Source organism: Homo sapiens, chromosome 7 (genome assembly GCF_000001405.40).
Source record: "Homo sapiens chromosome 7, GRCh38.p14 Primary Assembly".
In the NCBI taxonomy this organism is placed as follows: Eukaryota; Metazoa; Chordata; class Mammalia; order Primates; family Hominidae; genus Homo; species Homo sapiens.
Window position 1 is genome coordinate 95620436 of NC_000007.14, and position 144179 is coordinate 95764614.

At 36.7% G+C, this 144179-nt stretch overlaps 2 long non-coding RNA genes across 3 annotated transcripts, besides 1 other annotated feature; both read left to right on the forward strand.

The window, feature by feature from the left end:
• Positions 7104–11834: an enhancer, noted in NCBI's record as "VISTA enhancer hs2505". NCBI's record gives its function as "enhancer in: other[4/5]" and the evidence as "EXISTENCE:transgenic organism evidence [ECO:0001131][PMID:17130149]".
• Positions 25424–34182, forward strand: LOC107986746 (uncharacterized). Its single transcript, XR_001745028.1, has 3 exons — positions 25424–25528; positions 25847–25934; positions 34145–34182. It is a non-coding gene; the product is annotated as an uncharacterized LOC107986746 (long non-coding RNA).
• Positions 34183–39881: 5699 nt separating this feature from the next.
• Positions 39882–99466, forward strand: LOC105375409 (uncharacterized). Of its 2 annotated transcripts, XR_927773.4 has the most exons (5): positions 39882–39968; positions 51196–51284; positions 52119–52276; positions 58655–59505; positions 61585–61728. It is a non-coding gene; the product is annotated as an uncharacterized LOC105375409 (long non-coding RNA). The 2 variants fall into 2 exon arrangements; XR_927774.3 differs by lacking the exons at positions 52119–52276; positions 58655–59505; positions 61585–61728 and adding exons at positions 96672–96741; positions 98747–99466.
• Positions 99467–144179: the final 44713 nt, after the last annotated feature.

Below are 144179 nucleotides of genomic sequence, written 5' to 3' on the forward strand. Positions count from 1 at the left end.
ATGATTCAAATACATATATGCATATACACAGACATGAATATATACATATATGCACACACACCCATATATATACACACACCACACATATATATGCATATATAGTATTTTGGATATATATTAGATATTTTATCCCAGTCTGTGGTTTGACTTTTTACTTCTTAATGGTATCTTTTGATAAGCAGAAGCTTTTAATTCTGATGAAGTCTAATTTTTTCTTTAATGTTCTTGCTTGCCTTTTAAAAAGCCTTCCTAGTGCATCTTTGCCTGCTCCATGGTCAAAGTGAAGCAGTGAATTTTCTCCTTGTACTCTTGTGTTGGCTCATTTCAGCCATCATGTTCAGACTTCCTCCCATTCCCTTCCCCGCTTACTTTTCCACAGACTCAACATGAGTTGGCTGGAAAAGAGAGTAAGCTTCTGGTTGTTGGGAAATCTACACCAGCTAATATGACAGGGCAATGGTAGTCGCAATTTAAAAAGAACACAGAACACTTACAACATGTTAAACTTTATACCAGAAGAAGACTCTGAGAGACTTTTCTTGACCACCTAATTGATAAGGCTCCCATGTTACTCTTTACCGTGTAACTGTGGGAATTTTCTTCAAGGCGCAATTATCATTAATTATCTTGTTTGTTTGTTTATTACCTATTTCTCATATGACCCCCGCATAAGATTGTATGCTTTTCTGTCTTTTTCATCTGTAATTGATGAATGAATGAACCAGCAGAGGGACCAGATTGCCTTGTGGCTGATGGCATTGACATCAATTTGGGGTTTGTGGCTCCCACCACTTCAGCCTTCCATCTCTGTCACTTTCTGTCACTACATCTGTGATTTACTACATGAGGGTAAAACCTTTGCATGGAACTGCTAAGCTCATTCCTTTATGGAGGCAATCCCTCAATTTCTCCACATGTATGAAATTTGGGATTTCTGAAACTTCTATGTTCACTGTGGATAAGGGAAGATTCAGAATAAGGGTAATGGGGGAATGATTTAGAGATTGTTTCTTTCTGTAATTTCCTCTCTAGCCTTTTAGATGGGTAATTAACAATAGAATATTGGTTTTCTTAGATTGTTGCCTAGTAGCATAAGTTTGGTTAAAGCAGTCCTGCTAGCATTCTAGAAAAGGGTTTCTTTTACTGGTGTTTGTCATTCAGCTGCTGAAATTCACACTGGGTGAAACTTGGCATGACAACTCTCAGCTCAGTTGCAACTTAGAAGAAAACAGATTTTGCTTTGCTTAAATTGTTTTCGATTGACTGGTTAAGAATAAATTAAAGGTTATTGTAGGTAACAGCTTCTTCATTCAATTAAAAAATATCATCAGGCAGCTGCTTTCTTTTCTCCTTGAAAGTACAGAAATGATTTTGAGCTACTTAATTGATTTTCCTATGAAGTTTTTTGACTGACAGACTGTGCCTGATTCTTCCTCAACATTTTTCACTCCCACCAATATAGGAATAGAGAATGGGAATTGGATGAAAGGTATAATCATCCTGCTATATAAAATCTGAAAGGCCAGTCAATTCATCTCTTTATTTCTTTGTTCATTCAAACATTGATTCATTGATTGAACATTTGTCTCTCAATTTGGTCCAGGTTTGCTGCACAAGCATTTAATATTTATCACACTTGGGATTTTTTTGTTTACAAATGACTGTAGTTTGTTATTCTGTAAACTCCAAGTTGGCAGGTGCCATGTCTTTTTTATTTAGTGCTGGATAGTAAGAACCCAGAATAGTGGATGATGCATTATGAACTTTCAATAGCATTTGGTAGAAGAAGGGAAGGAGGGAGGGAAGGAGGGAGGGAGGGAGAGAGGGAGGGGAGAGGAGGAAAGAAGGGAAGAAGTTAGCAAGAGCTTAAAGACAGCTAATGAGGTCTCCTGTGCTCTGTAGAGCCATGGAACATCAGGCAGGCAGATGCTGGGAGCACACATACCAGAGGCCAAGGTTACTCAAACATTTCTTTTCTTTGTTCAATATGGTCAAAGAGAGATTCTTCAAGAGGTTTTTCCCCCTTAACAATGTAGGCAAGTCATGCTTTCTAAACCAAAAGGGGAATTCATTGTATGTCACATTATGCCATAGAGGCTCAGGCTGTATTCTTCATATTGAGAGGACAGTAGCTGTGCATTTTCTTCTGTAGCTGCTGGTAAGGGGCCCAGACTTGGAGATGGGGGCCTGGAGTTCTATTCTACCTCCATTCACAGCTGGCTGAGAGACTAGCGGTCACCTGCCTAGTCTTCTGTACTTTAGTTTCCTCAGCTCAAAAATGAAGGTAATGATGACAAAAATACCAGCTTCACTGGGTTTTGTGAAGCTAAGATGTGCATCTATGTGAATGTGCTTGACGAAAAGTAGTTATTTTAAAATAAATTTGTGTTGATATTATAAAGAGAAATTGAGACAGTTTTGCATCTTTCACCCCGCTACCCCTGGGGGCAAAAAAACTGTATTTAACTGGCTCTTTCCCTTTTCATTTGGGTCTCTGCTAAAATATCACCTCATTGAAAGCTTTCCCTGACAATTCTGTTCAAAGCAACATACGTCACTCCGTGGACACTATCAATCTGTTTTATTTTTCCTCTTGGCATTTACTACTACCTGGCATTATACTAGGCATTTAGATTTTAGAATGTTAGGCAGGGCTTGTTTGTTTTGTAAACCTGTGTTTGGCACACAGTAGATACTTAGCCAGTTTTTGTAGAAAGAAGGACCTGTCCTCCCAATGTGACACAACAAGTTAATTGCTCTCTTTGCTCATTCTCTACCTCTAGAAAAGCTTTTTTTGGGAAATATGGCCAAGACCAGGAGGTGCTGTATTGCCTTGATGATATCACCATGAAGAATGCACTTATCAGTAACACAGATTTTTATTATATTGATGAGATTTTGGTGACACCTTAGTCCACCAGTTACCAACTTGGGGTTCACAAGGCCAGAAAAGTTACTGGAGCTCCTTTTAATATTTCACAAAGCCCAGTAAAATCCATCCCACTATCCTTAATAAGGCTGTAGGGGAAAACTAGAATAAATAATTCAGAGGCTGCAAACGTTCTCAGGTCACAATAATTCAGTAATTTTTTCATGGTGTTCCCAGCCCCAAAAACATCCTAACAGTTCTGTTGATTAAATATTTACATCCAAATGACTTAATAGTAATAATTTATATGGTATCTGAGAGATGTTGTTATGTTTTCCTAGAAAATTTAGAATAGCTTGTACTGTCCTTATGAATTTGTTGAGGTAATATAGAGTGCCTTGGCACACATTTTGGGAACCGTGGAGATGATAAGAGATTCTAAACAGTGTGTCTTTCCCCTTTTACTAAGACCAGGTTGCTTGAATTTAATTTGGCCATTGATGATATCATAGGAATTCCTGAGACAAGAGCACTGAGCCATAAGTAACTCTTGGAGCACACATCAAGGAGTTATGGTGTTTGACTTTAACAGGTGGAATCCTGCCTCCATGGTGGCCAATATTGAGCAACCAAGAGTTCTATGTTCTACAGGATGAGATTATTACTTAATCTTGTTTATTAGTAATCTTACAATCTTGATAACCACTTATGTGATTTCATAATGCTACTATCATAAACTTTGCTGCTAATAAATCATTTGTGATCTGGATTAACAATGACCAAAAAAGAGAGATAATACAGGCAGAACAAATTGTTTATTGCTTAATACATACGCAGTTTGTTTGGTAGACAAAATCATTTGAAGATTCCACTGACATGAGAGGCACAGATAAACTAAAATTTTTTAAAAAGTTACATTTGTGGTGAAAAGATTTTGAGTAAGTTCTCCAGTCCTTTAGTTAGATGTGGATGCACCTTAGTCTGATTAGTGGAGTGGCTCACAAACTCACTTGAAGGAGAACAAGTGAAGGCTAGCTCTGCAGAAGACTACCTGATTTCATTATACGGTGATTTTCATGAGGAGCACTGTCAGAGGTTGACATTTTTTAATCTTCCTCTCAGTCTTTGGATTCTGGATTTGTATATACATAAACCAACTTATGCAGTAGGTGCCTGACCTTGAAGGTCTAGGATGGTTTGAATCAATAATCAACCTTCTAATAGTATGAGGTTGGGGTTTGGCTTATTTTTTATTCATTAGATTGAGTTGTGAAAAAATTCTTTTTTCACAAGCTATCTTCTAGGAAAAGTTATAATTTGAAGTTTGTTTAAGAAGTTTTGTGATTTGGTAGTCACGATTGTAGGTAGAAGATCAACAAGGCAATATAAGATTTGAACACTCTAAACCAACCAGACCTAACAGATATCTGTAGAACATTCTATGCAACAACAACAGAATATATACTTTTCTCAAGTTCATATGGAACATTATCAAAGATAGATAATATGCTAGTTATAAGACAGGTCTCATTAAATTAGAAAGAATTGTAATCATACCGAGTACATTCTCCAACCATAATGAGTTAGAGACCAACAAGAGAAAGAAATTGAGGAAATCTATGATTGTGTGGAAGTTAAACAACACACTCCTAAAAAATCAATGGGTTAAATAGGAAATAAAAGAGAAAATTAGAAAATACTTATATATAAATGAAAATGAAGATACCACCTATCAAAACTTATGGGATACAGCTAAAGGCTATATTAAAACAGAAGAAATATTACAAGTCAATCACCTCACCTTCCACTTTAAGACACTGCAAAACAAAGGCAAACTAACCCTAAAGCAAGAATAAGAAACGATATAGTAAAGATTCGGACAGAAATGAATGAAATAGAGAATTTAAAAATACAGAAAAATCAATGAAATTAAGAGTTGGTTCTGAAAAAATGAACAAAATTAGCAAAACTTAAGCTACCCTGAAGCCGAAAAAGATGTTGTTGAAAACAATGAAGACTGAAATAAGTGAAAAGACATCCTATGTACATGGATCAGAAGACTTAACATTGGTAAAATGGCAATAGTCCCCAAATTGGCTTATAGATTTAACACAGCCCCTTTCAATACCCCACCTGGTTTCTTCGCAAAAACTGACAAGCTGACTTTAAAATTCATTTAAAAAATTGAAGAAAGCCAGAATAGCTAACATAATCTTGAAAATGAGCAAATTTGGAGGTCTAATGCTTTCCAATTTCAAAACTTCATATAAAGCTACAATAATCAAGACAGTGTGGTACTGCAAGAAGGGTGGACATGTGGATCAATGGACTAGAATTTAGAGTCTAAAAATAAATTCTCACATTGACAGTCAATTGACTCTTGACAACTGCTAAAACAAATAGGGGAAGGGATAGTCTTTTCAATAAACAATACTGGTACAACTAGTTATCTGTCAGCAAAAATTGAAGTTGGACCCACACTTCACATTGTATATAAAAACTAAGTAAAAGTGGATTATAGACTTAAAAGTAAGAGCAAAACCTCTAACCCTCTTAGAAGAAAACATAGGCATAAATCTTCATTACCTTGGATTTGGCAATAATACCTTAAATATGTCACCAAAAGCACAAATAACAAAAGAAAAAATAAAATAACTGACTTAATCAAAACAAACTTTTGTGCTGCAGAGGGCACCATCAAGAAAGTGAAAAGATAACTTACTTAGTGAGAGAAAATATTCGCAAGTCATATCTAATAAGGGACTGTATTCAGAATATGTAAAGAACTCTCACAACTCAATAATAAAGATACAAACAGTACAATTTAAAAAATGGTAAAGGACCTGAAAAGACATTTTTCCAAAGAATATATACAAATGGCAAGTCAAAACCACAATGAGACACCACTTTACATTCATTAGCATGACTATAATAAAAAGAAATAATTATAAGTATTGGTGAGGATGTGAAGAAATTAGGACCATTATATACTGCTGGTAGAATGTAAAATAGTACAGCCACTTTGGAAAACATCCTGAATTTCCTCAAAAAGTTGAACATACAATTATCTTATGATCCAGCAATCCTATTCATAAGAAATGAGAACATATATCCAAACAAAAAGGTTGTACATGAATAATTGTAGCAGCATTATTTATGGCAGCCAAAAGTAAAAACAACCCAAATGTTCATCAGCTGATGAGTGGATAAAAAATATGTAGTATAGCCATACAATGGAATATTATTGGGCAATATAAAGGAATGAAGTACTGATACATCATACATACAATGTGGATAAATGTTGAAAACATTTTAGTAAATGAAAGAAGCTAGTCACAAACGACCATATATGGTATAATTCCAGTCATATGAAATGTCTGGAAAATCAAATCCAAAGAAACAGAAGTAGATTGGTAGTTACCTAGGGCTGGGAGGATTTGAGAGGATAGCTAAAAAGAATATGGATTTTTATGGCATGATGAAAATGCTCTAAAATTGTGGTGATGCTTGCACAACTCAGAATATGCTAAAAACCATTAACTTATAGGATTTAAATGAATGATATGTATGGTATATGAATTATATTTTAATAAAACTTCTATCAAAAAGATCAATAATGTGTCAGCAGTAGACTATATACATCAAAGGATAAATTAATGAACTGGAAGATTAACCTGAGAAAAATCACTCTGAATTCAGTACAAAAACACCAAGAAACAGAGAATATGAAAGAGAAATACAGTTTGAGAAGCTCTGGCTTGTGTCTAGTGGAGTTCCAAAAATAAGGAATATAACATATGGGAAAAAGAAGATATTTACAAAGATCGTGGCTAATTATTTTCCATAATTTAGGAGAGATCAAAAGCCCCAGACTGAAGGAGTTCATATTGATATTACATAATAGACAAAAAAAAAAAACAAACAAACAAAATCACCACAAATGCTGAGAGAAAAATTATGTTGCTTTTAAAGGAATATTTAGACTAAAAAAATTTTTGTTCAGTGACAATGGATGCCAAAAACAGTGAAACATCTTTAAAGTGCTGAAGGAAATAAACTTTTACCTAAAAACTCCATATCCATCTAACCTACCATTGAATAATTAAAATAAAGACAACTCAAGAAATCTAAAAAGTTGGCCGGGTGCGGTGGCTCATGTCTGTAATCCCGGCACTTTGGTAGGCCGAGGTGGGTGGATCACCTGAGGTTAGGAATTCCATACCAGCCTGGCCAACATGATGAAACCCCGTCTTTACTACAAATAAAAAATTAGCCAGGCATGGTGGCACACACCTGTGATCCCAGCTACTCAGGACGCTGAGGCAGGAGAATCGCTTGAACCTGGGAGGCAGAGGTTGTGGTGAGCCGAGCTTGCGCCACTGCACTCCAGCCTGGGTGACAAAGCAAGACTTCATCTCAAAAAAAAAAAAAAAAAATACAAAATAAAATAAAATAAGAAAGAAATCTAAAAAGTTTCACTATTAATGGATCGTTGCTTTACGAACTACTGATTGATGTAATTCAGCAGGAAGGAAATTAAATCCAGAAAAATCTATGGACTTAACAAAAAATGGTAAGCAAAGAAATTATAAGTATGTTGGGTATAGTGGAAATGCAACTGAGTCCTATCCAATCATCCTATATTTCACATCAAAGTATCGAGCAATATGATCAAATCTGATAATGAACAGATTTGGGGTCTTAGTCTACGAGAATCTTTTTCTGGTTTGAAAAGATTGAGTTTCCTATAGATAGAGCTGAGATACTTTTTTTTTTTTTTGAGACGGAGTTTCACTCTTGTTGCCCAGACGGGAGTGCAATGGCGCCATCTTGGCTCACTGCAACCTCCGCCTCCTGGGTTCAAGCAATTCTCCTGTCTCAGCCTCCTGAGTAGCTGGTATTGTAGGTGTTGGCCAGGCTCGTCCTGAATTCCTGACCACAGGTAATCCAACCACCTCGGCCTCCCAAAGTGCTGGGATTACAGGTGTGAGCCACTGCGCCTGGCCAAGCTGAGATACTTTTTAAATGTTCTTTGAGTGTGTATGTGGTGTGTGTGTGCGTGTGTGTGTGTGTGTTTGTTTGGTGTTTGTTTGGAGAGAGAGGTATGTCTAACTTGCTACAAGACTTCCCTCCTCCACTCAGGAAGTTTGTAGTCAGCAGACCAAATTACTGAAATGCAAGTACTGGTGCTCCTTGGTTCTTTACCTTCTCCCTCTATTCTCCAGCTCTTAACACTTCACTCCTCTCACTCCCTTTCCCTGTCCTCTGTCCCTGTTGGTAGTAATTCCTCCACTGATTGCTAGACACTGGGTGAAAAGCCAAAAAGCTATTTAGTGTATCGATATCATGGAATCCACTTGGCAGTTAGTTACATTTAACCTGAGTCCTGCAATGAGCAATGATAGTGCCACTGTACTCTAGCCTGGGCAACAGAGCAGACCCTGTATCAAAAAAAAAATCTATAGTCACTGACAACTATTAAAATGGGTTTTGTCTCTTTTATTTCTATCATAGTCTATTCAGTATATCAATATGAGATGAAATGGCCAACTGTTGGCCAGAGTTTGGAATAGCAAGTCTCCTGTAAATTACACAATGTACCGAGCTCAAAGGCTCAGAGAACATGTAAATCATTGCTGTTTGGATATGATGCAGTACTGCTAAGTGCCTTTTCATCTTATATGCCAAGTTCTCATATGATTGAGAAAACTCACTCTCTGGAGGTCCAAGGAGGCATCATTAAATGGTGACTGTTGGTGCAGTAAAGTCTTAGTTCTGCCTCAGTGACCTGATCTATTACCTCAGGGCCTCATTCTCTTTCCAAGTCACAATGTTACTTTTCCTTTTATCTTGTAAGGGCCTAGAACATTTATAGCATTGACGTCAATAATCTGATGACTTCCGTGCAGTTGGCAGAGATCAGCTCACATTTCTATCATTCATTTGCTTGAACAATCACAAACGGAAAGACAAGCAGACCCCTTTCCACTCTCGTGCTATGTTTACCCTAAGTACTTTGCTGAGACTTGGCAACAACCAATGGAACCAGGAGATAATTTGTTTGGATTAGGTCAATAGTCACCCTCTGATGTTTTTATCTATCTTGTTTGTGATGCTGCAGTGGTCTCTCTTCTGACATTTCATCCTACTCATTAATGATTTAGACAAATCCATCTTATAAATGACACAGAGAGCTGAATCACTAGTATTTACTTATTTTTGAAATTCACATTTAAGTCAATAATTATTTTTTAAATGTCATCAATATACGCCTACTAAGCTTAGTTTCTTAAGTAAGAAAATATAGATGGAAACTCAAAGAATTCCACTTTATGCTATACAGATATGTACAAACATGTAGCTGCTTAGAAAGACCATTCTCACTGCTCTCATAATTTCAATTATTTTGAAGAAGGTGTTTCTTTCTTTTCTTGATAGATTAAGTTTAGTAACTTTTTTTAAAAGAAAGAGAATAGTTAGGGAAATAAGAAGTACTCTGCAGTTTCTATGTTTCTATGTAAATCTCTAACCATGCTTTGTATTTTGATTTTCATATGTCTCTTCCCTTCCCTTCCCTAAAGAATCTGAATATCTGACATAGGCAACTTATGTCTTTCATGAGTTCTAGTGCCTTTGCAATATACTTCTTATTCTATCGTCACATCATCTACCTCATCTTAATACATAGCATTTCACAGTTTTCAATCTCTGGTATCTATTTTGGTTTTTACAACAATCCTATGATGTAAGGGAGTCAGATATTGCATGCCTTTCCATTTTATCCCTGGTGTGAAATGTTTTTCTTCTGATAATTAGTGTAACTACAATAAAATTAATTCAGCTTCAAGAATTTTACAATGCCCAGTGATATAACACTTCTTGAGAGTACCATGAAATAAACCTGGAACCAAGGTAGTGGGAAAGAGGGTAGCATTTAGAAAATATCAGAAAAGCCTGGAGCTACACTAAAACAATGCCCTGGTTGGCTTCTTAGCTTCTTCCATGTTTTGCATGCATGCCTCTCAGGCCACATGTTAAACTTTCTTTACGTTTTCTTTTCTTCACCCTACCCCCTGTTTTTTAGTGATTCCCCTAGGAATCAGGAAGTTTGTAGTCAGCAGACCAAATTATTGAAATGCAAGTACTGGTGCTCCTTGGTTCTTTACCTTCTAGTGATTCCTAGATTCCTAGATTCCTAGATCCCCTAGGAATCAATAAAAAACAAAGAACAAACATTTGTTTGTTAAATGTTTAAAAAACATTTGTTTTTTTTTAAAAAAAGACCTTCATAAAAAATTGAGGTATGGAATATGGAGGAGCTTGAATACTGTACAAGTCAGGAGAAGTAACTGCTGGCTGCTTTGACAAGTCAACTTCAAAATCTCACTTGCTTAACACAACAAAGAATTATTTCCTGCTCTTATTACAGTCGAATGAAGGCCAGACAGATTTACTCCAGTGGTTTCTCAGAGATGCAGGCTGCTTCTACATTGCAACAATAGTATCTCAAAATTCTTTGCTTCCAATATCACCAATGAGAGAGAGAGAGAGAGAAGAGTATTGTGGTGAATTCACACTGGCTCATAACTGCGTTGGACTCACAGTAGCAAGTCATACACACTCGCATTTCCATTGGCCAGAACTAGTTATGCAATTCCAACCTAATTACAATGCTGAAAAATGTAGAAGAGTATGTAGAGTATTTGGTGAGAACTGTTTCTGCTGTTAAAGAACAGAATGATTTTGATTCGTAGAAAATTAGAGCTGAAAAAGATTTTATAGGACATCTAGACTAATCTATTTCTTTCTTTTTACAGATTAGAGAAGAATCAGAGATTAGAGCAGTTAAGAGACTTGGTCAAAGTTGTATATTCCTAAGACGTGACAGAGGGAGGAGTTTCTATCATAATAACTAGTGTTTATTCAACTCTGGTTGTGGGCCAGGTACTGTGCTAACATATTTACATGTCTTCTCTCCCTGCTGCATCACACTAGCCCTGTGAGACAGACACTGTTCTTATCTTCATTTTAAAGATGAGAAAAATAACAAGTAAAATATCTCAGGTCACGCAGGTAATAAAAGGCAGAAAGGAGATTCAAACCCAGACTGTGTATCATGAAAAATGCCAACTTACAATCAATCTATTTTTTGATGCCCACTCTTTTTGCTCTGGTCCCCAAATTCCCCTTGGGATCATACCACAAGATGACACAGCTCTAAACTTAAATAATAGAAAAGTCTTCATCCAAGGACACTGCTGCAGGAACTTTAAAAACAGAAACTGCTGCAATATCCTTGATTGTCTAGAAGACATGTTGAAGTTACTTGTGAGAGTAGAGACAAAGCTATGCCATAAACATGGGCAAATCACTCCTGGATTAGCATGGAGAAATCTGCCCCTGGCTATATACAGGGTGTTTCCTGTAAGGCCTAGGGGGATTTTCTGTCATGTGGGAAGTAGCCATTTCACAATACTAGATCACAAACATTGACTTACACCCACAAGGTAAGTGAATGGAGAAAATAAATGTTGCAGTGTGTGTGTGTGTGTGTGTGTGTGCGCGCGTGTGCGCGCGCGCATATTTTATATATATATATATTTTTTTTTTTTTTTCTTTTTTTTTGAGACAGAGTTTCACTCTGTCCCAGGCTGGAGTGCAGTGGTGCAATCTCAGCTCACTGCACCCTCTGCCTCCTGGGTTCAAGCAATTCTCCTATCTCAGCCTCCTGACTAGCTGGGACTACAGGTGCATGCCACTACGCCCGGCTAATTTTTGTATTTTTAATAGAGATGGGGTTTCACTATGTTGGCCAGCCTGGTCTCGAAATCCTGATCTCAAGTGATCCACCCACCTCGGCCTCCCAAAGTGCTGGGATTACAGGCGTGAGCCACCGCGCCCTGCTGCAATGTGTATTTAAAAAGAAAATGCTAAATCAAATATCGTGGTCATTTCTTCCGGTTCTTGTTCTTCCATTTGACAGCACTACTGGGAGTTTCAGTCATAATTGTTTACATTCAAACAAGTAGTAGTGATCAAAGCCTAGAGTTTTAAAGTTAGCTACTTTATCATCATGGCAAAATTCTTCATTCATTAAAAAAGACAAAAATTGATTTATAAAATTGTTTCTAACAAAGATCAAATTTTATGTGCTTACCGCAGTGCCTGGAATATAGTGAACATTAGTAAATGGAAGCTTTTGCTATTGTTATTCTTCTATTATTACTAGACATCTTAGCCAGTGCATCACTATAAAGCCAGTTTGTTCCCACTTTAAACTTTTCAATTTTTTTTATCCCAGTGGAGATACAAAATTTCACTGGGGGGGATGAGTGGGAATGAGATAAAATTACTCATCCTATTTATTTAACTGAAATGACTCCTTGCTTTTGAATTCACCAAACTGCCAAGATGTTTTGGCCTGGTTCAGACCCAGTTTGCAATTGGAGGGCCACCAATATTCAGGCATAGAACCACATCCTTTCTAAAACATGTGGACGCAGGCCAGATGAAACATGAGATAACTAAGTGAGTACCAGTCCAAATAAGTGTTTTGGAGAGAAAATAAGTTTCTGTTATCCAGTCTTGATGAGGTCTTATGGTGAATGAAGCATGTTGTCCAGGAAAAATTAGTGTAGTTGCCATCAGAAAAACTGCTAGGAGTCCTGACTCTTATTACTCATTTGTTGAGTCTCTCACTTTGTTCAGAGTTATCTGTTTTTCTTTCTTTCTTTTTTTACTGTTAAGTTGGTAGTTATTTTGGGAATACAATAAGATGGCATAGTAAAGTGTCTCACAAATAATTCCATATTGACATACAACCCCACCATAACATAATAAATTAGGCCTAAAAATTCAGCTATGTAAGACATGGAGTCACTTTGTTACATGATGAATGCAGAAAGTTCCTGGGTCCAAGTGTGCCATCCACATCTGCCCAGGTTCTGCTGAGGTTGGACATGTCTTGTCTCTCCCAGTCAGTTGACCAGATGGAGCCAGGGGGAATATTCAGGATTCAAACATCCATTTCTATCTCCCTGCTTCCCAAGATGGTTTGAGATTGTTTGCCATTTCCTCTTCTGGCTTCGCCTTCTTTTCCTCCCACCCAAATAAACTTTAGTTTTCTTCGGCTGAGAATGGGGTTGATCAGAAGATGAAAGTCATTCGTAATTATGTTATATCCAAGTCCATCTTATCAGAGGATTTTAACTATATTCTTTAGACAAGTTATCTGTAGCTACGTGCGTAATGGAATAGAGAAAAGTTTATTCTCCTGATTGTTCTTAAGAAAAGCACTGCATTCACTTGAGGAAATAATTTGATATGCTGTAATTTATGTTATGCATGAGGTAAGAAGAGAAATTGACATTACCGCTGAGGAGATAAAGTGGCTTTGATAGGTGGGTAGGGTGGAGACAACACAGAAAGGAAGAAGCAAGAAAAGAACGTAGGAGAAAAGAGGCTTAGAGACTTGGCAGAATATCATGCTCTGGGCTCCTGGTAATTCCTGAAGCCTCAGTGTGTGTACAAACTCCAAATATATACTTGTAGTTGTTGGAATTCTCATGGAAATCTGGAAAAGAGTTGAATTCTGGATCTAGGTTCTCACTTGGCTGATATGGAAAGAGCATAGATGAACACAGGCATATAGGCACCCTTCAATATCTGAGTTATTTATAAAAGGTCCCAATACTACTAAATAAGAAAATTGCTTAAATCCAAGTCATTTAATATGCACACAAGAATCTCTGTGAAATGGTCTCAATTTAACATCAACATTTGAGCCTGGGTCCATATAACCCATAGAAAGCTTAATTTATGGCTTCTGTTTGACCTTATTCTAGAACATGGTGAAGTCTTGAGACTTAGAGCAGGGAAGACCACTTTCCTTAAATCCTTTTAGATTGCAAATAAGCCAGAATTCATGGCTGGTTTCTCCATATCAAATAAACAACATTTAGAACTCTGGGAATTATTCATATGAAATTGAAACTTCAGAGAATGCCATTTTACAAAAAGAAATTCATCCCATGGCCACTGCACTTACATTTTCTACATTTTGTCTCTTAAGCCATAAAAGGAATGTTGTTTTCAGCTGTTCATCCACATGTAGTTGATATATGGAGGAAAAAAAGCTCATTTGACTACTATGTGAAATATTTATTATCTAAGTTATTAAAACATTACCCAAGACCAGTGCTCCTGACTTTGTCCCAATACCCTCTGAGAGGTATCACAAATTCTAATCAGTATCAGTGGCTTCTCAAGACATGTCACTCCTTTAAGAAGTGGACAGAGAGGGGAAGAAAGATGGACACCAGTCCATTTGTGAGAAATGTGTGAAGCTTATATCAGAATTTCCAGGGCTTTGTGTTCAGTTAGAAAGAGCTTCTCTTGTTCATTCTGAGGATCTGTTATGGGCTGAATTGCATCCCCCAAAACCCATGTGCTGAAGTCCTAACTCCCCCAGCAACCCCATTCCCCAGTACTTCAGAAAATGATCTTATTCAGAGATACAGTCTTTACAGAGGTAACCAAGTGGAAATGAAGTCATTAGGGTTGGCCCTAATGTAATATGACATTAGGTATCTCTATTTAGAAAAAGAGAAATTAGAAGACAAAGTGGAGACTATGCAAAGATACAGGGAGAAGGCCATGGAAACATGAAGACAGCCATTTACAAGCCAAGGAGAGAAACAACCCAGCCAATACTTTCATTCTGGACTTCTAGACTCTAGGACTGTGGGGCAGTAAATTCCTGTTGTTTAAGCCAGCCAGTATGCGGTACTTTGTTACTGAAATCCTAGCAAACTAATATATTGACCTTCCAACACTGAGAAAGGCAAGTGGTACAAAGCTAACCACATTTCAATTATCATAACTCTATAAGTGAGAAACTGCTAGAAAGTAAATTGTGGAATTTGTTTTAGGTGAATGAAGGCCAATGGGCAGGCTTTTCTAGGACTAGAGGTAAGAAAACAATGTACTAATGTATACTTTTCCTTTAACCAAACCATTTATCTTTATTGCAAAAAATAATACAATTATAATGTCCTGACTCCAATTCTGATACTTTTTTCCTACAAATTTCCACTCACTGAGAATTTATAAAAAGAAAATAATTCAAAAGCCCATCACCTTAATAAATAAATGTTTGGATTTTTGCATTTATTCTTTATTTTAATCTAGATGAATGCTTAATTCCTCTTACATTTAATCATAATATAGGAGATTTGTAGTTCAATTTTCCCCTTTAACAGTGATTCTCAACCAGTGTCATTTTGATAATTTCCACCCATAGGCCAGGACTTTTGGCAACATCTGGAGACATTTTTGGTTGTCACAGCTGGGGTGATGGTGCTACTGATATCAAGTGGGTAGAAACCAGTGATTCAGCTCACATCTTATAATACACAAGACAATCCCCCAACACCAACTAGTAGAATCTGGCCCAAAATGTCAGTGGTGCTGGGGTTGAGAAACTTTGTCTTTCAGTAAGATATCATCAATGTTTTCCATGTTGAATAATAGCTGAGTGGTCTTTACAATATTTTCTGCACAAAATTCCTTTTCTGCACACTATTCTATTAAATTAATGTATTATAATTTATCTAACCAATAACCATGTAATGTGCTATTCAGGATGTTTCTAACGTCTCACTATTATAAATAAAGGTGCAAGTATTTTTTTATTTACATAGCTTTTTAGATGATCTTAAAGAAAAATTTCCAACACTGAGATTTAGATTAAAGGCTATGAGTACGCCAAACAGCAATTATTTCCTTTGTCAGTGAGAAATGGTTATAAGCCTTACTTACTGATATACATGCTTTTCTTTCTAGGGAAGCACTTTAATTTTTCTCATTTCTGAGTTGCCACAGGACTTTCACAGTGTGTTCAAGGATTGTCCTTTATTCTTTACCACAACTAAAGAATATAAGTAACCTCATCAAAATTTTCCTAAGACCATTAATGACTCATTACTTCATTTTAGAGGTCACTGTGGCCTACCACTGATTCAACCTTAAATCATCACTGCTACTTGACTCTGAACAGCTTTTATCAAAGCAGAACCAGGTAACATCCACTTGATCACAGTTAGAAGTATGCTCCTAACTCACTTACAGGAAGTAATCGGTTAACCGATCACAAGTTATCACAAGCTTACTTCTTAAAGGGGCCTCTTCCTTTTCCTTTGGAATCATGTAAAAGTTACTTTACATTACAAAAGCATTAGACAGCAAGTTATAAAGCACTAGGCTTGAACTTTTAAGACTGTACTAAAGGGTGAGTGGGTTATTAGAATAACAACAACAACAAAAAAAATACCATGAGGACCTATCCTTTCTTCATGTTACTAAGGAGTCCTCTTAGTAACCAAGACATTCTTTCAAAGAAAAAAACAAATGGTTGTAGGTGACAAAAGGTGACTTTTCCATGGCCCTGTGAAACAAACCATCCCTTTACACCCTTTGTCTCTCTGCCTAGACAGCCCCAGCTAAGTAAAAGATTGTGGTAGTCAGGTCTCTGGGCAGGTGGTATCCAGCACCACATTGAAAATATATCCTAGGTGCAGTAATGGGATGAGAATGGAGACAGCTGCTGAATGATGAAGGTGGGAGTGCACAAGGGTGAAGTGATGAAACAGGTACAGAAACACTTGCTTTCACAGGTCAGATGGGCCGGGGCAATATTCTAATACTAACCTGTGGGATAATATATATATATATAATATATATATTTGGGATAACAAATATATATATATATATATATATTTGGGATAACAAATATATATATATATATATATTTGGGATAACAAATATATATATATATATATATTTGTTACTTATTTGCCAGGCCCTCATCACAAATGGCCACTGAAGGAATAGCATAATTGCTAATCTATTTCCATGGACTCCAACTCCCATTTCCATGGACTCCCAGAAACCAGGCAGCAACCGCAGACAGGAAACCTGTCTTGATTTTACTGAGGCATCTCAGATGCCTCCTTTTTGTTTTAAAGCATAATGAGGACAGGATATGCATAAATGACCAGAATTTCCAAGAGGGCAGGGACAATTCTGGGAAGCTTGACATCAGGTTCTATCAAAATCATCTCATAGAATTCTTAAAAAACAAGTGCCAAGTGTAAAAATAAGCTAATATATTAAAGAGGAATAAATGTAAAGCCAGATCTAAAGTTAAATTAATTAAAAGATAAGTTGGAATGTTCTGTTTACTTTAAATTGTCAACAATAAAACCAAGTGGAAATATTTGAACATCTACAGATTATTTTTAAAAATGCAAACATGAAGCCAATTAATTCGAGATGAAATTTATCTACATGACAATATTTTCTTTCAGGCAGTGAAGAGGTGTAAAGGACAATTTATCATGCCATATGTTTGTTTTTTATGGATTTCTTGAGGGAGAGACTGTAAAATAAGCATAACAAAATAACAGTCAAATTATTTTTTTTTAACAAAAGTGACCCATGCTTCACCAGTTAGATTATGGTTTGCATAGTCTGGTATTCTCAAAAAGCAAAAACTTTTTTACAGACTTCATCTGAGGAAGAGATCCCAGGAATTGAAGTGGAGGACAGTGGCGAGTGAAGCAGAGACAGTGACAAAGCCAGCACAAGGATGCATTCTTGAGTTAGTCACTGCTGTGGGCAACTGAGACTCTGATAATCAGTGTAGTCTATGCCTCAGAGTGGACCATCCAGGGGATGGGTGGGGGCATTTATCCACCCGCTCCCATTCTCCATTGATGAAGACTTGCCCTCTGGCATTAACTCGCTTGCACTTCCAGGTTACACAAGTGTGGAAGTGTGGCAGGGTCTCAAGGGGTCCTTCAAGGTGGTAGCAGAAAAACTACCAAAGTCAGAAAGCGAGAGAAAAGTGGTGAAGCTCACATGAGGTGAGCAGAGGAGCTGGCTGTAGCAATGTCTGTAGTGACAGGTGAGCTCAGAGGAAGAGAAACAGAAACAAGAGGAGTCCACTGCATCTCACGACCCAGTTCTAATTACTCGCTGTGACTGTCAGGAGTCTAGTATTGAGAATAATTCAGCCCAGTGATGCTGAACTCAACAGCAAAGGGCCCAATGTTTATGAGGGTGTGAGTTATGGTATTCCTTAAATTCAATCTCATTTTATGTCATCTGGATAATAGAGGGTCATGCCTGTGTCCTCTTTGATGGAAGAGAGGTACAGGAGGACTGTGGCTAATGGGGTAGCCAGAAACCAACATGACTTACTCTACATGTACTCTTTCATAGGAATGTTTAGATACCACTCAGAGATGTAAAATAGAATAAGATTCTTTTGTCAGTGTCTAAACATTTCTGTATGATTTGGACTGGCAGAGAATAACCAATTCTTTGCTTTGGTTTTCTTTGAATTGAAGAGAATGACCTATCAAAAGTATGGCAATGATAATTTTCTACATAAATATTGTTAGAAGGTGAAATGGTACTTACTTTTTAAAGAAGAAAAAAACTGTATATTATACACAATCTATAGATCTCTGAGTCTCTAATATTCTAGTTACACATCTAATTTTAGCCACGTCCTTCATGCTATGTAGCTTTGGGCAGGTCCACATTTTCTACTTCTATTCCTGAAGGATTTGGCCAGCCCCTATGCAGGGGAATCCGTTAGGGGTTATCTTTCTTTTCAACCCCAAATGTCTCAGGTTTCTGGGGACTTAAACTTCCCATCTTCTCACTTCCTTCATATTTCCTGGGGTCTCTAATACTTCCTTTCCCCCTGGTTGCCAGGGGACAAATCAAGAATCCCTGTTACTTTATTATATAACACAATTTAACGCCTGCTTTTTCTCAATCTCTTTCTTCCAGACTAGCCCAGAGGCTGTTTCTTTAACAGAATAACAATAAGACACAGAAACAAACCTTCCCAAATAAAAGTGATAAATTTTGCCACTCATTCAGAATATAGCTCCAGTGTGTGTACTTTTTAAAAATTTTATTTTCTTTATATATAAACTAAAGTCCAATTCTCCAAAATAGGCTTTGAGCTAGCTTAAGTTTGAAGCCTAAGGAAGATTCCAGAGAAATGTTAGTAGGATTTCTTTTTTTTTAAATTTATTTTTATTTATTTATTTATTTTTTATTATACTTTAAGTTCTAGGGCACATGTGCACAACGTGCAGGTTTCAAGTGGCCACAGAAGCCAATGCTTGGGGAAAAATATTTAAATTCATCTCTCAGCTAGAACAGGAGAAGGACATAAGGAAGTTTTTTTCCCTAGAGTAATGGAGATAATCAAGCACCAGAGATTCTAATTTTGATGACTTTAATGATGAATCATATGACTTAGAGATGCCATATGCAGTGGAATAAATAGAATTGAATATTTAGCCAGGTAAAAGAAAGGATGAATAAAAGAATCACAGAACAGGATTATTCATTGAAAGCCTTGAGTTATGAACTAAGACATTAAAACTTTTATATTGGGATTAGAGAGTCCAGTTATTTCCCCTAAGAGTTTGCTCCTTACTCTAACTTAAAATGGAATGAAACCCTTGATGTATGAGATAGAATTTGAGGGGACTTATTTCTTCTTAAATTGGTGGAAGACATTTGGACAAAAACAGTCCTTTGTTGTTAATGCTCAAGAGCATCCAGGTGACATTTAGGCAGTGCTGATGATTGATAAGAGAGATTATGCATGATAGGGGAAGAAACTCCCCTCCTACCAAATGTAAAATCTAAGTGCTCTTTGTTTAAGCCAAGTGACAAACTGTATCCCAAAACATAATGCACATGCTGAAATTAATTAGGACAGTAGAGTAAACCCTAAATAGTGCAAGCAAATATTTATTGTATTTGAGCACTTCTTTTTTTTTTTTTTCAAGACAGAGTCTCGCTCTGTCGCCCCGGCTGGAGTTCAGTGGCACGATGTTGGCTCATGGCAACCTTCGCTTCGCCTCCTGGGTTCAAGCTATTCTCCTGCCTCAGCCTCCCGAGTAGCTGGGACTACAGGCGCCTGCCACCATGCCAGGCTAATTTTTGTATTTTTAGTAGGGACGGTGTTTCACCATATTGGCCAGGATGTATTTGAACACTTCTAAGGTCCTCAGTGTGAGGTGAGCTGGAATAAAAACTATCTTGAAAGAGTTATTCTAAAACCACGTTAGTTTTCCATTCATGAAACGCAATTGTATTTCCTTCAAAGTTATTTTCCAAGCTGACCATACTTATGAAACTATTCAGAGAAATGATGACACACTCTTTGTATTCATAGTTCTTTTAGGAAATTGATTTTTATTCTTCATGCACCAAACGTGTATTCACTATAGCCAGAAACTCAGAGGCAGACATCTTTGCAAATAGCATTTTGCTCTGCCATTCCTGAGAGCTAGAGAACTGGCACAGGCTAAGGGGTGTGGATTCAGGATTGGAGCATGTATGGGCATCAGCTCTACTATGGGCCCTTATTGCCACTCTGTGGTTCTGAAGATGAGATCTGCTTGGATTATTGCAGATAAAGCCTCTTCACTGTTGCAACTGAGATTTGTAGGCGCATGTGTAGTGATGCCAAGCAAATTCTGTGACTTTGTTCCCTTCCACATGTTATTTCTCAAGCCCCCACACACCCTGCAAAATGCCATTTGTAGATACCTTTGTTTGTATAGCTATTACCCCAGGTATAAAATCTGCTTTATATACTCATGCTTAGGACTCTGCCTGGCCTTGGTCTGCATGGTATGAGTAGCTAGTGTGTAGCTTCTCTCCAGCATGCCCTCTCATGTAACTTTTTTGTGTGCTTTGTGTACTATAGCCCAAGGTTAAGCAATGCTCCATCCCCTTACCAGCAGGTGTTCCTAAGACATTGTACCCCAGGTCGGCTAAGAGCTCCTGAACGTTTCTTTCTCACAGGAGAAAATGGTTACCTCAGCCTGGTAAGAATATTTAAGGAGCCAAACCCAGCTCTGTGTCTGATCAGATTAGCTGTAATCTTGTGGCCTTTTACTGAATACTTTGACTTATGCCAAGCTCCAGCATCTAAGTCTCCATGACATCTGCCTTTCAACTACATCTGGGTTAGTCCTTATCTTGATTACCCACCTGCCACCCAAGTTTCTTTAGGACTGAAGCTGGCAGTACAGCTTCTTCCTACTCTCCTTTTCAGTGAATAGAAATCTGTCCTTGGTCAGAATTCCCCGTGTCTGAGTTGCTGATGCCCATGACCAGACTAATCTGAGGCCAATTTCTTTCCTGCGTTGTGCCTCCTCCTTACTTTAACCACAGTCAGCCCTGCCTGGCTATTGACTGCTGTCTCTGTGGCTTATCACTGTGACTACACCTTCTCCTTGTCCCAGCATCTCTCTGTGGAGCCAGCATCCTTCTGGCTCCATGTACTTGTCATTTATGATCTTAATCTTTAAATAGCTAATCAACATCCAGTGATAGTAATATTATCTCACCTTTGTTGAGCATTTCCTAAGTGTTAATATCGGGCTAATTATCACTAAACCTCATGACATTTCCAAGGTAGATCGAATTACCCCATTTTATAGATGTTAAAAATGAGTCTAGGATACACTATATAACCAGAAGGTAGAGGAGCCAGAATTAGGCTGGGTCTGGTGTCAAAACCCAGGTTCCTCTACTTCACCAAACTGCCTTCCTTTGAGAATAGCTGCAGTGTTTCATCTTTAATCACCCCAGTGTTATTATCTTTATTTACAGGTAAATGTACTGAGACTCAGGGATCTCATGAGTGAGGAAGCCAATATTTTAGTCAAGATCAAAAACCTTGTTCTTTCCACTACATGACACTATCTTCCACTACAGCACTTCCTACGTTATAAGGTGAATTTTTGCTTTTGTAAACACTCACTTTTCAGCCTGCAACCGGTTGAAGTGCCCCTATAATATGGTCCCTTGTTACTGCATCTGAATGCTGTGGCTTTGGATGACACTTTCTTCCCTTCGGAGGTTCTGCCTCCTTTTCAGCTTCCTCCTCCACTTGTCCTTGGAATGATTCATCTTTCCATCTTCTCTTCGCCAGGCATAGATTGTCCCTGAGGATGCTTACAGAACTTGAAATATCAGCCAGAATGCCAGCTTTAAATTACAGTGAGGAATGGAGCTATCAAGCTCTCTGGTGACTCATGTGTGCTGATCGGTACCTTCTCTCCCTGTGGGAAAGTCTACGTGGGATGTTAAATTCATAATTGGGGATGGGCTGGCAAAAGAAGAATTGGAACAAGAGAAATTAGATGAGGTGACTGGGAGTGACAGGCTACATGGTCCATTGCGTCTATCTCTGTGTTTGGGATTTTGTAGCCACCGGTCTTAGCTGGTTAAATTGTTGGACCTGGCCATAGACTGCCTCATACGGTGCTACTGTCGAAGGTTGAAAAGTTGTTACTGTGCTTGATATGCTTAAACAATTTTAAAAATGTTAGAAAATGAAAGAGTAATTATAAAAATATGTATGGAATAGGTATAACATGTAAAGACTAAATACAGCGAACATCCCCTTACTTACTCCAGGCAAGAAAAAGAACATTACCAAGAACTTTGAAGTTTCTGTGTGTGACTGTCTCATCCTCTCTCACTTTCTTTCTCAGATAACTACCATCCAGCATTTTGTGTTTATAATTTTATTTCATTTCGTAGTAACATTACTTTTTCCTTGAATCTCTAAAGAACATACCGACTTTGTAGAAATGAAATCATACTGTGTGTATTTTTGCAAATTTTTTTGTTGTTTTGTGTATCTGAAATTCATTAAATTTTACTAAGCATACTAATCCATTGTAGTAAAACACAAATTATTTATCTATTCTATTATTGATGAGCATTTGGTTTGTTTAGAATTTGTGGAGATAAGAAGCAGTGCTACTATGTACATTCTTGGGTATTTCCCTTGGTGCATAAGTGCACATGTATCCAGGATGGAATACGGGTCATGGTAACACACATTTTCAATTTTATTAGAAAATGACAAGCTGTTCTAAAGTGGTTGCAGCAATTACTGATACTCCTTTAAGCAGTATAAAATCCATTCTTTTCCCACATCCTCATCAGCATGCAATGTTGCCAGACTTTAATTTTCATCAGTTTTGTGAGTGTGATATTATCTCACTGTAGTTGAATTTACATTTCATAATTTCTAACAAAGCTGAGCATCTTTTCATATGTTTCTTTCCACCTATGATTATTCATCTGTGAAGTTCTTTTTCAAGATTTTGCCCTTTTTATTGGATTGTTTTCTTTCTTTCTAATTGATTTGCAGGAGAGTGTTTTGTTTGTGTTTTTTTTGGTACATATTTTGGATATTCATAGTTTATCAGTTTTATATGTTAAAAATCTCTTTTCCTAGTTTGTGTATTTCTTTTAATTATCTTCATATATTTTGAATGAAATGGTAGAATTTCACTTTTTCTTTATGACTTTTGTGTGGATTCCAAGACATCCCTCCCTATATGGTGATCATAAAGATATTCTTCTACATTGTTAGCACTGCATTTCTCATCTAAGACTTTAATTTGATGGAACTGGTTTTTATATATGGTATATAATAGGGAGACATTTTTATTTTTTTCACCTGTGGATACTCAAGTGTGCCAGGATAATTTATTGCAAAGTCTATTCTTTCTTTAATGACTTGCTACACACCTTCTGTCATATATCAAAGGCCTGTAAGTAGATCTGTTTCTGGGCTTTCCAGTCTGTTTCAGTAGAAACTTGAAAACACCCCTCTTTCTTAATTATTATGGCTTTATCATGCTGCTAAGTATGTGATAAAGAAAGTACTCCTTTTTCTTCTTCATCTTGGCTATTTGCTTTTTCATATAAATGTCTTAAATCAGCTTATCAAGCACCACAAAACTCCAGTTGAGATTTTAATAGGAATATCTTTGAAATTACCTATCAATGGTAGAAGAATCGGTGCTTCTATGAGGTCAAGTCTTCTTGTCTATATATATGATGATTATATCTGTTTTCAAGGTTTTCTTTGCTCTATAAAGAAAAGCTTTATACTTTCCTTTATGAAGTACTTGAAAAATTTTGTTATATTTATTTATAGACATTTTAGAATTTTGATGTTTTTAAAATATCTTTTAAAAATTGCATTTTCTGTTTGTTGAAACTTATTTTTGTATATTGATTTTTATATCCTGGAATTGTGCTAAAATATCTTATTAATTTCAGAAATGTATTTGTAGGGTCTTTTGAATTCTAATACACACATTACCTCCAAAAAAAGTCAGTTTTTTCTCTTTCTTTCCAGTTCTCATTATTGGCTAAGACTTCCAGCACAATATTATACAAGTGGGGCTAGTAGATGCCTTGTTTTGTTGCTAATCTCAGAATACTTTCAATATTTCACCATTAAATACGATGTTAGCTGTAGGTTTTCTGTCGGTACTCTTTGTGAGTTTAGGGAAGTTTTGTTTTATTTCTAGCTTATTTTCTTTTCATTTAGTAAAAGATGGGGAATTTTATCAATTGCCTTTTCTATATCTATTGAGATGATTACATAATTTTCTCTTTTCTTGTATTAATAGGGTGATATACAATAATTTATTTCTTATGTAAAATCAAACTTGCTCTCCTGGGATCAGCAAATGAAGCATTATCTTAACACACACACACACACACACACACACACACACACACACTTCTGTATTATGTTATTTCTGCATGGTATTGTCATATCTATGTACATAAGCAAGATTGATCTGCAATTTATGATTCCATTCTCACATTTTTTTGGGTTTTGTATCAAAGTTAAAGTAGCCTAATAAGGTAAACTAGGGATATTCCCACTTTTCTACATTCCGAAATAATTTGTGTGAGATTTGAATTATTTTTTTCTTGAATATTTGCACTTATTTCTTCCTTATTTGCTGTAAATTGCTAGCAACGCTGACTAGATCTGGCTTTTCTGTGAGAAGATTTTTAACTTCAGATTCAATTTCTTTTATGATTATAAGACCGTACATTTTCTATATCCTCCTAAGTAAATTTTGGTAAGTAAAATTTTTTTAGAGATTTATTTATTTCATATGAGCCTTTATATGTATCACATAAAGTTGTTCATAATACCTTCTTATTATCATTTTAATCTTTGAAGCACCATTGATTTTTTAATTCCTAATATTGTTTACTAGTGAATTCACACCTTTTCAAAATTTATCTTCAGAGATGTATGTCAATTTTATTAGTTCTGTCAAAGAGTCTTGATATATTTTTTACTCTGACATTTTTTCAGGAAATTTTTCTACTTTCTTATAAAACCATTTCATCTGTCAAGCAATGGTATATTTGAGATTTGGTATCATACTGGACACTGAAAAATTAATTTTTCTCTTACAAGTACTTTCAACATTTCTTAAGTAAAAATTTGGGTTGAACCCCAGTAGGAAAAATGATTATGAAACCAGTTTAATTGAAGATTTAGGATATTAAATGTTCCCTTGTACAGTTTTAGGAGACTGGATGCTCATACAAACCTGTTTGTACGTTACCTCCATAAGCTTTTGCAGACAGGTCTTAACAGGTTGGCTTCCAAATCCTAAGCAACCAACCAGTACAAAACACAGCAACCATCAGAAAAGAACAAACAGAACGCCGGCTGCTTCAGACCAAGGGGCAAAAATGAAGGATGGGGATTAGGTCTGAAGGTCATAGAATCTATGTTTCTAACCTTATTTTATATTGCACTCCCCACTTCCCCTCTGCTAGCTAAATTGAATCATATATTGCTATTCAGGCAAGACCTGTGCTTGCTTGCTTTCTTTCCTCTGCCTGGAATTATTTTCTTATACCTCCCTTGATCAAAACATATCTGTTTTAAAAATGTATAATGGATACCTATTAGGATTTCTGCTTAGCCTATGCCCCTCCTTCTGTGGGAACCACCTTTCACTCTCTGCTCATAGTAAAGGCTTCTGCTGGTTTGCTTGTTATACACAACCCCTCTATCCTTACCAGGGAAAATCTAACCAAAATTGACACCTGACCGAAGTTGATGCTCTCAGAACCTCTCTTCTGGTAACTGGAACTGGGACTCAGAAATTTGGTGAGTCTCTGATGGTTCCCCTCTGACCTAGATGATGTTGGCTTTGAAGTTGAGGATGCCATTCTGCAGCAATTATGTTTGGCCCATGTGGACTCAGAAGCTGAGAAAGCCATTAAGTAAATAGAAGTCAAAGGAGATGCACATAAAAAAGCAAAGGCCATATATCTTGTGACTCTGAAGGGCTATATATAGTAACCTTTGTTCCATTTGGCACCGGATTCCTGATCCCAGTCCCTCATTAGGCTCAGGTGTACCTTCTACATTTAAGTTTCAAGAACTACCCTGATAGCCTTAAATTAAAAGCCCCCTTCCACACACACACTTTTTAAAGTTTTATTTTAGGTTCAGGGGTACATGTGTAGGTTTTTTATATAGGTAAATTGCATGTCACAAGGGTTTGATGTGCAGATTATTTCTTCACCCAGGTAGTAAGCATAGTACCCAAGAGGTCGTTTTTCGATCCTCTTCCTCCTCCCTTTCTCCACCCTCAAGGAGGGCCCAGTGTCTGTTGTTTCTTTCTTTGTGTCCATGTATACTCAGTGTTTACCCCCCATTTATAAGTGAGAACATGGGGTATTTGGTTTTCTGTTCCCGTTAGTTCACTTAGGATAATAGCCTCCAGCACCATCCATGTTGTTGCAAAGGACATGACCTTGTTCTTTTTCATGGCTGTGTAGTATCCATGGTGTATATGTACCACATTTTCTTTATCCATTTGATGGGCATTTAGGTTGGTCCCATGTCTTTGCTATTGTTAATAGTGCTGCAGTGAGCATACACATGCATGTGTCTTTATGATAAAATTATTTCTATTTCTTTGGATATATAACCAATGATGGGATTCCTGGGTTGGATGGTATTTCTGTTTTAAGTTCTTTGAGAAATCACTACATTGTTTTCCACAGAGGCTGAACTAATTTCCATTCCCACCAGCGGTGTTAAGTGTTCCCTTTTCTGTGCAACCTTGACAGCATGTTATTTTTTGATTTTTTAATAGTAGCCATTTTGACTGGTGTGAGATGGTAGCTCATTGTGGCTTTAATTTGGATTTCTCTAATGATTAGTGATGTGAAGCATTTTGTCATATGCTTGCTAGGCACGTGTATGTCTTCTTGAACAGTGCCTGTTCATGTCCTTTGCTCATTTTTTAATGGAGTTTGTTAATTTCTGGTCGATTTGTTTAAATTCCTTATAGATTCTGGCTATTAGACCTTTGTTGGATGCATAGCTTGCAAATATTTTCTCCCTTTCTGTAGGTTGTCTGTTTACTCTGTTAATAGTTTGTTTTTCTGTGCAGAAGCTCTTTAATTTAATTAGGTCTCATTTGACAATATTTGGTTTTGTTGCAATTGAAAAATCCCCTTTTTTCCTTATGAAAGTAAGGTAAAATTGTTTCTTGCAACAAGAAGAAATTTGACTAAGACACTTCCTCCATGAAGCCATTCTTTACTCTTCCTGTTGAAAGAAAACCTTTCCGTAGTTACCAACTTTATTCTGCCATTCACTTACAATTGATGGTATTTATTTAAAAATGCTTATATATGGTTGTCTTTTATTTTTTTCAAATTTAGACATTACACACTGCCTTCCTGCAAAGGAAGATGAGAATTTACCTGTGTTATTGTCCTTCCCTCTTCACTTTTTCCACCTCCTACTTCGGATGTGTATTAATTTTGGTTAGATCATTGCTCAATATTTACATTTTAATGTATATGTAAATATTGTAACAGCTGAATCATATTCTGGTATGTAATTACTTTTTCTTTATTTTTTTTCTGTGAGGTTCATAATTGTCTTTTTGGGGGCTTAGTTTTCTATGCACCTATTATTAATTCAATCACACATTTTCTCTGAGTGAACTTTAAAACTCTTCTAAATATGGCAAACATATCAACTGCTCTGTAGGTTCATCTTTTCTCTTGGTGATGTTTTTTATTCTTTCTTTTTTTTTGAGACAGAGTTTCGCTCTTGTTGCCCAGGCTGAAGTGCAATGGCCCAATTTCGGCTCACTGCAACCTCCGCCTCCTGGGTTCCTGGGAGATTCTCCTGCCTCAGCCTCCCAAGTAGCTGGGATTACAAGCATGTGACACCAGGCCCGGCTAATTTTTTGTATTTATTAGAGACAAGGTCTTACCATGTTAGTCAGGCTGGTCTCGAACTCCTGACCTCAGGTGATCCACCCGCCTCGGCCTCCCGAAGTGCTGGGATTACAGGCGTGAGCCACTGCGCCAGGCTTGGTGATGTTTCTTTAAAGCCTCCTTTTCTTCCTCTTCCAATGTGCATCTCTTGCCATCCACACAATTCTTCAGAAACTTTCTTTTACACCATCCTGAACTTCCATTCATCTTTCTCCTATGCAATTCCTGTGTTTCCTAGATCTTATCTCTTCTTCATTCTTGCTTTTCTCTCTCATGGTTTGGAGAATACTCTCTTTAACCACATGTTCTAACATTTCATGGTATATCCCTGAATATAGATCTATTTTTGATCCATTGTTCAGGATAAGTCTTTTCAGTTTGACTTTTGGAAATTTTCTTATTTCTTTGATAGTGTCTTTCCTCTCTCCTTTTTCTCTATTCTCTCATTATGACATTTGTAGTCATTGAAGTTTGGATTTTATGGATTGATCCCCTAATTCTCTTTTCTCTCTATTTACTACCTCTTCATCTTTTTAAATTTGTCTTTTTTAGAAGATAATCATCTTTGGCCAGGTGTGGTGGCTCACGCCTGTAATCCCAACACTTTGGGAGGCCGAGACGGGTGGATCAACTGAGGTCAGGAGTTCGAGACCAGCCTGCCTAACATGGTCAAACCCCATCCCTACTGAAAATACAAAAAGTTAGCCAGGTGTGGTGGCGGGCGCCTCTAATCCCAGCTACTCAGGAGGCTGAGGCAGGAGAATCGCTTGAACCTGGGAGGTGGAGGTTGCAGTGTGCCAAGATCATGCCACTGCACTCCAGCCTGGGTGACACAGTGAGACTCCGTCTCAATAATAATAATAATAATAATAATCTTTATACTGCAAGTCTCCTGTTGAGATTTTTAAAACTTCTCTTCATCTTTTTGGAATTTCTATGGCTTCTTTTTTATGTGTTGAGTGCTTCTTTTTATAGGATCTTTTTCTTATTTGATGGATTAATAGTTTCTCTTAAATCTTTAGTCATATTAATTATAGTTGGGTTCTTGTGTATAGATGTGAAGTACAGTGTAGAGTTTTTGTGTATAATTGTTCATAGTAGAGATTTCCGTCAAATATTAGATGATCCTATACATATTTAGGAAAAACGTGCTAAAAAGCTGATTGATAATTTGAAGTTCTGTATGAGGGTATGGGCTTACTCACTAGTAGAACTTCACTTAGGATGAGTAAGCAAAAGCATGACTGTTTGGGGAGGATACATTCTAATGTATGTGTAAATATTGTAACAGCTGAACCATATGCTATCTTGTGATTACTTTTCCTTTCTCAATTTTCTTTCTGTGAAGTTAATAATTGTCTTTGGGGGGCTTAGTTTTCTATGCACCTATTATTAATTCAGTCACACGTTTTCTCTGACTAAACTGTAAAACTCTTCTAAATACGGCAAACACATCAGCTGCTCCGTAGGTTCATCTTTTCTCTTGGTGATATTTCTTTAAAGCCTCCTTTATTTCCTCTTCCAGTGTGCACCTCTGTCTTATATAATCCTTGAACCAGTTCTTCTGTGTTCAGTCCACCACAACCAGGATGTATGAAGGTTGTGGTATCCCTGGTTACCAAGCTTTGGAGAGATTCTGTAATGCAAATTGGTTTGCTTCTTATTGATGCTTGGATTCGCTTGCTAGGGCTGCCATAACAAAATACCACAGACTGCGTGGCTTATCCAAGACATTTATTTCTCACAGCTCTGGAAGCTAGAAGTCCAAGATCGAGGTGTTGATAGGCTTGATTTCTCCCGAAGCCTCTCTCCTAAGTCTGCAGATGGCCTCCTTCTCACTGTGTTTCCACATGGTCTTTCCTTTGTGTGTGTGCATCTTGGTGTCTCTCTGTGTGTCTAGAATTCCTCTTCTTATAAGGACGCCCGCCAGATTGGATTATGGCCCACCCTAGTGGGATCTTTTTTACTTAATAACTTCCTTTAAGTCCCTGTCTCCAAATACTGTCACATTCTGAGGTATTGGGGGTTAGAGCTTCAATATATACATTTTGAGGGGACACTAATTAGGCCATAGCAATATTCTTCCTTTCTCTTGAAGGTTTATATTTTCTGCTTTCCTTGGCCTAATAATCCAGTCACCATTTGTCCGTTCACTTTTTAAAAAAAATTTTGTGAGTGCTTTATCTGCTAATATTTTGTCTCTTGCTTCTTTGTCCTAGTAGTTTATTATTGTTCATTATTGTGATTATTAGACAGCTTTGGGGAGGCAGAAGATATAACAGCATGTGTTCAAGCTGTTGCATTTAGTGGGAAATAGGCATAATATTTTAAAAAATAAAATAGTTCCAACACACAATGAAGCATAGATAAAAATATGGCCAACACTTAGGTGCCCACCACCCAACTGTATCAAAGTTTAGCATGATTTAGACTTTTTTAAAAAACTGAAACATTATAGATACAGTTGAAGCCCCTCGTTACTGCTATTTTCCTCCCCAGAAGGAACCACTAATCTGAACTTTCATATTTTTAAATTTTTATCTCATTTGTATGAATCTATTTATGTTTTGTATGTTTTAAAATTTATATGAATTATACCTTACAATACACAACTTCTACAATGGATTTTTTTCTTATTCAATATTATATTTTTGAGATTCATTCATTTATTGTAATGGCTACATGATATTCTATTTTTTAATAGTCTCCAGTGGGCTTTAGTTTTGTTCCCCTTGTATTATGTTTTAATTTAAAATATTTTTAGCTTAGTTAAGAACATAGAAATAGGAGAAAGAATAATTTCATCACACCATGGAAAATAGTGAGAAACCAACAGTGCTTTGGAGACCCTGGAACATCATTTAACCCAAGGGGTGAGACAGAATCTTCCTGTGTCTCATTTTGCCCCAAAGTACTCCATGGACAAGCCCCAGAGTAATGACATTACACAGCAGCAGTGAGCTTCCACGTGGTTATTAATGAAACACTCCCAGGGCAGGGCATGGGAGTGAGAGCACACACAAACACCTTGACTACTTTTTCTGCCTATTATCTTGTTTTCACATCCCTTTAAAAAATTGTATAAAGTTTTTATGTTGACATATTTATAGATTCACAAGGAGTTGCAAAGAAATGCTCAGGAAAATCCCTTGGATCCTTCCCTGAGTATTCTCCCCCTCTCCTCACCACAGTGTGAACATCTTATGCATCTAAAGTGTAATATCAAAGCCAAGAAATGAACATTGTTTCAATCCATGAAGTTTATTCAGATTTCATCAGTTATACATGCTTCATCTATGTGTGTTATCTACAGTTCTATGCAATTTCATCACATATAGACTTGAGTAACCCCCACCACAATCGAGACACATAGCTGTACTACAAGATTTCCCCATGTTATTCTTTTATAGCCACACCCACTTCTCCATCCTTCATCCCTAACCCCTGGCAACCACTAATGTGTTCTTCATCTCTTTATGTTATTTCACAGATGTTACATAAATTGAATTATGAACTATGGATCCCTTTAAGATTTTTTTTTTTCCACTCAGCAAAGTTTCTTTAAGGCTCATCCAAGTAGCTTCTGGGTAGTATTCCATGGTATAGTTATACCACAGTTTGTTTAACTGATTACCCTTTGAAGGGCATTTGTATAGTTTCTAGTTTTGGCTGATACAAGTAAAGCTGCTATGAACACTCACACACAAGCTCCTGTGTGAAAGTAAGGCTTTGTTTCTCTGGGATAAATGCCCAACGGTGCAATTTCTAGATTGTATGATAAGTCTTAGCATAGATCAGTACTTCATTCCTTTTTATGGATAAATAATTTTCCATTGTACGGATTTGTCACCTTTTGCTTATCCATTCTTCAGTTGATGGACATTTGAGTTATTTCCACCTCATGAATAATGCTACATGAATATTCACATACAAATTTTTCTAGTGAACATAAGTTTTTATTTTTAGGGGGCTATATACTTAGAAGTAGAATTGTGGGATCAAATGGTAACGCTGTATTTAACTTTCCGAGGGCCACCAAATTGTCCTGCACAACAGCTGCACTATTTTTATTTCCACCAACCAAATCGAGCGTTTCAACTCCCCATTCTTCCCAGCACTCGTTATTGTCTCATTTTTTATTATAGTCATTGCAGTGGATGCAAAGTCGTATCTCATTGTGGTTTTGACTTGCATTTCACTGATGGCTAATAATGTCAAGCATCTTTTCATGTGTTTGTTGGCCTTTTGTATATCTTTTTTTTTTTTTGAGAAATGCCTGTTTAGATCCTTTCCTCATTTTTCGTTTGGGTTACTCTTTTTATTATTGAGTTGTTAGGGTTTTTTAATATATTCAACAAACGAGCCCCTTATCAGATATATGAGTTGCAAATATTCTCTCCCATTCTGTGGGTTGTCTTTCCAGTTTCTGGATGAGGTCCTTTGGAGCTTGAAATGTTCTAATTTTGATTTTCAAAAATTAGTTATTTTTTCTTTGATTGTTTGTACCAAATCTAAGGTCATGAAGATTTATACCTATGTTCTCTTCTGAGAGTTTTGTAGTTTTGGCTTTTATGCATAAGTCTTTTTTCCATCGTAAGTGTTTTTTTTTTGTTTTTTTTTTTTTTTGAGACAAAGGCTCTTTCTGTTGCCCAGGCTTAATGTAGTAGCATAGTCATGGCTTTCTACAACTAAACCTCAGGTTCAAGCGATCTTCCCACCTCAGCCTCCCAAGTAGCTGGGACTACTGGTACCCTGCCTGGCTAATTTTTTAATTTTCATTTTTGTAGAGACAAGGTCTCACTATGTTGCCTAGGTTGGTCTCAAACTCCTGGGCTCAAGCAATCCTCCCGCTTTGGCCTCCCAAAGTGTTGGGATTACAGGCGTGAGCCATTGTGCCTAGCTGTCAGTTAATTTTTTATATGGTAAAAAATAATGGTCTATTTCATTTTTTTTGGCATGTAGCTATCCAGGTGTCTCAGCACTATTTATTAAAAAGACAATACTTTCTCTATTGAATCTTCCTGGCATCCTTGTTGAAAATCGATTGACCACAGATAAATGGATTTATTTCTGGACTCTCAATTATTTTGTTTGTCTATGTACCTGTCATTATGCTGGTGCTATACTGTCCTGATTAATATTGCTTTATAGTAAGTTTTGAAATATGGAATTGTAAGTGCTCCAATTTTGTTAATCTCTTTCAAGATTGTTTTGGCTATTTTGGGTCCTTTGGATTTCATATGAATTTTAGGATTGGATTGTCAATTTCTGCAAAGAAGCCAGGTAGAATTCTGATAGAGATTGTGTTGAATCTATACATCAATTTAGAAAGTTCCTTATCTTGCTCTTTCATTTCCTCTATGAAATGCCTCTTGTTTGGAGTGATATTTATGTATCCTTTCATAAGATATTTTGGAATAAAATAGGAAAAAATAAAGTTTTGTTACTTTAAATGCAAAACCTTCATACAAAGGGGAAAACTATGGAAATAGAAAAATACATATTTCTTAAAAATCTCATTTATTAAATTAAAAGGAATTTGTTGCATGATATTTTTCCAGAATCCTCTTTTTTCCTACGGATGAGGACATTTGAAGTAGAGAGCACAGAATCTGAAATAAAGAAATTGCCATATTTAATACATGCAAATCCTTTCAACGGGTGGGGTGGAGAAGAAAAGCCCTACATAGGGAAGAAGCATATATAGTTTATAATTAAGTTTGTATTTTGAATGAAGATGAAATAAGCATTTTAAGTTTTCTTTCCACTGGAGTGGAATGCAAGAAATTTTATGAAGCTTGGCAAAAAATAATTTTCAAGAGGTATTATTGTCATTTACACTTTAGTATCATTGATAATAGAGCAATAATGCCATTATTTACATAACCTTCTTACAGCTTACAAACTATGTTCATATACATTATATCTCTTTACCATCTATTTAAAATTAATTTTATTTCACTACAACAAATGGGCCCTTTTGTGGCTAAGTTACTACATTTCTGTAAGTGTGTGTTTTGGAGCAATGATCTTTTGTTTGACCTCTGGGTTTTTTGTTTTTCTTTATTTCAGACAGGGTCTAGCTCTGTCACTCAGGCTGGAGTGCAGTGGCATGATCACAGCTCACTGCAGCCTCTGCCTTCCAGGCTCAAGAGATCCTCCTGCCTCAGCCTCCGAAGAAGCTAGGACTATAGTCACATGCCACCAAGCCTGGCTAATTTTTGTAAATATATATATATTTGTATATATATTTTTTTGTAAATATATATATATCTATTTGTATATATATATTTTTGTAAATATATATATATACATATATTTAGAGACAGAATCTCACTGTGTTGCCCAGGCTGGTCCCAAACTCCTGGGTTCAAGCAACCTGCCCACCTCCGCCTCCCAAAGTACTAGGATTGCAGGTGTGAACCACTTCGTCTGGCCAATATATGTACTTTTTAATGAGCACATTAAATAAATAAAATCTAGAAATAGATTTCATAACATCTATGATTTGGGGGTAGAAAACATCTATGATTTGGGGGTAGAAAAATTCAAATAATATTTTAATATACCTACCAAAAATTGATATAATATGAAAATGTTTATTTTTTTGATTGGTAAAAATGACACAAATTTGTTGCCTACATTCATAATAGAAAGACATGTTAATGTTTCATTAACCTCTAAATTAGAGGTTAATGAAAATAATATATATTTTTCTATATATATATAATATATAGAGGTTAATGAAAATAATAATGTATTTTTTTCCTGTCCAAGTTAATAAGCTACTGAATTACATACATGGCCCTTTGAAGAGGAAAGAGGACTAGGAAGAGAAGTTTAATTTTTTATAAATAAAATTCAAGAAAACCTTAACTTGTCACTGCATTGCTTTGTGTGTGTGTGCGTGCGCACATGCTTAAGAATGAGCTTTGAGATTTAGTTCATACTCACAAGGATGATTTGCACAGACATAGGAGAAACTCAAATTGCTCTGCTTGATCTCAAGCCACGTGTGCAATCATGAAACTGAGATTCTGGGAGAGATATTGTAATATTAAGAGCCACTAGGATGATTGGTTTTCTCAACCAATTTGTGATGTCATTTTTGTCAACCACCTAGTTATGTCACCTGTTACAAAGACAAAAGAGATGAGTGCAAGACTAGAAAGTTATCTGTAAGCATGTCTCATATTATTGGTTAAAACACACTTTTCAAATATTTGCCAATTTCTTAGACCTCCTTTTTAGTGCAGATAACTTCTACACTAAATAAATATTATTTATTTACTAACACAACACCTAGTATTACCTGAGGATTTCACAATCCAAATTCAAGTTTGAAGTCAGAATAACTTTGAGTGTGGGTAAAGAAAAATGGAACGAAAGAGTAGTAGGCAAGAAACAAAAGAATACAAAAATAAGTTCAAACATTTTCCAAGTGCCCTTTATAGGCAACACTCTCAAAAGATATAGAAAATATTGAAATTTGAAATAGTTCACATTTTCCAGGCAAAACTTTAATTCAAATCAGAATATACTTACAAACAAGCAAAAAAAATATAGCTGAAGAAATGTAATTTTGTTGTATTAAGCCCCGCTGCAATTAAGTGTTATTGAAAACATTATAAGGAACATCTCTGCAGGGTCAGAATAAGCAGCTATAGGTGTCATTAACAAAGAAATAAAATCATGCTTTGTTTTTATCTCTTTTGCCTCCTGCATGAATACATTAATTAATTAACAAAGTACTTCTGAGAATGTAACTTAAGAGGAGCAGAGGGTAGGGTTTTGGCCAAACATGTCAACTCCTGCAGTTTGTCCTTTGACTTTTATAATTTCACTCCTTTGGATTCTAAAGTTACTTTTTTATTGCTTTATCATTTTTCTAGATTTTTAAGTACCTCTCAGAAGCATTAAATTTGAGTATCTATCATGACTTATTATGTAACCACTAGAGGATTAATTGCTAGAGATCTGAGAGTGAGATTCTAGGACCATGAGATTGCAGAGAACGTTTGATAGGAAAGATCCAGAATGTACATTCAGGTGGCTTGGATAAAAATCTTGGCTGCACTCCTTTCATTGAGCATTGGCTTTCTAGTCTTTGAAAGGAGGTTGATTATAATGTCTTTCTTGTCTATGTCATGAGGATTTGTATAAAATGACACTGCAATTAACACATGCTACTTTGTTACTTGGTGCTTTTCCAGAGGTCAGAGTCAGGAAGGTAAAGAAAGAATAAAGTAAAAAATAATGTTAGTTTCTGACTGTTTTGCCCAAGACTTGCTCGCAGGGCTTATTTTGAGCTCAAAAGTGCAAGATAAATTTAAAATGTGGTTTCTGTATGAAATTTTACTGGAAGGAGAGCTGTCTTTAATTTATCCATCAATCCATCCATCCATCTAACCAACAATTCCACAAATAATTACCCAGCACCTATTCCCTGCCAGTTGAGGAAAGAACAGAGACTGATTAAAAACCTACCATCCATCCAGCAACTCACAGTCTAATTTTGGGAGTCCCGCAGTTATAGATTATATTATCTTCATTCATTGAATTTTCTTCTATTTCACATTTTCAATCTACTGTTTACCATAATTTACAGGCTCCTAATTGAAGATGACTTTCTCTCTTGAAAAACCTAAGGTCTCCTCAGACCATAAGAGATATAATTTTTATGAAAGAACCTATAAAATTATCTGACAAATTCTAAATTCTGAACAGGCATTCAGCCATGCATGCATGTATTTATCATTTATTTCTTTGGTGTGAGTGGCATGAAAACAGCACAAGTATATGACATTTGAGGATGTATGGCCATGTGGTCAGAGCCATGAAGATCACTGGAAAACAGTTTCTAAAAATCAGTTGATACCTTTCATTTCAATGTATCTTAAAGTGCTTACACAAAAGTTATAGTAAGTTTATTTTCAAAAACTATTTTAGGCTGGGTGCAGTGGCTCACACCTGTAATCCCAGCACTCTGGGAGGCCAAGGTGGGTGGATCACGGAGTCAGGAGTTCGAGACCAGCTTGGCCAACATGGTGAAACCCCGTCTCTATTGAAAATACAAAAATTAGCTGGGCGTGGTGGTGCACACCTGGATTCCCAGCTACTCAGGAGGCTGAGGCAGGAGAATCGCTTGAACCCAGGAGGTGGAGGTCACAGTAAGCCAAGATTACGCCACTGCACTCCAGCCTGGGCAACAGGTCAAGACTCCGTCTCAAAAATAATTATTTTAATTACAAAAAATTTCAAATGAATGCTACACACTGATCTTAGATGGCTGTTTCAAAACACTATGTGTAAACCTAATACATCACAATTTTATGCAGTTTGAAGAACCTTATTTTGGTGTTTTCTTCTTTCACTTCACATTCTCTTCACCTAGTCTCAAGCTTCATTTGAGATAGTAAGACAAAAATTTTATAAAGCAACATAATTAGTGGAATGTTTTTTGTCTGCCTTTTTGCATAGTGAGAAATATTAGAAAAAGAACTATAGGAGGAATGAGAAAATTTCTGTGAACTTGCTCAAGTCATTTAACCCCTCCGAATATCTGTAGAAATGGCAGTAAGCGTAATTTGCCTGCTTACTCCTTGAGATTGTTGTGAAGATCAAATAAAATCATACATGAGAAGTTTATGGGTTTTGTTTGTGCTTTTTTTTTTTGGGGGGGGGGGTACCAAATAAGTGTTAATGAAGTGTAAGATATTGTTATTTTATGATTAGTTGGCTTGGTGTCATATATGCTTCTTAGTCTGCTATTTTGTTCGATGTGTATCTTCCTCACTGTGCCCCTTTTAGAAGCTGCTCCATGGAATAGAAATCGATTTTTTAGTAATCATTATATCTAACTGTCTAATGAAGGTGTAGTATCATGTATTCTGGAAACTCTCCCCATCATGCCAAAAACAGAGAATAACCTTGCTATAAAGAGTGTCACTATTCACAGATTACCCGAAGATCCAATCCTGCCTCCTGTGCACAAGATGACTTATAGTGCATGCTATAATGAGAGGTTATAATGCTGCAATCAGGGAACAGAGATCCCACTTGCATTACAGAACAGGCCATACATAACTCTGTTCACTCTATGCACCATCTTCCTTTAATGGTCTGAATAATGTAGTAGCAGAACAGCAACAGAAAGTAATTTGGGAAATAAAACCAACCTGTTATTAAGGGATGCATAACACTGATAGTTGCCAAAGTATTCTTTATTCTCATTATATCTTTCTGAGACAGCCAGGTGAAAGGGGGTCCCTGGAAAAACTCCAACAAGCCTGCCCACTGAGGTGGAGCCTCGGGAGGTTCGCACCCTTTGCAGCGGGGAAGAGCCTGGCCCCGCCTCTTCCTGTGTGGAACCTGGTATTCCAATGGCGGGGGGAAGGGCTCTAGCAGGGGACTCTGGCCTTAAGGCCGTGTTCACCCCCCCCTTCCCCGCCTTTTCACCCCATAAAACCCAGCCTTACTTACCCTTTAAACCTTCTGTGAGTCCACATTATTTATTTTTTAGTATACTTTAAGTTCTAGGGTACATGGGCACAAAGTGCAGGTTTGTTACATAGGTATACATGTGCCATGTTGCTTTGCTGCACCCATCAACTCATTATTTACATTAGCTATTTCTCCTAATGCTGTCTGTCCCCCATCCCCCTACCCCACGACAGGCCCCAGTGTGTGATGGTTCCCCACCCCGTGTCCCAGTGTTCTCATTGTTTAGTTCCCACCTATGAGTGAGAACATGCGGTGTTTGGTTTTCTGTCCTTGTGGTAGTTTGCTGAGAACGATGGTTTCGAGCCTAAATCTTTATGGCCACGGGACAGACAAGAACCCAGTCTTTAGCTAAACTAAGGAAAAGTCCTGCAACATTTCTGTAAAAGAAATTAACAGCAATACCTGATATATGAATGCTATGTTGCAATTTATAAAGGGTTTTAATGAAATATACTTTAATTCTCATGACATATTAATAAAATAGAAGGGCAGAGTCTCATTTTAATTTTATAGAAAGAAATTAGATTTTTAAAAATAGGCTAAAAAACTTGTTCAAGATTATATACCTTGTTAGTAATAGTTGTGAATCAAACTCAGGGCTTTGATTCAGTGATTTTATTTTCCCTCAGCAAACATGCTTTAAAAGCATACACGACATTGCAAATATCCTGGATATCCATTAACTATACATCTGAGAGTTCTTCTGGTTTGAAATAGAGGAGATTCTAGAGTCTCTCCACCAATGGTATAACAAACACACACAATCTTGAGCAAATGAAAAAGAAAGAAACCAGAATGCCACACAAAGTAAAAACATCCACATATTTATTAAAACACATTCAGTCAAAAGTCAAGACTCCTGTCATTGGATGTATATCAGTTCATTGGGTAAAGTATCGAAATTGTATACATCTTTTCAGTTATTGTTTATTCCTGTTATGCAGGTGGTACAAAATGTACTCATTTTATTTTTACAGGGAAAGTTGCAGAAGATTTGCTTTGACCTCAAAGTACATTCTTTGTTTCCCTGGTGATAAAGACCTCAGTCATAGGACAACTGGGTAAACTGAAGTAGCCAATTCTGCAAAGGAAGGTGGACTTTGCTTTCCAGTTCAGGATCTTTTATTACTGGTACTATTAAGGCAATCTTGGCAAAGTCTCATTCATATTTATTTATGAACTGTGTTCTTGGCTAGATAAGAGGGTACACTGTCACAAGGCAAGGCAGCAGCACTCCTTTTATGACATCAGAGAGGTCTTTGCCAATGGCTCTGTTGCATGCTTACGTAATGTAAAATAGTAGGCACATAGTTGAATGAAGGCTCAGGCGGAGAGGATCACTTTTCAAAGATTGTAAAAGAAGTTACGTGGATAGTGTGTGTTATGCAGCAAGGTACATTGTCCTTATTTTCATATTATGCTGTATCCAAATGGCATAAGTAAAATGGAGCTTTGGCAATTATATAGCTAATGTGATCGATGTTAATGGACAATCTGGTTAATTTGGCTTTTAAAAGTAGATTTTAGCAAGAAGTGAAATGTCAAGAGAGCACTTAAATGAATTTCCTTCGATTTTTAAGTTAAATTGCAGTCGCTGACTTTATTTTCCAATTATCATATGATGTTTCAATAGTATTGTTCCAATAATAACACTTTGTTCTTAAAGAGTCCCTTGCAGTCAATTAATTCAAAGTACATTCGGGTGTATATACAGGTTATCAGTTGACATCCAGCTTTATGAAACATATGTGAGCTGCAAGCAATTGGTAACTGCTACTTTCAAGCATTGGTAACTGCTACTTTCACTGTCCTTATTCTTCTCTGCACTGTACTCACAGTGCTTTCTAATATCCTTGGGCAATTATATATATTATATATATAAAATATATACACACATGCATACATATGATATATAATTCTTCATACATTTAGAGAGATACAGTTTTAATACTCCTTAATTTGAAAGTATTAAGCTAGGCCTTCTTTCATTGTTGGACTGCATTGCTTATTTTTCTCAAAATGTCAATTCACACATTTAAATGAATATTTATTAGCCACATGTTAATTTTATGCAGAGAACTAGGTTTTAGGTTCACTCATATGAAACTGCCAATGTATAAACACTTTTGACCTATAAATCTTCTATTTTGTGAAAAGGAAGATTAGATAGCAGCTACTTTGTATTGTGTGACTTAAATCTCCCTATCTTTTTTTTTTTAAGATTCCACATTTAAGTGAGATCATGTGATCTTTTTCTTTCTGTCTGTGGCTGATTTCACTTAGAATAATGCACTCCAACTTCATTCATATGGTGATTGGCAGGTGGTAGGTTCTCCTCCATTTTTAAAGCTGAATCATATTCCACTGTGTATATGTATATCATATTTTTCAAGGCTGAATAATATTCCATTGTGTTTATGTATATATCACATTTTCTTTGTCTATTTTTCCATCGATGGCCACTTAGGTTGTTTTCATACATTGACTACTGTGATTGAATGTACAACACGAGGACTATAGTTAATAAAATTGTATTGTATTAAGAACTTTTAAAAATAAGTAGATTTTAGCTGCTCTTGTCACAAAAAAGTAACTATGTGAGATGATAAAATATGTTAATTTGCTTCACTATAGTAACTATTTTACAATCTATATGTATCCCACAACATCATGTTGTGAAACTGAAATGCACACAATAATACTTGTTTTAAAAAATAAAGGAAGGCTAAGATGAAGAAGAAATACTTTTTTGGAGGAAGTGAAATTTAGAATTTGGCATGATTTAGCATTACATTTCAAGGAAGATTCAGTAGGGAGACTCTTTCAGAACATAAATGGAATGTACAAGAGTATAGAGGTAGGAAAAATACAAAGTGTTCAGAAATTTGCAAGTTGTTAAGTTGGCCTGATGCCTGTGTGGTGTGGGCTACAAACCTGAAAGAAAGCATCAGGGTAGATGATGTAGGGCAGAAGTGACAGCTGGTTAAGGAGTCTGAGTTTTTTCTACCGAGCCATGTGAATTCATGGAGGGTTTCTGAAAAAGGGAGCTCAATGATGGAGGCAATGCTCAGAATAGACCAAAGGTGGAAGATTACAGAGAAGGGAACCAGGCAGAAGGCGGTGGGGGCTCAGATGAGAGCTGACAAGATTGGGGGACATGAGTCCTGTGAGAGGAGCACTGTTAGGCATGGATTACACAGCATGAAGAACAACTCTTCATGTGACTCTACATGTTAAGAATGATGCCTGGGAAAATTGTGCTGTTTCATAGATGAGTATGACAAAAGGAGAAGCTGCTTTAAGAAAATACTGAGTTCAATGAGATGCAGGCAAATACATCCACAAGGAAGTATAGCTCAGAGATGATAAGTTAGCCCATGCCAGTGGCTGTCAGCAAACCAAGGGAGTAAATATTCAAATGAAAAAGTATGCCATGGTCAGAAATCTGGACAATAACAACTTTTCAGGGTGAACGGAGGGTAAAGGATATGGAAGGGCTAGAAGATTCAGAAGACCACAAGGGACACTTCCATTTCTGAGACTAAAGCAAACCGGTAGGTTGGGACCAACCCCTCACAGAACTAAGCATTCTGTGTCAAATATAAATACCTTTCATAACTAAAAATTCTGGATCAAATAATTTTAAAAACTTAAAGACATCAAAGAACTGATAAGAGAGTATGGAATTATGAAGCCTGTGAAGAAAATGGGGACCCAGAGATGCAGTGCCATTGTCTCCCACAGCCTTTGTCAGTTTCTGCAACTGTGAACTTTGATTTTAACATCAAGTCCCAGGGCATGCCGAAATGGGAGAGTTAAAAAGGATCCCTCCCACATTAAGCTGAGATTCCAAATAGCCACACTATTATGATAAGGATGAGAAGAGGTGGACTCATCACCCACACCACCCAAAATAACCCAGGTGACTGTATTTGTGCTAAGCAAAGAAGGGAAATAAAATCTTTCCCGTAGAATCTGTATTTGTAAACTAGTCATTGTGAAGGTGTGCAGTCCTATTCACATCACCTAAGTAGTTCCAAAAATATTAAGCCATGAATGTAGTTTAATTTTAGTCTAAATTGGTCATAGGCTGGTAATGCCTCTAGCTTCTGTCATTAATATAAATACAAATGATTTCTGAAAGAAGGTATCTATTTGAGGCCTCAAAGATTCTCCACAAATAATGTTTCAAGGACAATTTCCAGCACACAGTCAAAAATGACAAAACACACAAGAAAACAAGCTACCATGAGTGAGAAGTGGCAGAAATAAAGCCATAAGACAACATAGATAAGAATTGTCAGCAAATATTTTTAAATAATTATATTCTATAAGTTTAACGAAGGAAAAGCTTGAAAATATCTGCAAATAGGAAACTGTAAAAAATTACACAGCCAATTTTTAAAATGGTCAAATATAACTTTTAGGAATAGAAACTATAATAACGATTAACTAAATGCACAGACTCTTGAAACTCATTAATAAGAAAATGAACAACCCAGTTAAAAAGTAAGCAGATTCAAAGCACTAAAAACACCAAATACTGGTGAGGATGTGAAGCAACAGGAATTCCATTTACTTCTTCTGTGAAGGAAAATTGGTATAGCCACTTGAATTAGAAGTGGAGCCTGAAGATATGACTGAATTGCTCAATCTCATGGTAAAATTTAACGAATGAAGAGTTGCTTCTTGTGGATGAACAGAGAGAGTGGTTTCTTAAAATGGAATGTAATCCTAGTGAGGATACAGTGAGCATTGTTTACATGACAAAATATTTAGAATATTGTATAGATTTAGGTTGATAAAGGAGCAACAGTGTTTGAGAAGATTGACTCCAATTTTGAAAGAGTTCTACTGCGAGTCAAATGCTATCAAACAGCATCACCTGCTACAGAGAAGCCTTCATGAAAGAAAGAGTCAATGGATGAGACAAATTTCACTGTTGTCGTATTTTTTTTTTTTTTTTTTTTTGAGACGGAGTCTCGCTCTGTCGCCCAGGCTGGAGTGCAGTGGCGGGATCTCGGCTCACTGCAAGCTCCGCCTCCTGGGTTCACGCCATTCTCCTGCCTCAGCCTCCCAAGTAGCTGGGACTACAGGCGCCCGCCACTACGCCCGGCTAATTTTTTGTATTTTTAGTAGAGACGGGGTTTCACCGTTTTAGCCAGGATGGTCTCGATCTCCTGACCTCGTGATCCGCCCGCCTCGGCCTCCCAAAGTGCTGGGATTACAGGCGTGAGCCACCGCGCCCGGCCTGTTGTCGTATTTTAAGAAATTGCCACAGCCACTGCAACCTTCAGCAAACAACCACCTTGATCAGTTTCCAGCCATCAACATTGAGGTAAGACCTTCCACCAGCAAAACAACTACAACTTACTGAAGGCTCAGATGATCATTAGCACTTTTTAGCAATAAAATATTTTTAAATTAAAATATGTACATTTTTAGATATAATACACTTTACAGAATTAATAGACTAAGTATGGTGTAAACATAACTTTTATATACATTAGGAAACCAAAATATTTGTGTGACTCTCTTTATTGTGATATTGCTTTATTATATTTTTAAAATTTTAAATTAGTTTTAAAATTTGTAATTGACACATTATTATACATATTTATAGGGTGCAATGTGATGTTTCAGTTCATTTATACATTATATGATGATCAAATCAGAGTAATTACCATATCCATCACTTTAAACACTTACCATTTCTTTGTGGTGATTACGGTCAAAATAATTGTTCTGGCTCTTAAAATATATATAGTCACCCTTATGTGTAAGAGAACACCAGAACTTATTCTTCCTGTCTAACTATAACTTTGTACTCATTGACCAACCTTTCCTGGTCCTGCCCTCACCTCTTCCCTCTCCAGCCTCTGGTAACCACTATTCTACTGTCTACTTCTATGAAATCAACTTTTTTAGATTCCACATATGAGTGAAATCACACAGTATCTTTCTGTGACTTGCTATTTTACTTAACATAATGTTCCTCAGGTTTATCAGTTGCCACAAATGACAGAATTTCATTATGTTTTATGAAATGATATTTTATTGGAGATACATATATCATATTTTCTTTATCCATTCATCTGTACATGGCCATTTAGATTGATTGCATATATTGGCTATTGTGAATAATACTAGGATAAACATGGGAGCAGATATCTCTTTGACATACTGATTTCATTTCCTTTGTATATATAGCCAGTAATGAAACCACTAGATCATATGGTAGTTCTATTTTTAATTTGAGAAACTTCCATACTGTTTTTCATTATTGCTCATTGAGAATGAAAGCATTTTAACAGCTGGTCTGTGATCCATTCACTTTCTTTGAGGGTGGTGGGAGGAATTACCTTGGAGGGGGGAATAAAAAGGCAGATCAACCCAGTCTAATCTCTGCTACCTGGAACTCCAGGTAAATAGACTAATATTTGCTAAAAGGAAAGATTCTTATCTAATGATATGAATTAGTGATGTATGGCAGGACGTCCTTGCTAAGTATTACTTAGTAAATGAGCCCAGAATTTACAGATTTATGACACATGATTCCCTAAAGAAGATCACATGTTACAGAACTCTCTGGAGTGTACCGTGGAGACGTTTATAACTTAAGCACTTTTCCTGCTATGTGAGGTAAACCTGAAAAGCCTTATCTAAAACCTCTGTTATTATTATCACAGAATACATGTCTGATGTGGGGAAAAGGACCCCTTTGATGTCCCAAACTTTGCTGTGTCCCATGCCTCTTGACTGACCATGACCTGAAATTTTTAATAAGGCTTGTTACTGTATGAGAACTCTCTGAGTGAGCCTGATTTGACAGCCTGATCTTGTGTGTTAGCCCACACATGAAATCAATAAAAAGAGTTTTAATTAAATGGTACTCAAAACAGATATATAGACCAATGGAACATAACGGAGGCCTCAGAAATAACACCACACATCTTCCACCATCTGATATTTCACAAACCTGACACACACAAGCAATGGGGAAAATATTCCCTATTTAATAAATGGTGTTGGGAAAACTGGCTAGCCATATGCAGAAAACTGAAACTGGACCCCTTCCTTACACCTTATACAAAAATCAACTCAAGATGGATAAAAGACTTAAACATAAGACCTAGGACCATAAAAATCCTAGAAGAAAACCTGGGCAATATCATTCAGGACATAGGCATGATCAAAGACTTCATGTCTAAAACACCAAAAGCAACGGCAACAAAAGCCAAAATAGACAAATGGGATCTAATTAAACTAAAGAGCTTCTGCACAGCAAAAGGAACTATCATCAGAGCGAACAGGCAACCTACATAATGGGAGACTATTTTTGCAATCTATCCATCTGACAAAGGGCTAATATCCAGAATCTACGAAGAACTTAAACAAATTTACAAGAAAAAAGCAAACAACCTCATCAAAAAATGGTCAAATGATATGAACACACTTCTCAAAAGAAGACATTTATGCAGCCATCAGACCTATGAAAAAACGCTTATCATCACTGGTCATTAGAGAAATGCAAATCAAAACTACAATGAGATACCATCTCACGCCAGTTAGAATGGCGATCATTAAAGTCAGGAAACAACAGATGCTGGAGAGGTTGTGGAAAAATAGGAACGCTTTTACATTGTTGGTGGGACTGTAAATTAGTTCAACCATTGTGGAAGACAGTGTGGCGATTCCTCAAGGATCTAGAACTAGAAATATCATTTGACCCAGCAATCCCATTACTGGGCATATATCCAGAGGATTATAAATCATTCTACTATAAAGACACATGCACATGTATGTTTATTGCGGCACTATTCACAATAGCAAAGACTTGGAACCAACCCAAATGTCCATCAGTGATAGACTGGATTAAGAAAATGTAACACATATACACCATGGAATACTATGCAGCCATAAAAAAGGATGAGTTCATATCCTTTGCAGGGACATGGATGAAGCTGGAAACCATCATTCTCAGCAAACTATCACAAGATCAGAAAACCAAACACCACATGTTCTCACTCATAAATGGGAGTTGAACAATGAGAACATATGGACAGGGGGAGGGGAACATCACACACTGGGGCCTGTGAGGGGTGGGGGCCTAGGGGAGGGATAACATTAGTAGAAATACCTAATGTAGATGCCTGTTTGATGGGTGCAGCAAACCACCATGGCACATGTACACCTAGTAACAAAACTGCACGTTCTGCACATGTAACCCAGAACTTACAGTATAATAATACAAAATAATGCTTGGTACTATAGAGTGCTTTATTCTATTGAGCTTTGTGTGTAAACTAAGGTGAACTGAAATAGAAAACTATTAGCCCTCAGAAATTATTCTGCAACATTCTAGGATCTGTAAATATTGCTGTGTTAACTCTGCTATAAAATCATTATCTATGTTATAATACAACTTAAGAAAATATCCAAGAAAAAGACTACAAGAACATATGCCAAAATATTAATAGTAGTTATCTGTGGGTAGTGATATATGTGGTTATATTCAGTTTTTAAATTTATTTTTTCTATTTTCCCCAAACATTTTATAATTTCATGCATACTTCTTTCTATAAATAATAAAAGATAAAGTTTAAAAATTGTAGTCAATCTTATGTGACACAAATTTATCACAACTATGTTTAAAAAGTACCCAGCAAAAAGACTGAAAGGAAATACACCATATGTTACCTAAGATTTTCTCGAAATTGTTGGAAGTTGAGTGACTTGTTTATGTTTTTCAGTGTTTCTAAAATTTTCATAAGAAGCATGAATTATCTTTATAATGAAAATAGCTAAATTTTTACGGAGAGTATACAATTTGAAATAGATTTTAAACAGATAATTTCTCCCTTCTGGTTAGCCCCCTTTTAACCATTTATTCCTGTAAAATAACAGTTAATGCCTAATTGTTATAGAAAGAGTACAAAGTTTGTTGACTTCAGCATTAGGATTTTATGATCCCAAAAACATCAGTGACTTTTTCTGTAAAGCTGGCATGGGATGACAGTCCACTTCTGGGTTTGCAGACAGTGGACCTGTTACCAGGTGGCTGACAGATGTGGCTTCCCTCTAATTTCTGGGAGGGCTTCTATTGGATCACTTGGATGGGTGATCTGCAGCTGAGAGGGGCTAGAACCAACTCAAGGAAGGAAGGCCTCTTTAGAAATAAATTTAACTGAGTCTGGAGGTATAAGTAGAAGCAGAAAAAATGTCTGAGTCAGAGGGTAGAAGATGGGAGAAAGTCCCAAAGAAGGAAATAGTTTGGAGTATTGGAGGAACTGTAGAAAGCCATAGTGATTGAACCAGAGTAAATAAAGCAGCCTGGAATGGAAATCAGTCCAAGTGCCCAGGAACTCATAGACTGGGATTTTTATACAAGACCAGTGGAAAGTCATTCAAAGATTTTCAACAGGGGACTAATCCTCTTGGAGAAATAAATAAAAAGGAAGGCCATCTTCACATTCAAAGCAGTCTCATGTCAGGGTTGAGGCACTAGAGTCCATCTCTTTAGGGACAAAGCTGTACTTTGAATAAATATCAGACTTAAAGTTTGAATCTGTGTAATTAAGTATGTCCTACAGCAGAGTGGTTACAATGTCAGGCTTTAAAATCAGACTGTCCTGGCTCTGACACTTCCTAGGTGCGTAACTCTAGGTAAGCTTCTAAATCGGTACAGTGAGAATAATAACTTGCTGCTGTAAGAACTAAATAAATAATGCACATAAAAGGTGAGCATAGTGTCTGGTACATAGTGATCAACAGTAGTAGCTATTATATCCTGACTCACTGCAATAGAGAAAGTATAAAATCATCACGCAGTGGACCTTTATGGTCCTTACATAAGCTAATGCTGGATGCGTTTTCAGTGAGCTAAATTGTACTCAGTGATTTCAGAGTAATGAGCCAAATACATTAACTGTTCTGGAAACAGATGAAGCCTGACTATTTTGACTAAATATAGAGATAATTAGAATCTAGGCTCTATCTGTTGATAGGCTTGGGGAAGCATAATGAGAATCATCATGTCGTAATAGAATAATACACAGGGCTAAAATGAATCAGAAAGTTCACAACACAGATGAAAACATCTAATTTTATTGATGTCAGAAATACATTATTAGCTGAATCTTCTTATAATCTTATGCTGTTTGTTTCATTTGTAACAGCTCCTAATAGTGTAATCAATTATGCCTTTCTATTTTGCTGCTGAAGCGTTTTCTTTCTTCCACACATAGTTTGGTACAATTATCAAATGTCAGATAAAATCCTTTTCTGTAGTTTTATAATATGCATCAAAAGCACTCCTTCTTTGATGTAGTCGAGTATAGAGATGAAAGGTCCTTGCAGATACTTTTATTCAAAGCCAGAAAACAATTTTCCACAGGAAAGGTATTGACTATCTCCCCTGGTATCAAGGTCTAATTACGTAGTTGCATATTCTTATTGGAGCAATTCATGTTGCCAGGAAAACTCCAATATTATTAGATAATACACATGAAAATAAATGTACATGTTACATGGAAAGAAGAAAAAGATAGACTATAAAATATGGGTTCTGGGCCAGCCTTGGGACCGAGAAGCAAATGCAAATGTTTAGAATTGCAGGGCTCATGCTCACCTCTAGCAGTGTGGGAGGAAGTGAAAGGACACTGCTAATGCTAAGTCTGTCTTCATTTGATACTTTAGGGTTAGGGTGAAGTCCAGGATCTGAAACACCAAACTGCGCAGTAAATCAAACAACTGGGAGTTGTGGTTAAAGCAGAGTTTCATTAGGGCTAAGCTTGGAAATTGGTTAGTGTATGGAGTACAGTGCAGGTTCACAAATGCCACTGATCACTCCCAGTCTGTGGTTAATTTTATCTCTAGTCCTTGGCAAAATGAAAAAGGCAAAGACAACATAGTGAGTTTTTCATATGGTAAGTTCTTTAAGTGTTTTTATTACAATTTATGTCCTGCTCTTTCTCGCATGTAATAATAGTGGTAAGATTAAAAAGTTGATAAAATTATGTCAGTGTGCAAAATACTTAAGTATTGATTTACTTGTATATTGAATCTAAGAAATCAAAAACTCTAGGATCAAGTGCAATAGAGCACATGTAGCATTATGGTCAGCAATATAGGAAGTCAAAATGAACCTTTCAAACAAAGCACGGAGCCCTCATAAAATCAGATTGTTGAGATACATATATTGGAAACACTAGAAGTTGGAATCTGGAGGCCTTGGTTTGATTTGGGCCTGTAGGCTTAGGCTAGGACAATATGCAAAAAATTTAATCAATGATATCTCACTATCTTATGAGAACTTACTCTGGTTATAGTGTGGGGATACCAAAAAGGATCTGAGTGGCCAGGCACTTGAATACTCAGTCCATTTGCTTTTCAGGATCAGGGTGAAGTCTGGATATAAAACACTAGGGTCTGAAACGCCAAACCAAACTGTACAGCGAATCAAACCATTGCAAGTTGTGGTCAACTCAGATGAGTTACATTAGAGCTAAGACTGGAAATTGGTTAGTGTATGGAGTGGTAGTCGTTCCATATTGTAGCAGTTATTATGGCCATATCAGTTGCCTGAATATTATTCCTAGGTACTTACACTCCTTAAATACTAGCAGGAAGAATGCCCGGGAGCTTTAATAAGCTAACCCTAATGTTTGGTATCATCTTCTTTCCCAGATTGAATTTTGTAAATAAATCCTTAATATCAAGCATTACATGTTTCTGAAGGGAGGTCTGGCTTCAGTTTGAACTGATTCTTGTTCTGGAGGATACCATGGAAGCCAGTTTGATTCCACGATTGTTAGTTGGTCTTTGAAGGATAAACTTTACCATGAATTGGAGGCCCCAAACAGACTCTGCTACTTGTAAATTACGAAAAAGTCAACTTAGTTTTTCCATTCGCCTTCTCCTCCAGGTGATAACTACACTAGCTTTGACCTCATGTTTAATAGCAAATATTTTCAACTAATCTTTTTTTCTTTATTTCTGAAGAAAAAGAGAAAAGACACTGGGAAAATATAATCTGTCCCAAAACCATGGGACTATAGCAAGACAATAAAGAGACTCCTGGGCCATCCATTCTCAATGTTTATACTGCTTCCAATCAAGACTATTTGTACATTTAGCTCCTTTTCACTTATCTTTGAACTGTTTGCCCTGTAGAATGCATCTTTGAAATCAGCCATTCTGATTACTCAACACGTGTTCTGAGAAAAATAACCTCTTCACCAATGGTATAACACTCCAGGAATTGTATTACAGTCTTTAAAAAGGGAGTCAATAATAATCAATTTACAATCAAATCCCAAATGGCCTCTAATTGTTCTATGGTTGCTGGGTTGGAAACATTCATGGTCTCTTCAAGGAATTATAATGTAGTTGTAAAATACTTTAATATTCTCAGATAAAATATGTTATATCAATGCATTATAATTAAAATGCATTATTAGAGAATCTCTGTTTGCTTTTGCTATATTTAACATTTTTAATGTTTGCTATATTTAACATTTTTAATTTGCAACATATTGCTATCTCTAATTGCTCTTTCTCAGAATTACTGTATGAGATGAATGAGAATTATACTGGTGAACTTCATCCCTTTTTAATAGGAAAGGAATGGAAAATCAGAAGACGTGTTTAGATCACACAAACCAGAGGTGAAAGCTGAATCTGAGAGGCTTCTGTTTCCAGCAATAAGGTAACATTAGAAGACCTGAAAAACCCTAGACATGCTGGACAGTTGGTTCACTAAGGGTTCAACCTGATGCTGTAGTAGGTTGTGGGGCGAGACTGAGGGCCTTTCTCTTGGTAAACTGGAAGCCTGGTTTTAACACCCACAAAAGGACAGTAGATGACATATTGGGCCTGTTATGACCTAAATATTTGTGTCCCTCCACTCAAATCCCTATGCTGGAGCCCTAACCCCCGGTGTGATAGTATTTTGAGATGGGACCTCCTTTTCCCAAAGTAATTAGGGTTACGTGAGGATATGAGGATGGGGCCCTTATGATAGGATTAGGGCCCTTATAAAAAGAGACGTTGGTGAACTTGCTCTCTAGTTCTCTCCACTATGTGAGGACATAGTGGGAAGGAACAGTCCACAAGCAAAGAAAAGAGCCCTCACCAGAACCATACTATGCTGGCATCCTGCTCTTAGACTTCCAGCATTCAGAACTGTGAGAAAACAAATGCCTTGTTTTTTAAGACACTGGGTTCATGGTATTTTGTTATAGCAGCTGAGCAGACCCAAGTGTGCCACATAAAGCTGATGCCCTGAAAGTATTGCACTTTTAATCTAAGAGTGCACTACGAAATAAATTTGATCCCTAGCCAAGAAAGACAACAGATACATTTATTTGTTTCTGCCAGGGTTCTGGGTGAAGAAATCAAAGCAAAGAGTTACCCCCGATAATCTAATACCACAGATCTGTGCCTCAAATAGGTTTAGAGCTTGAATTTAGTCTACTCAAGTAGGTTAAACCTTCAATCCCAGGTTGAGAAATTAACATAAAGTTGTTATATTAATCCCTAGGCCAATAATACCCCAAGCTCCTGACTGAAACCAAACACTCTGGAGGGACACTCTCACATGCAGGCCAGAAGGAATTTGAATAGAAGGAAACAGGCTAAAGAAGAGAGCTCATGGCAAAAATTACAAACCATACAAGGAAGGCATTCACCACAGTGAGAGTGAGTAAAAACAGCAGAATTACAACCTAAAACTTGAGATAATATGACGACAGTCTGAAGCAGAATATAACAGAAGTATGCTTAAACTAAGTAAGACGTGAAAGAATTGAAACCCTAAAAAGGAATAAGAAAATATGAAAAAAAAGAGAAACATGCAGGCACATTGGATAAAGGAGAATAGGAAAAACAATAGCAGATAAAAAGTTTTAAATTGACAAAGAACAGATTAAGCAGCTAAATAATTGATGAACTGAAAGCTCTACCTGGGGATATTAGACAGCGTATTGCACTGGGAAATTGTGACATGGAGAAAGGGAAATTGATTAAGATTTAAGAAACATGGAAGGTAGAATTAGAAGGTCCCTGCACCCCTAATAGGCAGTACAAAAGAACAGAACAGAAAAAATGGGAGAGATATAGTCTTGAAAATTCTTGTAATAATTTTCCAGAAGTGGCAAAATGTATAAATTCATCAAATCAAGAACCACATCATTTTCAAGAAGGATAAATAAAAATAAATCTACACCTAAATACATCACAGTGAAGCTGTGGAGCTTAAAATCTTAAAAGCAAACACAGAAGTTACTTAACTAAGAAAGCCACAACTATTAGACAAAAACAAAAAACTTTTCAATAGCAAAAATAGAGAGGAGAAAGTAGCGAAAGAATGTATTTAAAGGGCTAAGGAAAAGTAACTGTCAACCTAGTTTATACTCAGCTAAATTGTTATTTAAGAACCTGTTTGAAACAATGACTAAAAACTTTTTTACTCAAAGACCCTTGCTAAAGAGAACTAGTAAATGATGTGCTCCATAAAAAAGGTAATAAAATTCATGAAGGAGTGGGATAAAGGAAGCAGTGATGAGCAACCACATTTATAAACATTGGTATCTAACTAAGCATTGCAATGACAATAGACAGATTTGAAAATATAAAAACAGGATGGAATGAAAACACTAGAAAAGAATAGAAAGTTAAAAAAATCAAGTTTGGAGTTAAAGCATTTTAAAATCCTTTTAATTGTGAGAAAAAAGGTAAAATATTGATTTAGTTTAGGCATTGTTATATTGACAATTCACGTTAAAAGTTCAAAACACTACTAAAGGAAGAGAAATAGAATATATAACTTTTAAACCACAGACAGCTGATGGATTAAAAAACTGTCAATTAAATAGAATCCTAAGAAGAAGGAAAAAAGTATGCTAAATAGAAAGAATAAGATGGTAGAAATCAATCCAAATATATTCATAATCATAATAAATGTAAATGATCTAAACTCACGAATTAAAAGAACATATTCAAACGAATTTTTAAAATATCAGCTCTGCTGCTTATAAAAATACACTCAAAATACAACACAGAAAAAAAGTGAGAGAAAAATTATTCCAAGAAAACAATAACCAAAAGAAAGCTGGTATAGCTACAATTCATCTGACAAAATGTCTTTAAGTAAAATTTAAAATATATTTATTAGGAAAAAAGCACACAAGATACAAAAATTCTAAACTTAAAAACAATAAACCTAAATAGCTGGGCATGTTGGCCCACACCTGTAATCCCAGCTACTCAGGGGGCCAAGCGAGGCATGAGAATCACTTGAACTTTAGAGGTGGGGGTTGCAGTGAGCCAAGATCACGCCACTGTACTCCAGCCTGGGCAACAGGGTAACACTCTGCCTCAAGATATTAATAATAATAATAATAAACCTAAAATAATAAAAAATTGATTAAACTACAATGAAATATTGACAAATCTCGATTATATTGTAAGTCTTTAATATAATTATTTCCATAATTAATGAATAAAGCAAACAAAAATAGTAAATATTTGAAATATATTTCAGAAAAATTAATGAGTTTGATCTAATTTACTTATAGAAGAATCCCATACCCAAGAGTTAAAGAATACACATTCTTTTTAAACACACGCACATCATTTACAAAAATTCACCATATAATGGTTCCAAAACAAGCCTTGACAAACACCAGTGGATTTAGAGACTACATCATGCAGATGATATTCTCAAATCATAATGCAAAAAGATGAAAAGTAAATGTCAAAAAGTACTAATCCTTCTGTTTAGAAATTTAAAAACATACTTCAAAATAATTTATGGATCAATGAAGAGACTGTTATATCAAAACTTGTGAGTTTAAGCTAACCAATCTTTAAATGCATTGATGACAAATATTAGGAAAAACGCAGATTGAGAATTAAGAACCTATGGAAATAGAAAATTTTTTAAAAATGCGAGTTTATACTGATTTATAAAAAAGAAAATAAACTCTCTGTCTAATATTAAAGTTAGGAGAAAAAGAACACTTATAAGTTAGCATGCAATGTAGGAAAGATGAGCTTCTAGTGTTTTGTAAATTTGAAGCCTTGATTTATCCCTAATGGACAACTAGGGGCACTTGACCCACCCCCTACACTGCTTAGTGGTTACCCACGAAAGTCAAGCTGCTTTGGAATTCCGATTCTATCACTTACGAGACATGCGGCGGTGAGCACATTGTTTGACTTTCCTGGGCCTTTAAGTTTTCCAATCTGTAACATGGGAATCATAAAACACAGGGAGCTCTCATCATCCAAGTATTTATTGGCCAAGCTTTTATAGGAAAATAAAAATAATAAAATGTGTCATAATTTGAAAACCTTGACTCATGAATTGACCGCTTCAGTTGAATCCCCCACTCAAGCTCCTTGACTCTGCCTAGCAATGTCTGCTTTGATCAGACTCTCACTGACCGTCCAACACTGGAAACTGCATTTTGTGAAAATGGTAATGATCATTAAGAATATAATTAAAATGAATGTAAAACAAAAATGTGAACAGAGCAACTAACGCAAGGTGTCACAAACTCAATAGAAGTGGAGAAATATCTGAATCACACACAAAGTCACTTCATGAAAAAAACAATTGACCAGAGCAATGACATGATAGGCATTTCAAAGGAGACTAAATTTCATATTGGAGTTCCGAGGAAAATAATGAAGAACTCAAATTTTGGAAAATCACAATTTGAGTTCTTCATGAAAATAAAGATCAGAATTTTTTATGATCTTGTTAAAAACTTCCTCTTTATGATCTTTTAAAAAATACGAACCTAAAGAATATTGTATTATGCAATCGTGTAATTTTCTTGGTAAAAGTGTGTGTTCCCCCCAAAAACATCCATTTGAATCATTCTTTGTTCATTTTAAGAACTAGTACAAGTTGTAGTTACAATGTGTGTGTATGTATTGCTGATGTAAGATAAAATAAATGTGTGTTATAATGTTAATCATTTTTAAAAGATATGCTCTAATCAAACTCTCCCCACCTCCAACCCACAACCACATACGCACAATTTACTATGAAATCAAGGTTTCTGTTTCAAGTGGGATTTTTTTTAACCTAGCCTTTCCCAACACCAATTATATTTGGATAAGGAGGACTTCATGGACCTATGTATGGGATTACTGTCAACCTTAGTTGAGATAATTTATGTGATTACAGTATGCCTGGACCATAGTAATCATTCAATAAATATTAGCAGTTAACCATCCTGGGCTATGTTATGAATCTAAAACTTTAAAAGATCTCCATGCAAACTCTCATTGTTGCCCAGTGTGGTCCTTCATAAACTCCAGAGCTGATCCAAATAAAACTCTTCTCCATTTTCCACACATCTCAACACACTTCACTTCCTGCTCTTTGCCCCAGATAAACTTTCCTGGATTCTGCATGTCCAGATCCTTCAAAGTCCAACTCAAACACAACTTCTTGCAAAAATCCTTTTCCAACACCCATTTGAAATAACCCCTTTTCCCTTGTATTCTCTATTCTCAGAGCAATATGTATACTCTGTGATAGGACTTACCACTTTTTCCTTAGAAAGTGTTTTTCATGTCTTGATTTCCTTAGTAGGTTGTAATCTCTACTAAGAGTAGGTCCTCTGTTTGTGTTATGTTAATATCCTCATAGACTCTTTCACTCTGACTTGCATATAATATCCATTCATCCACACATTTATCCACAAACATTTATGGAATGCCAAAAATAGTTGGTTCTTAATAATTGTATGTTCATAAAGTGAATGAACAAAAGATAAGGCAGTTTATTAAATGAGCATAATAGGAAACTTTCTTTCAGCTTGCCCAGAAAGATTCCCTTCCAATCTTTTCTGAATGATAAGAACACACAGGATCCTAGGTATATGCCCTTCTGGAGATACGCTCGAGGGGGTAGCATGTGTTATTCATTACATCACATATAACCTTTTCAAATTTACAATCAATCTTGCTTGGAAGTCTGGTGTCATTTAAAAAGCACGGCAGTGTGCTGGGAGGAGAGACAATCTGAGGAGGCTACAGTCTGTGAATCCAAATACCCTATTTAAAGATCCAAACATGAAGAAGGAGGATGTACTAAACACATCATTTTCCTTCCAAGTGATTGAAAAGGGATGGTACATTGAAGTTTTGTTGGGTTTCAATGCACTGATTTCTTCCCTACCTGTTTTTCTCAGGTTTGTCAGGTACTTAAGAGTCTATTTCAAATTGCCTGCAGACTCTTTTTCTCATGTTTCTTAAAACTATTTGTGATTAAATCACCCACATTGTCCTCTAGGCTCTAATGATTCTCTTCCCGTGAAATCCTGTTTTTTTATTTTACTTTATTCTTTTTATCACATCTTTGTTTTCCACTACACTGCTTGCTTTTAGTATTCCCATCAATTTTTCTGTTTCTTGATTCTCCATGCACTCTCATATTTGTTCACCTATCTATTCGCTCAGCATATAGTTTCAGGGTAACTTTCAGGGTTAAACACCATGCTGGTCAGAGATAGGATTCCTGAATTTAGAGGGATCACAGTCTAAAGTAGTGATGGAGGACTGGAAAATAGAAATAATGTTATGTGACATAACAAGCGAGCACAGGATAACACCATGCATATAATCATACAGGCATCTCTATAAAAATGCTGAAGAAGTGTGCTCCATTCTTCATTCTCTAATAAATATGGAGTAAAATTAATAGCTAAGGATTCTTGGAAGAAATTAGTATTAAACTGTGATTTAAAGTAAACAATGAGCGCAAAGAGGAATTCCAGGTATCCCAAATAAAATAGCAGAGGTGATGGGATGTTTCATTGCAAAGATGCCTGATTGAGAACAGTTATTTCTCAAAGTGCCATCTATGGACCAACTGCATTGGGATCATTTAGACTGTTTTTAAAATCACATACAAGTGAACTTCACCCCCAAATCTATTGAGCAGGAATCTCTGGAAGTAGCTAAAATCTGTCTTTAACAACTACTCCAGATTATTTCTAGGCCTAGCAAAGGCGGAAAACATTGCATAGAGATAGGGGAAAATTAGCAGGTAACAGGCAGATTGGTTTGGGTGATGCCCACGAAGATGAGATATAAGTAAAAGGTCAGCTGGGAGGCCCAGACAGTTAGTCTTATTATTAGGTTGGTGGAAAAGTAATTGCAGTTTTGCCAAAGTAAAAGTAATTGCAGTTTTTGCCAAAGTCCTATTATTCGGTTGGTGCAAAAGTAACTGTGGTTTTGGCAATTACTTTTGCACCAACTTAATATTACGTATCTTCTATGGTTTCCACTGGAGAAGTGAGTGTTAGCATTTTGGTGTGCTACTAGGAACCAGGCATGGTGCTGGATATTCACCAAATGAAATAAAATGTATTTCTCAAGACAATCCATCTTCTATGTTTCTACACCTGGGCTGCTGAGGACTATTACAGAAAACCATAGAGCATGCAGATTGATTTCATTGCCAGTATGCACTCTTTGCCCCATTTAAGCCCTCAACATTGGCCATCCTGTATTTCTCAAGCCATCTCTTTCAACTCTTTACCCCAGAGCTATTGCAAACTTTCTCCATTCTCCTGAAATCTCCTACTGTACTGCCTCTCTCCTAATTCTTGGTAAGTAAACTTAAATACTACTTTACTAAGGGAAAGAAGCCCTTTAGGTAGGACCCTCAACTTCCTTCTGTCCTCCCTACAACATAGCTGATCTACACCCAGCCTCATTACCCACCCATTCTCCTGCCTAGATTTAATCCTTCCAACACGTGAGCTAGGAACAGCAGCATTAACATCACCTGGAAACTTCTTGGAAATGCAGAACTTCAGACCCACGTAGACCTACTGAGTCAGAATCTGCTTTTTTTTTCTTTTTCTTTTTTTTTTTTTTTTGAGACAGAGGACAGAGTCTCCCTCTGTTGCTCGGGCGAGAGGGCAGTGGCGCTATCTCGGCTCACCGCAAGCTCCGCCGCCCTGGTTCACACCATTCTCCTGCCTCAGCCTCCCGAGTAGCTGGGACTACAGGCACCCGCCACCGCGCCCGGCTAATTTTTTGTATTTTTAGTAGAGACGAGGTTTCACCGTATTAGCCAGGATGGTCTCGATCTCCTGACCTCGTGATCCGCCCGCCTCGGCCTCCCAAAGTGCTGGGATTACAGGCGTGAGCCACCGCGCCCGGCCTAGAATCTGCTTTTTAACAACATAATTCAAGTTTGAGAAGCTCTGCTAAAAAAAAAAAAAAGCAACAAAAAAGATGCCCTTCCTTACCTGTTCAGGTACGTGGTTTCTTCAAATGTTCCTGTGTCTTCCCTAAATACAAACCTACTTTCTCTGCTGGATCCTCTCAACCACATCTAAACATTTAAATCTCTCCCATTCTAAATCAACATTCAAGCCATTTTTAAAAACTGCCCTATAACCTCTTATCTCCAGGTAGTGAATGATTTATGCTCTTTTCCTCTACAAAGCCAAACATCTTCAAAGACTTTCTTATATTCTATTTCTATTTTGCTTCCTTTATTTCTCAACACACTTTTAAAAGAGATCATTAGCTGTTGTCCCCTATCAAGTCTTCCTCTTTTTCATGGTAATAATACCCTAGCATTTAGCCAGGCACCTGACTGTAAAGACGCTAAAGACTGTAAAGGCACTTGAGTAAATATCATTTTCTAGCTTCCCTTCCAGTTCTGTGTGCCCATGTTTCTAGGTTCTGATTGTTGGGATGCTAATGGAAATGATATGTGTATCTTCTGAGAAATTATCTTAAATGGAGAGAGTATAACCTTCTTGTTTCTTACCTCTTTTCTTCTGGTGCAATGTGGATGAAATGCTCAAATGCCACCAGCCAACATGGACCATAAATTAAATTTGGAATGGAAGCCACACATGACATGGGAACAAGATGGAAAACTTTAGGTAATAGAAACAATGGAATGCCATTCCAGACTGAACCGACATCCCTAGGCTTCTAGGACTTGAATGAGAAATATATTTCTGTCTTATTTAAGCAATGCTTTTAGAGGCTGTTAGTATCAAAATCCTAACTAATATTCTATAGCAATCTGCCAATCCTCCTTCACTTTCCCCACTCCCAATACTGTTCAAGTTATCAGTGGTATTTTTTGCCACTCCTCAAGGCACATAAAACCATTGACAACTCCTTTTGTTTCAAACACTGTTTCCTTTGGACTTCCATGACACCACATTACCTGGAGATATATATATATATATATATATATATTTTTTTTTTTTTTTTTTTTTTTTTGAGATGGAGTCTTGCTCTGTTGCCCAGGCTGGAGTGTAGTGGCATGATCTCGGCTCACTGCAACCTCCGCCTCCCAGGTTCAAGGGATTCTTCTGTCTCAGCCTCCTGAGTAGCTAGGATTACAGGTGCCTGCCATCACACCTGGCTAATTTTGGTATTTTGAGTAGAGATGAGGTTTCACGATGTTGGTTCCAGGCTGGTCTCGAACTTCTGACCTCAAGTGATCCACCCACCTCAGCCTCCCAAAGTGCTGTGATTACAGGCGTGAGCCATTGTACCCAGCCATTACCTGGATTTTTATCCAAACTCTCTTTTGTCTTTACTCCTTAAGTCAGAGCTTAACCATGATCACCTGGGAGCTTTGGAAAAAATACTGATGCCTGGGTCTCAATCCCAGAGTTCTGATGTCATTAGTTTGTGATGGGGTCCTGGCATGACTATTCTTGAAAAGCTCCCCGTGATTCTAGCATCCAACCAGGGTTCACAATAATAGCCTTAAGGATTGCTTGGTGGAAGACCATTGCAGAGTCTAGACTCTTATTTCCTGCTCTGCACATTCACCTTGACCAATCTCATCTACTTCTGGTTTCAGTTAGCATTTACATGCCGATGATTTTCAAACTAATATCTCTCAGCTCTCTCTGTTAAGTATGACCCATATACGTAACAACCAATTGGACAACTCCAATAGATATGTCATTAATATCTCATGATGATCATATGTACTATATTTTTCATTATTTCTTCCCACTCATCTAAAAAATTCTTGTTCATCTTCTGTGTTTATTAGAATAGTACTACTATCCACATAGTTGTAAGAGCTAGAAATTTCAGATTCCTCTCCAATTCCTTTAAGTCTCCCTGTCTAATCAATCATTACACTCAGTTTCAACATTTTAATATCTCTCACATTTATTCACTTCTTTTCATCTCCATTGCCATTTCCTGGTTGAGACTACCATTATTTCTTGCCTGTACAAGTTTCTCCAGAGTCCTGCTTCCTCCCTATTCTTCCTCCACACTGCAGCTGGACTGAACATTTAAGAACATGCATCCAGTTATGTCACTTCTTTGTCTCAGATCCTTCAGGGGTTCCCCCTTTGCTTTGGGATAGAAGCCAAAGGCCTTTGCCTGACCACCAGATGCTGCCTGACATTTCCCTGTCTTATCTCCTCAAACTCATGGCTCACCATTCCTCTCCACACCATGCTACTGTATAGGTATAGGGAACTGTGTGTAGTTTCCCAAATTCATGTGTTCCTCCATGTACCCACCCATAACTACACTGAAATGTCCTGCCTTTTCGTCCAGTTCACCAAATAGTTTTAAACCTTCCCTGTGTGTAGGGAACTCTGTCTTGATCACCACTTGTATACATAGGCATTTACACAATGTCTGGGGGTATAGTTGGCACTACAACACATATTACTGGCTACCTACTATGTTTCAAATATCATGGGGCTTACATCATGGTAGATTAAATGTTTGGTGATTGGGAAATAGATCCTTAATTATTTTATTGTATATCGATAAGCTCAGAGAGGTTTAATAATTTTCTAAGCATCAAAGCAAAAAGATGAGACTGAGGCTAAGTTTGATGTAGGTTGGCTGGCTCCAAAGCTCTTGTTCTTTCCACATTAATATGTTATACACACAGATGCTTTGTGAAGAGGCTATAATAAAGACGACATTTACAGTAGATGCCTCTGATACTTTGAAATGTTTCCTAGGTTATCATTGGGATTTCCTGGCTTTTCCAATCAACCTATGGCCTCTAACAAGCTCACAAAACAGCAGGCTGAAGCTATGTTCATCTAAAAGCAAAACATTTGGTCAATTAAACCAATTTAATAAAAAAACTGAATTTATTGGAAGGACAGCAATTTTCTTCTTGAATAGTTAGTTTGGCATCATGTGGGCAAAGCATTAAACTCTGGAACGTTTTTTCTTCTCCCGATTTAAATTTGGAATTTGAAAGTATGGCTTTCCTTGTGCTTCCTTTCTTCAAATTATGCAGGAGAGTAACTGTAGGTCTCAGAGACAGGTGCCTATAAAAGCTAGGTCAGTAAAGCAAATGAATGGACAAGGTTGTGTCCGTTCAATAACAGGTGCATGAAGACAAATGTATGTTGTGGTAATGTTAAAAAGGAATACAAGACTATGAAGGGTGGAAGAGGGAGAGATGAGTGTTGCAGAAATGTTGACTGAAAAGGAAAAAATAAAGACCAGATTTTAGGGAATAGAGCAGAGAGGGCAAAGAAATTTCAGTGAAGACCCTGCTTCCACTGGGTTCACGTAGAAGGAGAAAAACACTCCCTCTTGAGGGTGACAAGGTGACTATGGCAACCATCTTGAACCGGAACCAGGCCTGAATTTATTAACTCTGTGAGGAGTTTGCACTATAGGTTGAGGAACGACAACCAAATGGATAGAAAAATCTATCCTAACGCAGGAATAGAAAAGCAAATACTGCATGTTCTCACTTATAAGTGGGAGCTACATGATGAGAACACATGGACACACAGAAGGAAGCAACACACCCTGGGGCCTGTTGGGAGGTGGAGTGTGGGAGTAGGGAGAGGATCAGCAAAGATAGCTACTGGGTATTGGGCTTGACACCTGGGTGACAAAGTGGTCTGTGCAGCGGACCCCCATGGCACAAGTCTGCCTGTATGGCAGACCTGCATATGTACTCCTGAACTTAAAATAAAAGTTAAATTAAAAAAAGTCTATTCTAAGAGGAATTAGTCTTGTAAGTAGATCATCCCCACACCTCCATATGAGCTGCTTGCCCCAGAATCACACATGGTCATGAGTCAGCATCTGGGAGGGAAAACAACAGCCCCCGGACCAAGAAGGTATCACTGTCCCTTAGCACAGGGGCAGAGGGAGAGACTGACCATAGTTGCTTTCTGGAGATTTTCATGACCTAGAGGCAAGGCCCCAGAAATCTGGAAGCTAAGTGTTCTTAAAATATCTACATAAACTTATTAAAAAATCACCAGTTTTTCTTTAAGCCCGATAGTGTTTGGTTTTCAGACACTTGCAATTGTAAAAGTCCTCTGACTTTTTCAATTGTCTCTTATCAACTTATGAAAAGTTGCTCGAGCTTGCTCAAAACAAGAGAAACAAATTAAAATGAAAAGAGATGCCATTTTCACCTATCTGATTTGAAAAGATCTAAATGTTCAATAACAGGCTATGTTGGCCAAGCTGTGAGAAAGTGGGTACGCTCATACACTGTCGATGAAATATAAGCTGTTTGCAATGTTTATGAAGGGCAATGTGGGAATATTTATTAAAATAAAAAATTCATGGACTAAACCCAGGAATTCTACTTCTAGAAATTTATTCCACAAATATACTTATACATGTGAAAAATGCTAAATATATGAGGCTATTCATTATAGTATTGTTTATAACAATAAAAGATATAAATGAGCCTAAATGTCCATCAAGAGAGACTGGTTAAATGAAGTATGGTACAACCACATGGTGGAATACTCTGATATATGTTGTTTGGTGAATCAATTAATTTTGTGCTACCACTTGTATAAAAGGAAGGGGACAGAAAATGTTTATTCAAATATATGTCAATCTCTGGAAGGACATGGAAGAAAATAATGAGTGGTTACATATTTGGGAAGCAGGCATGAGGACTTACCAGATGAGACAAAGTTGAAAAGGAGCTTTTTGTTTTTGTTTTCACTGAATATTCCCTTATTCTTTTCATATAAATTTATTCCTTATTTTTACAAATCCAATAAATTTATTTTAAAGTAAGTAACAGAGTCCTAACTGATTTATTATAATGATAAATCACTAAACACATGTGTAGAGATCCTGGCACTGACCTGTTGGCTGCGTACATTGACACATCAAACTTCTTTGCCTTCCAGAATTTCTGATCTATTGCAGCTTTGAAAGATCAGGGCTGTAGTGCTCAAAAGAGATATTCCATGATTAAAATGGCCCCTACAGGACAAATTGAGAAGTTTCATTATTTTGGTCCCCCTTTAAAGACAAGAGTTTAGAAAACGTGGTTGGGAGTTGTGACCATGGATTTCTGCTTCCTGTTGCTAGAAATAAAAGTTTTGATAATTACCAATATAAGCACTACCAACAAAGCCAATTTGTAGAGAGCACATTGGGATGACAGTATGCTGAAAGAAGGAAATATACCTGGATTCTGACACTGCTCTTGTCACTCATATCTTTATGACTATGGGCTAAGATTCCTAATATTTCCAAGCCTTCATTTCCTCATTTGTAAAATGTAGACAATATTGCTTTCCTTTAAATGTCTAGCATGCTAAAGTTATCTCTTTATAACTCAGAACTTTGGTAAGTCAGGGATGTTCAAACCTTAGGCAATCCCAGGTCCTCCAAACTCACACGACAGGAAGTGGGCAGCTCAAAGTCACAGCCAAACACAGACCATTTCAAAGAAAAATTTTCCAGAGAACAAAACCAGAAGGGCCAGATTATATTGCTAAGGAACTCTAAGACATGACATGGACTGTGTTCTAGGCAGCACTGTTGTGTTTCCCATTTTCTGTGCTTACAATGGAGTCTTTACGGCACTTATATTATCCTTTATCAATTAATAGTTTGTATATTGATTGAGGATGATTAATGTTATGATGTATTATAAATTACTGGGCCATGAGAAACCAAGTCTAGATATAAGCAAGAATGCATATCACTTAGATATTACAGATTTGAAGTAATAAACACTAGGTTGCCTCCCTCTAGATAAGGAGTAAATGATTTTAAAATTTTTCTGTAGACATGAGCACTTTTTGAGATGTATGTATAGGGAGAGAGATACATGTAGATGCTGGGTACCCATCTTGGTACTCATTCATTTTCCTTTATGTTACACAACTCTAATTTTCCTTAGGAAAATTCTAATCCTACCTCTGATCCTTCACCTTGAAATCAAAGTACATGCATGTCCAGTTATGTGAAAAATGAATTTCCTCTCTTTGATTCAGTCACTATGAGTCTGGTATTCTAACCCTTGTGAGTGGAAAAATCTCGGCTAAATGCAATGGTTCTTTAATAAATGAAACAATGCATAACCTCATTTAGAATACAAGAAATAAGAATAAAATCACACAGACACTCCAGGTTTCCACAATCAGATTTGCAAATATCCAATATATTGATAACTCATTTTTTGTGTAACTTATGACAGAATAGGAATTATGATACTTTGCTGGTGGGAGTGTTAAAATGGTACAATACATATGATGAGTAATTTGGAAATGTTTGTCAAAATTCAAATGCATTTACCTTTTTGCTCAGCAATTTCATTTCTAGGATTTATTCTGCAAATAGACTCTTACATGTGAAATAAAGTAATATGTATTCCTTACATTATTATCTGTAACAGTAAAATATATCAGTCTAAAAGTCTATCAACAAGGGCCTGGATAAATGAAAAATTATCATACAGGGGAATACGTGGAGCTGTAAAAAAGAATGAGGAATTTCTTTTTGTCTAAATATGAACATACCTTCAAGATATGTTAGGAGAAATTTTTAAAAGTGAAGATGTTTGTGCAAAATATTTGTGTAAAAATAGAAAGAAGAAAGGAAATGTCTTTTCGTATTTGCTTGTATGTGTATGAATATCTCAGTAAAGATAGAAAATAAACTGAGAAGTATCGTTACCCACGGGGTGGAGGTGGAACATGGGTTTGGGGGATAAGATTGGAAGGGGGATTTTTTTCACTGTATACCTTGTATTTTCAAATCTTGGGAACCACATAAACTCTTCACAACAATTATACACACACACACACACACACACACATATTTAAATATATATATACACATATATATTTAAACAAAAAAATACAGTAACAGTAGAGTGAGGTTGTGGAGTTCTAAGCCATATATGGATTGCTGGTGCTGAAATGTCAGCTGCATAAATTGGATGAGCGGGCTTTCTTCCACCTTCTAGAATGTCAGCTCGGTGCTGCAGTGCTGAAAAGAGTTATCCCGTGGCAAGAGTGGCACCTACAGGGCACAGTAAGAATCTTATGTTTCTTTTTTTATTTTTATTTTTCAGAGAGGTGGAGGTGGCGTATGGATAGAGGTGTAATGATTGGTTTTCTATTGGAGTTGTTGGACAAGTGTTTTGACCATCATCATAGATTTACCATCAGATACAGCTGGATACAAATCCTGTTCCTATAATTTACTGTCTGGGTAGCTTTAGGCAAAGGCACTTATGTTTATTAAAAGCTATAGTTTCTACCCTTGTAAATTGTGGATGATAATATCTACCCTATCACAGTTTGGCTAATAAATTTTAAGTGAATTGTGTCACTTACGGAATACCAACCTTGCCGCCAAAATGTTCCTGTGATTGCTCAATGTCAGAGACAACCCCAAACCTGCATCAATAGGAAATGAGATGCTAAAGAAATACAGCCCAAGGAAGGAGCTATGAGGATGCAATCTAGAAGCTTCCCAGTCCAGCAAGTGAATGGAGAATGCCTGGGCAGAGGGAGCAGGAGAGAGAAAGAGTGAAGGGAGAGAGGAGAGAAAGGACGTGCACACTTCAATGGCATTCTTTGAATACTTTGATGGCATATTGGAAGCCCTGAATTTACCTCTGATTTTTCTGTTGTAAGGACAATAACTTTCTTTTTCTAAAGCTAGATTGAGGTGATTTACTTGTAATTGAAAAAAACTTCTAACAATATCTAATGGTGCATACTAAAAGCCGCTCATCCTCACTCATAATAAAAGTAGAAATTAAAAATGAGATGACATTTTCTACCTATTATATCGGCAAAAAGTTAAATTAAAATTGATAACACATTATATTGGCCAAGCTGTGGAGAAATAGGCCTTCTCATATTTTACTGATGAGCAGTTTAACAACTCCTGAAGCAGGCAAATTAAACATATTTGTTAAGATGCAAATATATGTATCTTTCGACCCAGCAATTATGCTTTTGTGTAATTTGTCCCACAGATATATACTCAATCCTGTGAAATGAGGCATGTACAAGGCTATTCAGCATTGTTCCAAAGAATAAACAATAAGCATCAAACGTTCATCACTGGAGAAGTGATTTCATTTACATGGTGGAAAACTCTGAATCCATTAAAAGGAATAAAAAAAATTTTAGAAACTGATAATGGAAAGTTCTCTATAATATATAGCTGTTTAGAAAAATACAGGGAAAGAATATGAAGAACTTGCTGTAATTTATGCTTAAAGGGGTGGGAGAAGGAATCTATGTTCATGTTTAGTTGCATGTGCACTAAAATCTCTGGAAGAATATACAAAAAGTGGAATAGCATGGCAAAGGCTACGTAGAGGAACTTGGTAGAAAAGGGACAGAGATAAAGGGATTCTTTTTCAATGAAGACGTTTTTGCACATTTTAATTTTTGAACCCTGTAACTGCACAACCGATTCAAAAATGAAATAAGATTCCAGGGGAAAAGATTTCACTTCTATGTTGGAGCTGTGGAACTCTAAACCCAGGGGTGGGATGTGAGGGGTCCTTAGTTTGAATTGTGTGTAGACTAGACTCCATCTTCTAGAATTTCTAATCCTTTCCAGCCTTGAGGGAACCAGTTGCAGAGCTGATCAAGAAATATCCCAGGGTTACAGTGGCACCTACAGGACAAACGGAAATGTTTCAGCTTGTTTCTTGGTGCTTTTTTTGTGGAGCAGGGGGAGTCAAAGTTTAGGAGGACAGAGATAAGGAGGTGACGTTACAGTTGCTAGTTACTGCAAACATAATTTTTATACCAGTATATTAGAAGCTTAGACCTTAGAGCTAAACACCCGTGATTACAAACATCGTGGCTTTGTCACCTGCTCTTTGTTATACCCCTGTTGTATGGCTTTAGGTAAAGGAACTTAACATTTCTGAGTTATAGTGTCTACTTGAAATATGTGAAATATGCTGTCTATATTACAGGTTAATGCCTCAGTGTTTTAAGAGACTTATTTTACCAGAGAAACTCCAAACCTGGCAAACAAAGGCCTGTGAGTACTCAACCCTTAAGACAATCCTAAATGCCCCAAACCTATCCCAGCAGGAAGTGAGCTGCTAAAGAGATGTAGTCCACAGAGGAGGCCTCCAAACCTGTGGGCTACATCACCCAGAGTTCGTCAGGGCCACGGAAGATAAGGGACAAGGAGATCCTTGTGGAGAACTCATCAGGGCAGCCAGATTGGCTAAGGAGCTCACATCACCTCCAGGTCAGGATACTTTGTGTTTCCAGTCCTACACATCATGGGAATTGCTACGCACCAGGAATTGCTACACTTTTTGCTGCTTCCCATTCTCTTCCTTATCAAATGGATGATTTTTTTGATAATTATCCTATTCTTTCTCTGTCCCTTCATGTATTGCATTTGTGGTTATATTGGAGCCATAGTTTGCTGAGCCAGAAGGAACCACCACACCAGGGCCTGACTAAGAAGAATCACCCAGAAATCCTGGACTTGGAGCTATAACTAGATAAGTCTTTGTGTGGTCTCCCTCTGAGAAGAGGAAAGTGCACTTTCCATGGTATCTAATTATGGCTTCATTAGGTAGGCACTGGCGTTTTTGAAGGGATATGTGAGAGTAGAAGGGACAGTGTGTTGTTGAAGGTGTGAATTACAGCTAAAACCTCTGTTGTTAGCCAAGCCAGCGCTTAGTTGTCTTTCTACATTTAATGTCACTTTGATCTTCTGTTGGACACCTGGAATCCATGCCTCTCACATCTCTCAATTCACCTAGTTTGAGTGATTTTGGCTCTATCCCCGGCTCCAGAAGTGGTTGTATGACTCAGGCCTGGCCAGTCAGAACACTGCATCCTGTTCAATTCAGGTCAGAGAGACTCAGGGCAAGCAAGATCTCTCTGCTGAGATTGGAGCTGCGAGAATGAAGGGGAAAGGAGCCTGTCTAAGGACAGGGCCAAGACAGAGGGAGCTGGAGTGAGAGTGAGAGTGAGAGTGAGATTGAGAGAATGAGAGCGAGAGTGCGAAAGAGAAATCACAGTCGGGGGTGACATTTAAGCCTTTGGAGTAAGGCCCATTGGACATTCTCCATCTAGGCTTTTCAGTGATGAGAAAATAAACATCTTGCTTGAGCCAGGTAGACTGCGGCTTTCTATTGCTTGCAATCAAAACAGTTCTAAATCAAATGGCTCTTAAACCAAAAGATGCTCAAACTCATAATAATAAGAAAATAATTGATACAACTTTTTTTTTTAACTCTCAGATTGATTGGCAAAAATTCAAAACATACTGTGTTGGCCAAGCTTTTGGGAAATAGACAATTTTTACATGGCTGCCAGGAGCACAAGCTGGTACAAGCCCTGTGAAGGGCAATTTGAAAATGCCCGTAAACATGACAAATACATGTATCCTCAGATGCACGACAAAGTGAGAATTTTTCTGTTTTTTCATTATTTTTTTCTGACTGGCAGAGAAATTCAGCAGGAATTCTCAGATATATTTAGGTATATTGACACACATGCAAAATGGACCCTATACAAAACTTCTCATTTCAGTATTATTTTAAATGGCAAAACAATCAACTTACATGTTCATCAATAGAGAACTGGGTAAATAAATTTTGGTGTATCCATAAACTGGGAATACTTCAAAGCTAGAGAGGTGGGGGCAAAGAGGAATTTTTATGTACTGATATACAGGATTTCCAAGATATAGTATTATATGGAATAATTAAGACACAGAAAAAAAGGTGTTATAGTACATTATCATGCAAAATAAAAAGTTGCTTTTAAAGTATTTGCTTGTATGTGCATAAAATGGTCTCTGGAAGTATAAAAGAAACTAATAACTTTGCTAACCTTTGATATGTAATAGGTAAAAGGGAAATTTTTTAGCATATTCTTTTTATCATTTTAATTTGTTTTTGAGCCATATGAAAACATTACTTATTCAAAAACTAAATGAATATAAATTTTTAAATTTTCTCATTAGGACCTACAAGCTAAAGAACAGTTAAAAAACAGGCAGTGAAAAGATTCCAGGGGAAACGATTTCACTTCTGTGTTGGAGCTATGGAACTCTAAACCCAGGGGCGGGGTGTGAGGGGTCCTTAGTTTGAATTGTGTGTAGACTAGACTCCATCTTCTAGAATTTCTAATCCTTTCCAGCCTTGAGAGAACCAGTTGCAGATCTGTAAAGAAATATCCCAGGGTTACAGTGGCACCTACAGGACAAACGGAAATGTTTCAGCTTGTTTCTTGGTGCTTTTTTTGTGGGGCGGAAGAGTCAGTGAAACAACAGGCAGTGAAAAAAAAAAAAATACACCAATCTTACTGATCCAGGCAGTGAAATGCATAAGTTGAATGAACCAGCTTCTTCCATTTTCTATGAATATCTGGTCTATTGCAGCCCTGAGAGATCTGTGCTATAAAGCTGGAAATAGATGTTCTGTGATGAGGGTGGCACCTGCAGGACAAAGTGAGAATTTTTCCTGTTTTTTTTTTTTTGTTGTTGTTGTTTTTTAATTGTTTTCTTACTAGCAGAGGAAATCAGCGGAGCATGGAGAGGGCAGGTATTGAGCATGAATTTTCCCCTTAGAGTTGCTAGATGTAAAAGTTTTACTAAAAATAATGGAGACATTGCAAACAAAACTATTTTTATATAAGGCACACACAGAGAATCAGTGTGGAATAGAGAGGTAAAAGTAGACTCTGGTAACATATATTGGCTTTGTCACTCCCCAGCTTTGTGGATTTAGGCAAAAACCACATAACATGACTGAGCTTAGAGGCTACACCTATAAAATGAGGGCAATAAAACTCACCTTAAAGGACTGTTGTCTCTTAACTTTTGAAGGGAGTTTCTTAGCCAGAGAAACCCTAACCTGACAAACAGTAGCCTTCAATTGCTCAATCCCTGAGGCAATTCCAGGCCCCTAAACCCACTCACTCAGGAAATGAGATGTTGAACAGATGCAGTCCATGGAAGGGGCATCCTTCTGAAAGTCCTCACTTTAAATGGGCCATGGAGGATAAAGGACAGGAGAGAAACTTCCAGGGTGGCTAAAGTCATATGACAAAATAGCTCACCTCAACTCTGGAAAGCCAAATGAAAGCCTTTACTTCAATTGTGATCATCTCTCCCTGTTAAGTGTGTAATGTGAATTACGGTTTTCATTTAATCATAGTTTGCTGGACTATGAGAAGCCACATTAGGACCAAGAAAAATATTCATCACCCAAAGATTCTGGACTTAGAGTGACAACAAGTTTACTTACGAGTTTGGAGTTGTTCACCTCACCTCCCTCTGAGATGTGGATGAGCACAGTTTTTACTGTGAGTAGCGTAGCTGCACTGTATTGACACGGGCACTTCTGAACATGTACGTACAGGTAGAAGGATGTGCTGTTCCTGTGACTCAGGCCTGGACAAACAGAGCTGTCCCTCCCCACTTTATAGTGATGGTTCAGGGATAGGTACATGAGAAAATTGAAGTCAGTTAGAGTCAGGCCTAGGACTTTCTGCCCAAGTTGAAGCTATGAGAATGAAAGCCTGGTACTGCCTGGAGGTGGGGAAGGTGGGGAGAAAGACAGAGAGAGAGAAACAGAGACAGAGATTGGAGCAGAGCCAGGTTTGATGAGATCTTTGGGTTCTTGGATTGAGGCATGTCTCCAAATGCACCTACTGACTTTATTTTATCTGAATATTTATTTCTATTCTTAAACCAATTGAGCTGCATTTTCTACCACTTGTAACTGGATTTATATGAAAGCTGTCATACCCCATCATAGAAAAAAGAAATGCAAGCTGAAACTACACAGATAACATTTTTCACTTCTCATATTGATAAAAGTCCAGAACATTTGGTAACACACGGTGGACAAGCTGTGGGGCAGAAGGCAGTCACACACAGGATTGGAGGAAGTATAACCTGCTATAATAGAACCCTTACGGGGGGAAGTTTGAAAATTCTATAAAAATTACAAATGCATCTACCCTTTCATCCAAAAAGTCCACTTCTATGAATTTATTGTGCATACATCCTTGCACAAGAGAAAGACCAGTAGGCCGGTTATTCTCCCTTGGCCTCCCTGCCTCATTTCCATTCTTTTCTGCCATGTGTTTGGTCTTTTTCTGCCATGCATTTGGTCCAGGAGGCTGACCTCTACTGAATGCAGCACACAGTATCCTCTAGTGTACTCTGTAGTATGCAGCAATATTATAATTACTCAGGTTATCATTGGTTTGGGATGCAGTAGAAGTGAATGGCAAGGCATGATCAAATGACTATAGCTCTTAATAGCTATGGCAACATGTGGTCATTGCAGTTTGTCATCTGGCTACTCCTAATGACCTTGGAGAGCTAGAGAAAGGAAATAAAAGCCTGAAGACTTGAACTTCCAATGTAGAGAACGAGGAGAGAATCAAAAAGCCTCAATGGTGATATTAAAATAATTCTTATTTGTAGAGTGCAGACAACTAAATATTAGGCCCAAGGACTGACTGTATGTGATGCAGAGAAGAAGCAGCATTTAGATGTTCAACATCTCCAGGTGTCATGTGCCAATGAAGGCACTAGTTAATAAGGAGTGGGATTCTGAGACTTGGAGTAGAAACAGTTGGTTAACCATGCAAGACTGTGAGTCTTGAACCCTGAAATCTCCCTGAATCTTCCTTGCCTAGGTAAGAAGCCCATCCCTTTTCCCCCTTTCCCAAGGGATTTTGATTTCCTTTACATAAATTTCTTTTGTTGACTTAACCTAGAGCAGTTCTCTCACAAGGGGAATCAATCCTCCCCAACACAGCCTCGCCAACCCTCATTTACCTCCAGACCCACGGTAAGAGTTAAATACCAGCAAAGCCCAAAGGGAGAGTGTGAGGCTGGCTCTGAGAGGAGATAAAAAACATACTGAATGAGTTGAGACATCTTGTCCCCTTGTATTGGTAGGGGTCTAGGGAGCATACAAAGGCAATGCTTCTAAGTGTGTTAGATGAAACATAAGATGATATCTGGCCACATTTATAGATAGAGTTGCTCACAGAGGATTCATAGTTTAATGTGTTGGCTGGAGCACCTGGCTGTGATTAACTGAAGCCTGGGCACTGGTGACCTACAGCTAATGAGGCTATGAGGCTGGAATTTTTCGAGTAAGCTGTACGTAGCAGAGTTCAAAGACTTGTGAATATGGAAATGTTGAGTGGATCTCTATATATACAGGTTGCATAGCCACCTCCCACACCCAATTATAACTAGCAAGAGAGATCAGAAGATATTTTATTCATCATCCTTTATTTATTAAAAAGTGCCTTAAAAAGTTCTATCTTAAAAGCCAGATTTAGTAGGCACGTGATAATGATAGATATGTTGCCCTGGAATAGGGTCTGATTTCATGGGAATAATAAGATCCTAGAATGGTAGATGCCAAGTGGCTCTGCTTTACCATCAGAGATAAAACGGGAGTGATTATTTTAATGAGTCACAGGGACCTGGTAATAATCAGAGTGTTTGACTCATAGGTTTATTATATTGATATTATGTTAATGGAGTTGGTAAACAGAAAGTAGCAAGCACCTTGAAATCAACCTAAATGCTCATCAACAGGGAACTATCTAAATGAATTGTTGTACATTCATACAACGGAATCCTATGCAGTTGTGTAAAAATATAAAGAAACTTTTTATGCACTGATATAGAAATCTCTAGTGTATATTTTTACGTAAAAAAACAAAGTACAGAATAGTCTGTATAATATGCTGCCATTTGTGTAATCAAATGAGGCAGTAACAAGTATTTATATATATAAATATGTGTATCTATATATATAAATGTGTGTGTATACACACACACACACACACACACACACACACACACTGGAATGATGCAAGAGGTGACTAACTGTGGTCATCTGTTTTGAGGTCACAAATAAGAAGCGGACAGACAAGGGTACTTGGTAGTGAAAGGGAGATTATTTATTATATGCCTTTTTATACTTTCTATTTTTTGAATCATGTAAATATTCTCTATTCAAAAGCTTAGAATTTTTTATAAAAGGAAAAATGCAATTATTACACATATATAGAAGCTACAGAGCTGTAAACACACGCATAGATTTATCAAAATGAACCGTCAGCTACATAAATTGCCTTCTTCTGTCTTCTAGAATTTCTGGTCTATGGCAGCCCTGAGAAATCAGAGTTGAAGAGCTGGAAAGAGATATTATATGGTTATAGTGGCACCTGTAGGATAAACTGAGAAATTTTGCTTGCTGGATTCAGGTTTTTTTTTCCCCCTAAAAAGTATGCATTAGAGGGAGGGGCTGGTGAGTCTTCAATGAAATAGCTGAGCAGAAATGTTTAAATAATGAATGATGAAATATTCTAACCATAGAGCAGAGTGATGAGATAAATGTAGTTTCAGAGCCTCAAACACTTGGCTTCATGTTTTCTCTCTGCTGTTTTAGGTAAATGAAAAAAAGTATCTCTGAAACACGAGTTTCTTCATGTGTAAATATGAAATATTAGTTTCTTCATGTGTAAATATGCACAACCCTGCCCATTTTGCAGAGCTGGTGTAGTATGAGAGCGAGTACATGTAACCTGCTGAATTTGCAGCCTGGCACACAGCTGGTTCTCGGTAATCTTTAACCAGTGCATTTTTGCCATTTAATGTATCCTTTGATATTACTGCACTCACCCCATAGACTCACTGTTTCAACCCCACCCCACCATGATGCATTATCACCTTTTATTCACTTTTCTACAAACAAGCTCCTCACACCAAGCCTAATTTAGATTCCTTGCATCTCTTAATATCAAACTAGTACAGCCGCATCTCTCCACTCCTCACTGAACTCATGATTTGGGACCATTTTTTGAAACTCTTGATTTGTCTATTTCATTTTCCAGGAAACATATCACAAATTATATTTATACATTTTTTTGTACCTGATAATAAGATGCATTTATCCACATAATGACATGACATTTTCTCCTCCGGGATTGTTATTAAGCTTGAGCCTGACCTTTTTGCACCTTCAGAATGTAAATGTTCTTCTGAATCTCTGTTAGCTTTATGTATATATGCACAGCATCATGTTTTTAGAATGATATGCTTCTGTATGTGTATAAGACTAAAGCAAAATAGAATTTGAGATCAAGAACTGAAAGAAATTCATTAGCAATCTTAAAACACGAATAAATTTAAAAGATATTGTAACTCAGTAAAGGAATATTTACTAGTGTAACAGACTAAGCAGACATGATTTTTAAAAGTAAACAAATAGTTACTAGAAATATACACAGTTATGTTTAAACCTAAAATAGAAGGTGAGTTGATTTTCTACTCCCAAGATGCTTAGACCAAATGGATAAGAGAAAACTAGACAGTAAAGGATGTGATAATTATGATTTGAAACAGTGGAGGATCTAGACAGAATTAGGAAAAAAGAGAAGAAATAAACCTCTGTTTCCAACAGATGGTGCTGCATATCATAAATATTTTGATGAATATAATGACCCCAGGGTGTTCTGGGCCCGTCAATTAACACTCTAATGGGAGATTTCAACAATCCATATGACAGGATTTACAGAGAGTGACCAGTCATGATTACTAAAAAAAAAATCTATGCTATAGCGAGCATAAAATAGGTTCAACCACAGAATAATAAATACAAAATATGGCAAATATATAATACACAATATTATTAATTACAAAATATTGCTAAAGAATTCAGATATCAAGTTAGAGAATTAGAAACCACATGGCAATAAATGGATATATGGATATCATGTTCCTTGACACTACCACACTAACATTAAAAAGCAAAGGAAGGGGTGGAATTCAGACAACATACAGGTCACAGACAAAAGATAGTCATTATTTCAATATCTGAAAATATCAGTGAAATATTCAGTCATTATCTGAAGTGGATGTTTGCAGGGTGGAAAATTAGATGGTAAAATCCAAACAAGAGCTTAACAGCTAAACTGTGGAAGGGTTTCAGAAAAGTAAAACAATACTGATAAAACTGGGAGAGAGAGCATGGGCGTAATGCACACATATAAGATGAATTGTTGTTTATGTAAGTGTAATTAAGGTTAGTACACTTACAAGGCAGGATGTCCCCAGATCCAACTACAATTATAAGAGCAACTAAAAATACAGGTGGGATGTAATGATGTCCCAGTTGAGATAAACATGGTAAGGACACTGTTATTAGACTACTGAAAAATGTGGAGATTATTTGGTACTAGAGCAGATCTAAAAGAAATAGACCAAAAGAAAAAAAAAAAGAAGGAACTGATGGGGAAGGTAGGGGAGTTGAGGACACACCGAAGAACCTAATAGAAAATAAAAGAAAGAATAAGAAGAACTTCTGCTTATTCTAGACATGAAAAGAAATAGATAGAACCATCTTAAGAATAGGTAAGCCCCATGAGACAGAATAGTAGACCACATAGGGATAAATGGCTTTCATGCAGCCCAAAAGTAAAGAACTTCTGCTGTTCCAACAAAGGGAAAAAAGGAAGGGACTGTTACTATCAAAAACAGTAAGGATAAGCTTAGACTACAGAGACAAAACCCAGAGCTCTAAACTAGAAACATGGCATTCTTTTATCTTTCCTGATCACATTTTTCCTATATTATCTATTAAAATGTAATTGTGCAAATAATGTTATAATAGCATTACTACATACAGAATCATAAATATCAATAATTTCAGGAAAAATGCCTGAGTATGCATAAACGAAATGAAAAGAAAAATTTAAACTGTTAGGAGGAAGCATTTCTGTAGGAGTCCTGGTAAAATGAAGCCTAGGATCAGCCAGTTGTCTTCCCAGAACATGAAGTATCTTTAACAGCAAATTCCAAATGAGTAACTGGAACAGACCTGATAAAAGAAAATTATAGGACATTGAAGAAAATAAAATCAATTTAGTAGTATATATTTCTATTGAAGAGGCAAAACTGACACCAGTGACATTACTCACATTGGATTGTGATGTGTCATATCTATTCTCTTAACTAAAGTTTATTCTTGAAAGCTTTGTAAAATTTATTTGGTGGTGTGAATGGGGGAAGTTTTATTATAATTTTGGATCATTTATTTAACGTGTACATATGAACTATTTAGATTTTCTTTTTCTTCTTCAGTCAGTTTCAGTGAGTAATATTTTTCTGGAAATTTGCCTGTTTTACTTAGGTTTTCAAATTCACTGGCATAAAATTGTCATTGAGGTGGCAGTAGGAATGGCAGTCCAATGGTTCCTTTTTAATAACCTTTTGAAATAATTATAGACTTACAAGAAATTGCAAAAGTAGTACAAACATGTTCCATGTACCCTTTCTTCAACTCACCCCAATTCTAATATCTTACATCTACTAGCACATTACCAAAATCAAATACTGTTGATTAGGCTACGCACCTTACTTGATTCCACCAGTTTTTACCTGAACTGATTTTTTACATGTATATAGTATATATACATGTACATAGTTTTAAGAGATTTTACCACTTGTATGGATTCACACAGCTACCACCACAAGATATGGGGCTGTTCCATCATCACAAAGACCCTCCCTCATGCTACCTTATTACAGTCAGATCCTCTTTGCCCACCCACCTCCCTAACTCTGACAATCACTGATTTCTTCTCCATATCTATAATTTTGTCACATCAAGAGGGTTACGTAAACTGAATCATACAGTAAGGAACTCCTTAATATTGGCTTATTTCACTCAGCATAACTGTGTTCATAACCAATATATGATGTTCTACATTTCTATATGTGCTTTTATTTACAATCTACATTCCTTCTTTGGTTATATGTCTGCTTCAGTCTTTTACCTTTTTTTTATTGTGGTGTTTGGTTTTTTTTTTTTTTGTTAAACTTGGGGAGTTCTTTATAATACCATTGTCTTATTGGTGATTTGCAAATAAACTTTCCCAGTCTGTGGCTTGTGTTTTTATCCTCTTAATGAGGTATTTCACAGAGCAGAAGTTTTTAAGTCTGATCAAGTCCAATTTATCAAATTTTCTTTCATAGATTATGCTTTTGGTATCACATCTAAGATCTCTTAGACCCAAGTCACAAAGATTTTTTTCTACAATGTTTCCCATATAAGTATTATAAATTTGTGTTTTACATGTAGACTTATAGTTCATTTTGAGTTAATTTTACATAAGGTGTGAGGTTTAGGTAGTAGTTCATTTTTCTGGCTGTGAATGTCCAATTTTCCCAGTGCCATGTATTGAAAATGTCACCTTTCCTTTATTGATTGCTTTCACATTTTTATCAAAATCTGTTGTCCATACCTTTAAGGGATCTCTTTCTAGGTTCTTTGTTCTGCTCCATTGATCTATGTGTCTTTTTCTGCATGATTCTGTCTTGATTAATGTAGCTGTACAGTAAGTCTTAGACCAAGGTGGCCTGATTTCTCGAACTTTATTACTTTTCAAAAATATTTAGCCTACTCTAGTTTATTTGCTATTTTACATTAATTTTATATTAACCTAGATTATATCTACAAAAATATTATGAAGATTTTGATATGAATTGCACTAAATCTATAGATACATTTAGGAAGAATTGACATTTTTCTAGGGTAAGTCTTTCAATTTATGAGAATAGTGTGTCTTTTCATTTTATTGCTGCTTCTGTTATTTATTTCATCAGCATTTTGTACTTGACAGCATACCGTCCTGTAAATGTTTTCTAAGACAGACGCCTAATAGTTAAATTTTTTTAGTGATTTTAATTGGTCTTGTTTTTTAAGTTTTGGCTTTCAATGTTAGTTGCTAGTCTATGGGAATATTATTGATTTCTTGATCAAGAATCCTGTACAGTGTGCAGAACCATGAGCCAATTATAAACTACCCAGTCTCAGACATTTTTTAATAACAGTGTGAAAACCAAGCAGTACAGGCTTCTGGGGAGGCTTCAAGAAACTTTTACTCATGGTGGAAGGCAAAGTGGGAGCAGGTGTCTTACGTGGCTGGAGTAGGAGAAAGAGAGAGAGAAGGGGGTAGTGCCACATACTTTTAAACATCCAGATCTCATGAGAGCTCACTCACCATACAGTACCAAGTGGGGGATGGTGCTAGGCCATTTATGAGAACTCCACCCCCATGATCCAATCACCTCCCACCAGGCCCCGCCTCTAACACTGAGGATTACAATTGAGCATGAGATTTGGATAAGGATGCACCCAAACCATATCAGATCCTGTGACCCTGATAAACTCATTTATTAGTTCAAGGGATTTCTTTTTAACTTTTGGGGATTTTTTTTAATATACACTAGAGAGTTTGCAAACTATGGGTTGTGGGACAAATTCAGGACACTCTCTTTGTTAACTTTCATAAGAACATGCATATTTATATTTTGTATATGGCTGTTTTTATGCTATAAAAACAGAAATGAATACTTGTGACAGGCACCACATTGCTACAAAGCTAAGTATTTACTATCTGGTCCTTCACAGAAAAAGCTTGCTGATATCTGATGTAGACAATTGTGCCATATGAAAAGAGACCATTTTATTTTTTCCTTTACTGTCTATATGTTGTTTATATCCTTTTCTTGCCTTATTGCAGTGCCTACAACTTCCAGCACTGTGTTGAAGGGGTGGTGAGAGTAGACCTCCTTTCATGGTTCTAATTTTAGAGGAGACATATTCAGTCTTTCACCATTAAGCACGATGTTCACTGTAGGCTTTTGTAGATGCTTTCTATGAGGTTGAGGAGGTTCCTGTCTATTCCTAGTTTTCTGAGTTTCATCATGAAAGGGTGTTGAATATTTTTAATGCTTTTTGTATGCCAATTTATATGATTGTGTGGTTTGCCTTCTTAACCTGTATATGTTGAATTACCTTGATTTTCAAGTATAAAACCACCTTTATATTTCTGGAATGACTCCTATTTAGTTGTGACACATAATTATTTACATATGTATTGCTGGATAGATTTACTAATATTTTGTTGAGTTTTTTGTGTCTGTAGTTTTATTCTGTACTATCTTTGCTGATTTTGGTTTGAGGATATTATTAGCTTCATAACATGAGTTAGGAAGTGCTTTCTTCTATTTTCTGAAAGAAGAATGCATAGAATTCAGGTAATTTTTGTTTAAATGTTTGTGAGAATTGTCCAGTGAAACCATCTTGGGGATTTTTTTTTGGAGTATTTATTTTCAAAGTTAACTTATTTGATAGTTATGGGACTGTTTAGATTATCTATTTCACCTTTGGTGAAATTTGTTAGGTTGCAGTTTTGCAGAAATTGATTCATTTCATTTAAGTGGTCAAATTTATGTGTGTATGGTTGATGGTAGTGTTCCCTTAATATCTTTTTATATCTACAGATTTTGTTGTGATATTCCCCTTCTCCCCCTGATATTGATAATATGTATCTTCTTTCTCTTCTTGTCTGTCAGTTTTATTAAAGGTCTATCAATTTCATCAATCTTTTTCAAGCAACCAGCTTTTGGTTTGATAGATGGATTTTATCTACTGTTTTTTTCTGTTTTCTTTTTAAAATTTTTCTTTTGTTTTTAATTGACACATAATTATATACATCTGTGGGGTACAGCATAATGTTTGGACACATTGTATAATGATTAAATCATGGTATTTAGCATATTCATCAACTCAAACTTTTATCATTTCTTTATGGTGAGAACATTCAGGATTCTGTCTTCTAGTTATTTTGAAATGTACACTATAATATAGTTTACTGTAGTCACTCTACTATGCTGTAGAATACTCTTATTTCTCTTACCTAACTGTAATTTTGTATCTGTTGACTGATCTCTCCTTCCCCTCCCCAGTTCCCCACACTCCCCAGCCTCTGGCAACCCATTATTCTATTATATTTCAATGAGATAAGCTTTTTTGGACTCCACAAAGGAGTGTGATCATGTGGTATTTGTCTTTCTGTGCCTGGCTTATTTTACTTAACAATGTCTTTCAGGTTCATCCATGTTGCCAAAAAAGACAGGATTTTATTTTTCCATGCCTGAGTAATGTTCTATTGTGTATATATATCAGACTGTATTAATTTGTATGTTGACAGACACTTAGCTTGATTCTATATCGTGGCTATTGTCAATAGTGCAATAACATAGAAGTTCAGATATCCTTTATCATACTGATTTTATTTCCTTTGAATAAATACCCAATAGTAGAAGTGCTGGATCATACGGCAGCTCTATTTTTAATTTTTTGAGGAAACTCCATGCTGTTTTTCATAATGGCTATGACAGTTTACATTCCCATCAACAGCTTATGTGTAAAGGTTCCCTTTTTTCCATATTCATGGTAGCATTTGTTATTTTTCGTTTTTTTTTACTAGCCATTATAATTGTTGTGAGCTGCTATCTCATTGTGGCTTTTGATTTGCATTTCCCTGATGATGAGTGATTTTGAGCATTTTTTCATGTACTCTTTGGCTGTTTGTATGTCTTCTTTTGATAAATATCTATTGAAGTCCTTTCTCCATTTTTAAACTGGAATACTTATTTTTTTGCTATTGAATTGTTTGAGTTTCTTATACGTTCTGGACATTAGCCCTTTGTCAGTTGCATAGTTTGCTGATATTTTCTCTCATTAGTCACTTTGTTGATTATTTCCTTTGTTGTGCAGAAGCTTTTTAGTTTGATGTAATCCCACTTGTCTATTTTTGCTTTTGTTGCCTCTGTTTCTGTGTTCTTATATAAAAATCATTTCCTAGACTGATGTCATAAAGCATTCCCCTAATGTTTTCTTCTAGTACTTTTATAGTTTTGGGTCTTACATTTAAGTCTTTAATCTATTTTGAGTTACTGTCTATTTCCTTCTTTAGATCTTACAATATTTGCTTTATATATCTGGGTGCTCTGAGGTAGGGTGCATATATGTTTAAAATCGTTACATCCTCTTCCCAAATTAACCCCTTTATCATGATATAATGGCCTTTTTATCTCTTTTTTCTAAGTTTTTGGCTAGAAATCTATTTTGTCTGGCATAAGTATTGCTACTCCTGCTCTCTTTCAGTTCCTGTTTATGCAGAATATTATTTATAAGTTGACAACTTAACTTTGATCTTATACAAATACTCTAGACTTTTGCCCTCCACGTGCAATTTATAATTTTGTAGCCCTAATTTATATTTTTTAATATAGTGTGTTCTTTAACATCTTATTGGAACTATAGATTTCATCAACCATTTTAACATTTGTACTAGAGATTTGAAAGATTATATACTATCTTTACATTAGTGCTATCCTGAATTTGGTAGTAAATTTACCTCTACTGTTTCTAACTTTGATTTGGAATTTACCTCTACCAATGAATTTTAAACTTTCATTGTGCTTCACAGGGTTTCTGTGAATCCCTTGCTGTATTCCAGTGTTTTCCTTTAGACTTTTCTAATAGCAGTTTTCCAATTGAAGTATTTTTCTTCTTGCTGTTTCTGTCATTTATTGTGGGAGGGATAAGTGTTAGGTAACTCTAGTCAGCCATCTTACTGACATCACTCTTGTTGTTTTTCTATTTTCAGTTCCATTTATTTCTAGTCTCCAAATTATTTCCTTTCTTTTGCTGCTTTGAGTTAATCTTTCTCTTATGTTCTATCTTCCTGAGGAGGAAGCTAAATTTTTTAATTTTAAATTTTTCTTATTTTCTAATATTAGCATTTAGTGCTAAAAATTTCCTTCCAAGCACTGCTTAGCTGCATCTCACATATTTCAATATGTTGTATTTTCATTTTTCTTCTATTTAATGTAATATTTTATTTCCCTTTAGAGTTCTTCTCTGACCTGTGGATTATGTAGATGTGTGTGGTTAAATTTTTCAGTGTTTGAAGATATTTCTATTGTCTTTCTAATAGATTACTAGTTTGATTCCATTGTGGTTAGAGAACATATTTTGTATGATTTCAATTCTTTTGAATTTGTTGAATGCTGTTTTAAAGACTAAGGATGTGGTATTGGTGAATATTCTATATGCAGTTGAAAAGAATTTGTATTCTGCTGTTGTTTGGTAGAGTGTTTTATAAATCGTAATTAGATCCCATTGATTAGTAGTATTTTTCAATTCTACTATAACTTTTCAGATTTTCTGTCCATTATTTCTATTGGTTACTTGAGAGAATAACAAATTATAAATAAAATTTACTCTATATTATAACTTTGTCTTTTTTTTAAGTGGTCAGTTTTTCCTTCATATATTTTGCAGCTTGTTTGCTGTGTACACATTGAAAATTGTGATGTCTTTGTCAGTGGATTAACCCTTTTGTCATTGTATATCTTTTCTTTCCTCTGAAGTCTACTTTATTTAAGATAGCTATTCTCATTTTTCTTTATTACTGTTTGAATAGTGTATTTTTACATCATGTACTTTTAACCTAACTATATAATTACATGTAATATTAATTTCCTGTTAGTAGCATACAGTTTGTCATAATTTTTGTTCACTCTGCTAAAATGTGTCTTTTAATTGGGTATTTACATTTATTGTAATTATTGACGTATTAGGACTTAAGTCTGCCATTTTATTATTTGTTTCCATCTTCCCTTCTTATTTCATTTCTCTATTTTCTGCTTCCCTGTGGGTAACCTAAACATTTTTTTAGTATTCTGTTTTGATTTACTTACAATGTCTTTGAGTACATTTCTTAATGTAGTATTTTAAGTAGTGACCCTGGGTATTACAATATACATATGTAATTTATTATAACCTACTAGTATTGACATTTTATCACTGCAAGTAATAAAGTCAAAACCTTATCACCATTTAGGTCTCTTTTCCCTCCTCCCTTTGTAATATAAATTTCCCAAATATTTTCTCTATATACATTGAGAACCACATTAGATAATTTAAAAATTTTGCTTCCAACTAATATAATTTTTTGACTAATATAATTTTTTAAACTCATAAGGAAAATGATATCCTATTATATTTACCTATTCCATTGCTCCATATTTATTCTTGATGTTTTAGGTTTCTTTCAATTATTATTTTCTTTCTGTTGGAATACTTTTCTTTAGCAAGTCTTCTAAGTTAGCCTTACTGACATTTTTTCATTTTTTTAGGTAGCAGTTTGTCAATTTTATCTTTTCAGAAAATAAATTCCTCATTTCATTGATATTTTGTATTTTTAGTCACTATTTTGTTGGTTTATGCTCTGATCTTTATTGTTTATTTTCTTGTACTTATTTTGGGTTTAGTTTGTTCTTGTTTTTCTAGTTCCTTGAGGTATAATGTTAGGTGGTTTATTTGAAATGAACCATGCTAAGTAGTTTAGTAAAAATGTCTTTATTTCACTTTCATTCCTGAAAGATATTTTTGTTGGATATGGAATTCTGGGTTGACAGTTCTCCTCTTCCAGCAATTGGAAAATATTTTGCTACTTCCTTCTGACCTTTGTGGTTTTGGATGACAATTCCACTGTTCTGGGAAATGCTTTTTTCCTATAAACAATCTGTCATGGATCTTTCAGGACTTTCTCTGGATCTTTCAGGACTTTGTCTTCAGTTCTCAGAGGTTTAATTATGATGTCTCTACAAATTTACTTTTTTGAGTTTGTCTTATTTTTGGTTCACTCAGCTTCTTAAATCTATAGTTTATTTGTTTTAGCTGATTTGGAAGTTTTTCCACCATTATTATTTTTTTCTTAAGTTTTCTGCCCTGCACACTTTTTCTTTTTCTTCTGTGACTCTGATGACACAAATGTTAAATTTTATGTTGTTGTCTCAGTTATCTGAGGTTCTATTCATTCTTTTCCCAATCATCTTTTTTCCATTGCTCAGATTGAATAATATTTATTGATCTATATTCAAGTTTATTATTTCCCCTGTCATTTCCGTTTTCTTACTGAGCCTATCCAGTGAATTTTTCATTTAGGTTATTGAATTTTTCAGTTCTAAATTTTCCATCTGATTTTCTTTTTATCTTTGTTTGTTGAGACTTTCCACTTTAAAAATTTGTTTCAAGAATGTATCTAACTACTAATTTTTATAATAGTTGCTTTAACATCCTTGGCAGATAATTTCAAAATTCATGTCATCTTGGTGTTGGCATTTGCTGATTGTCTTTTCTCTTTCAATTTCACAGTTTCCTTGTTTTTGTACAATGAGTAATGTTCTCTTATTTTCTAGCCATTTGTTACATTATACATTATGTGATGAGACAAGGTTCCCAGTTAGTTTTCCTTTTCTTTTTTTAGCAGTTATTCCAGCTACTTAGGTTTAGCATACATTTTATGGCCTACTTTTGTGAGTTGTAGTTCAAATATGAAATTATTTTTCAAAGTCTTTGTAGTGATATTCTCATCTGCACTATTGTGTGCTACCAGTAACCCAGTCTGAAACCTGGTTGGTTTTCCACTGAAGTTCAGTACCTAAAACTGTTACTTTGTTGATAATCCTGCATGAGTCACTTGAGGATCTGCCCAGGACTTTGTATATAAAGTATCTTTTTCAGCTGTGAGAGGGAGCATGGCTGGAGCTGTGAGGTAATATAGAGTACCCCTATGACTGAACAAGACCCTATCTACTGACCATTACGCTTAAGTGCTACTTACTGGTTCACACTCTAAAACTTCAACACTGAAAAATACTTTGGTAATCTGTCCCCTTGTAAAACCAGAGGCAAGAAGTCAGCTACAAATAAAGACTCTGCACAAAGCCTCAGCCCTCTGGAAACATGCAAAAAGAAAGTCTACTGACTGTACTCAATTTATACCACAGTTAAAGGAGCATGCACACACAGACATGAGAAAGAACCAGCACAAGAACTCTGGCAAGTCAAATGCCCAGAGTGTCTTCTGTTCTCCAAACAAGCACACTAGTTCTCCAACAAGGGTTCTTAACCAGGCTGGGATGGTTGAAATGACAGAAATAGAATCCCAAATATAGATAGGAGTGAAGATCATTGAGATTCAGTAGAACTTTGAAACCAAATTCAAGAAAGCTAAGAATGAAAATAAAATAATATGGGAGCTAACAGATTAAACAGCCAGTATAAAAAAGAACCTATATGACCTGATAGAGCTAAAAAATACACCATAAGAATTTCATAATATTGAGAAGTGAAGCCAGCTGGACTTCCTTGGTAGAGTGGGGACTTGGAGAACTTTTCTGTCTAGCAAGAGGATTGTAAAACACACCAATCAGCACTCAGTAGCTAGGATTGTAAAATGCACCAATCAGTGCTCTGTAGCTAGCAAGGGGATTGTAAAATGCACCAATCAGTGCTCTGTAAAAACACACCAATCAGCGCTCTGTAGTTAGCAAGAGGATTGTAAAATGCACCAATCAGCGCTCTGTAAAATGCACCAATCAGCACTCTGTAAAATGCACCAATCAGCAGGATCCCAAAAGTAGCCAATCGCAGGGAGGATTGAAAAAAGGGCATTCTAATAGGGCAGAAACAGAACATGGGAGCAGACAAATAAGGGAATAAAAGCTGGCCACCCCAGCCAGAAGTAGCAACCCATTCAGGTCCCCTTCCACACTGTGGAAGCTTTGTTCTTTTGCTCTTCACAATAAACCTTGCTACTGCCCATTCTTTGGGTCCGTGCCATCTTGAAGGGCTGTAACACTCACCGCGAAGGTCCGCGGCTTCATTTTTGAAGTCAGCAAGACCACAAACCCACCAGAAGGAACCAACTCCAGACACAATATTATCACAAGTATTAACAGTAGAATAGACCAAGCTGAGGAAAGAATCTCAGAACTTGAAGACTGGCTCTCTAAAATAAGACAATCAGATAATTAAAAAAAAAAAAAGAAGGAAAATGAATGAACAAAACCTCCATGAAGTATGGGATTATGTAGAGGCTAAATCTATAGACCATTAGTGCTCCTAAAAGAGAGGGGGAGAAAGCAAGCAATTTGGAAAACACATTTCAGGATGTTATCCATGAAAACTTCCCCAGCCTCACTAGAGAATCCAACATCCAAATTCAGGAAATAAAGAGAACCCTTGCAAGATACTACACAAAAATTTCATACCCAAGACGTATAATTATTTAATCGTCAGGTTTTCCAAGATTGCAATGAAAGAAAAAATATTAAAGGCTGCTAGAGAGACAGGGCAGTTCTCCTAAGGGAATTCCTAAGGGAATTCCATCAGGCTAAAAAGTCCATAGAAGTCTAAAAGTCTATAGCAGATGTTTCAGCAGAAACCCTACTAGCCAGAGGGGATGAGGGGCCCACATTCAACAACAACAAAAAAATTTCCAACCAAGAATTTCATATCCATGCTTCAAAAGTGGAGGAGAAAAAGGATCCTTCTCAGAGAAGCAAATGCTGAGAGATTCATGACGACCAGACCTGCCTTACAAGAGCTCCTGAAAGAAGCACTAAATATAGAAAGGAAAGAACATTTCCAGCCACAACAAGAACACACTGAAGTACATACACAGACCAGTGACACTATAAAGCAACCACACAAATAAGTCTGTGTAACAACAACCTAACAATACAATGACAGTTTCAAATCCACACACATCAACAGTAACTTGAATGTAAATAGACGAAATTTCCCAATTAAAAGGCACAGAGTGACAAGATGGATAAAGAAGCAAGACCCAATGGTATGCTGTTATCAAGACCCATCTCACATGCAATGACACTCATAGATTCAAAATAAAGGGTTGAAGAAAAATCTACCAAGCAAATAGAGAACAGAAAAAAGCAGGGGTTGCAACCCTAATTCCAGACAAAACAGACTTTGATTTAACCAACAAAGATAAAAAGAGACAAAGAAGGTCATTATATAATGGTAAAGGGTTCAATTCAACAAGATCTAACTATCCTAAATATATGTACCCAACACAGGAGCACCCAGATTCATAAAGCAAGTTCTTAGAGATCTTCAAAGACACTTAGACTCCCACACAATAATAGTGGGAGTCTTCAAAATCCCACTGGCAGTATTAGACAGGGAGAAAATTAACAAATATATTCAGAACCTGAACTCAAGTCTTGATCAAATGAACCTAATAGACATTGACAGAACTCTCCATCCAAAAACAATGGATTATGCATTCTTCTCATTGCCATATGGCAATGTAAATTATTGCCATACTGCTATGTAAATTAGTCCAACCATTGTTGGAAGCAGTGTGGTCATCCCTCAAAAAAATAAAAAGAGAACTAGCATTAAACCCAGCAATCCTATTACTGGGTATATACCCAAATGAATATAAATTGCTCTACCATAAGGACACATGCACACATATGTTCATTGCAGCACTATTCACAATAGCAAAGACATGAAATCAAACTAAATGCCCACCAATGATAGACTGGATAAAGAAAATGTGGTAAATATACACCTTGAAATACTGTGAAGCCATATAAAATAATGAAATCATGTCCTTTGCAGGAACATAGATGGAGCTGGAGGCCATTATCCTTACCTAACCAACCCAGGAACAGAAAACCAAATACCATATGTTCTCACTTATAAGTGGGAGCTAACTAATGAGAACTAATGGCCACAGCGAGGGGAAAAACAGACACTAAGACCTACTTGAGGGAGGAGGGAGAGGTTCAGAAACAAACAAACAAACAAACATTCAGGCTCTCTGCTCAGTACCCGGGTGACAATATGGTCTGTGCACCAAACCCACATAATACAAATTTGTCTGTAATAAGAAATCTGCACATGTACCCCTGAACCTAAAATAAAAGTTAAATGAATAAATAAAGTATCTCTTTCTTCAACTACTTCCTTTCTGTAATTCTTTCCCTAACCTCAAGTTGCAAAGAGAGAAGTGCTGACTAGTTACTACAAATCATGAATGGAAGCCTAGACCCATCACACCCCACTGTCTCTACATACACTTAACTGGCTGAGACTATAAGGAGTACCCAACCACTTATTACTACCAGATGAGGACGAAGTCAGAGCTCTGCTCACAGTGTCCATGTTTCCTGCAGTGCCTGGTATGTGAGAAGGGGCATTTTTCTTTTTGTACTGTGTTTGGCTGGAATAGGATGGGTACTGCTCAAAGAGTACTCTCCTATTGGCCCACTCCTTTTCACGTCCTTTGGCTAGAGAAAGTAGGATTTTTCTGGAGCTTCTTGGCCTGTGCCTATTGGCATTTCCAAGTTGTGTTCTTCTCTAGTGATCAAGATGGGGTATATGAGAGACAAAAAACAAAACAAAACAAAAACCAGAAAAAGGGAACAGACCACTGTCATTTTTCAAGTTCCAAAATTCCTAGGCAGTACACCTTCTTTTCTCTCATGTAAGAGTCTTCCAGTGTTTTATGCATTTTGTCCAGGATTTTAACATTCAGATAGTGGAAGAAATACAGTGAAATGTGTCTACTTCATCGTGATTGAACGGCTGAACCAAGATAAAAGCAAATCTTAACAGAATACAGATTTTTTAAAGACACATTACATACAACGATAAAAAATATAGAAATTACACCAGATGAATTATCAGAAATATGCAAGCCAGAAAACAATGGAGTGACATCATTAAAATGTTGAGAAAGAAACATACCTGTCAATTTAAAAATCCTAAGCCCAGCAAAAATCTCAAAAATGAATGAGAAATGATGACCTTTTATTTCAGCAAAACAAAAATTGAGGGAATTTATTAACAGCGGCACAGCATGATGAGAAATGATGAAGAAAATCGCCGGGCACGTGGCTCACACCTGCACTTTGGGAGGCCGAGGCGGGTGGATCACAAGGTCAAGAGATTGAGACCATCCTGGCCAACATGGTGAAATCCCGTCTCTACTAAAAATACAAAAATTAGCCAGGTGTGGTGGTGGGTGCCTGTAGTCCCAGCTACTCGGGAGGCTGAGGCAGGAGAATTGCTTGAACCCGGGAGGCAGAGGTTGCAGTGAGCTGAGATTGTGCCCCTGCACTGCAGCCTGATGACAGAGTAAGAATCCATCTAAAAAAAAATGATGAAGAAAATCTTCAGGCAGAAGGAATATGTTAGCTAGCAGAAAACTGGGTTTACACAAAGAAGTGAACAACTCCATTAATGTATAAAATAAGGATAAATATAAAAGATATCTTTAATTTTATTTTAATTGCTCTAAAAGATTGTTATTCATCTATAAACAAATATAGTAGCAATGCGAGTTTATAGGATATATAAAATAAAATAAAAATTTCTGGTTTCAACTCCAATATGTAGAGAACTTAGAAGTTACCACTACTCCCCTTACAAGAACAAAATAAGTGAATAAATTGAAAACCACTGATTTTTATTGAATCCATCAGAGAACCTCTTTGTAGGGCATACTGCCACACCAACATCTGGAGAGACAGGTGAATGCAGAGAATCACAGATGAGATGAATTTACCTAGAACAGGAACTACTTGAGCTGCAAACTGATAAGAACACTTATATGGTAACTTTGATGAATTGCTGAAGGCAGAATGTAGATTAGCATGAGAGTGATGGATTTTGGGGGGTGACAGAGTATTGGGGATCCTCCACATTTTCATAGGTTTTGTTTCCAGGAATCCCATCAGTTTCTCACAGTGATAAGCCAAGAAAGAGCTCTCACATTTCTAGAAGTGGGAGGGAAAATGTAACCATTTTGAGATATGCCCAGAGCATTCTCCATAACAAAGTCTTATTCACCAGGGGAAAAGACTTTATTAGAGCCTATTCAGCTTGGAGGAAATTACCCAACTCCAGTCCTCTCTAGCCCTCTTGTCTCATGTGAGGGAGGAAAATGGGTTATAGCCCAGAGACACAGGTTCATTAAAGACTGAAATTTAATCATAGGATTATAGAATGTGTTTCTTCCTTCCACACTTCACTACCACATCAATGGGATTCCACTATAACAGTGGATCACAGCTGAAGAAGCTTTAAATGGAAACCCAAAGACAACAATGGAAAAAGAACAACAACACAAAAAGGACTCTAAAGGAAATTGAAACCATGTACAGGAAACATTAAACATAGCCAACACCTAGCCAGATTAGCATAAACTCTCATAACAAAGGCCTTTTTACCTTAGTTCCTATTAATTGATACATCTTGTCTGGATTTTTTTTTAACTTGCAAGTAATGCTTAATGGCCAGAAACAAACATAATCTGAAGAAACAAAGTAAGCATAAGACCGGACTCAGATATGTCACAGAATTTAGAATTATCAGAGAATTTAATATCACTATGATTAATATATGAATGAATCTAATGGAAGAAAGACAAAATTTAAGAGTAAATAGATAATATAAGCAGAGACAGGTAATCTAAAAAAGAATCAAATGGAAATGCAATAAATAAATTTAAAAAACACTGCAACAGAAATACAGAATGCCTGTTATGAGCTCACCAGTAGACTGGATATGGCCAAGAAAAGAATCAGTGAACTTGAAGATATGCCAATACAACTTCCCAAGCAGAAAGGCAAAGAGAAAAAATAACAATAATTAAAAAAAAACCAGAACAACTCATCCAAGAAATGTGAGACAACTTCAAAAGGCATGATACATGCATAACTGGAATACCAGAAGGAAAAGAAAATAAGAACCAAGCAGAATAAATATTTGAAGTAATAATGACTGAGAATTTTCCAAAATTAGTGTCAGGCATCAAATCACAGATTCAGGAAGTTCAAAGAACACAAAACAGTATAAATACCAAAAATCTTTACCTAGGAATATCATGTTAAAACTACAGGAAACCAAAGACAAGGAGAAGATCTTGAAGAAAGCCAGAGAAGGAAAATACAACTTACCTAAAAAGAAACAATGATGAAAATTACATCAGACTTCCCATCAGAAACTATGCAAGCAAGAAGAAAGTGGAGTGAAATATTTAAAGTGTTGAAAGAAAAATCTTCACTAATATACCATTATATCTGGCAAAATTATCTTTCAAAAGTGAAAGAGAAATAAAAACATTCTCATACAAATAAAAACTGGGGAAATTAATCAACAGCAGACTTTCCCTGCAAGAAATGTTTTTAAAAAGTAGTTCAGAGAGAAGGAAAATGATATAGGAAAAAAACTTTAATCTACATGAAGAAAGAAAGAGCATTGAAGAAGAAATAAATGAATTGATCAAATAAATAGCTATTGTAAATAAATTAATCAAATAAATAACTGTTTAAACTGAAAATAGTAACAATTACTGTGTGACTATAGTATATGGATACATGAAATGAATGACAGCAATTTTTTAAGGGATGAATGGGAACAGAAAAAGAGGAAAATAAAAAAGAAACAAAGAACAAATGTAATGAACAGACAGTAGTTACAAACACAGTGGATATTAATACAACTATATAGCTCATCACTTTAAATGTGGTTTAAATAAACCAATTAAAAGTCAAAAATTGTTGGAGTGGACAAAACAAACAAACAAATAAGACCCAATCATACGTTCTCTAAAAGTTTCCCAATTTAAATACAAAGACAGGGTTGGACATGGTGACTCACATCAGTAATGCCAGCAGAAAATGTAATCCAAATTGTCCTATACCGATTAAAGTAATTAAATTTCTTTTTAAAAATCTTTGAACAAAGTAAACTTCACACAGCGATGACTTTAATTGCAAATTCTACTACACATTTAAGGAACAAATAAAACCAGTTCTACAGAAACTCAGAAAAACAAAAAAAGAGACACTTAACAAACTCATTTTATTAGTTGAGCATTACACTGATTAAAAAAATACGTTTGAAAAACTTAAAAAAACTATAAAACAATATCCCTCATGAATATAGATATAAATTCTTGTCCTAAAATATTACCTAACTGAATCTATCAATATATAAAAAGGCCAATATATTATAATGAATTAGGGTCTATATCAGGAATGCTGGTTCAAATTTTCAACTTAAAAAATTTCATTTTGTTTCCAATTGGAAAAAATCTTCAATTTTTAAAACAAAAATCAATTAATGTAATTAAACTTATCAACTGATTAAACAAGAAACAAAACTTGGTTATCTTCATAGCTACAAAAACATTTAACAAAATGCATTATCTATCAATAATAGAAACTTCCAACAAATTAAAAATTAAAAGAAACTTTCTTAAACTGATTAAAATCATCTATTACAAAACTCTACAGCTAACATCATACTTAATAAAGTGAAAGAATCAATGCTTTACATCTGCTAGTGGGAGAATAAATAAGGATATTCACTGTCACTATTAATCATTGTACTGAAGATTCTATCCAGTACAAGATGATAAAAAAAAGAAGCAAAAACCACACAGATTAAAAATGAAAAACGAAAACTGTCTCTATTATCAGACAATATGGAAAATCTACACATTCACTACTAGAACTAATATGTCAGTTTAGCAAGGTGGCAAGGTATGGATCAATACACAAAAATCTGTTCTATTTATGCATACCTTCAATGAACAGTTAAAAATTGAACTTCACAAAAAGAGTGTAATTTATAGTACCATCAATAACATGAAATACATAGGTATAAATCTAACAAAATAGGTGGTGGGTTTGTGTGCTAAAAACTACAAAACACTGATGAAAGAAATCAAAAGGGAACTAAATAAATAGATATATAGTGTTCGTGAATTAGAGGACTCAGTGTCATTAAGATGTAAATACACTCCTAATTTATCTATAGATTCAAGACAATGCCAATCAAAATCCCACCAAATTGTCTTTTTTTTTTGCATAGAAATTCACAAGCTGATCTAAAATTTATATGGAAAACAATGGATCTAGAATAGCCAAAACATTTTTGAATAAGAACTAAATTCAGAAGATTCACACTATCTGATTTCAAGACTTATAAAACTCTAGTGATCAACAGAATAGGGTGTTATTTTTAAAAAAAGGATTGGCGCATTATTGATTATTGGAATAAAATAGAGATTCAAGGAATACACCAAGACATACAGGTTCAACAGATTTTTGACAGATTTCAAGGCAATTCAATGGGGAAAGCAGTCATTTCAGCCAATGGTACTGGAACAACTGAATATCATGTAGAGAGAGGCGGAAAAAAAAACTTTTACCTATACCTTGCACCACATACAACATTAACTCAAAATGGATTGCAGACCTAAACGTAAGACCTAAAACGATACAATGCCTAGAATAAAAGATTAGCTAAAACCTTTGGGCTCTTGAGTTTGGTAAGGGTCTTTTTACATACTATACCAAAGCACCATCTGTAAGATTAAAATTTAATTAATTTAACCTCATTAAAATTTGAAAATTTGGCTGTTCAAAAGGGATAGTATTACCTGACCTCAAGAATTACTATAAATCTACAATAATCAACATAGCATTTGTGTAAAGGTAGATAAATAGATTCATGAAACAACGTAATGCAAGAGTTTGCAAACTTTTCTTAAAGAGCCATATAATCAATCTTTAGGCTTTGTGACCAGGAAACAAAATTGAGGCTATTAGGTAGGTATTTTACATAATCATTTGAAATGTAGCCATTTAAAAATGTAAAAGGCATTTTTAGTCCACGGGCATTAAAAATAGAGGCAGCTGATAAGACCTGGTGGACAGGTCATAGTTTGCCAACCCCTGATATAGAAAGTCCAGAAATAAACCCACATAATATGGACAACTGATGTTTTATTTTTGTTTTTTATCTTTATAAAGATGCAAAGGCAATGCAGTGGAGAAAAGATAAACATTCTAACAAATGATATTGAGAGAGTTGGCTGACTGTTCATATGCAAAAATATGACCTTGAATCCACAGCTCACACATATGCAAAAATTAAAATGGATCATGGACCTAAAGGTAAAACTTAAAACTATACAACTACCAAAAGAAAAGATAGAAGAATATCTACATGATCTTGGATTAGACAAAATTTTCTTAGATACGACACCAAAAGCACAATTCATGAAAGAATACTCTAATAAATTATGTTCCATGAATTAAAAACATTTACTCTTTAGAAAATAGTTAAGAGAATGAGAAAACAAGCCACAGAGTGGAAGAAAATATTTGCGAAACATATATCTGACTTGTTTCCAGAATACCTAGAATACATAAACAACTCTAAAACTCAACAATAAGAAACAAGTGAGCCTAATAAAAAATGAACAAAATAATTTTACAGAAATTTTACCAATGATGATACATGGATGATAAATTAGAACATGAATAGATGTTCATCATTAGTCATAGTCAAAGTCATAATAAGATACCACTGCCAACCTATCAAAGTGACTGAAATTAAGAAGGTCATTTAAATCAAGTGTTGTCAATTAAGTGGAGGAACTGAAACTCACACAGGGCTGGTGGGGATTTTGAAAGAGTATGACAGTGTCTGAAAATGCTAAACATTCACCTCCCATGTAATCCAGCCATGACATAATTAGTTATTTACCCAAGACAAAAGAAATATATCCTTATACAAAGACTTGTACATGAATGTTCACAGTAGCTTTGTTTGTAATAACCTAAAAATGAAAGCCAAACCAAATGTTTATCAATTAGTGAATGGATAAATTGTAACATACCTATACAATGAAATAGTACTAAGCAGTAAAACAAAATGAATTATTGGTACATGGAATAACATTGATATATTGCAAAATAATCATGTTTAATGAAAAAAGGCAGAAAAGAGTGTGCACTATATAATTTAATTTACATAAAATTTCAGAAAATGCAAAGCAATCTATAGTGATAGTGTATATTTATAGCAGTGCAATCTATAGTAAATTGTGTAATCTATAGTAACAGAGGTTGCTTGGGGATGGGAGGGAAGGTAGGAGTAGGACAGCAGATAACAGTAGGAGGGATGGAGGAGTTAAAAAGAAGAATGAGACATTTTTGGAGATGAATATGTTCACTTTCTTTATTGTGATGATGTTTAATAGGTCTATACAGATATCAAAAGTTTTCAAATTGTTGAGTTAAATATGGCCACTTTACTGTATGTCACTTATACCTCAATGGAGTTGTTTTAAAAACCTGCTCTCCAAAACGCATGGCTAAACACATGAAAACACAAGTCACATATTGGGAGAAAATTTTGCAAAATGCAGATAATCACTTCCACTTCCACTAAGATAGAGTAGACTACTTTCTTCTATCCTTCCAATATGTGTAACTAAAAATCCTGGACATTATGTAGAAGACAAACATAAGAATACTCTGAAAGGTGGAAAGAAGGAGGCAGACCAGCTAAAGATCTTGGGACCTAAGGAACACCACCATAGTGAGTTCCCTGGGTTTTCTTTTTGCCTTATCTATTACATACTTGGAGATAAGGAAACTGGCAAGCTAGAAACTTGAGTTGAAGCAGACAAAAATAGCCATGACAAAAGCCTGCTCTCTCTAGCCAAGTACTAAAAAAGGAGCAACCTGGCAAGATGTGAAGCTTTTAGACAATAACTACTCTACTCCAACCAAACACCACACAAGAGTACTGTAACCCCACTGCTACCAATGTCAGTAAAGGCCGAGTGGGAGCCTACACTTCCACCTTGGTAAGGCTGTAATGAAGCACCAACATGACAACGGAGGTGGTGTCAGAAGAGACCAAACAAGAAGCCGGAACTTTCATGTTTGCCAGCTTGTAATGAATCCCCCCATCCCACCATGGTGTCAGTGGAGGCTAAAGGGCGGTCTAGACTTCCACTCTTGCCTGTTAATAACAAGGAATCTCTTTCTTTCCTCTACTGAGTTGGAGAACAAAGAGGCCTAGTGGAGAGTCAGGCCTTTCACATTGCCCACTACTAACAAGGTCAACTCAGCCCTGTTAGTGGAGACCACACAGGGAGTTGCTGTATGAATGTATTCAGGTTTAAACAGAAAATCCCTTGTCAGGGAAGAGTCGGAAAGATATCAAATTGTATGAAAAAACAATAATCTATAGATGTCAACATTTATTTTTCAGCTCTGTTGTTTGGTGAATACTCATTTAGGATTGTTAAATCTTCTTGGAGGATTGACCTTTTTATCATTAGGTAACTATCCCTTTCTGTCTCTATTAATGTTCTTTGCTCTGAAGTCTATTTAGTATTGTATAATGTTAATAGAGGTTGGGAAGAGAGTACAGGTAGAGAATGTGGGTGTGGATGTGTTACAGAAGGGCAACATAGAGATCCTTCTGTTGATAGAAATGTATTTTTACTGTATAAGTGTCAATATCCTAGTTGCTATACTGTACTATAGCTTTGCAACATATTATAATTATGGAGAATTGAGTAAAGAGACACATAGGATCTTTCTCTCTCTCTCTCTTTTTTTTTTTTTTTTGAGTCTTGCTCTGTTGCCCAGGCTGGAGTGCAGTGGTGTGATCTCAGCTCACTACAACCTCTGCCTCCCAGGTTCAAGTAATTCTCCTGCCTTAGCCTCCCAAGTAGCTGGGACGACGGGCATGCACCACTATGCCTGGGTAATTTTTATTTTTATTTTTTATTTTTTTAGTACAGACAGGTTTCACCTTGTTGGTCAGGCCGGTTTCAAACTCCAGACCTCAAATGATCCACCCTTCTCGGACTCCCAAAGTGCTGGGATTACAGACGTGAGCCACTGTACTCGGCCTAATTATTTTTAGTAGAGACAGGGTCTTGCTGTGTTTCCCAGGCTGTTCTTGAACTCCTGGGCTCAAGCAATACTCCAGCCTCAGCCTCCCACTTAGCTGGGACTCCAGATATGTGCCACTATGAATAACTAGTTTTTAAATTGTTTGTGGCAACAGGATTCCACTATATTGCCCAGGCTGGTCTCAAACTCCTGGCCTCAAGTGATTCTCCTACCTTGGCCTCCCAAAGTGCTGGGATTACAGGCATGAACCACTGTGTCCAGCCTAACTTTAATTTTTTGATTCACCTTTCCAACTAAGGGTTTTACCCTATTGGTGTCCCAGTTTTATGCAGTGGTATCCTATATGACTTTAGTCTTATGGAGGCCTGAAGGTTTGCTTCTTGCAAACGTCCTGTGAGGCCACCAGATAAAAAATTCTGAAATTCCTCACTTGATTATCTTGTTCACTACTTTTTGTCTTCTGAATTTTTTTGATACCTTTCTACCTTAACTTTAAAATTTTCAGCTTGCAAATTTAGGAATTTCTTTTTCAGGAAAGTGAAAGTTTGTTTTTAATTATTTTATCTAGAGTTTTTGTGTTTTTTTTCCCTTAAAAGTATGTGTATATTTTTTTCTTTTTCTTTTCCTTTTTTCTTTCTTCTGTCATACTGCCAGAAATAAGAGTATTTCCACAGTACTATTAAGTAGTATATATTTAGTCTCATACAGTATGAGGGGGAGATTGAGAACCAAGAATCATGAATAGTACCTAGGTTCTATTCTTTACTAGCTATGTGATCCCCAATACTTTTCTCTTTTTCCTGTGTGTCATCTTTTCCTGGTAAAGAATGAAGGGCATGGGCTAAATGATATCTAAATCCTCATCGCTTAAAACTTGTACTGTTTCAATATTGTGGTATATTAGAACAACCACTGGCCTGGGAATCTGGAGTCCTGACTTGGTTCTTCTGCTTTCTAGCTTTCAGCTTTTAGACATGCCACTTTACTTTCTGAGTCATCATTTATTTGTCCACACACAAGAAAACAAAAGTGATAGTATCTACTTGACAAGATTGTTGTCAACATTAAATTAGACATTATTTATAAAACTTCTTGGCATGTAAGAGGTGACGATTAAGTCTTAGGAAGATCCACGTATACAGAATTCAAGGATCTCTCAGGTCCATTTACTGTTCCAAAAATCTATGATGTCAACTAAAGTTAGTGCTTAAAAAAGAAACGTTTTGCTGCAATTCTGACATGCACTCTCTAGAGGTCTCCATTACCAAACAAATCAATGTATGTTTTACTGTTGGTTATGGAAGTTCAGAAATGAAATCTATCAATCTCTTGTAAGATTCAACATTGTCCAAAGAGATTTTTTTTTTTGCGCTTTCTACATCGTATGATTTTTCTGGTCATATTTGCTCTCTTCTCTTTCAGGTTGCTGAAGAAGAATCTTACTCTAGGGCTCACTAGCAACTTTGGACTGGTGATGTATAAGACATTATATATTTCTGGGGTTTTTTTTTTGCTTTTTTTATTTACAAAAGGTGAATTTAGTTGTTTCTCTCTCATTCCCTTAGTTCAAAAATGATTAGCCCCAGATATTGCCCTATTCTTTTCCAAATTCTGGTTATACATCAAAATAAACAACCAAACAAAAACATAGGGTTAGGGGAGATTGGATGAAAGAAAGAAGAAGATGAAAGAAAGAAGAAAAAAACATTCAAAGGCAATGTTTTTCTTAACTGCTGTTCCCTTCAGTAAGATATATATTTCAGGCTGTGTCCACAGCACACACATATTTAACTAAAACAAACATTTGACAAAGCAATAGTTATCCTTACAGAGGGATATGACACTTTTATATTTCCTGTTCTAGTCTATCCTTTTTAATGGTGCTTTTGACACACTAATTAAGTCCATAAACCACGAAGGGATACCACCAATGGTTTGAAAATGATATCTTAAGGAGATGCAAAAATGTGAAAAGAGGGAGTTTCGTTTCATATGTAATACGTACTAACTGACCTAGACTTTGTGAAAGTGGTAAAAAAAATCACAGTGTGATTTCATTTCTATAAAGAATGCACATCCATATAGACTCCTTCAGGCTGGGTAGGAGGCAGTGCTGGGTTGTGCTTTCTTCTTTTTCTTTCTTTTTTTTTTTTTTTTTTTTTTTTTTGAGACGGAGTCTCACTGTGTCGCCCAAGCTGGAGTGCAGTGGTGCGATCTCGGCTCACTGCAACCTCCGCCTCCCGGGTTCACGCCATTCTCCTGCTTCAGCCTCCCCAGTAGCTGGGACTAAGGCACCCGCCACCACGCCCGGCTAATTTTTTGTATTTTTTAGTAGAGACGGGTTTCACCATGTTAGCCAGGATGGTCTCGAGCTCCTGACCTCATGATCTGCCCGCCTCGGCCTCCCAAAGTGCTGGGATTACAGGCGTGAGCCACTGCACCCGGACTGTGCTTTCTTTTTCAATCGAGGTTAGAGTTGGCCATGAGGGAACTTATATAAGATTTGGAAGGCAGAAGCAAAAGAGCAGCCATTACTCTCAGAAGGTCACTGTGGTTGGATATGGTGTTGGCCAATAGGTCAAACCTCCATGTCCATCTGCTCTTTCTTATGTCTTGCCCTGATATCCAATAGCAGCCACAGCTGATCAAAAGATGCTTGGCTACGGATCCACAGAGAGGTGGTTATGCAGAGGTAATAGCTTCCCATGCATAGCCTTCCACACGAGCTCCTGTTCTTGATCCCGCTTTGCTAGTTGAACATGCCTGCTGCTCAAATTTCCGTGCGAGCCTAGGGTTTGGCTTGCCTACACCACTGCTCCTAGGCACTCTGGCTAGGGACTTTGCTATCTGACTCCTCTTCCAGACTTTTGCTTCTCCAGTACTGCCCACATTTTTGTAAGATCTAATTCCTACTAAAAAAAAATTCCTCTTTCCATAATTCTTATCATGATTCTGCTTCTTTCACTGAATCCTGGATGATACAGATAAGTATCAATCAGTCAACAGTAGTTACCTCTGAAAACGGAAATAAAAGTGATTAAAAAAAAAACCATAAAGAAGGCTGCAGACTTTTCTTTGTAGATTTCTAAATTATTTGAAGTTTTACAATAAAAAATGTACTATTAAATCAAGTTTAGTCTAATGCTTCTCCTTACATATCTTAAGTTCAGCCTAAAGGTTTTTCTGTATATAGTAAACTATAACTTAAATGGAGACTGTAACCTACTCTTATGCCAATCACTGAGTTTTGGCCAATCAAAGGGGACCAATCGTTCAAACCGTGTTCAAATAAGGTAAACGCTAAGCTATAATCAATCCGACTGTTTCTGTATCTCACTTTTCCTTTACCTGTCTATAAATCTTCTTCCACCACATGGCTGCCCTGGAGTCTCTGAGCCTACTCTAGCTCCTGAGGCTGCCCGATTCTCAAATCGCTCTTTGGTTAATTGAACTCTGTCAAGTTTAATCTGGCTAAGGTTTTTCTTTGAGCAGTACTTATATATTACCTACATGATCAAAAGAAAAAATGAGAAAAAAGGAAAAGGATGTTTTAAAGATACTAAAGCACACCCAGAAACAGAAAAACAAAGTAGAACATAAAATTGCCATTTTCCAAATGTCCAAAAATGGATGTAAGTGACTTTTATATTCAGGTAAGTGACTGTAAAAGTAGTTGTGAAAAAAAAGATAACTGTTCTCAACTTTCCAAAAATTCAGTATCCTGGGGGAAAATGTGGGAGCAATGTGCCAGAGCCATGTTCTTCTGTCCTTAAAGTGCATAGAGATCACCTTGAGATTTGGTTCAAAAGTTGATTTTGATTCAATAGGTTTGGGGAGGGCCTCAAATTCTGCATTTCAAATCAATTTCCACTTGGTGTTGATAATATTGATTCACGAATCACACTTTGAGTAGCAAAATCCAAGGAAGCTGAAGAGACATAAAACCCAAATGCAATGCGTGAACTTAGATTGTTTATTGTTTCAAGAGGGAGAATAAAGCAATAAAAGTCATTTGGAGGACAATTATAATAGAAAAGTTAGAATGTGGACTGGACATTATAAAATATCATAACATTAATTTTGGGGGATAATATTACTATGATTCTATACAAGAATGTTCTTTTTAAGAAATATATTCTCCCAACTGGGCACAGTGGCTCAGGCCTATAATCCCAGCACTTTGGGAGGCCGAGGCAGCTGGATCATGAGGTCAGGAGTTCAAGACCAGCCTGGCCTAGATGGTGAAATCCTGTCTCTACTAAAAATACAAAAATTAGCCGGGGGCAGTGACAGGAGCCTGTAATCCCAGCTACTCAGGAGTCTGAGGCAGGAGAATCTTTTGAACCCAGGGGGCGGAGGTTGCAATGAGCAGAGATCATACCACTGCACTCCAGCCTGGGCAACAGAGTGAGACTCCATCTCAAAAAAACAAAGCAAGAAAAAAAAAAAGAGAAATACATTCTGATGTATGCAACTTTCTATAACTGTAAAGATAAATTCCTCTTGCTGTCAGTTAGTTTAAAAATGCATAATTAATTTAGTAATTATTTTTTCCTAAATACAAAGAAGTGAAGAAACAGAGGCAGAGAATGATAAGTAAATGGCTCCAAATAACCAGTAGTTGGAGGTGTAGTGTAAGGTGCTACTTTGGAAATGACGATTTTGAATTCTTCATGATCCAAGTGTTCCTAGAACACTGCAACAGCTGAGAACTGCCCCCATCCTCCAAGTTCCAGAAAAAGGCTTACTGCAAAGAATTACCCTTCCCCAAACTTAGATAAGACTCCCTTGCTTACCTATGACAAGACACAAGTTCTCCATATTCCCATTTTTAATCTTATAAAAGATATAATAGCTGAACTGTTTTCCCCACTGACCAACTTTCTGCATCATATGATTTTCTGATTTGATCAACTGAGCAAAGTGCTGCTAACTTACTTTGACCAAGGAAAGTTTAGTCAGGCTTCTCTCCTTCCTGCAGACCTCTAAACTTTGTCCCCTGGGAGGTTAAGCAAGCATTGGAATTTGGAACAATTCCATATAACAACCCCTCTGGACCTCAGAGAATTGATACTTCCAGCTCACCTCTCTGATCACGACACCTGCTTGTCCTATTCCCCTTCTCCCAGTTCTTTGTAGCCTTGTTTACTCTTCCTTATAAAACAAAAGCCCTTTCTGCCTGACCATCGAGAGGCATATGGACCTTACAGTTAAGCATTTTCTCCATTGATTTCAATAGTTCTCCTCTTCCTATTGCAATAGTCTTTTTGAATAAAGTCACTGCTGACTTAGGTCCAGATGTGTTTTTTCATTTGACAGAAGTCTAAAGTGGGAGAGAGACGTCGCTCTGAATAAGTAAGAAGTCAGAGAAGGGGCGCAGGCAGGGAGTTGACAAGGCAGGGAGAGCCTTGGAGCAAGGACACAGGAGTCTCAGGAGCTGAATGCGACAACGGAGAAGGTCCCTGGAAGGGATTCTGATGACTGCTCAGGTGACCCTTCTGCATGACTCTGAAGTGTAACCTCAAAAATCATGTCGTGCATGGGGTAACTGGATTTCATCTGGAAAGTGGTGAAGGGGCTGATTGGTACCAAGCTGAGTATCTGGCTGAAACAGAAGCAGTGGGCAGACAGTGGCCATTAACAATACTGATAGCTAGTAGTTATCGAACTTGGGGAGTGTGCTAGGAGCTGGATGATGAACTTCAGATACTTCATTTCAAATCCATACAACTCTAAAAAATGGGCTTCATGATCCATATTTCACACCTGAAAGAATAATATTCCAGAGGCTATTAAATGCCTTCACTGAAAAATACAACTAGTAAGTGGGAAGCACTTTTCCTGGATGCCCTAAATTAAACATACCTTTGCTTGCAGTAGTTCCATCAGTGTTTATGGAACTTCTTTGTCTAACAACTCTAATGGGAAATCCATGATCACCCACCTCCAGCTATGTTCCAGCTATAGTGCTCTTCTGCTCAGCAAATAAACTAACAAATTCTCAGTTTGTCCTGCAGGTGCCACCCTTGCCATGAGATAGGTCCCCTGAGTGCTCAGGCATTCATGACTCAGGACTGCAATTGATCAGAAATTCTCAAAGAAGAAAGAAGCCTAATCATCTAATGTATGAAACCTACGTTTCAGGATCATGACCCTCACATATGGATTTACAGTTTCCTAGATCCAATAATTAATTAGAATTATTCCTTTTTTATATTTTGTTTTTAAAGTATTTGATCTATTTTTGAGTAGATAATACATTTATATGGTTCTTAATTCAAAACATATAAAAATATACAGTGGAAAAAACTCTCTTCTACCACTGTCACCCATTTGCCTAGTTTTTATGACCCAAATAGAAAAACGACTATTATTAGTTTCTTGTGTATCTTCCCTGAGTAATTTTATGCATATACAACCAAATATAAATATATATTGCTTTGCCATATTGTTCTACACGAATATTATACAAGCTGTTTTGCAACTTCTCAACATTAATATATCTTATAAATCTTTATTTTTAAACAACTGCATGGTATTTTATTATATGGCCAAATTATAATTCGTTTAATCAGTACTCTATATTTTAGGTTGATTTTAATCTCTGGTCTGGCACCGTTCCCAACACTTTACTTGTATTAGCCCATTTAAGCTAAACCACAATTCTATAAAGTACCATCAAGCACTGCATAACAACATTCTGTCAATGGCAGACCGCATATAGGATGGTAGTCCCATATGATTATAATACTGTATTTTTACTGTACCTCTTCTATGTTTAGATACACAAATACTTACCATCGTATTACAATTGCCTACAGTATTCACTACAGTAACATGGTTTACAGGTTTGTAGCCGAGGAGCAATAGGCTCTACCATACAGCTTAAGTGTGTAATAGGCTATACCTATTAGTAGGTACCACTCTGTGATGTTTGCACAACAACTAAGTCACCTAGCAATGCATTTCTCTTCAGAATGTATCCTCATGATTAAACAATGCCTGACTGTATGCATTTTTATTATCATCATTTGATAGATGAAGAGAAAAAGGCAAGGAAAAGTCAGACAATTGGCCCAAGATCACCCAGCCAGTAAGTGGTGGATCCAGAATAGCAAATGAGAGAAGACAGGGAGTTAGCAATACTTGAGGGTTGGTGCCCTGTGATTCTTCAGATGAGGGTGGGGTTCAGGATGGGAAGCCATGGACTGCCTCCCACCACCACACAGGAGAGGATGATCTATCTTCCAAAGATACTGTCCCTCTAGCCTGGGGATTTCCAGATTTCAGGACCCAGTCCATGGGTCTGGATGTAGATGTGTGAGGTTGTGTCAAAGAAGAGAGGAAAATAACCTCTCAGAATGGAACACGCTGAGATTCAAAGTAAAACAAGAAATTAAATGCCTCAGAGTACCTAGGGAATCTGCCCAACCTCACAACTCATCTATTGAGAGAAGTGGATGTGGTGGAAGAAAGCATCCCAGGCTACAAGCAGCCACTCTTTTTAAGGAGACCAGCTTTTTATCATTATCTTTATTTTGTACTTCACACCAAGGCCAAAAGATGGCACCTCTTGCCTCAGGTTTCTCTTCTGCCATGTTCCATCATCAGCCTTGTTGCTCTGGTATCTCTCTGCTAACTCTCTCAGACAAATCTTGCCTTCTTGACCCCACTGACCTTCATTATGCCACCTCAGTTGGACTGCTGCTAGCACATATGGTGCCTTTGTGCAAATTAGAGTCACAGCTGGATGTGCCGTAGGTCTGGGATCCAGAAAAATGAAGCTGTTCCTTTCTCTGCTCCTTGGTCTTTCTTTTTATGGGATGAGCATGAAAACAACCTTGCATTTTGGCCAGCTCCTTTATGTGCAGCCTGGCAGCACTTTGCCTCAGGCCTGCCCCTCACACTGGATTATTTCCTGCCCAAGGCTTTTTTTAATTGGTCTATTATCATAGTAAACTGGATGGGAAACTGCTGAGCACTCATGTATGTATAACTCAAAAACGTAGGTCAGTGTGATGGTTAATTATATGTGTTAACTTGCCCAGGCCACTGTATCCAGATATCTGGTCACACAACGTAAAATTCTGTTTCTGTGAAGATACTGTTTAAGATAAGGTTAGCGTTTAAATCTGTAGACTTTGAGTAAAGGAGATTGCCTTCCATAATGAGGGAGGGTATCATCCAATCAGTTGAAGACCTTAATAGAAAAAAACTAACCTCCCCCATAAAAGAGGGAATTCTGCCAGCAGATAAACTTTGGACTCAAACTGAAGCATTAAGTCTTCCCTGGGATTTTGGACTTTCCAGCTTCCCAATTGCCTGAGTCAATTCCTCAAAATAAATCTCTCTCTCTCTCCGTCTACCTAGAGAGATGTGTGTGTGAGTGTGTGTGTGTGTGTGTGTGTGTGCATGTGGTGTGTTCTCTGAAGAACCCTGAATAATCAAGGCAGTTATTGCCCTGTGCAATAACCTTCACTAATGTGAGGTGAGAGTCAATGAGTAAATTTTCACTCCTTTCTTTCCCTGGATGTACAGTCCTGAGTTACTTTTAGGCATCAAGCTGTATTCATTTTCTGTTGCTGCTGTAACAAATTGCCACAAACTTAGTGACTTAGAATAATGCAAATTTTTTATCTCCAGTACTTTAGGTCACAAGTCTAGGTTGGCTTGATGGGTTTCTCTGCTCTGGGTTTCAGAAGACTAAAGTCAAGGTATCTGCTGGCTTAGATTCTTTGCTGAATGCTCTGAGGAGAATCCAATTCCAAGCTTATTTGTGTTGCTGGAAGAATCCATGCCATGTCTCCAAGACTGCTCTTGTCTCCAGTTAGGGAAGTTCTCTGCCTCTAAGAGCATATGTGATTAGATTGGGCTGGCTCATCTATTAATTTCAGATAATCTCCCTATTTTAAGATCAGCTTTTTAGTCACCTTAATTACATCTGCAAAGCCCTTTCATAGTAGTGCCTATATTTGAGTTTGGTTAAATAACCAGGTGATGAGTATCTTCGGGGAGATCTTTAGAATTCTGACTATCACATAACCAGTCATCCATGGTGGTAGCCAACTTGACAACCCGTCTTTGTATTAGCTTTCTATGCTTTCCTGCTTTGCTTTCACTATCTCTTACCTTTACTTCCTAGATCATAGCTGCCAATAAAGTGTTGGAGTTTGAGCTTTGTCTCAGGCTCTGCATATTGGGGAACCTGTCTATAGTACTTGTAGTGGACCTTTAGAGTAGGCTTCAGGATGGGATTCTGAAACTGGTTTGCTCACAAGTCAGATGGCCATAAGGGACCCATTCCTGAAGTCATGCAGCAGCATGGCATAACCTCTGGCATTTCAATTACCGAAGTTCTCACCTGTGGTTTGATGCAGTGAGATACAGGTGGCAAATAAGATTGTAGGTTACACTCTGCTTATGGCACTTGAATGATACTGGAATAATGATAATCCTATAAATTGTGGACAGGGCTCTTCTTTCATCTTAAAAATTGAACATTTTTTTCTTTTGAGATAATTGTAGATCCATAGACAGGCATAAAGAAATACAGAGAGATACTGTGTACCTTTTATCCCCCAATGATAATACCTAATAAAACTATAGTACAATATCGCAACCAAAACATTGACATTCATACAGTCAAGTTACGGAAGATTTCCATCATCACAAGGATCCCTCATGTTGCTTTCTTATAGTCACATTAATTTCTCCGGAACTCCCAGATGCTTTATCCCCTGACACCCACTAATCTGTTTTCCATTTCTATAATTTTGTTCTTTTAAGAACACTACATAAATTGAATCACATGGAATGTAAAATTGGAGATTTTTTCTGACTCAGTGTAATTATCTAGAGATTCAGCTGAGATGTTGTGTGTACCAATAATTTGTTTCATTTTACTGCTGAATAGTATTTCATGGTATGAATGTGCTGCAGTTTGCTCAGCCATTTACCCACTGAATGACATTTGAGTTGTTTCCATTTTTTTGTTATTGAGTTTTAATTTAATATCATTGTGGTCAGAAAACATATGCCCTAAGAATTCAATATTTATTTTTAAGTTAGATTAGATTATGATAAATTTCATAATTTCAGTGATCCCATGGGATTAAGCAATCAGTCACACATATGGACAGCCAACTTCATAACACATCATTGTTCTGGCCTTCCCTGCTTCACTACCATTGTTTCTCATGCTTGCTCCATGGATCACACTCTTTAATAAGATATTGGCACATGAGCTTTTTTCTCAGGCTCTGCTATTTGAGAAACCTAGGTCAAGACAGGTGTAATTGCGTGTTAGCCTCTTATGGTTGCTCGCCATAATCTCAGAACATGCTTTGTGTACTAGTGCCCCTTGTCAGGAAGGTGAGATAGAAGCTGGGAAGCTGGGGAGGAGGTTCCAACATTAGTTTAATGTGTTCTTGGTGATTCCTCAGGGCCTGAAGCACATAGTGAATTACAAAAGGTAAATCAATAATCTAGGAGAAAAAGTTTATTACTTTGCAGAAGGGGCAAAACAATAGGGAATACATTTTAGAAAATCATTTTGAATATATATCCAAAGGAATTGAAATCAGTGTGTGAAAGAGATGCCTGCACTTTCATGATCATTGCAACTTTATTCACAATAGCTAAGATATGAAATCAATCTAAGTGTCTATCAATGGTAAACTGATTTTTAAAATGTGGTGTATATACACAATGGAATACTATTCACTATTTCATTAAAAAAGGAAATTCTGTCATTTGTAACAGCATAGATGAATGTAGAGGACATTATGCTAAGTGAAAAAAGTCAGGCATAGAAAGACAAATACTATACGAACTCATTTATATGTGAAACCTATAGAAGTTGGTCTCATAGAGATAGAGAGTAGGATGATGGTTCCCAGGGGATAAGTGTGGAAGGAGAGTAGATAGGGAAAGGAGAGATGTTAGTCAAAGGATACAAAGTTTTCAGTTAGACAGGATGAATCAATTCCAGTGATCTATTACACAGTATGGTGAAATATAGTTAATGGTAATATATTGTATATTTCAAAATTGTTAAAATAAAAAAAATTGTGAATGTTCTCACCACAAAGAAATAACAAATATGTGACTTGGTGGATTTGTTAATTAGTCTGATTTAATCACTCCACTAAGTGTACATGTAGCATAACATCAAAGTTTGCCCAATGTACTATGTTCACTGCTTCAGTGATAGGATAATTTGTACCCCAGAAATCTCAGTGTCACACAATATACTCACATGAAAAACCTGCAATATACCCTCTGAATCTAAAATAAAAGTTGACATAAAAATATTTACCCAATAAATATAAACAATTATTATTTGTCAACTAAAAAGAAATGAAAAGAAAAAAGGGTCAGGCGTGGTGGTTCATGCCTGACACTTTGTGGAGGCCACAGCAGGAGGTTCGCTTGAGCCCAGGAGTTCAAGACTAGCCTGGGCAACATAGGAAGGCCCCATCTCTACAAAAAATAAAAATAAAATAAAATAAATCAGCCAGGAATGGTGGTGTGTGCCTGTAGTCCTAGCTACCTGGGAGGTTGAGGTGGGAGGATTGCTTGAGCCTGGAAGGTCGAAGCTACAGTGAGCCAGGATTTTGCCACTGCACTCCCGCCTGGGCAACATAGTGAGACTCGGGCTCAAAAAAGTAAAAAGATTGGAAAAAAATCATCCTGAGATAAATTATTTTGGAGACCATATTTAAAAATTATTAATTAAGGCCAGAAAAATCATGTCTTAGAGCCCTTAGGTATAGTTGATCATCACGGTATGCATGAACTCTGGAAAAATTAGGATTTGTTTTTAATCTATCATGAACTGAACAAAAGTTTAACCAGTAAATTGTACTTTTAATTTAGAATATTGAAAACACAAATTTAGATTGTCAGATTAGAATCAGTGGTGTTATATGTGTTTGTTGTCAGCCACTCATGAATACAGATAATAATGAGAAGAAAGATATCATGCCTGGTAGGATTTTTCCAGTCTCAGACAGTGACTCAGGGTATTTCCAAGGTCCCTCAGCAGAAGAAAGAAATGAAGTGTTTGGAAGTACTGATATCCTCAGAAGGATGTTGGAGAGTAGAGTATATAGACTACTGAAGAAGGCAGGGTTGGAACTGACCTTGTAAGGGTTGGCACTGCTGCAACTTTGTGACATATGAGGAACACATTGTGTCTTAACTGGGGATGAGCCCACAGCCTGGAAATATTTCTGAGGTTAGAGTGTTGAAGTCCTATGGATCCTTTAAGAGAGAGAGAGGTGGGAAGAAACCTGTGAGCAACCATACTGAGAACTCGTGTTGGATATTGGATTTTCTCAGCCCTCATAATATTTCACATAAATTTCAACTTGGAAGGCTTGAAGTGGTATCATAACAGGAGTACCCCCAAGTAAAGGAGACCATAGCATCAGTTAGGTTGATTCAGTCTGACAATGAGATCATAAATTAAAATTCTTAGCTGTCAAGAAGGATATGTGGGTTAAATTTTCAGATTTATATGAAATGCAGTACTCTTTTATACTAGGTTTGTGCAAAAGTGATTGCAGTTTTTGCCATTAAAAGTTAATGCCAGTAACTTTGCCGTTAAAAGTTTGCCATTAAAATTAATGGCAAAAATCGCAATTACTTTTGCACCGACCTAATAGTATAGACAAACATAAAATGCTCACTAGTGTCCTTACCACTGCTAAATTGAGCATAAATAGGCAGCAATGGATAGCAGCTCTAGAAACTATCATCTTTGCATTTATGATTGGTCAGGCCTGAGAAACAGAAATGTAAATGTTTCATTGCATTACCAGTCTCAAGTCTCTTGTCATTTGGGATGAAAAAGACTTACATCCTGAAGGCTGTACTACCTATCGGCAGCCATGAGTTATGTAACCTAAAACTTTCACAGTCATTCCACATGAGACTGGAAGTCTGGCAAAGAGCCCAGTGGAAAGATTCAAGGTGACAGAAAATAGTGGAGGCTTCAAGTAAGGAAAAAATGAGTCTTTTCTAAAGGCCAGAACCTTGCTCCAGAAATGGCAGAAACTAACACTAACTAATGAGGGTTTCCAGAAGGTTCTGTTATACCTCATAAACGGGTTGTGGAAAGAGCTAATACTTTCTCAGCTACATCACCTCTGGGTACTAAGGATATGTATGACGATTGTACCATTGAACTCTGGCTAAACTAACCAGAAAATGAATGTATTACAATGCTATTATGCAGCTCACAGGTTTGACAGGAAAGTTAAAGACCTTAGCTCAGATAATGGGCAGACTCCAGGGAGTATGGGAAGCAGACAGCATATCCACTGTTGTGCCACAGGAATATCTGTTAGAATCCCACTCCAGTGCCTGGTGCCATATTGACTCCGCCACCATGAACTATCTCTAACTTTCTCTGTGTTTTCAGGTTTCTTCTTCCACATTCAAAATCCCAGTTAAGGAGGAGAACATCTGGTGTCCTTTAAATTTTCATAGTGGGATTAAATTTCTGCTTCTCACAAACACTCATGTGCTGTGGCGTTTTGTTTTTATTTATTTATTATTTAAATTTTTAAATTTTTTTAGAGATGAGGGTCTCATTCTGTTGCCTAGGCTGGAGTGCAGTGGTGCAAACACAGCTCACTGCAGCCTTAAACTCCAGGGCTCAAGTGATCCCCTCACCTCAGCCTCCTGAGTAGCTGGCACCATAGGTACGTGCCACCATGCCGAGCTAATTATTTTCTATTTTTTGAGTTTCTCTTTGTTGCCTAGGCTGGTCTCAAACTCCAGGTTTAAGCAATCCTTCCACTTCAGCCTTCCAAAGTGCTGGGATTACAGGCATGAGCCACTGTGCCCGGTCTTGTTTGGTTTTAACAATATAAATGGGATCTGTTTGCTGGGCAACCAAAGATGACTGTCAAATGTCAATCCTGTCCGTGCCACTGGCTGCCCAATATCTGACATGCATTCTTCCTCCTCTAATTGCATGTCACTGAAAAAACTTATAAAATATTGAAGCTATTTATTATTTGTTTTTTAAAAACAGAATTTGTTTAGATATCTGTCAGAGTTTGGAGTTTTCTTTGTGGGGAAGGTTTTATATTAGTGATTTAGTTTCTTTAATATTTAGTTTGCATTATAGAAATTGTAAATATTTAACCATGTAGGTCTGTTTAGATATCTATTTCTCCTGTCCATTTTGTTAAGTCGTATTTAATAAAAGTATGGTCATATCTTCTATATGTTCATATGTATTGGCATAAAATTGTTTCTAATATGTTGATATAGTCTTATTTACTGTTATATTGCCTTGAAAATCTCCAGTGACGCCACCTTTTCCAGCTCTGATACTCTTATATTTGTGCCTTCTCCCTTTTATTGATTAGTCTTATTAGATGTTATCAATTTTCAACAAACCACCTTTTTTGTTGATTTTAGTTGTCAGAGACTCATTGTCTACTTCACTAATTTCTGCCCTTATTTTTCTTATTTCCTTTCTTGCGCATTGAGGTTGATTTTGCAGGTTTTTGTCATAACTTTTTGAGACTTCTGGTTTAGCTATACCAAGTAAAGAGCGTGGAGGTTGTCACTCCCATTCTTTTTTTTTTTTTTTTTTTTTGAGACGGAGTCTCGCTCTGTCGCCCAGGTCGGACTGCGGACTGCAGTGGCGCAATCTCGGCTCACTGCAAGCTCCGCTTCCCGGGTTCACGCCATTCTCCTGCCTCAGCCTCCCGAGTAGCTGGGACTACAGGCGCCCGCCACCGCGCCCGGCTAATTTTTTGTATTTTTAGTAGAGACGGGGTTTCACCTTGTTAGCCAGGATGGTCTCGATCTCCTGACCTCATGATCCACCCGCCTCGGCCTCCCAAAGTGCTGGGATTACAGGCGTGAGCCACCGCGCCCGGCCCCCCATTCTTAACTCAAGAAAAAAATCGGACACACTGGAAATCATTCACTTTTCCTGGACCCATCTAGAGTGAAGACCATGGGTGGCAAACTGCCACCCCAACATCTGGAGAGACAAGTGTATCTGGGGAGTCACAGCTGAGATCTGCTTAGGTGAAGCAGAGGCCGTTAAAGTCAGAAACACTTAAATGATAATTTTGACTCATTGCTAGAGGCTGAGTGTGGACTAGTGTAATAGTGAAAATCTCTTGGGGGCCAAAGTCTTAGGGGGTGTCCTACACTGTCATTGGTTTTACCTCCAGAACTTCATCAGGTTCTCATAGCAAAGATCCAGGAAAGATTCTCTTCGTTGTGAATTATCCTCACATGCTTCTCCATCACAAGATAGTTCTCTGCAGGGGAGGGAATTTGCCAGAGCCTCATCCCATCTAAGAAAAGGGCATTCTTCCTTCAGCCTTCTTGCCTTACCTAAGGGGGCTGGGCTTCAGGGAAATAAACTAGAACATCATAGCCAGAGAAGGAAGTAAGGAGCAGAGGGAAAAAAGAAGCCTTACCACTAGAGAAGTACTTGTGAAAGTCATAGCTTTGAGACATACATCCACTAAAAGACTGAGATTTAATCATAAGATTATAGAAGGCTTCCCCTCCCTACACGTTACCACCCTACCAACAGGGCTGAGGTAGAATAACAGCAGACGGCAATTGTTAGGAGCTACAAGACACAGACTTTCTGAGGAAGAGTACTTTGGGAAGCCCAAAGTGCAAAGGGAATACAAAAACAAGGAAACTAAAGGAACTCAAAGGCTCTGGCACCTATAGTTACAGCAAGCATTAAACATAGCTCAGCTCCTAGCCAGATGAACACAAATCCCAAATCCACACACTGAAGGTCAGTTTACTCCAGATCCTATAACCCAATACAACATGTCTAGCTTTCCAAAGAAAATTATAAGGCATGACAAAAGGCAAGAAAAAATCACAGTGGCAGTGACAGGCATTCATTAGAACCAGACTCAGCTATGACACAGATGTTAGAATTATCAGACTTGGGGTGGGGTGGGAACAAGGAATTAGTCAAAGGACACAAAATTTTAGTTAGATAGGAGGAATAAATTCAAGAGCTTTATTGTACAACATAGTGACTATAGTTAATAATATATTGCATTCTTGAAAAATGCTGAGAGTGGATGTAAAGTGTTCTCACCACAAAAATAATAACTATGTAACATAATGCATATATGTTAATTAGCTAGATTTAGTCATTTCACAATGTATATATAATTTAAAACATCATGTTGTATGTGGTAGATACATTCAACTTTGTCTGTCAATTTTAAAGCTTTTTTTAAAAGGAATTATCAGGGAATTGAAAATTACAATTAATTTATGTTCAAGAACTTAATATATTCAGGACACTAATTTAAAAAAGTAGACAATATGTAAGAGGCTTAGTTATCACCCATTATACTTACTTCATTAAGAAGGTAAAAGTTTACTTACTTTTCTATGTTTAGTAGTAGTTTAGGTGGTATTGGGACTATCTAATCTTTAACATTTTGTGAAATTTTCTAGAGGAATCATCTGGGGTGGATGCTTTCTTTGTGAGGGCACTTTGAAAATGTCTCTGTTTCTTCTAAGGCATATGGGCTGTTTATATTTTTATTGCTACAAAGGTCACATAAAAATTATATTTTCCTAAAAAGTTATCCACATATATCTGGAAATATATATAGAAAGAGAGTTTTAATTTTCCTTTTGGCAACTTTAAAAGATATAGAAAAGTACAAAGAATAATATGACAAACACATATGTTCTCACCACCATAATTAGCAACTGCTAACAATTTTATATTTTCATTTTACACTTTAAAAATGTACACAGAGCATTGCACAGACCATAAGGGCAGAACTCAATAAATCATCTCAGCGTAAACACTCTTGTATAACCACCACCCAGATCAATAATTACAACATTATAAGTTTTGGATTCAGTGGATTTGGAAGAGGAGGGAGCAGACAGAGAGCACCAAATGGGAGGGAATCGAATCTGGAAGGTCCCAAGTCTAGTGACATGGTGACATTGAAAAAAATTCTGTAAAGAAAGTTTCCCTCTCCACCACAAAAATGGCACCTCAGCTGTACTGGAATGGAGAGTGCTAGACTCTGAGGAGAACCCAGCAGCTCTCCTTGCCCCTGCCTAAAGGCTGACCAGACTGCATCAGTGAGGAAGTTACTTGTGATTTCATCTTATATACACAGGAGAGAAAGTGACAAAGGAAAAATTCTGATGGCAACTATATGATAGAAGCTATATAAAGGCAAGTGTCTGTATATTCTTTCAACTATATTTGAGCATACCCAGATGGTGGGTTAGACACTTTTAGTGTGCCTCAGACATGTGGAAATAGCAAGATAGTGCATAAAGCTCAACATTTGAGCTTTTTATTTTTTGTGGGTACATAGTAGGTGTATATATATTGGGGGTACATGAGATATTTTGATACCGGCATAAAATGCAGAATAATCACATCAGGGTCAATGGGGTATCCATCACCTCAAGCACTTATACTTTTTTGTGCTATAAAGAATCCAGTTATACTCTTTTAGTTATTTTTAAATGTACGATAAATTACTGTTGACTGCAGTCACCCTGTTGTGCTATCAAATACTAGATCTTATTCATTCCAACGATATTCTTTTGCCTATTAACCATCCCCACTTACCCCAACCCCACCTTTCTCAGCCTCTAGTAACCATCATTCTACTCTCTATCTCCATCAATTCAATTGTTTGAATTTTGAGCTTCCACAAATAAATGAGGGCATGTGAAGTTTGCCTTTCTTTGCTTGGCTTATTTAACATAACATAATGTCTTCCATCCATGTTGCAAATAACAAAATCTCATTCCCTTTAATAGCTAAACAGTACTCCATTGTGTATATGTACCACATTTTCTTTTTCCATTACTCTGTTTGGCTTTTTGTTTGTTTTTCAGACAGGATCTCACTCTGTCCCCTAGGCATGTTCATGGCTCACAGGAGCTTCAAACTTCCAGGCTCAAGCAATCCTCCTACATCAGCCTGCTGAGAAGCTAAAACCACAGACTCATGCCACCATGCCTGGCTAATTTTTTTAATTTTTAATTTTATTTTTAGAGATGGGGTCTCACTATGTTGCCCAGGCTAACTCCAAATACCTGGGCTCAAGCAATCTGCTCCCCTTGGCTTCCCAAAGTGCTGGGATTACAGAAGTGAGCCACTGTGCCTGGCCCATTTGTCTGTTGATGGACACTTAGGTTGTCTCCAAATCTTGGCTATTGTGAATAGTGCTGGAATTAACATGGGAGTGCAGATATTTTTTAGATAGACAGATTTCCTTTCTTTTGGGTATATACCTAGGAGTGGGATTGCTGGATTGTATGGCAGCTCTGGGTCTCACCCAAAGCCTACTGTCATCACTGCCTGGCTACCACTTATGTTCACTCAAGGCCCAAGGGCTCTGCAGTCATCAGTGGCAAATCCAACCAAGCTTGTGTTCTTCCCCCTTCAGTGCAGTGAGTTGCTCTAGCCCCACTCAGGTTCAGAGATGCTGGTCTGGGAGCCAGGGCCTGGAGGGGGAAACCTTAAGAATCTAACTGGTGCTCTATTCTACTGTGGCTGAGCTAGCACCCAAGCTGCAAGACAAAGTATTTTTCCCTCTTTCCTCCCTTTTCCTCAAGCAGAGGAGTCTCTCCCCATGGCTACCACCACCCCAGGCTCACAGCAAGTACTGCCTGGCTACTGCTGATGTTCATTCAAGCCCCAAGGGCTCTTCAGTCTGCTTGTGGTGAATGCTGCCAGACCTAGGTCTCTCCCTTCAGGGCAGTGGGCTCTGCTCTGGCCTAGGGCAAGTCCAGAAATGCCATCCAGGAGCCTAGGCCTAGAATTGAGAACCCCAGGAGCCAGAGGATTTGGGGTGCCCTACTCCACTGTGGCTGAATTTGTACCCCAGCTACAAGCAAAGTCCTCTTTACTTTCCCCTCTCCTCTATTCAAGCAGAGGGAAGGAGTCTCTCCCAGAGTTGTGAGCTAAGCTGCCCAGGGTTGGGAAAGGGGTGACAACAGTACTCCCTTGGCCACTCCAGCTGATATCTCACTAGGTTGTGTGCACCCAAATCCTCTGGCTTTGAGCCCAGCCCAACACAGCACCAACCAGGACTTAGCCAGGAATTGGAGTCCTCGTTGCCTAGACTGCCTTTGAAGTTTATTTAGGACCTCAGAGCACTTTAGCCCATGGTGGAAGGGCTTGCTGGAACTCGGGTTCTGACCACTAAAACAGGTGACTTGCCTCTGGGGTAAGGCAGATCTGAATGCTCCCTCGTGGGTGCTGGCTGAATTCTGCCCCATGTTGCTTTCCTCCGTGACAGAGAAATTTGAGTTGCAATGCAAAGTCCCACAGTCACTGGGTTCTCCTTCCCCCAAGGGCACAAATTTTCTCTCCATACTATATAGCTGCTACCAGGTGATTAGGGAGGGGTGGATAGGCATTTCAAGAGTGTCTTTCCTACCCTCTCAGTGCATCTTTCCTTAATATGATGTTAAAACCAGGCACTGTGATTGCTCACCTGGTGTTTTGATTCTTATGAAGGTGCTTTTTTGTGTGCATAGCTGTTCAATTTGGTGTTCTTGTGGGAGGGATGATTGCTGGATGATTTGGTCATCTTGCTCCATCTACTCATTCCAAATCTCTCTGTGAGCTTTAATTCAAGAAGGAATATGGGAATCCACCAGAATCATTAAGGACATCCCAGATCCCAGGGAGGAGTATGTGGGCAGTTAGCCCTGTGGTGGCATCTAGGTGATAAAAGTGAGTGAAGCCTCAGTATGTGAGAGAGGCAGAGAGCCTCCCTCTGTGACTCACCATTCTATTGGAGATCCAAGCAACCCAGGCCTAGGGATAGCACTTTGCTTCTCCCAAGCCCTTGAGGTAATTTGGGGAGAGTCTTGGAGATGCTGTGAGGGAAAGACACCGGGAAAAGCTGCAGGCATTTTCCCAGAACTGGGACCAAGAACATCATGCCAGTTTTAATCTGGGTGCATATAAAGTCAGTCATTCTTTGATGACCCAGAAGTGTGGCTCTGCAGGCATTTTATTCTCAAGCCAAAGACTAGAGGGCTTGCTCTTGAGGAGAGTAGGGACCTCCAAAGCCATAATTGTGGAAAGCACCTTAGCAGTATGGCTGGAATTGCACACTCTCCCTAATTGCAAGCCTGGGACAGGAGGAGAGCTGCTACAGCTGTGGTTTCTTCTGGCTGAGGAGACTTGCAGCCGGGGCCAGCTTGACAACCTGGCACTGTTCTGCATGTGTCATTGCTGGGTGCCCCAGCCTGCTCCCCTGAAATTGTGGTGCAGGGGGGCCTCTCTGATCCACTCCTAGGCAGAACTCCAGGAATTTAGAGTACATACTTTCCTGGACCAGAAGCCTCAGTCACCCCACCCTTTCTGTGAAGAGATCGGGGTAAAGCAGGCCCTCTCCACTCTATGCCTAGGCAGAACTCATGACATTCAGAGCACCTGCTCACCCAGCACCAGTCACCCCACCCTTCCTGTGCAGACATTGGCATGTAGGGGGCACCTCTCAGCTGCACACCCAGGCAGATCTCCAGGCAGTAGGAGCACCTGCTCTCCTGGTTCAGCAGCCTGAGTCACCCACCCTTCCTGCACAACGAATATGGTGCAGCAGGGCCCTCTCCAGTCCACATGCTGGTAGATCTCCAGTCATTTGGAGCACCTGCTTGCCCAGATTGGCATCCTGACTCACTCCAGCCTTCTTGTGCAGTGATCAGCATGCAAGGAGCCCTTCTCAATTGCACACTCAGGCAGATCTCTGTATAGTAGGAGCACCCACTTGCCTGGTCCAGCAGCCTAAGTCACCCCTACTTCCTGCACAAAGATCATGGTGCAGTAGGGCCCTCTCTGCGCCACATCCAGGCAGATCTCCAGGCAGTCAGAGCACTGAATAACCTTGATTAGCAGCCTGGGCTGCACCACCCTTCCTGTGTAGAGATTGTGGTGCAGTGGGTCCCTCGACAATCCGTGCCCAGGCTGATCTTTAGGATTCTGGAGCACCCACTTTCCTAGATTAGGAGTTTAGGTTGTACCTCCTTCCTGTGTGGTGAACTTGGGGCCAAGGAGCTTTCCCAGCTCCATGCCAAGGCACACTTCTGGGTGCTTGGTGGCTATGCACTGAATTCTCCCTCAGAACTGGTGTTTGTGCCTGCCATCAAGGGACTTGTAGGTGGGCCTGCCCAGTCTGTCCTCAGCCATCTTTTCCCCTACCTTCCTGGGGCTGAGCAGGGAGCTCACACTACTGTGTACTCCACAGTTCAGTCCATTGCCTGAGGCAACAGAGAGCCTCTCCTGGTAAACCAAGATCAAGTATATACCCAGCCACATTGACTGCAGCCAGCTGTTACCTGTAAGAATCATCTACTGGCTTGTAGGTCAAACTGCACAGCTCAATATAAAATCTGCTGAAAGAAACACATAGGGCTATAGAAGTGAAGGCAAAAGACCTTGACCAACATTTTCTACATTCATATCCCCCAGGGAGAGGGGAAAAGGGAAAAGGAAAGAAGAAAACCCTCCACAATAATATAGGAAAGAAAGAAAAAGAAAATATCCTACCCACAAGAAAATAATTACAACAATTAGAAATGCCAGCATCTCCAGATGAGAAGAAATCAGCATAAAAATTCTGGCGCTATGAAATATATGAATATAGTTACAAGACCAAAGGATTACACTAGCTCTCCAGCAATGGTCCCTAACCAAAATAGAAACTTAGAAATGACAAATAAAAAATTCAAAACATGGATTGCAAAGAAGCTCAATGAGACCCGAGACCTGATTGAAAATCTACACAAAGAAACTTCTAAATGAATCCAGGAAATTAAGGAAGCAATAAACACCTTAAAAAGAAACCAACCAGAGCTTCTGGAATTGAAAAACTTGCATAAGAAATTTTAAAGCAAAATTAATAGCTTTATCAATAGACTAGAGCAAGCAGAAGAAAAAATTTCACTCCTTAAAGACTGGTCTTTTGAACTAACCAAGTCAGACAAAAATAAAAAGAAAGAATTAGGAAAAATGAAAAACGTCTTGAGAAATGTGGGATTATGTAAAGCAACAAAACCTACAAATTATTGACATTCCTGAGAGAGAAAGAGAAAAAATAAAACCTTGAAAACAAATTTAAGGGAATAATTCAAGAAAATTTCTCTAATCTTGCTCAAGAGGTAGACATCCAGATACCAGAAATCCAGAGAACACCTGCCAGATCTATACAAAATGAACATCTCCAAGGCATATAGTCACCAGAATGTCCAATGTCAACACTAAATAAAAATATCTTAAACGCAGCTGCAGAAAAAGGCCAGATCATGTACAAAGGGAGCCCCATCAAGCTAACAGTGGACTTCTCAGCAGAAACCTTGCAAGCCAGGAGAGACTGGGGGCCCATTTTCAGCACTTTTAAAGAATGGGGATCCCAAGAATTTCATATCCCACTGAAATAAGCTTCATAAGCAAAGGAGAAACAAAATCTTTTGCCAGACAAGCAAGTGCTAAGGAAATTTGTTACCAGTAGACTGGCCTTATAAGAGATCCTTAAGGTAGTACTAAATATGGAAACAAAAGCACAATATCTGCTACCACAAAAACACAATTAAGTACACAGCCCACAGACACTTTAAAGCAACCACACAATAGAAATTACAAAACAACCAAGTAATAATTTCATGATAGGATCAAGACCTCACATTTCAATATTAGCCTTAAATGTAAGGCAAAAGATTGCACTTAAAGGCAAAGGGTTGCAAGTCAGACAAAAACAAGAGCCATTCATCTACTGTCTTTGAGAGACCCATCTCTCACACCCATAAGCTCAAAGTAAAGGGCTGGAGAAAGATGTAGCAAGCAAATGATAAACAAAAAAATATATAATGGGTCACTATTCTTTTTTTTTATTTATTTAGTTATTTATTTTTGAGACAGAGTTTCGCTCTTGTTGCCCAGGCTGGAGTGCAATGGCACAATCTCGGCTCACTGCAACCTCCGCTTCCTGAGTTCAAGTGATTCTCCTGCCTCAGCCTCCCAAGAAGCTGGAATTACAGGCATGCACCACCATGCCCAGCTAATTTTTTGTGTTTTTAGTAGAGACGGGGTTTCCCCATGTTGGTCAGGCTGATCCCGACCTCAGGTGATCTGCCCGCCTCGGCCTCCCAAAGTGCTGGGATTACAGGCGAGAGCCACTGCGCCTGGCCAATGGGTCACTATTCTTATATCAGATGAAGCAGATTTTAAACCAATAACAGTAAATAGGACAAAGAAGGGCATTACATAATTAGAAAGGGTTCAATTCAACAAGAAGTCTTAACTATTCTAAATATATACATCCAACATTAGAGCATGCAGATTCATAATATAACCACTTCTAGACCTATGAGAAGAGTTTTAAAAACCGCACAATAATAGCTGGAGATTTCAACACCCCATGAACAGTGTTAGACAGATCATTAAGGCAGAAAACAAATTCTGTACTTGAATTAGACACTTGACCAACCGGATCTAATAGCCATCTATAGAAAACACCATCAACCACAGAATGTACATTCTTCTTGCCTGCACATGGAACATACTCCAAGATCAATAACATTCTCAGCCACAAAGCAAGTGTCAATAAATTTTTAAAAAATAGAACTCGTACCAACCATACTCTCAAACCAGAGTAGAGTAACAATAAAAATAGAAATCAATACTGAGATGATCTCCCAAAACCATACAATGACATGCTAGGAGGAAACTTTATAGCAATAAACACCTAGCTCAAAAAGTTAGGAAGAGCTCAAACAAATAATCTAATGTCACATTTAGAAAAATCAGAAAAACAAGAACAAACTAACTTCAAAACTAGCAGAAGAAAATAAATAACTAAAATCAGAGCAGAACTGAATGAAACCGAGACCCCAAAATCCATACAAAGAATCCGTGAAACCAAAAGTTGGTTTTTTGAGAGGGTAAGCAAGATCCATAGACAACTAGCTAGATTAATAAAGAAAAAAGAGAGAAGATCCAAATTATCACAATCTGAAATGACAAAGGTGACATGACAACCAATGCCACAGAAATACAAAAGATTCTCAGAGACTATTTTGAACACCTCTATGTATACAAACTAGAAAATCTAAAGGAAATAGATACATTCCTGGAAACGCAACCTCCGAAGATTGAATCAGGAAGAAATCAAAACCCTAAACAGATCAATGTCGAGTTCTGAAATTAAATCAGTAATAAAAAACTTAAACAAAAAAGCCTTGGACCAGATGGATTTACAGCCAAATTATATTAGACATACAAAGAAGAGCATACAATCCTACTGAAGATATTTCAGAAAATTGAGGAAGAGGGACTCTTTCCTAACTCATTGTACAAAGCCTGCATTGCCCTGATACCAAAACCTGGCAAAGCCACAACAAAAAAAAGATAGGCCAATATTCTTGATGAATATAGATGCAAAAAACCTCAAAAAAATGCTAGCAAACTGAATCCAGCAGCACATCGAAAAGTTAATTCAGCATGATCAAATTGGCTTCATTCCAGAGATGCAAGGTTGATTCAATAAATGCAAATTAATAAATGTGATTTACCATGTAAGCAAAATTAAAATTAAAATCCATATAGCCAGAGCAATCAGGCAAGAGAAAGACATGTAAGGTATCAAAATATGAAAAGAAGAAGTCAAACTATCTTTATTCACTGATTATACAATTGTATACCTAGAAAACCCTAAAGACTCCAGCAAAAGGCTCCCAGAACTGATAAATAATTTTGGTAAAATTTCAGGATACAGTATCAATGTCCAAAAATCAGTAGCATTACTATACACCAATAACATTCAAGCTGAGAGCTAAATCAAGAATCAAGGACACAATCCCATTTACAGTAGCCACACACACACACAAACACACACACACAATACCTAGGAATACATCTAATCAAGGAGGTGAAAGATTTCTGTAAGGATAACTATGAAACACTGCTGAAGGAAATCATAGATGACACAAAGAAATGAAAAAACTTCCATGCTCATGGCTTGGAAGAATCAATACCATTAAAATGACCATACTGCCCAAAGCAATCTACAGATTCAATGCTATTCCTATCAAACTATCAATGATGTTTTTCACAAAATTAGAAAAAACTATTCTAAAAATTATATGGAAATGAAAAAGAGCCCAAATAGCCAAAGCAACCGTAAGCAAAAAGAACAAAGCTGGAGGCCTCACATTACCCATCTTCAAGCTATACTATAAGGCTACAGTAACCAAAACAGCATCGTACTAGTACAAACATAGACACAGGCCAATGAGACAGAATAGAGAATCCAGAAATAAAGTCACACACCTACTTCCACTGGATCTTTGACAGAGTCAACAAAAATAAGCAATGGTGAAAGGACCCTCTATTCAATAATTGGTGCTGGAATAGCTGCCTAGCCATATACAGAATAATGAAACTGGGTCTCTACTGATATGGTCAGGCTTTGTGTCCCCACCCAAATTCTCATCTTGAATTGTAACCCCAGGTGTTGAGGGAGAGACCTGCTGGGAGGTGACTGGATCATGAGGGTGGTTTCTCCCATGATATTCTTGTGATAGTGAGTGAGTTCTCACGTGATCTGATGGTTTTACAAGGGTCTCTTCTCCCTTCACTTCCTATACGTGCTCTCTCTTGCCTGATGCCATGTAAGACGTGCCTCTTCCCCTTCCACCATAATTGTAAGTTTCCTGAGGCCTCCTCAGTCATACAGAACTGTGAATCAATTAAAACTCTTTTCTTCATAAATGATGCAGTCTCGGGAGGTATTTCATAGCAGTGTGAGAAAGGACTAATACACCTGCCTTTCACCATATACAAAAATTAATTCAAGATGGATTAAAAATTTAAATATAAGATCTCAAACTATAAGAGTCCTAGAAGAAAACCTAGAAAACACCATTCTGGACATTGGCCATGGGAAATAATTTATGATTAAGTCCTCAAAAGCAATTGCAACAAAATCAAAAATTGACAAATGGTACCTAATTAAATTAAAGTTTCTGCACAACAACAGAAACTATCAACAGAGTAAACAAAATGGGAGAAAATATTTATAAACTATGTATCCAACAAAGATCTAATATCCAGAGTCTACAAGGAACTTAAATAATTCAACAAACAAAAACCAAATAACCCCATTAAAAAGTGAACAAAAGACATTAGCAGATACTTCTCAAACATAGGTATACAAGCATCCAACAAACATATGAAAAATGCTCAACATAACTAATTATTAGAAAAATGAAAATCAAAACTATCTCACACCAATCAGAATGGCTATTATGAAAAAGTCAAAAAACAACCGATGCTGTTGAGGCTGCGGAGAAAAGGGAACACTTATACACTGCTGGTGTAAATGTAAATTAGTTTAGTTTCTGTGGAAAGCAGTATGGAGATTTCTTAAAGAGCTTAGAACTACCATTCGACCCAGAAATTCCATTACTGGGTATATACCCAAAGAATATACATTATTCTACTAAAAACACATATGCACTCGTAAGTTTATTGCAGCACTATTCACAGTAGCAAAGACATGGAAGTCATTTAGGTGCCCATCAATTGTTGATAGGATAAAGCAAACCTGGTACATAAACATGATGGAATACTATGTAATCATAAAAGACAATAAAATCATATCCTTTGCAGCAACATGGATGAAGCTGGAGGCCATTTTCCTAAGTGAATTAACAGAGGAACAGAAAACCAAATACCACATGTTCTCATTTATAAGTGGAAACTAAACATTGGGTATTCATGGGCATAAAGATGGCAACAATAGACACTGGGGACAACTAGGGGGGAAGGGAGAGAGCGGCTAACCACTGGCTACTATGCTCATTACCTGGGTGATGGAATCATTTGTACCCCAAACCTCAGCATCATGTAATATACCCATGTAACAAACCTGCACGTGTATCCCCTGAAACTAAAATAAAAGTTGGAATTCTAAAATATTAAAATTTTAAAAAATTAAATACGTATTGTTTTTGGAAGAAAAAAGAAAGGAAGAAAACATTACTCACCATTTCGGAAGCTGGCTTTTAATCACTAACTTTTTTCTTCTCCCAAAAGGTAACTGCTATTCTCACTTCTATCATCATAGGATAGATTTGCTTATTTCTTTTAACTTTATATAAAGTAATTATACATCATATATTACTTTGTGTCTTGTTTCTTTTGCTTGCTGTTTGCTATGTTAATCTATGTTGTCATAGATAGTGTATTTCATTTATTTGTATGGCTGTGTAGTAGTTCTTTCTATGGCTATGCCAAAGATCATTTAGCCTTTCTATGGTTTTCGGACATTTGGGTTATTTCCAGTTTGGAGCTATTACAAACTATTACAAATAATGCTACTGTGAATATTCTTGCATATGACTTTGGTGCCCAATTACCTACATTTCTGTTACGTATACATTTGGTAGGGAAATTGATGGGTCATAAGATAAACATAGTGAGTTTTAATAAACAATGCCAGTTTTCCAAAGTGTTTGTATCAATTAACACTTTCATTGGTAGTGACAAGCATTCTTGTTTGCTTGTTCACCTATCTGGTCATGCGATGCTTAACAATGGGGATACATTCTGAGAAATGCATTGTTAGGTGATTTTGTTATTGTGCAAACATCACGGAATGTACTTGCACAAATCTAGATAATATAGCCTACTACACATCTAGGTTATATGGTACAGCCTACTGCTCCTAGGCTGCAAACCTGTGCAGCGTATTACTGTACTGAATACTGCAGGCAATTGCAAGACAATGTTAAGTATTTGTGTATCTAAACATAGAAGAGATATAGTAAAAATAGGGTGTTATAATCTGATGGAATCATCATTGTACATGCAAACATCAAAAGGCAGCACAGGACTGCATTTGTTATTTTCAGTCTGTTTCAGCCATTCTGGTGGTAAGTAATGTTATCTTATTATGGCTTTACTTTGAAGACTACTGAATTGAACAGATTTTCGTGTTTAAGAGCATTTGGATATCCTAGTTGGGAAATGCTCATTTGAATCTTTTGACCATTTTTGTTGTTGTTGTTGTCTTTTCCTTATCAAAAATCTTTCTATATTGAACAAGAGCCTTTTATCTGTTGTATGTGTTGTAAATATCTTAACCCACTCTATGGTTTTCATTTTTACTCTCTTAGTGCTGCTACCTCTTGGGAAGATGATGTGTAACTAACTGGTTATCTCATGCTCTGTTCTTCTCTATTTTTAGAAAGACATTGCTTAAAATTGCTTCTGCTTCTTCCTTAAAATTTGTTTGATAGAATTCACCAATTAAACCATCTGAACCAGGAGTTTTCCTTCTGAGAAAGTAATTAATTATCAATTTATTTTCTTTAAGACATATGCTAATCAAGTTATCTTGAAGTTTTTTGTGTTATTGCTTATTTTTAGGTCCATATTCAATTTCCAGTTATTTTTTATACAGTGTGCAATAAAGGTTGGGATTCATTTATTTTCTTCATAAGGATATTTAATTGATCTAGCACAGTTTATTAACAAGAATTTTTTCTCTATGAAATTACTTTGACAATGTTGTCAAAAATCAATTGTCCATATATTTGTGAGTTTACTTCTGCTCTCTATTCTGTTCCCTTAATCGAAGCTATCCATACACCAATATCATATTTTCATTACTGTAACTTTATGTCATGAATTCAAGTGAAGTAAGTCTTCCAACATTGTTCTTTTTCAAAATTGTTTCTATTATTCTAGATCCTTTGCAATCTTTACAAAATAGTTATCTATTTAGGCCATCTTTAATTCCTCTCATCAATGCTGTGTAATTTTTAGTATACAGTTTATAAACATACTTTGCTAAATGTATATTTAAATATTCCAGGTTTGTTGACGCTATTATATATGGCACTACATTTGTTTTTATTTCTAATTGTTCATTACTATTATTAATATATAGAAATAGAGTTGACTTTTGTATATTGACCTTGTACCTGTGACCCCACTAAACTCACGTATTAGTCCTAGTAGGGTTTTTTTTGTAGATTCTTTAGGTGATGATTCATAGGCAATCATGTTTTCTGCAAGGAAAGGCAATTTTTCTGTTCCAATCTCTTTGCCTTTTATTTTGTTTAAGTCTTATTGCACTGGCTAGGACCTCCAGTATAATATTAAATAGAAATGGTGATAGAAGCCATTCTCACATTATGAGGAAGGCATTCAGTCTTTCAGCATTAAATATGATGTTAACTACAGATTTTTCATAGATGCCCTTTATCAGGTTGAAGGAAGTTTCCCTCTATTACTATTTTGAGTGTTTTTATTATGAATGAATGTAGAATTTTTTGTGAAATGCTTTTCTGTATCTATTAGAAAGATCATATAGTATTTCTTTTATAGTTTGTTAATATGATGAATTATAGTCATTGACTTTTAAATGTCAAACCGACTTTCTATTCTTGAGATAAACCCAACTTATTTATGATGCATCATCTTTACAGATTGCTTGATTCTACTTGCAAATATTTTTTAAAGGAATCTTGTTTCTATGTTAATAAAATATATTGGTCTGTAATTTTATTTTCTTACAGTATCTTACTTTAGATATAAAGACGTGTCACTTAAAAGCAAAAGGCTAGAAAGAGATTTATGGTGTAAATATTAATCACAAGTAAGCTGGAGTAGCTATATTAATGTAAGATAAATAATCATCCAGAACACTGCATATTACTATGAAAAAAAGGGACATTTCTTAATGATAAATAAATAAATTCACTAATAATTTATAATAATAATTAATATGCAAGCACTTAATAACAGAGCTCAAAATCCATGAAGCAAAAATTGGTCATATTGAATGGAGAAACAGACACATTCAAAATTGTAGTTGGAGATTACAATAATTGAAGGAGGAATTATACAAAAAATCAGTAAGAATATAGAAGGTTTGAACCACATTAACAATGAACATAATCTAATTGATATTTATATAATACTACAACCAACAATAGCAGAATATATATTATTTGGAAGTAGTATGGAATTCACAAGGATGCACCATACACTGGGCCACAAAACAAATGTCAATACATTTAAAGAACTGAAATCATTTAGACTATCTTCTAATTTATGGACCATCAAAAAAAACTAGGGCTAGACTTCATTATTCAAAAGAGAGCATTATTCAAAAATCTCTAGTATTTCTTCATTCAGACAAAAAAGACAAACACATAAATATACTTTCTAATCCACAAAAACAGTGCCATTAAGAATCTATTTCCCTAGATTCGTTCCCATAAATAGTATAACTACACTGAAAAAAAACTTGAAAAATCTTAAAGTTTGCGTGCTGCTGTAGGACCATATGAGACTGAAAATCAAATACATAGTCACCCCAAAACTGCCAAGCGCTCAGCTAGGCATAACATAACTGACGGCTAGGAGAGAACCCTGTTATAGACAAATTAGAAGCCATGTCACCAAATAAAGACTGAGGTGTGGTCTGTTGTCGGGAAGGTTTGTGCTCCTAAGGAGACGATATGGAGGGGAAACACCTGGCTTCAGTACACTGACACCAGGACCCATGACAGAATTCATATACTCCACGTGGGGCAGAAAAAGAGCCCCCCTTCTCTCTGTGAGGAGAAATTGGAGATGAATGATAAAGAAGAGAAAGAGGAAAGTGACATGGGAGCCCAGGAATCCTCAACCTTGGATAAGGATGGTGTAACTACCGCCCTAAGAAGAGGGGGAGACCAGGCCACTTGCACAGATTTAAATTTCAAGCTGGTAAAATTTAAGCGTGGTGAACTTAATCAGTGTGATGAGAAAAAGCACTAAGAAGAAGGTGCGGTGTTGTTAGAGATGAGTGGGTGGTCCAGATTCTGAAGCAGAGGACCAAAGAACAGTTCTTTGCAGACGGTAGAGGGAAATCTAACCAAGATCTTATCTGACCTGTGATGAGCGGGATGAGCCTATGGGGCTCACCGCATATCCTGCTCTCCCCCATCCCTCACCCACTTATTTCTTAGCCTTGAGTAGGGCTTCAGGCTGAGAAGGAAAAGGGGCTTTTTTCTTCTTTGTCTTCTTAGCAGAACCCTGACAAAAGTTACGCTAAATGAGGTCAATATGGCAGTATGAAGGTATTGAGTTTTCATGCAGATTCCATTGGCCCCAAATGAGTAACAATCTGCAGATTAAGGAAAAGGAGCCAGATTCTGGGGAAAAGGATGAAAAATAAAAAATTACACATTCTTGATTGAGTAAAGAAGAAGGAAGATTTTTTCCTCAAGGCTGACTAAGGCTTGGACGTTTGGGATAGTCTTGTCAGCCTGGATAAAAGGACACACACATACCAAGTAGCTGTGAGGACAAACTGAAGAGAGCAAAGGTACCACTTCCAAATCCCTACACTCCTCTAGATTCATTTAGTGTTGGAAGATATGGCTTAATCTGAAATAAAGAACATTTGTTTACATTCTATTGGACTCGTGTGTGTGCTTGTCAACTGAACAAGAAGTCAGTTAATAATTATTTAATACTTGCTTAATAATTTACTATACCACCCCTACTTCCACTATTAAAGATGTTGTATTAGACTAATTACTAAATATCTCCTAAAAATAACTAATATCCTTGACAGCATACGAGACTGTGTGTTTATCAACTTCCTGCCATCTTACATTCTATGCTCAGCATTATTATTGTATTTTTAAAACAAGTTATTGACCCTACTTTTGGATCAGTAATATCTGGAACTTTTCCAGACTCTAGATTTAGGAATTAAAACATTGTGGCAGAGACAGCCAGTTGTCCATCAGAACACAGATCCCTTTCTGTATGATTGACTTGCACCTGGGTCCTGGCTGCTCTGCTAGAAATGACATTTCCTGGCCCCTCTTTCAGCTAGATGTGGTCACATGACCAAGTTCCCTAGTGAAGTGTGTATAGAAGAGACATGTTCTGCTTCAACATCTAGGTGATAAGACACTGAGCTTGCACACTCCTTTCATGTGACCCAGCTTCTACCACACATAGGAAGACTGGGCTCTGACAAAACCAGAGGTTGCAAGGAACCTGAGGGAGTGCACACCTTGAGCACAGGTCCCTGTTGTCCACTAGCCTGACTGCTCACCTCAGCCATATAGCATGAGAGGAATGTGCCTCTGTTGCCTTTAATCCACTGTATTTTGGAACCATTTGATTATAGTGTTCCAACCTTTGACCAAACTTATAAAGCAAATTTTAGTAAAAGTAGAGTGACTTGGCAGGTGTGAGAGTTTTACTTTTTTCTGATTTTCCATTTAGTAAATTAATAACCTAAATGATTAACTCTTTTTTTTTCAAATTAACAAAGGCATCATAATTTTTCACAGTTCAAAATGGAATAGAAGTGCTTCTTAGCACCTCTTGGAATCATGAGATTAGTTCTTTTTAAAAAAATTCTAAATGACAAAGGAAAATTGTATATGTTTATTGTACATAACATGATGTTTGGATATATGTATATATTATGAAATGCTTTAATTAAGCTAATTAACCAATGTATTACTTCACATACTTATCCTTTTTTGTAGCGAATCATTTAAAAATCTATTTCCTTAGCAATTTTCAAGTATATGAGAAACAGTTATTAAATATAGTTACCGTGTTGTAAAATAGATCTCTTGAATGTAATCCTCCTGATAAACTGAAATTTTTTACCCTTTGAGCAATGTCTTCCCAATCTCCTCCTCTATCCCTCCAACCCCTGGCAACCATCATTTTTCTTTTTTTTTTTTTTTTTTTACTCTGTGCTAGTATGAGTTCATCTTTTTTTAGATTCTGCATATAAGTAAAATCATGCACCATTTGTTTTTCTGTGTCTGGCTTATTTCATTTAACACAATGTCCTTCAGATTCATCTATGTGGTAACAAATGACAGAATTTTTTTCTTTTTAAAGGATGAATTGTATTCCATTGTGTATATAAGCCACATTTTCTTTACTCATTCATCCACTGATGAACATTTACATTGTTTCCATATGTTGACTATTGTAAATAGTGCTGTAATGAACATGATAATGCTGATATCTCTTCAACATACTGATTTTATTGTGTGTACATATGTATACACATATATAAGTAAATATATTTAATTAGCAGTATTTATTTAAGTCTTTAATCCATTTTGAGTCTATTTTTGCATATTGTGGGAGAAGAGTCTAATTTAATTCTTCTGCATGTCGATATCCAGTTTTTCCAACACCATTTATTGAAGAGACTGTCCATTCCTCACTGCGCGTTCTTGACATCTTTGTTGAAAATCAATTGGCCATAAATTTGTGGATTTATTTTTAGGTTCTCTATTCTGTTTCATTGGTCCATGTGTCTATTTTTATGCCCATACCATGCTATTTTGGTTACTATAGTTTTGTAGTAGATTTTGAAATAAAGTAGTGTGATGCCTCCAGCTTTGTTCTTTTTGCTCAAGATTGCTTTGACTATTCAGAATCTTTTATGATTCCACACAAATTTTAGGATTATGTTCTTCTATTTCTGTGAAAACGTCATTGAAATTTTGAAAGAGATTGCATCGAATTTGTAGATCACTTTGGATAATATGGACATTTTAACAATATTAACTCTTCCAATCTATGAACATGAGATATCTTTCCATTTATTTGTGTCTTCTTTAATTTCTTTCATCAATGCTTTATAGTTTTTAGTGTACAGTATTTCATCTTCTTGGTTATACTTATTCCTAAGTAATTTATTTATTTTGTAGCTCTCGTAAATGGGTTTTTTTATTTCTTTTTTGAATAGTTCATTGTTAGTATGCAGAAAGGCTACTCATTTTGTATGTTGATTTTGTATCCTGCAACTTTACTGAATTCTTTTATTAGTTCTATCAGTTTTTTGTTAGAGTCTTTAGGGTCTCTTATGTGTAAGATTATGTCATCTGCAAACAGAAACAATTTAACTTCTTTCTTTTCATTTGGGATGGCTATATTTCTTTCTCTTGCCCAACTGCTCAGGCCAGGGCTTCCAGTACGTTATTGAATAGAAGTGATGAGAGCGGGTATCCTTGCTTCATACCAGGTCTTACAGGAAAAACTTTCAATTTTTACCTGTTGAGTATGATGTTAGCTGTGGGCTTGTCATACATGGCCTCTATTGCATTGAGGTACATTCCTTCTATACTTAATGTGTTAAGAGTTTTTATCACAAAAGGGTGTTGAATTTGTCAGGTATTCTTCTGTATTTATCGAGATATCATATAGTGTTTGTTCTTCATTAAGTTAATGTGGTATATCACATTTATTGATGTATGTTTGTTGAAGCATACTTGCATCCCGTAAATCCCAGTTGATCATGGTGAATGATTTTTAAAATGTGCTATGGCATTTGCATTCAGTTTGCTAGTATTTTGTTGAGGGTTTTGCATCTGTGTTTATTAGAGATGTTCGTCTATTTTCTTTTCTTGTAATGTCCTTGTCTGGCTTTGGTATCAGGGAAATCCTGGCCTTGTAATATGAATTTGGAAATATGCATCTTCAATTTTTTGAAAGAGTTTGAGAAATATCAGTAATATTTCTTTAAGTGTTTGGCAGAATTCAGCAGCAAAGCCATCACATCAGGTCCTGAGCTTTTTTTCTCTTTTTTTGGATGGAATACTTTTTTTGTTTGTTTGTTTTTCTTTTTGAGATGGAGTCTCACTCTGTCGCCCAGGCTGGAGTGCAGTGGCACGATCTCGGCTCACTGCAAGCTCCACCTCCCAGGTTCGTGCCATTCTCCTGCCTCAGCCTCCCTAGTAGCTGGGACTACAGGCGCCCGCCCCCACGCCTGGCTAATTTTTTTTGTATTTTTAGTAGAGACGGGTTTTAACCGTGTTAGCCGGGATGGTCTCCATCTCTTGACCTCGTGATCCGCCCACCTCGGCCTGCCAAAGTGCTGGGATTACAGGCGTGAGCCACCGCGCCTGGCCTTGATGGAATACTTTCTATAACTAATTCAATCTTCTTACTAATTATTGGTCTACTCAGGTTTTCTATTTCTTCGTGATTCAGTCTCGGTAAAGGGTATATTTCCAGAAATTTATCCATTTCTTCTAGGTTACCCAATTAATTGGTGTATAATTGTTCATAGCAGTATCTTACGGTCCTTTGTATTTCTGTGGTATCAGTTGTAATGTGTCCTCTTTAATTTCTGGTTTTATTTGTTTGAGTCCTCTCTCTTTTTCTCTTGGTTTAGTTAAAGATTTGTTGATTTTATCTTTTTTGTTTTTAAGCAACTTTTAGTTTCATTGATCTTTTCTGTTGTTTTTCTAGTCTCTATTTCATTTATTTCTGGCTCAATCTTTGTTATTTACTTCCTTCTGTTAACTTTGGGCTTAGTGTGTTCTTCTTTTTCTAATTATTTGAGGTGTAATGTTAGGTTGTTTATTTGAGATCTTTCTTCTTTTTAGATGGAGACATTTATTGCTATAAATTCCCTCTTAGTATTGCTTTTGCTGCAATCCATAAGTTTTGGTAAGTTGTGTTTCCGTTTTTACTTGCCTCAGGATATTTCTTTAATTTCTCTTTTTGTTTCTTCTTTGACCCATTGGTTGTTCAAGAACATGTTTAATTTCTATGCATTTATGAATTTTCAGAAATTCTTCCTATTACTAATTTTTAGCTTAATCTGTTATAGTTGGAAAAAATATTTGATATGATTTCAATCTTCTTAAATTTATTAAGAGTATTTTTGTGGCCTAACATGTAATCTATCCTGCAGAATGTTTTGTGTGAACTCTAGAAGAATATGAATTCTACTGCTGTTCAATGGAAGGTTCTGCATATGTCTGTTAGGTCTTTTTGGTCTAAAGTACAGTTCAAGTCCAATGTTTATTTATTGATTTTCTGTCTGAATGATCTGTCCATTGTTGCAAGTAGAATACTGAGGTCTCCTACTATTATTGTATTGCAGTCCATCTCTCCCTTCAGAGAGATATTTGCTTATTATATTTAGGTGCATGTTGGTTGAATGTATATATATTTGAAATTATTTTATCTTATCAAGGAATTGATCATCTTATTATATATGGACTTTGTCTCTTTTTACAGTTTTTGACTTAAAGTCTTTTTATCTGATATCAGTATAGCTATCTCATTCTCTTTCAGTTTCCATTTGCATGGAATATCCTTTTCCATCCCTTCACTTTCAATCTATGTATGTCCTTATAGGTAAGGTGAGTCTTTTATAGGCAGCATATATTTTGATTTTAAAAATTTAACCTATTTACATTCAAGATAATTATTGATAGGTAAGGACTCCCTACTGCCATTTTGTGAATTGTTTTCTGGTTGTTTTGTAGATACTTTGTTCCTCTCTTCCTCTCTGCTGTCTTCCTTTGTGATTGTGATTAGATGATTTTTTGTTAATGATATGCTTTGATTCCTTACTTTTTATCTTTTGTGTATGTAATATAGATTTTTGCTTCATGGTTATATGAGGCTTACATAAAACACCTTTCATTTATGATATTTCAAGCTGATGACAACTAAATATCTCTTGCATATGAAAACTTTGCACTCTTACTCTTCTCTTCCACATTTGTGCTTTTGATGTCATAATACACATCTTTTTATATTGTGTATTCCTTAACAAATTATTATATCTATTATTATTTTAATAGTTTTGTCTTTTAACCTTCATACTAAAGATGTAAATGATTTATATACCAACACTAAAATATTGGAGTATTCTGAATTTGACTGAGTACAGTTGTCCCTCAGTATCTGTGGTGGATTGTTTTTCAGGACTCCCCATGGATATCAGAATCCATGGATGCTCAAGTTCCTTACAAAAAATGGTGTATTATTTGCTTATTACCTATGAACATCATCACATATACTTTAAATCATCCTTATGATACTTATAACACATAATACAAGGTAAACACTATGTAAATAGCTGTTGTACTGATTATTTTTGGAATAATGACAAAGAAAAACGTCTGTTCATGCTCAGTACAGATGCTTTTTTTTCCCTAACCATTGTTGATCCACAGTTAGTTGAGTCCATGAATGCGGAACTCCTGGATACAAAGTGCCAACTCTACTTGTTTTTATACTTTCATATGGTGGTATATTACTAATTAGTACCTTTTTTTCTTGGCTTGAAGAATTCCCTTTAGTATTTCTTGTAAGGCAGGTCTAGTAATGATGAACTCCCTCAGCTTTTGTTTGTCTGGGAAAGTCTTTTTCATGATATCCATTCTTGTCAAATCATAGAACCATCAAATTTTATAATCTTGTTGCTGGAAGTGACTAAAGAAGTGTAGTGTCCTCAGTGAGGAGGTGACTTGGCCAATGTCTCAAAAATTTGCTCAAAAATAAATATTAAAAGTGATAGTATCTTCCTACCCACCCAGGTGCACCTTCCTACCTACCAGGTGCACTTGTGTGGGCATGTGTGTGTGCTTGTGTGAACACACACACACACACTTTATCTTTCTCACTTCTTCACAGAAAAAAGCCCCTCCTCTCCGCCATTTAGGAAAGGTCAAAACTTTCCACAAAGAGAAGGCCAAAGGTTATTACACAAATGAAAAAAAAATGAAAACTGAAAAAAAAAAAGTGTAGACTGAAGTTAAAAGAAGCTCTATCCTAAGAGGTCATTTTTAGTAAGTGTAGTTTCCACTGACTCTAGAAACTCCATTCTCCATTGGCTTTGTAATTGTTAATCATTCATAACTACTGTCAGGCAGCTTGCTGCTAGAACTGATATGTTTTTCTTCCTTACCACCCACTGCTACAAAGGAGTCCATAAACATTGTTTGTGAGTCTGACCATGTTTCAGATTCAAAGCTGGTATAATTTTGAAGACCACCATTGGTAGGAATACAAACTTCGACATTGATGCCTGACTAATGTCTTAAAAAGGGCCAGTGCATATAGCAGAGGCTGGGGATGCAGTGCAGTGGGTGGAGTGAAACCACGGGAGGGAGGACAAATACAAAAGGCACAGTATCATGGTTAGTGGGAGGCCAGAGACCTAGGCTAATCATCCAGGACAAGAGTAGGTGGCAGGGAGAAAATGGCTGAAAGTGAATGTCGGGGGGCACTCTGAAGATGTAATTGTATCATTGTGTCCTGCTCATTTTACCCCCTCGCTGTACTTATCGTCTTGGGTTTAATGTGCTGGTTTTTACTGTCAGTGCCCCAGGTTTTGATTTCTAGAGAGACGGCTATCAAGAGGTGTGTTTGTGTTACTATGGGGTAGCTTTTAGAGACTCCTTCTGACATAGAATATTATATATATATTTTTTCTTCCTTTTAGTGTCTCTTGAAGTAATTATGTTTCTCCACTGCCTTTTTGTGCAGCTTTCTTCCTTTAACACTAACAGCTGAACAGCTGTTACTATTTTGTCTTACCGTCCTCCAAAATCAGAAACAGAGAATTAAAAAAAAATACCCCCTGGTGAAATGAAAATCTATTAGAACACAGTTCTAAATAATAAAGTCTTCACAAAATTTAATGATAGTGCTCATAGTGTATGTGAATGTTTTCTAAGTGCTTCTTATGTGCTAACACATTTAATTTTCAGGCCAATCTAGTGAGGTGGGTTCTGTTAACATCCCCATTTTACAAATGAGGAACTTGAGGCACAAAAAAACTAATCTGACTGAGGTCAAGTAAATATTTATTGTGGCCCAAATTACAATTCTGATAAGTTTGTGCATGAAACACAGCTCTGTTTCTTGGCTTTAGCAGACCTGATAAAACCCCAAAGTTCGTTCCATGATGGTTGTATAGCAAGTGAAGCATTTGAGCTCTTTTATCAAACATCTGAGTTAGGTTCTGGCTTTACTTATTACAATCTGTGCAATTTTGAGCAAGTCACTTAACCTCTCTGAGCCTCAGCTTTCCTCTGTATCAGCCATGAAATAACGATAATGGTCTCTAATACACCAGGAAGAGCTTAGCAGTACTAGAAAGCTGTATCTCTGTTGTCTGGCATATAGTAGGTGCTTCATCAGTATTTATGCTAATTTTAGAGTTTCCTGACTACCTGTCCCTTTTCTGTTTGTTTTCTGTTTATTTGGAACTTCTTCCCAGGACACTTTCTCTCTCTCTCTCTCTCTCTCTCTCTCTCCATCTCTCTCTCCCCCTCCACTCTATCATAGAAATAAAATATAAAATATACTCATTGGATTTGTTTTTTTTTGTTTTTTTTTGTTTTTTTTTTTGAGACGGAGTCTCGCTCTGTCGCCCAGGCTGGAGTGCAGTGGCGCGATCTCGGCTCATTGCAAGCTCCGCCTCCCGGGTTCACGCCATTCTCCTGCCTCAGCCTCCCAAGTAGCTGGGACTACAGGCGCCCGCCACTACGCCCGGCTAATTTTTGTATTTTTAGTAGAGACGGGGTTTCACCGTTTTTTTAGCCGGGATGGTCTCGATCTCCTGACCTCGTGATCCGCCCGCCTCGGCCTCCCAAAGTGCTGGGATTACAGGCGTGAGCCACCGCGCCCGGCCTCTGCTCATTGGATTTGTTGAACGAAACTTGGATTCTACTAATTTGTTGACCTGAAATGTTTCAGAAATGATTTTTCTCAAAATACACAAATGTATTTTTATTTATAGTTCTTTTACTGTAAAGAAAAAAAGACTTTTAGACTCTTGATGATAATTCACCCGATTTAACATGATTCTCTATGACCTTATTTATATTTGACAAGTTAGAATGTTAAGAAAATATTTGAACAGTTCAGCAATTTATCTCCATCAACATGAGCCTTTTATAGGTGCGAGGGGAAGTTTAACTTGAAAATGATGAATATTAAGAAGATCAAAGTGATAAAAGACATCAGTTTTAAACAGCCTGTGATATTTAATCTTCTATGACTTTTAGTCCATATGGTAAGAAAATTTTAGTAAAAAACAGTCTAGTTAAAAAGAAACTTAATTATAAATTCACTAACAAAATATAAAAAATTAAAATTGAGTTTTAAAAGTACTCTGAACAATCATTTATTCACTGGTATTAAATAGTTTTATGCAAGCTGAAAAAAGAAAAGCAAAAAGTGACTGCAAGACCAATGACAAATGGAAATACACAAATTTTTTAAAATGTTTATGAATTATCCTTTATCAACTTCAGACCATTATTCAAAATTCACACACACATACATACATATTTGCAACAATAAAGGGTCCAATCTAAAATATCAATTTGGACATCTTTCAAGATTTGGCAGACACATCCAAGAGGCAAAGAAATGGTTCTTTTCTTAAATGAGACCATTAGGACATTAAAGTCTTCCTTGTGTGCAAATTGGTTTTCATGATAAAAACTTAAATGAAAAGAGGATCTCTTTCTTTCAGTATCCTCTCATAAACTATTTAAACATATTTTACAGTTAGGCCACATATTTTTAATATCATCTGGTCAATAATGTGAATTGTATCATCCTCCACAAAGAATTTCACCTTAATACCTAGTAAAAGTAGAAGAAAAAGGACTGGGGGTGGCAAGGGCACCACTGGCGACCTGGCTCTACCCCCTCATCATTAGCAGGAAAGCATCTCCCCGGAGGATATACTTGGAGGTTATACTGCCCCAGATGAGTTCCAGGGAAGACTGTAGTATATTATTATAAGATCCCTGGGGAGGGATTTCTTCATGGCTCATTGCATCTCAGTGGAGCCCTAAGTGGTCTGTGCTGGATGTAGTGTTCAGGAGAAGAACACAATACATGGTATTTATCCAGAGAGGAAGAGGGCACAATTATCGTCATTCATCCTGGCTTCATCCTTATCCTTTGTGTGCCTTATAACAAGGAGGTGCAGCACCTTACCCATTCGAAGCTTATTGTTCTTAATATCCACTATCGTTCCTAATACCATAACCACTGTCAACGGATAAGATTTAGTGTATATTTGAGGAGTTTTCAAAAGGAAAACGCTTATAAGAGAAACTTCTGTTGTTTTTCAATGACTTATTGCTGTCACTGAACTATTCTGGGTATCTGGCAGATGTGTTGCAACACATAACAAATATTCATCATAGAGCCATTAAAAATAAGGTTACATTCAAAAGAAAAAATGTTATCATGTAATCACTCAAAATATCCACCATTAATGTTCTGGGGCAACTTTTCAGTCTTTGTTTCTATCCACACCTATATACTAATAACAATATCTAATATTCATTTAGAGTTTACTTGGTTCCAATCACTATACCAAGTTCTTTATGAACATAATTTCATTTAATTCTTATTACAATCTCAACCGATGGGCACTATTATGCAGATTTTACAAATAAAGATATTGAGGCTTAAAGAGTTTAAGCAATTTGCACAGAATCACACAGCTAGTTAATCATAGGAACTAGTTTTAATCCAGGTATGCATGACTCCAAAGCTTGAGTTGTTAACCCCTATGTAATATCTCTGATTTATAAATTCCTTTAATGCTAGAAAATACAGTTTGTTATTTTATACAAGCTGTTTTATAATTCTTCTTAAAATATAACTCTATAATGAAGCAGGCATAAGAAGGGAGAGAATTAAATGGAAGCACATAATGTATAAAATATATATTCTAAAACACAAGACATATCTGGATTTCACTTATCAAATAGTCAAATGACATTAAAAGTTAGCTCACAAGGAATAACAAATAGTGAAGCACTACAGAAAAATTCTCAAACTTCCTGATTAAAGGCACATACACAGTACCTATATATATGTTAAATTATCTGTAAATAAATGCAGATGACTTACATGCTTTTCCACTTTTTAAAAAGGTGTTGGGAGAACTATGGCAGACAGGTGTATCACTCTTCTATTAGGATTAATCATTCCAAGGAGCAGTTACAAGAACTATAAAGTATGTTTCTAGGCTATAATCTAGAGAAGTAATGTACCAAAATTGTGGTTTATTTTTCGACAAGGTAGGTTTATTTGATTTCTAGAAATATAAATGTGAAATAATAAATATCAAGGTATAACATAAAGAAAGTTATACACACTGATTTCACAGCTCAGAAAAATAAACGTTTATATTTAGACAATGATGAAAAATGAATTGAAAACTACATGAAGAATTTATATTTATAATCATTAGATTTCTCCCTATAAGTTTAAGTATTTAAATTGATTTTTCAAAGATGTAAAGATTTTTGGTTTTGTTGCTTAGGTTATTTTCCTGGTTGTATTTTATTATCAATTGTTAAAAGCATGCATTTTGGCTTAGCATTATCCTTGAAAGAAAAGCTGCTGGAAGGAAACATAAGGATGAGGGGAGAGAAGAGAAGGTGAAGACATATGGAGGCAAAAGTGAAGAGGATGGAAATAGGGTAATTAGAATACAATTGTATTTCAAAGATAGGTAGTTATAGCATAACTAGAATTGTATTTGGAAATTATCTAACAAGCATTTAGAAAAATCTAAAACCACGTAGATACTTCTTACTTTCCTCTTTCAAAACTGAAGACAATGTGTGTGTGTGTGTGTGTGTGTGTGTGTGTGTGTGTGTGTGTGTGTGTGTGTTAAAGCACCAGTTAATGGATAGTAAGTTAGGAATTTGGCCAGCATATTTTGTCATAGCTATTTAACCTCTTCTTTGAGCTTTTCTTTTGACTTTAAGAGCAATGACTAGATTAAGAGGTAAAACGGGTACATTTGCAATGAGCAGTATTTAATTTGTAAATAGCTCTTAGTACATATTTTATTAAAAACTTATCAAAGATCTTTTCATTTTAACCTCAATGTAACTGCTGTCTCTGAGGTAGGCTTGAGACTGAGTGATGGTACATAGCATTTCAGATTCGACACGCTTTCTTATAGGAGTAAAGGGGCTGATGCTAGGATTGAGAAATGTCAATTTGCATGGGAGAATTCCTCTCTTTCTCATTCTCATGTCCCTTTTCACCGCATCAAAGTGTCCATCATTTATGGGAAATTTAGTATTTGAAAATCTAACATGCAAGTTGGTGGGTAATTATTTATAATACACAAGGATTCATCACAGAATTGTAGATTATCAGCATTGTACATCAATTTATGTAATCAAAATACGATTAGATTGAACTTTCCAGGTTGTTAAATAAAGCAAGATCCACTATTTTTAATGCACTACTCCCCAACCTAGTGCAAAGGCCACTTTGGGTTGTAAGACTAGAGGTGTGTAGTTGTAAACAACTAGATTGGCCAGCACCACATGATAGTGCTTTTAAAACCTCTCCAATTGAATATCAAATCAAAGGAAAAATATATGTTTCAGATAGTCTTTTCAAGAAACAGTGATGAATTTTTAAAAATCAAAACCTTATTAAATATTTTCTCAGACCACAGTGGAATAAAACTAACAATCAACTCTAAAAGGAACCTTCAACAGTATACAAATATGTGGAAATTAAACAACCTGTTCCTGGATGATTTTTGGGTTAACAATAAAATCAACATGGAAATTTAAAAATTCTTTGAAATGAATGATAACAGTGGCACAAGCTATCAAAACCTCTGAGATACAGTGAAAGCAGTGCTAAGAGGAAAGGTTATAGCACCAAATTCTTACATCAGAAAGTCTGAAAGTTCACAAATTGACAATCTAATGTCACACCTCAAGGAACTAGAGAAACAAGAGCAAATCAAACCCAAAGCTAGCAGACAAAAAGAAATAACAAAGGTCAAAGAAGAACTAAATGAAATTGAAACAAAAAAATATACAAAAGATCAATGAAACAAAAAGTTGGTTCTTTGAAAAGATAAAGAAAATAAATAAAACATTAGCTAGATCAACCAAGAAAAGCAGAGCAAATATTCAAATGCGCTCAATTAGAAATGGAAATGGACACATTACAACTAAAATCACAGAAATATAAGAGATTATTAGAGACTACTATGAACACTTCGATATACACAAGCTAGAAAATATAGAAGAAATGGATAAATTCCTGGAGACATACAACCCTCCTTTGTTGTATCCCTTCCTTCCTTCCTGCTTGAATCAGGAAGAAAGAGAAATCCTTAACAGGACAATAACATGAAGTAAGATTGAATCAGTAATGCAAAATTGCTAAGAAGAAAAAGCTCAGGACCAAATGGATTCACAACTAAATTCTACCTGGCATTCAAAGAAGAATTGTTACCATTTCTTCTGAAACGATTCCAAAAGATTGAGAAAGAGGAAATCCTGTGTAGTTCATTCTATGAAGCCAGTACCACTGTAATACCAAAGCCAGGAAAGGACATAGCAAACAAAGAAAACTACACACCAATATCCCTGATGAAAATAGATGCAAAAATCCTCAACAAAATACTAGCAAACCAAACCCAACAGCACATCAGAAAGATAATCCACCATGTTCAAGTGGATTTCCTCCCAGGGATGCAGGGATGGTTCAACATACACAAGTCAATAAGTGTGATTCACCTCATAAACAGAATTGAAAACAAAAATTATATGATCATCTCAGTAGATGCAGAAAAATGTATTTGATAAAATCTAGTATCCCTTTATGATAAAAACCCTCAACAAACTGTGAATAAAAGGGACATACCTCAAAATAATAAAAGCCATATATAGCAAACCCAACATTATACTGAGTGGGGAAAAGTTGAAAGCATTCTCTTTAAAAACTGGAACAAGACAAAGATGTCCACCTTCATCACTTCTACTCAACAAAGTACTGGAAATCCTAGCGAGATCAATCAGGCAAGAGAAAGAAATAAAGCCCATTAAAATTGGAAAAGAGGAAGTCAAACTATCTGTTTGCCAATGATATGATCCTATACCTAGAAAATCCTAAACACTCCTCTAAAAGACTTCTAGATTTGATAAAAGAATTCAGTCAAGTTTCTGGTTACAAAATCAATATACACAAATAAGTAGCACTGCTATACACCACCAACAACCAAGCTGAGAATCAAATCAAGAACTCAATCCCTTTTATAATAGCTGCAAAGAAAAAAACCTCTAGGAATATTCTTAACCAACGAGGTGAAAGCTCTCTATATGACTAACTATAAAACACTGCTGAAAGAGATCACAGGTGATACAAACAAATGGAAATACATCCCACGCTCATGGGTTGGAAGGATCATTATGTTGAAAATGACCATACTGCCCAAGGCAATCTACAGATTCAATTCAATTCCTATCAAAATACCAACATCATTTTTCACAGAACTAGAAAAAAATTCTAAAATTCACGTTACCAAAAAAAAGACCAAAATAGCCAAAGCAATCCTAAGAAAAAAGAACAAAGCTGGGGGCATCACATTACCTGACTTCAAATTATACTACAAGGCTATAGTAACCAAAACAGCATGGTACTGGTATAACAGTGATACACAGAACAATGGAACAGAAGAGAAAACCAGAAATAAAGCCAAATACAACCAACTGATCCTTGACAAAGCATACAGAAAAATAAATTGGTGAAAGGACACCTTACTCAATAAATGGTGCTGGGAAAGCTCGATAGCCACATGTAGAAGAATTAAACTGGATCCTTAATGCTCACCACACAAACAAATCAACTCAAGGTGGTTTAATCTTGACTTAAATCTAAGATCTGAAGCCATAAAAATTCTAGAAGAAAGCCAAGAAAAAACTCTTCTGGACATTGGCCTAGGGAAAGAATTTATGACCAAGACTCCAAAAGCAAATGCAACAAAATGAAAATAAATAAATGGGACCTAATTAAACTAAAAAGCTTCCACACAGAAAAAAAATTATCAGAGTAAACAGACAACACACAGAATGAGAGAAAATATTTACAAACTATGCATCTGTCAAAGGACTAATATCTAGAATCAACAAGAAACCCAAATACATCAGCGAGAAAAAAGATGCCATCAAAAGGCAAATGACACGAATAGACAGCTCTCAAAAGAGGATATACAAGTGAGCAACAAACACATGAAAAAATGCTCAACATCACCAATCATCAGGGAAATGCAAAATAAAACCACAATGAGATACCATCTTACCCCAGTCAGAATGGCCATTACTAAAAAATCAAAAAAACGATAGATGTGGGCATGGATGTGGTGAAAAGAGAATGCTTATATACTGTTAGTGGGAATATAAATTAGTAAAACCTCTATGGAAAACAGTATGGAGATTTCTCAAAGAACTAAAAGTAGACCTACCATTAGAACTACCATTAAATCCAGCAATCCCACTACTGGGTATTTACTCAAAGTAAAAGAAGTCATTATATAAAGACACCTGCATGTATATGTTTATTGCAGCATAATTCACAATTACAAAGATATGGAACCAACCTAAGTGCCCATCAACCAATGAGTGGGTAAAAAAAAATGGTATATGTACAATATGGAACACTACTCAGCCATTAAAAGGAACAAGATAATGTCTTTTGCAGCAACTTGGATGGAGCTAGAGGCCATTGCTCTAAGTGTAGTAACTCAAGAATGGAAAATGAAATACCATATGTTCTCATTTATAAGTGGGAGCTAAACTATGGGTACTCAAAGGCATACAGAGTGGTATAATGGTCATTGAAGTCATTCAGAAGTGGAGATGATGGGAAGGGAAGTGAGGGAAGAAAAACACAATATTGGGTACAATCTACACTACTCAGGTGACGGGTGCACTAAAATCTCAGACTTCACCACCGTACATTTCATCCATGTAAACAAAAACCACCTGTACCCCAAAAGCTAGGTAGCTTCAGTGGCACACTCATAGCTCACTGTAACCTCCAACTCCTGGGCTCAAGTAATTCTCCTACCTCAGCCTCCTGGATAGCTGGTACTATCATAGCACTCCACTCTGCCCAGCTAATTTTTAAATGTTTTTTGTAGAGATGAGGTCTCGCTATGTTGCCCAGGCTGATCTCAAACTC